General features: G+C 40.5%; 9 protein-coding genes and 3 pseudogenes across 12 annotated transcripts; 4 read left to right on the plus strand and 8 right to left on the minus strand.

Annotated features, from left to right (window-relative positions):
- Window positions 1-2,406: 2,406 nt before the first annotated feature.
- Window positions 2,407-48,204, minus strand: LOC307100480 (olfactory receptor-like protein OLF4; the record flags this gene model as incomplete). Its single annotated transcript, XM_079772949.1, has 2 exons — window positions 2,407-3,274; window positions 48,104-48,204. 2 exons carry the CDS (start codon window positions 48,202-48,204, stop codon window positions 2,407-2,409), a joined length of 969 nt encoding a protein of 322 aa, XP_079629075.1.
- On the minus strand, window positions 21,711-22,679 carry LOC307100245 (olfactory receptor 7A17-like; the record flags this gene model as incomplete). The annotated part of the gene is made up of 1 exon (XM_079772633.1): window positions 21,711-22,679. The coding sequence occupies one exon, from the start codon at window positions 22,677-22,679 to the stop codon at window positions 21,711-21,713; it is 969 nt and encodes a 322-aa protein (XP_079628759.1).
- LOC307100246 (olfactory receptor-like protein OLF4) lies at window positions 29,882-30,859 on the minus strand (the record flags this gene model as incomplete). The annotated part of the gene is made up of 1 exon (XM_079772634.1): window positions 29,882-30,859. Exon 1 carries the CDS (start codon window positions 30,848-30,850, stop codon window positions 29,882-29,884), a length of 969 nt encoding a protein of 322 aa, XP_079628760.1. The 5' UTR covers window positions 30,851-30,859.
- A 6,116-nt stretch (window positions 48,205-54,320) lies between the features above and the next one.
- LOC307100481 (olfactory receptor 7A10-like) lies at window positions 54,321-55,274 on the plus strand (the record flags this gene model as incomplete). The annotated part of the gene is made up of 1 exon (XM_079772950.1): window positions 54,321-55,274. The coding sequence occupies one exon, from the start codon at window positions 54,321-54,323 to the stop codon at window positions 55,272-55,274; it is 954 nt and encodes a 317-aa protein (XP_079629076.1).
- A 7,551-nt stretch (window positions 55,275-62,825) lies between these two features.
- On the minus strand, window positions 62,826-63,482 carry LOC307100482 (olfactory receptor 7A10-like; the record flags this gene model as incomplete). Its single annotated transcript, XM_079772951.1, has 1 exon — window positions 62,826-63,482. The coding sequence occupies one exon, from the start codon at window positions 63,480-63,482 to the stop codon at window positions 62,826-62,828; it is 657 nt and encodes a 218-aa protein (XP_079629077.1).
- A 5,555-nt stretch (window positions 63,483-69,037) lies between these two features.
- Window positions 69,038-69,991, plus strand: LOC307100483 (olfactory receptor-like protein OLF4; the record flags this gene model as incomplete). Its single annotated transcript, XM_079772952.1, has 1 exon — window positions 69,038-69,991. One exon carries the CDS (start codon window positions 69,038-69,040, stop codon window positions 69,989-69,991), a length of 954 nt encoding a protein of 317 aa, XP_079629078.1.
- A 16,257-nt stretch (window positions 69,992-86,248) lies between these two features.
- Window positions 86,249-87,262, minus strand: LOC307100484 (olfactory receptor-like protein OLF4; the record flags this gene model as incomplete). Its single annotated transcript, XM_079772953.1, has 1 exon — window positions 86,249-87,262. One exon carries the CDS (start codon window positions 87,260-87,262, stop codon window positions 86,249-86,251), a length of 1,014 nt encoding a protein of 337 aa, XP_079629079.1.
- Window positions 87,263-97,360: 10,098 nt separating this feature from the next.
- Window positions 97,361-101,361, minus strand: LOC307100485 (olfactory receptor 7D4-like; annotated as a pseudogene). Its single transcript has 3 exons — window positions 101,223-101,361; window positions 97,831-98,250; window positions 97,361-97,629 (listed from the first exon to the last, which is right to left on the minus strand). The product of its transcript is annotated as an olfactory receptor 7D4-like (transcript).
- A 1,369-nt stretch (window positions 101,362-102,730) lies between these two features.
- LOC307099286 (olfactory receptor 7A10-like) lies at window positions 102,731-103,683 on the plus strand (annotated as a pseudogene). The gene has a single exon. The product of its transcript is annotated as an olfactory receptor 7A10-like (transcript).
- Window positions 103,684-115,723: 12,040 nt separating this feature from the next.
- LOC307100487 (5'-deoxynucleotidase HDDC2-like) lies at window positions 115,724-116,332 on the plus strand (annotated as a pseudogene). The gene has a single exon. The product of its transcript is annotated as a 5'-deoxynucleotidase HDDC2-like (transcript).
- A 6,680-nt stretch (window positions 116,333-123,012) lies between these two features.
- LOC307099285 (olfactory receptor 7A5-like) lies at window positions 123,013-123,981 on the minus strand (the record flags this gene model as incomplete). The annotated part of the gene is made up of 1 exon (XM_079770633.1): window positions 123,013-123,981. One exon carries the CDS (start codon window positions 123,979-123,981, stop codon window positions 123,013-123,015), a length of 969 nt encoding a protein of 322 aa, XP_079626759.1.
- A 14,886-nt stretch (window positions 123,982-138,867) lies between these two features.
- Window positions 138,868-139,836, minus strand: LOC307099283 (olfactory receptor 7A10-like; the record flags this gene model as incomplete). Its single annotated transcript, XM_079770631.1, has 1 exon — window positions 138,868-139,836. One exon carries the CDS (start codon window positions 139,834-139,836, stop codon window positions 138,868-138,870), a length of 969 nt encoding a protein of 322 aa, XP_079626757.1.
- Window positions 139,837-144,179: the final 4,343 nt, after the last annotated feature.

Below are 144,179 nucleotides of genomic sequence, written 5' to 3' on the forward strand. Positions count from 1 at the left end.
AACAAAGTATATTTAACATTTTATTTATCCCTTGCAGCATCCGTTTGAAGTAAGGTTTATTATTCCCCATTATCTTCAGAAAGAAGAAAACTGAAGACATGTGGAGTACATTTTTGACAGTAACATAATGCAGTTAAAACTTATTGTGCATCATCTCAAATTACATATACCCACTATATACTCTTAATTTATATATGGATGCTTTAATTTAGCAAGTTGTATATTTAAAATGTTTGCAGTTTGTTTTATGCAATTATACTTCAATAAATCAGAATTAAAAATTCTAGTGCTTGATAACTCATGTCAGATCAAGAACACAGGTAGTTGCATCATACAGGACAGTGGTGGTGAATATATCTTATAACTGGGAAGAAAGTAAGGTTTCATATATAAATATGGGAACTGTGATATTAAATTAAGGCAATTCACATTTGATAAACTATTTTTACATAAACTGTAAGACCAACACAAACACACACATATATATGTATTAAACATCACATATTGATTGAAGAAAGAAATGCAATACAGATGCACAAAAGATTATGAAAGAGGTTTAGAAACATAGTGAAGCGACTCATGATGAGCCCAGAATAATAGATCAGAACAATGTCCCACCATACAATCCCATTTGATTATGAAGGCATTATAGTCAAACAAGTCTGTTTAGGATGGCTTGTTATATAGCAATAGCTATCTGATCTAAACTAATAAAAGAGTAATATGCTAATTAGACCAGATGTCTTCCGGATGTCCTTTCAGACAAAGCCATGGTGGTGGGGGTAGAGGCAGAGGTGGTTAGGGGCGATCAGGTCGACAGAGGAGGGCAGTTAGGGGGCGATCAGGTTGGCAGGGGAGAGCAGTTAGGGGGCGATCATTCCAGCAGGCAGAGGTGGTTAGGGGTGATCAAGCAGGCAGGCAGGCAAGCAGTTAGGAGCCAGCAGTCCCAGATTGCGAGAGGGATGTACAACTGCGGGTTTAGGCCCGATCCCTGCAGTCAGACATATCAAGCCTAAACCAGCAGTGGAACATCCCCTGAGGGGTCCCAGATGTAGAGGGTACAGGCTGGGCTGAGGGACCCCCACCCCCATTGATGAATTTTGCGCACCAGGCCTCTAGTACAATAATAAAATCAAACAAGACAGATCAATTATAATCATATGCTTTTCCCCATTCTAGGCATTTGTACAGATATTTGAAGATAACATTCATGATTACTCTGTCATTGAAGTTTATTTCAGATAACTGCATTAAAAAGTATCTCCATTGAGGTTTTCTTGTAGGTAACCAGAAAAGGTTGAAAGAATATGCATGTTTGTGCAAAACTTATGACATTATCACAGAACTGGACAGGAATCCAAGCTCCCTAGTATATCATCCTTTGGTCACTCATGTACATATATGATATATCTATAGATCACATATTAGTGTACATAATGAATGATATGGTTAATTCCCTAACCCTTTAGTGGTTATGACAATAGTTAGAGTAGGGTGAGATGCTTCATTTAGGACAATAGAGGGAATCATAGTGGAAGCAGGAAGATAGTTCAATAGAAAACATCATTACATCAAGCAAAGCATCAAAATAATAAATCCCTTTACATATGAACACTGATCTTACATACATCAATCAGTAAACATACACCATGAAAAAAAATAGTTTGCATGGTAATAAATGTATGACTTAAAGTTTTACTTCCTCATACTTATAGGCATCTTTGACCCTAAGGGCATGTTATGTCAAAGAATTTATAGAAATTTGTGTTCCAACATCAACTAGAATTGGAGACATGAATTTGATTGTCAGTTTGTTAGTGACTATGGTAAGAATATGGACACCAAGCTAAATAAGATACAGGGTCCTAATGAGGGAAGAGAAGCCAATGACCCCTTATAACACACACTGTCTGTTAAAGTCTACATTTTCTGAAAGAGCAGTTATGGTTGTGATATATGAAAAAATGAAGTATGAACAGGGTTAATCTGAGCTCTTATATTTTCCTCTCCTATGAAATTATATAAATGGCGTTGGTTACCAAGTGCAGTTTATTTCAATTGAAGTAGTACAACTCCTGATAGTTCTTTAGTAAAATGAAAGAAAAATTACTCAGTATGATAAATTTCACTTAAAAAATTGTTCTTAAGAAATCTAGGTAGTCTCATGAGATAAATGGGAATTTCTAAATATTTCATCCAAGGTTGGGAATTGTTTGGGAGAAGAGAAAAACAAAAGGAAAAGCTGTCAGATATCACAACATCAAGAAATTAAGAAAGTCATACAATTAAATTATATAGAAATCATAAAAAAAGAAAATCCATAAAATGAGCAGAGATAGTACATTCTACTTCCACGACCTGATCTAAAAATCATGATATCTGGCTCTGAGGCTTTGACTCCAGCTATCATGTGCATTTCTTCGGCCCTAGGACAATTGGTCCTTTCACAACTGCCCTCCCAAGAAATATTTTCAGAGCATTCTTTATGTCTTTGTTCCTGAGACTGTAGATGAAGGGGTTCAACATGGGTGTGACCACGGTGTACATCACTGAGGCTGCTGCACTTGAATGTGTGCTTTGGGTAGGAGCAGAGCAGAGATACACTCCTAGGCTTGTACCATAAAACAAGGAGACAACCGAGAGGTGAGATATGCAGGTAGAAAATGCTTTATACTTCCCCTGAGCTGATGGGATTCCACATATGGAAGACACTATCTTAGAGTAAGAGTAAAGGATACAAACAAAGGGACCACCACCCAGGAGGACAACTCCAAAATACATCACCATGTTATTAAGAAAGTTGTTAGAACAGGCGAGTTGGATCATCTGATTGAGTTCACAGAAAAAGTGGGGGATTTCTAAATCTGAATAGAAAGACAGTCGCAACACCATTAAGCATTGTAACAAGGAATGAAGGGCACTTATGATCCAGGACACCAGAACCAGCAGTCCACAGAGACGAGGGTTCATGATGACCATGTAGTGCAGGGGGTGGCAGATGGCCACATACCTGTCATAGGCCATCACGGTCAGCAGGGAGTTGTCCATTTCCATAAATATTATGTAAAAATACATCTGGGTGATGCAGCCCGCATAGGTTATGGCTTTGTTTTGTTTCTGGATGTTCCATAGCATCTTTGGGATGGTGGTGGAGGTGAAACAGATGTCTACCAAGGACAGGTTGGAGAGGAAGAAGTACATGGGTGTGTGGAGGTGGGAGTCTGAGCTGATGGCCAGGGTGATGAGAAGGTTTCCCAACACAGTGATCAGGTACATGGAGAGGAAAAGCCAAAATATGAGGGGTTGCCATTCGGGTTTTTCTGATAATCCCAGAAGAAGAAATTCTGAAAATTCTGTGACATTCCTTAGTTCCATATGGTGAAGGTGACTACCAGGATATAGGGAAAGTAACATGACTAATATTCCCACAAGCAAGCATTAGTTACCTAGAATAAATGCTACCTTCTACTAGATATTTTTAGCAATCCAGGAACTAATTTCGGTGTTTGGTGTATGTCTGGTCTCCTTTAGAATATCTCTAGTTACATTTCTCATTACAATTTTCTTTTCCATGTGAAGACACATGAAAAATTCTTGTGTCTTACTCAATTGGTTCATTAAGAAAAGAAAAAAAAAAGGAATGGTTGAGGTCTAAAGCACAGTACGGTGAGTATAGTTAATAATACTGTTTTGTGTACTTGGAAGTAGCCAGAGTGTATATTTTAACTGTTCTTATGACAAGAAAAAAAATGTAACTATTGTTGTGACAGATGTTAACTAGACATACTGTGGCGGTCATAATGCAATATATACAAATACAGAATCATTACGTGTTCCTCCTGAAACTAACAGAATGTGTTATGTCAATTATTCTTCAACTTAAAAAATTATTAAAGCAATGGAGGGAACATTGTAGGAATAACTGTTTGGACCACACAAAACTAATGAACATTATTCATTCTCCACAAACCTTTTCTAATACATGTAAGAACTAAATGGAAAACAGTTTGTGTAAAATCTCCAATTCTTCTTAGAAAGAGTCCAATAAAAAATTGAATAAGAGAATATAGCCAACAATATTGTGATAAGTCTGCATAGTCACAGACGATTACTAGACTTGGTTTGGCAATCACATTGTAATGTATATAAATGTTGAATCAATATGTTGTATAACTGAAACTAGTTTAATATTGTATACAAATATACTTACATAAAAAGAAATGAAAACACTTTGATTACACTATACAAAAGCAACCAACTTTCAGGTAACAACACAGTGTATGTTATATTGGTTGCCATCTATATTTTAATTTGAAATAAATTAATAAACAAGTAAAGAAAATAACTTGCACAAACAAATTTTAACACAGAGACTTAATATGGCCCACAAACCAACAAATTTCATTACTCACTCTTATAGGTAATGAAATAATTACAATGTGACTCTCATTATCTTTCTCATTTTCACCTACCAAATAAAACTTTTTTAATGTGAATAGCCAAGGTGAGAGAACATACTGTGAAATGTATGTCTCATGCACTGTGATTGCAAAGGTGTATTTGCAGCCTTCCTGGGTCTGGATCTTTCTCATCCATACAGAAACATAGTCTAATATGCCCAATCATAAAATTTAAAAAATACTCTCATATCAATATATATTACTCCATAGCTAATAACCTATTTGTCTATTCCTGTTAATGGATGAAGTCCTTGAACTTATGGTCTACTTCTGCTGGAAGGACTCTACACCTCCAATGCCCTTTCTTAATTTGTCTGCTATTAATACCATTTAATTGTCAACATTAGAACTTACATTTATGACTGCATTGTTCACTTTCCTTTGAGCATCATGAATAAATACATTAATGTATTCGTAAAGCCAGCTGACAACCACAGTGGTCACTGGTACCTGGGCTATGTTTGAATGGTTCTGTGGTGACTTTATGTATAAGTTCTTGGCTTTCAGTCTCTCTGATCCTCTCCTGCCATGTCTGTTGGGCTCTGGGACTCACCTGGATGGGAATTCTGAGAAGAACCTTTCCATGTGGAGGTCCAAATCCTTGCCTGGATGGTTGATGATGCAGACCAGAGCTCTGTCCCAGAGAAGACAACAAGGCGTAAAGCACTGGTCTCCCAGACAGATTTAGGACTGCAAAAAAAAAAACAACCCAAAAAAACCAAGTTCCTTCCAATCAAAGGTTGCACATGGTGAGGGTCGGCGGTAGAGCTGCTATTTACGTGCTCTGTGTCTGCTCATTAGGCACATTTACTTCTTGTTACTCTAACCTCTAAGCAGAGGATTCCCCTGGGGGACACTACCCTGACAGAATGGAATTTTTTCCTGCTCATCCTGGGTTCCTGGGAGACTATTTAATAAGCCATGTGAGTGCAGTTGTGATTAGTCTTTCATTAAATGTCCTGCTTCCTGAAGTCTATGCCTCCCACAACCTCAAGTCAATTCTGATTTAAAGTTTCTGAATGGATGAAACTAGAGGGTATGATGCTCAGTGAAATAATTCAGTCAGAGAAAGACAAATACCATATGATTTCACATATTTATCCAATATAAAGAGCAAAATAAAGAAAAAAAATTCCAATAGACTCATAGACAAAGAGAACAGTCTGGTGGTTGCCAGAGGGGAGAGCAGGTTGGGGAACTAGGATTAAATGGTAAAGGGATGAAAAAGGGAAAATCGGTAGTTATTAAATAGTCATAGGGGAACTGGCTGGCTTGGCTCAGTGGATAGATTCTTGGTCCAAGGATTGAAAGGTCTCGAATTCAATTTCTGGCCAATAGAATGTGACTTGTTTGCAGGTTTGATCCCAGCTCCTGGCTGGCGTGCGTGCTGGAGGCAACCAATACATGTGTCTCTCTCACATAGATGTTTCTCTTTGTCCGTCTCTCCCCCTCCCTTTTACTCACTCTAAAAATCAATGGGAGCACTCTTAAAAAAATGGCGGCTGAATAGAGTCGTGTTTGGAGTCTGGTCCTGGGGCGGAGAGTAAGAACAGCTGAGGTTCGCAGGGGGAGTGTATGTTGGCAAGCTAAGGGACAGCTAAACTCCAGGAGAAGGCAGGGGAGTGCTAGGCAGGGTTCTCCTGACCGTGCAGCACCCACTGCCACTGGGTCCCCTCCTGGAGCAGCGGGCTCAGAGGAGGAAAACTCCATCTTGCAAGGAAAGGAGGATTTTATTGGAGCTTGACTTTCTGTGACAACTGCAAACACTGAACAGCTGTGAGCACCAGAACACCGGTCCCCAATCGGCGCAAACACGCGGATTCAAAGGAACTCTTCACTGCACCACGGAAAGGTCAGATTTCGCCTGGGATAAGGTGTGGTTTCTCATCCCCAGGGCGGGAGAGGGAAGCGCACCAGCCACAGGACAGGCAGGACTGGGGAGGTCTGTGCCGAGAAAAATCTGTGGCAGTTGGAGCTGCCGTGATCCGTGAATGTGGAAGGGGGTCCTCTGAGCTGCTAAAAGAAGGGTTCTCTAAAAAGCAACTCACTTTAATCTGACAAAGAAGGTCAGACTAAGAATTTTCAAAGGAGTGCAGGCTCCTTAGTCTTGCGCGCAAACCCACTGTCAGCACACTTGGGCTCTTTCTGACTCTGATTACTAAGCCCAATACATAGGAAAGCCCAGGTGGGGAATACCCTGAAAGACTGCAGGGGGAAGTTGTTTTTCCGGAACCTGGGGAGCAGAGCTGGGTGTGACCATCAGAGAGGCAGCTCTGAGGCGCACACCTCCCCACACCGGTAGTGAGTGCCATAGAGGAAAAAAAAAAAAAAAAAGCTAGAGAGGCCCTGAAGGCAATTCAGAAACACTGCCACCCAGGGGCCAAAACACAAATTGTCTCTGGTGTAATAAAAAACAAGTACAAGAAATAAAGACACGGCTGACTTAAAAATCAGGACTGGCTTACAACACTGAGGAGCAGTGGAACAAAGGGAACTGAAATACAGCCCAGACTGGGAAACAGGCATACCAAACAGAACAATAGAGGAAGTGAATGACAGCCGCTACTGCACATTTTATTCTTCCTATTTTTTTATTTTAAATTCTTTTTTTAAATTTTCTTTTAAAATTTTTTATTCTAATTTTTTATTTTTTATTTTCATTTTTTGCATCTGTTACCAAAGAACTAAATTTTTTTTTCTTTTTCCTCACTCGATTTTCACCTTTTTAATTATTACATTTTTATTTTCAATCAGCATTATTATTACTATTATTTTACTTTTTTTTTAATGTCATTTGATTTTCTCTTTGTTTTATTTTGGGATTAGTGTCCTACATTCTATTGGCATCTTTCCTTTACAATTGTTTTACCCTATCTCAACGTTAACTTTATGCCATCACTCTCCTCCTAACCTTTCCCCTTTTGGTCTCCTGTTTATCTTAACCCTTTCTGGCTTTAAATTTTCCCTACTATTTCAGTTTACCCTCTGCTAAAATTTCACCCTACTTATATATCTAATTCCCAACTCCCTGCTCCAAGTCCATACACACCTCTCTCTACTCTACCTTAACTAAAAAAAAAAAAAATGTTTTTCTCTCTGGCCTTTTGTTGTTGTTTGCTTGAATGTTGATTAGATTGAATTTTTATGCTTTTTTTATGAGATTGTTTTGATTATTCTTTTTGTTTGGTTGGTTGGTTCTTTTGTTTGCTTTGTTTTTGTTTGTTTTTTACTTCTGTTTTCCCTTGCCTTACTTGATATTAGTTGGTGTTGAAGTATGTATTAATCTCCAGGTTCGTGTTGCTGGAATTTGCTGGGATTAGTGGTTGTTCTATTGAAGTTTACTCCCCATATATATAGTTTGTTACCCTTATCTCTCTTAGTATCGTTCTTGTCTCTCTTACTTTTCTTTCTTTTCTTTTTTCTTCTCTTTTCCTAAGTTCATATTCACACTCTTTTTTGTTGTTATTGTTGCTGTTCTTTCTTTTTACTCTTCCTCTCCTATTCCCTAATTTATCTTTCTCTGGTGGTCACCTTTATTGGATGTTAATAATATTGTGAATACAATTCTGTTAAGTGCCTTGTGTGTTGTACGTGGTTGTGTTGTATTTTGTACCTTTAAATCAATGCAGGAGAGAGAGAACTACATAACCAGACATCTGGAGAAGAGAGACCATGGGGAGACAAAGAAATAGCCCCCATAGGAAAGAAAAGCAGGCATCACCAGAAAAGGAAGTAAACGAATTAGAGGCAAGCAACCTAACAGAGAAAGAATTCAGAGAAATGGTCATAAGGTGGCTAAAAAGGATGGGAGAAAAATTTGACAATATGTGTAAGAACCAAGAGGAAATGAAGAACCAAGAAGAAATGAAAAATGACAGCGGTGCTGTAATGAACTCAATAGAAAGCATCAAGAGTAGACTAGAAGAAGTAGAGAACCGTATAGATGGAAAAAAATACCCAAGTACAACAGCTTCTAGAAACAAAAATTAGAAAGCATGAGGAGAGCCTAAGGGAACTTCGGGACAACACAAAACAAAACAACATCAGAATAATAGGGTTACCAGAAGGAAAGGAAACGGAGCAAGGAATAGAAAACCTGTTTGAAGAAATAATAACAGAAAACTTCCCTGATATAGGAAAGAAAAAACCCACACAAATCCAAGAAGCTCACAGAGTTCCAAGCAAAATGAACCCCAAAAGACCGACGCCAAGGCACATTATAATTAAATTGGCAAACACCAATGACAAAGTAAGAATCTTAAAAGCGGCCAGAGAGAGACAGACAGTTACATACAAAGGAACCCCCATCAGACTAGCAACTTATTTCTCAACAGAAACTCATCAGGCCAGAAGGGAATGGAATGAAATATACCAAGTCATGCAAAGGAAGTGTCTCAATCCAAGAATACTGTACCCAGCAAGGTTATCAATCAAAATTGAAGGTGAAATCAGGAGCTTCACAGACAAAAAAGGACTAAGGGAGTTTATCACCACCAAACCAGCAATGCAAGAAATGCTAAAGGGTCTCCTGTAAAAAAAAAAAAAAAAAGAAAGAAAGAAATAGGAAGCAAAGAAGGAACACAGGGGTATAGAATAAAAATGGCAACAAATAAGTACCTATCAATAATAACTTTAAATGTAAATGGATTGAATGCCCTAATCAAAAGACACAGGGTAACAGATTGGATAAGAAAACAAAACCCATATATCTGCTGTCTACAGGAAACACACCTCAGAAAAAAGGACGCATACAGACTGAGAGTAAAGGGATGGAAAAAGGTTTTCCAGATGAATGGAAATGAAAAAAAAAAAGCTGGGGTAGCAATACTTATAAATGACAAATTAGATCTCAAAGTGAAGGACATAACAAGAGATAATGAAGGCCACTTCATAATACTAAAGGGAGCAATCCAACAAGAAGAAATAACTCTGGTAAACATATATGCACACAATACAGGAGCACCAAGATACATTAAAAAACTCCTGGAAGATATCAAAGGAGAGATTGACAGCAATACAATCATAGTAGGAGACTTCAATACCCCACTATCACCATTGGACAAATCCTCTAAACAAAAATTCAGCAATGAAACATCAATCCTAAATGACTCACTAGACCAAATGGAATTAATCGACATCTTCAGAACATTTCACCCCAAAGCCACAGAATATACATTCTTCTCAAGTGCACATCGGTCATTTTCACCTCATTGGCTACGATACTGCCACTGTGCAAGGCTACATGGGTCATTTTCAAAGATAGACCATATGTTAGGACATAGGCAAAGTCTCTCCAAATTCAAGAAGATAGAAATCATGTCAAATATCTTCTCAGATCACAGTGGCATAAAACTGGAAGTCAACTACAATAAAAATAACCCAAAGAAATCAAACACATGGAGACTAAACAGCATGCTATTAAACCATGACTGGGTTACCAAAGACATCAAGGAAGAAATAAAAAAACATCATGGCAACAAATGACAATGAAAACACAACAATCCAAAATCTATGGGACATAGCGAAAGCAGTCCTGAGAGGGAAGTTCATAGCTCTACAAGCCTACTTAAAAAAAAAAAAAAAAGAAACAATGGTAATGAATTACCTAACACAATAACTCAAAGAGTTAGAGAGAGAGCAACAAGAAAAGCTCAGTGTAAGCAGAAGGAAAGAAATAATAAAGATCAGAGTGAAGATAAACAACATAGAGACCAAAGAAACAATACAAAAGATCAACAAAACCAAGAGCTGGTTCTTTCAAAGGATAAACAAGATTGATGAACCTCTAGCCAGGCTCACAAAGAAGCAAAGAGAGAGGACCTAAATAAACAAAATCAGAAATGAAAGAGGTGAAATAACAACAGACCCCGCTGAGATACAAAGGATTGTTACAAAATATTATGAACAACTCTATTCCAACAAACTGGACAACCCGGAAGAAATGGACATATTCCTAGAAAAATATAACCTTCCAAAACTCAATCAGGGAGAATCTCAGCAGCTCAATAGGCCAGTAACTATGGATGAAATTGAAGCAGTCATCAAAAAGCTTCCGGCAAACAAAAGCCCGGGGCCAGACGGATTCACAGAGAGTTTTACCAAACTTTCAAGGAAGAACTAAAACCTATCCTCCTCAGAATATTCCAAAAAATTCAAGAGGAAGGAACACTTCCAAGCTCCTTCTATGAAGCCAGCATCACCCTAATACCAAAACCAGATAAAGACAACACAATGAAAGAGAATTACAGACCAATATCCCTCATGAACATAGATGCCAAAATCCTCAACAAAATTCTAGCAAATAGGCTCCAGCAGTACATCAGAAAGATCATACACCATGACCAAGTAGGATTTATCCCAGGGATGCAAGGATGGTACAATATCCACAAATCAATAAATGTGATAGATCACATAAACAAATTGAGATATAAAAATCACATAGTCATATTAATTGATGCAGAAAAAGCATTTGACAAAATTCAACACCCTTTTAATGATAAAAACTCTCAGCAATGTGGGAATAGAAGGATCATACCTCAACATAATAAAAGCTATATATGACAAACCCACAGCAAACATCATACTCAATGGGCAAAAACTAAAACCAGTTCCCCTAAGAACAGGAAGAAGACAGGGATGCCAACTCTCACCACTCCTGTTTGACAGAGTACTGGAAGTATTAGCTATCACAATTAGGCAACAAGAAGAAATAAGAGGCATCCAAATTGGAAAAGAAGAAGTGAAGTTGTCCTTATTTGCAGATGACAACATATTGTACATAAAAAACCCAAAAGATTCCATCAAAAAACTAATAGACTTAATAAATGAATTCGGCAATGTAGCAGGATACAAAATTAACGCCAAGAAATCTATGCCATTTCTATACACCAATAGTGAACTTACAGAAAGAGAGACTAAAAAAGCAATCCCATTTACCATCACACCAAAAAATTAAGATACCTAGGAATAAACTTAACTAAGGAGGTAAAAGACCTATACGTGGAAAACTACAGGACACTGAAAAAAGATATAGAGGAAGACATAAACAGATGGAAGAACATACCATGTTCATGGATTGGTAGAATCAACATCATTAAAATGTCCATACTACCCAAAGCAATATACAGATTCAATGCACTCCCCATCAAAATACCAACAGCATATTTCACAGACCTAGAAAGAACTCTCCAAAAATTCATCTGGAATAAAAAAAAAACCCCGAATAGCCATAGCAATCCTGAGAAAGAAGAATAAAGTAGGAGGGATTTCAATACCAGATTTCAAGCTGTATTACAAAGCCAGTTTTCTCAAAAACAGCCTGGTAGTGGCACAAGAACAGACCTATAGATCAATGGAACAGAATAGAGAATCCAGATATCGACCCAAACCACTATGCTCAATTAATATTTGACAAAGGAGGCATGAATATACAATGGAGTCAAGACAGTCTCTTCAATAAATGGTGTTGGGAAAATTGGACAGATACATGCAAAAAATGAAACTAGATCACCAACTTACACCATACACAAAAATAAACTCAAAATGGATACAGGACTTAAACATAAGACGGGAAACCATAAAAATACTAGAGGTATCCACAGGCAAACAAATCTCAGACATATGCCAAAAGAACTTCTTCACCGATACTGACCCTAGGGCAATGGAAGCTAAAGAGAAAATTAACAAATGGGACTACATCAAAATAAAAAGCTTTTTTACAGCAAAAGAAACCATCAACAGAACAACAAGAAAGCCCACTCTATGGGAGAACATATTTGCAAATGCTTTCACTGATAAAGGCTTAATCTCCAACATCTACAGGCAGCTTATGCAACTTAATAAAAGGAAGATAAATGATCCAATAAAAAAATGGGCAACTGACCTAAATAGAATCTTTTCAAAAGAAGACAGAAGGAAGTCCAAGAGACACATGGAAACAAGCTCAAAGTCACTAATTATCCGAGAGATGCAAATCAAAACGACAATGCGGTACCATCTCACACCTGTCAGAATGGCTATCATCAACAAATCAACAAACGAGAAGGGTTGGCGAGGATGCGGAGAAAAAGGAACCCTCGTGCACTGCTGGTGGAATGCAGACTGGTGCAGCCACTGTGGAGTTTCCTCAAAACACTGAAAATGGAACTCCCATTTGACCCAGTAATCCCACTTCTAGGAATATATCCTAAGAAACTGGGAACACCAATAAGAAAGGATATATGCACCCCCATGTTCATAGCAGCGCAATTTACAATAGCTAAGATTTGGAAACAGCCTAGGTGCCCATCAGCAGATGACTGGATCAGAAAACTGTGGTACATCTACACAATGGAATACTATGCTGACATAAAAAAGAAGGAATTATCATCATTTGCAGCAACCTGGATGGAATTGGAGAACATTATGCTGAGTGAAATAAGCCAGTCAATGAAAGAAAAATATCACATGACCTCACTCATTTATGGATAGTAAAGAACATTATAAACTGATGAACAAAAAGATAGATATAGAGACAGTAAAGCATCAAACAGACTGTCAAATTACAGGGGGAAGGTTAGGGAGAGGTGGGGGAGATAAGAGATCAATCGAAGGACTTGTATGCATGCATATAAGCATAACCAATGGACGCAAAACTCTGGGGGGTGAGGGCAAGTATGGGTGTGGGGTGAGGAGGGAACAATGGTAAGATATGTACACATATAATACCTTAATTAAAAAATAAATTAAAGAAAAAAAATCAATGGGACAATATCCTCAGGATCAACAACTGCAAAAAAATAGTCTTGGGGATATAAAGTACAACAAAGGGAATATAGTCAATAATATTGCAATAACTATGTATGAGGTCAATTTGGGACTGAAATATCAGAGGGGGACACACTAGGTAAAGTATATGACATTCTAACCACTATGTTGTACACCTGAACCCAAAACAAAATAATACTGAAAGTAAACTGTATTTGAAAAAAGTCTAATATTGACAATTTGTCTGACTGGTCTTTGGGTTTTCAAAGCATTGATTTATGTTGAGGACACAACCACTGATATATCTAGAAAATTACTTTTTCCCTGTTTAAGAAAAGGGAGATATTGTTTCTTTAGTATAAAACCTTGGTTTCTATACTCCTTGGCTTCATGATGGTTTAGCCAAAACAATTATAAATTTCATAGTTAAAGCACAAGCTGCCATTTAGCTCCCCACTATAAAATGTATATTAAATATGATATACATTGAGATTTTATGCACCATAACCCAGGTTAGCACATTATAACAATTGCCAAATGTATGTTTTGCAAAAATGCATTTTGTGGTGTAGTACATTTAGAAACTACCTTCTCCAATACAGAAATGGTTCACAGCAAGATTTCCTTGTATATATATACTAGAGGCCTGGTGCACAAAATTCATGCATGGGGGAGGGGAAGGGGTCCCTTAGCCAGGCCTATACCATCTCCAATCCAGGACTCCTCAGGGTATGTCTGTCTGCCGGAAGTCAGACATCCCTCTCCCAACCCGGGACCGCTGGCTCCTGCGCTCACCTGCCAGCCTGCCTGACCACCCCTACCTGCCTCTGCCTGCTGACCTGATCATCCCTAACTGCCCCCCACCCCCCGCCAGCATGATAACCCCTTGTCGCCCCCTGCCAGCCCGATCACCCCCAATTCCCTTCCCCCACTGGCCTGATCTCCCCCTAACTGCCATCCCCTGCCATTCAGATTGCCCCTAACTGTTCCCCTGCCTGCCTGATAGCCCCTAACCACCTCTGCCTTGGCCCCCATGGCTTTGTCCAGAAGATCATTCAGAAGGTCGTTTGGCTGTGTGGTCTAATTAGCATATTATGATTTTATTAGTATAGAATACTAGAGGCCCCGTGCACAGATTTGCACACCTGTGGGGTCCCTCAGCCTGGCCTGCGCCCTCTTGCAATCCAGGACCCCTAGGGGGATGTCGGAGGCCTGGTGCACGAATTTGGCCTGATCCCCAAACGCCAGGCTGAGGGACCCTATCTGTTCATGGATCCATGCAATAGGCTTCTAGTATGCATATAAGATATTTGGTTAATCTCTTCCTGCCCTCCACCTCCCCCCTTCCCTCTGAGAGTCATCAGTCTGTTCCATGTTTCCAGGCCTGTGCACTGAGCATCTGCCCTCTGGTGGTCAGTGCATGTCATAGTTACTGGTTCAACAGCCAAATTGTCACTTAGGCTTATATATATACTAGAGGCCCAGTGCACGAAATTCGTGGACAGGAGTGTGTGTCCCTCAGCCCAGCCTGAACCCTCTCCAATCTGGGACCCCTCAAGGGATGCCCGACTGCCCGTTTAGGCCTGATCCAGGTAGGATTGGGCCTAAACGGGCAGTCGGACATCCCTCTCACAATCCAGGAATGCTGGCTCCCAATTGCTTGCCTGCTTGCCTTTCTGATTGCCCCTAACCACTTCTGCCTGCCAGCCTGATCACCCCTTAACCACTGCCCTGCCAGCCTGATTGATGCCTAACTGCTCCCCTGCCAGCCTGGTCACCCCTAACTGCCCTCCCCTGAAGGCCTGGTCCCCCCAAACTGCTCTCCCCTGCAGGCCTGGGTCCCCCCAAACTTCCCCTCCCTGCAGGCCCGATCGCCTCCAACTTCCCTCCTCTGCTGGCTTGGTCATCCCTATCTGCCATCCCCTGCAGGCTTGATTGCCCCCAACTGCTCTTCCTTGCAGGCCTGGTCCCTCCCAACTGCCCTCCCCTGCTGGCCATCTTGTCGCAGCCATCTTGTATCAACATGGGGGCAGCCATCTTGGACCACATCGGGGCAGCCATCTTGTGTGTTGGAGTGATGGTCAATTTGCATATTACTCTTTTATTAGATAGGATAATCTATTTCAGAGAGGAAGGGAGAGGAAGAGATAGAAATATCAATGATGATTCTCTACGGGAATCTTCTACATGCCTCCTCCTGGGATTCTCCTGTACACCAACTACCAGGGATTGAGACTACAAACTGGGCATGTGCCTTCACTGGAAATTGAACTATGGCATCCAGGGTCAACATAGGGGACAACAGTGGGATTTAATGTTGTGCTCAAAGGTAAAAGCCAATAAAGAGATGTAGTTTTGCCGTGCCTGAACAGCAGACCCTGAGCAATGGATCAATGTTTACTCTGACACACGATTGCTGTGAAAGAGAGGGCTAAAGGACTACCTATCTATAGGAACCAGATAGCCTTGGTCACCTGCCTCTACAGGCTTTTATTGTAACAGCAGTTTGGGATAACATTTAACTATTATATACAATCAGTAGGGAAATTATTCTTGGGAGGACATGTGTCTGCAGTGTCCTTTAAGCAAGGACACCTAAAGATTAAGAATAAAGATTCCAGTAAACTAAACAATCCAATAAAAAAATGGGCAAAGGACCTAAATAGACATTTATTGAAAGAGGCCATACAAATGGCCTAGAGACATATGAAAACATGTTCAAAGTCACTAATCATTTGAGAAATGCAAATCAAAACAACAATGAGGCACCATCTCACACCTGTCAGAATGGCTATCATCAACAAATCAACAAATGACAAGTGCTGGAGAAACGGGAACTCTCATGCACTGCTGGTAGGAATGCAGAGTGGTGCAACAACTGTGGAAATCAGTATGGAGTTTCCTCAGAAAGTTAAAAATGGAACTCCCATTTGACCCAGTAATCCCACTTCTAGGAATATATCCCAAGAAATCAGAAACACCAATCAGAAGGAATATATGCACCCCTAAGTTCATAGCAGCACAATTTACAACAGTTAAGATTTGGAAACAGCCTAAGTGCCCATTAGCAGTTGAGTGGATTAGAAAACAGTGGTACACCCACACAATGGAATGTACTTTTTTATGCTGCTGTAAAAAAGAAACAATTCTTTCCATTTGAAACAGCATGGATTGACCTGGAGAACATTATGCTAAGTGAAATAACCTAGTCAGAGAAAGATAAATATCACATGATCTCACTCATATCTATATATATAAAAGGCTAATATGCAAAGTGTCCCCTCAGGAGTTCGACTGGGAGACCAGGAGTTCAATTCCTTGCTATGACATATGCTGACCACCAGTGGTTGGTAAAGAATGAAGGAAGGCCCTGGCCGGTAGCTGGCAGCTGGGGAAGGAAGGCCCTGGCCGGCAGCCAGAAGGCCCAGATTGGCCCTGATCACCTGCCAGGCCTAGGGACCCTACCCATGTACAAATTTTCCACACCGCTCCTCTAGTGTGAGACACAATGAACAACATAAACTGAGGAACAAAATTAGATCCAGAGACAAAGAAACACTGAACAAACTGTCTGACCTCAGAGCAAAGGCAGGGTGTGTGCGGGGGTAAGGGATCAACCAAGGACTTGTATGCATGCATATTATCATAACCAATGGACAAGGACACTGGGGTGATGGGGGCTTTTCTTGGAAGGTGGGAGTGGTTGGGGGGGTTGATCAGGAAAAAAGGAGACATATGTAATACTTCAAACAATTAAGAAGTAAAGATTCCAGCAAACACCCGAGGGTCTGCACGTACACAGACTTGTTTGAAAAGGTCAAGGAACAATTAGGGATGGTTGCCTTCAGCCAACTCCCCTAGGTCAGAATTTCCTCCTTACAAACTTTCCAACCAAGTCTTCCTCGCTCCTCCAGAGTTATGATTGGAATCAGTCAGGACACTTCCAGTTTTGAGATCTGGGGTAGTGGTTCTCAAACAGAGATGACTTTGCTCCAGGGGATATTAAAATGTCTGAAAACAGCCCTAGCGAGTTTGGCTCCATGGATAGAGCGCCGCCCTGAGGACTGAAGGGTCCCGGGTTTGTTTCAGGTCCAAGGGCACATGCCTGGGTTGGGGGCTGGATCCCCAGTGTGGGGCGTGCAGGAGGCAGCCAATCAATAATTCTCTCTAATCATTGATTTTTCTATCTCTCTCTCCCTCTCCCTTCCTCTCTGAAATCAATAAAAATATATTTAAAAAATAAATGAATAAAAAATAAATAAAATGTCTAAAAAGAGGCTGCTAAACACCTATAATGCACAGGACAGCTCCCAGCACATCTAGTTATCCAGCTCCCAGTGTTAACTGTGAAAAGGAGGGAACACCTATCGTAGAACAACACCTCAACATTTCATAGGCATACGAATCACCAAAGTTTGCAGCTCAAATGCAAATTCTGATTGATCAAGCCTGCGGTGGGCCTGGAGTCTGCATTTCTGACAGGTGATGTTGATGCTGCAGGTTCTCTTGGTCTGTGGGGTCTGTGGACCACACTTTGAGTAGGTGGGTCATGGCTCTGGGTCAGAGTCTGGTGTAGGAAAATTCAGGTCTTCTCCACTAGAAATCTTCTGTATATGTAATTTTGAAAGACAAGTTTTCTCTCACTCTAAAGGGGAGGATAAATTCTGTGTTTGATTCTTTTATTTTTAGGGCTTTGTAATAGGTGAATAAGGACCTCAAAAGATGTCAACATCCTGATTAGGAGAACTTTGGAATGTTAGCTCACAGAGCAGGGTAACTAAGATAGATGAAATGAAATTATTAGGTAAGGAGATTAGCTCAGATTACCCAGGTTGGTCTAATGTCATCACAGGGGTCCTCTAAATGTGGAAGAGTGTAGAAAAAGAATTGGAGTCAGAGAGACATTTGAAGATGCTATGCTGCTGGTATTGAAGGTGGAGGAAGGGCCATGGGCCAAGGGATTCAGGGAGATTCTAGAATCTGGAATAGGAATTGAGAATAGGAAAGGAGTTGGACAGGGATTGCATTTTCCTTGGACCGCCCAGAAAAATGCAAGCCCGACAGTCATTTTGATCTAAGCCCTATAAGACCCATGTTAGGCTTTTAACCTCTAGTACTGAAAGATAGAAAGCTCTTTGTTTTAAGTCATGAGTGTGGTAATTTGTTACACCAACAATGCCAAACTGATACATACATTTACCCAGTAAAACATTGTGAGAGAAACTATGTTTAACCCTTAAAAACCATTCAGACAGCTTCTTTGGCCAAAGGTATTTTGTGTCAAAATTCTACGGTACATAGAAAAAAATTAGAACTATTTGTGTCCATAGATGATACAAAGAATTTCCCATCATGTAAATGCACATATCGTTCTGATCTTGAGGCCTTTGAGGTATTAAGATACAAAAATAATATCTTAAGATCAATTTCGCATATTTTACTTTAAATTTTTGTGTCAAAATTTCGATATTTTTTATATTTCATGTTAATTCACACATTTCTTTTTTTAAATTTCTATATTCTATAAATTTCTCTCAAGGTTTCTTGCATCATAAGAGATGGGATTCTGATTGAGTCTGGGTGTATGTACATATGTGTGCGTGATTGTGTTTACTTGAAAGATGTATACAAGTGCACACACATACACACACTACTCACTCCTGAACATTTTCTTTGGACTCAAAAAAGTATATTTAACATTTTATTTGTCCCTTACCATATCAGGTTGAAGTTAATTATTCCACAATATCTACAGAAAGAAGAAAACTGAAGCCAGGTGGATTACATTTTTAACAATAACATAATGCACTAAAAACTTGTTATGTATCATCTCAAGTTATGTACAAATGGACCCACCCACTATATATTATTAATTTATGTATGGCTTCTTCATTCTGCAAATTGTACATTTAACCTTTGTGCAGCTTATTGTATTCCATTACAGTCCAGTAAATTATTGAGAATTAAAAATTTTCGTGATGTATAACTCATGTCAGACCAAGAGCACAGGCAGCTGAATCACACCAGACTCCAGAGGTAAATATATATTACTAGAGGCCTGGTGCATGAAATTTGTGCACTTTGGCCGGGAGGTGTCCATCAGCCCACTCTGCACCTTTTCCAATCTGGGACCCCTTGGGGGATGTCCGACTGCTGGTTTAGACCAGGAGTTGGACATCCCTCTCACATTCCGGTACTGCTGGCTCCCAACCTCTTGCCTGCCTGCCTGCCTGATTGCCCCTAACCACTCCCCTACTAGCCTGATCAATGCCTAACTGCTCCCCTGCTGGCCCAATCACCCCCAACTGTCCCCCCTGCTGGCCTGCTCATCCCTACCTTTCCTCCCCACTGGCCTGCTCACCCCCAACTGCCCCCCTGCTGGCCTGCTCACTCCAAACTTCTGCCCCTGCTGTCCTGATCACCTCCAATTGACCCCTAATGATGGTCTACTCTCCCCAACTGCCCCCCTGCTGGTATGCTTACCCTCAACAGCCCTGCCTCCCACCAGCCTGATCACCCACAACTACCATCCCATCCTGGCCTGATCACCCACAACTGCCCTCCCCTCTTGGCCTCTCCGCCTTTACCTTGGCCCTGCCACCATGGCTTTGTCCAGAAGAATGGCCAGAAGGTGTCCTGGAAGGTCTCCCAGTCTAATTAGCATATTACCCTTTTATTAGTATAGTTAACTGGAAGAGAGCAAGGTCTCATGTATAAGTATAGGAACTGTGATATTAAATTAAGGCAATTCACACTTGATAAACTTTTTTTACATAAAGTGTAAGATCAAGACACACATACACCCCCATGGATCTCTATCTCTATCTATAATCATATCTCTATCTCTATCTCTATCTTTATCTCTATCTCTATCTCTATATCTATATCTATATCTATATCTGTATCTGTATCTATATCTATACCTTATCTTTATCTATATATATCTGAGTAACCAATTAGCTAATAGTGTGAAAATGAATGTATTTTTAATGTATTTTTAATATTTGGTATATATATATATATATATATATATATATATATATATATATATATACCATAACAAATTGGATAAAGAAAGAAATGCAATACATTATGAAAGAGGTTTAGAAACATAATGTAGTAACTAATGATGAGTCCAGAAGTGATCAGAAAAACTCCTACGTAAAATCCTATCTTATTATAAAGGCATTATATTAAAACAAATACTTTTAGGGTGGCTTGTTATTCAGAAATAAGTAACTGATACAATAATAAAAGAAAAGAAAACAGATCAATTAAAATAATATTATTTTCCCAATGTAGGCATTTATACAGATATTTGAAGATGGCATTCATATTATACTGTTAATAAAGTTTATTTCAGATAACTGCAACAAAAGTGACTCCACTGAGATTCCCTTGTAGGTAATCTGAAGACCTTTAAAGAATATGCATGTTTGTATAAAACCTATGGCTCTGAGTCACAGAACTGGACAGCAATTCAAGCTTTCTGGTGAGTCATCCTTTGCTCACTTATGTACACATATGACATATCTATAGATCGCATTGTTTATATAATAGATGATAATGATATGGTTCATTCCCTATTTCTTTAGTGGTTAAGACAATTTTTAGAGTAGGAGGAGATGCTTCATTTAAAATAACAGAGGGAATCCTATTTATAAGCTGCAATGAAAGTTTCCAAGTGGAAATAGGAAGATAGTTCAATAGGAAACATCAATACACCTAACAAAGCACCACAGTGATAAATCCTTTATACATGGACATCGACCTTACATACATCAATGATTAACTTACACCATGAAAAAAAAAGTTGGCATAGCAATAAATGTATGCCTTAAAATTTTGCTTCCTTATACTTAAGGTCATCTCTGACTCTAAGGGCATATTATCTCAAAGAGTTAGGACCAGAATTGGAGATTGTCAGCTTACTGATTGTCAGTTTACTAATGACTATGGTAAGAATGTGGACACAAAGCTAAATAAGATACAGGATCCTAATGAGGGAACACAGCCAGATGACCTCTTATAACACACACAATATGTTAAAGTCTACATTTTCAGAAAGAGCAGGTATGGTAGTGATCTACAAAGAAATGATGTACCAAAAGGATTAAACAGTGCTCTTATATTTTCTTCTTCTATGAAATGATAGAAATGGCTTTGATTATCAAGTAGTACAACTACTCTTTCAGTAAAATTAAAGAAAAATTAATCAGTATGATAGATTTCATTTCAAAAGAAATTATTCTTAAGACATCCATGTAGACTCATGTGATGAATTGGAATTTCCAAATATTTCATCCAAGGTTGGGAATCAATTTGGAAGAAGAGAAAAATAACAAAGGGAAAGCTGTTAGGTATCACAAAATCAAGAAATTAATAAAGTGATTCAAATAAAATATATAGAAAAAGAAAATCCAGAATATGAACAGAAAGTAAATAATGCTTCCACAACTAGATAAAATATCACAACATCTGGCTCTGAGGCTTTTAGTCCAGCTGTCATGTGAAGTTCTTCAACCATAGGACAACTGGACCTTTTATAACTACCATCCCAAGAAATCTTTTCAGAGCCCTCTTTATGTCCTTGTTCCTGAGACTGTAGATGAAGGGGTTCAACATGGGTGTGAGCACGGTGTACATCACTGAAGTTGTTGCATTTGAGTATGAGCTCTGGGTAACAGCAGAACTGAGGTACACTCCTACGCCAGTTCCATAAAAAAAGGAGACAACCGAGAGATGAGACACACAGGTAGAAAATGCCTTATACTTGCCCTGAGCTGATTGCATTCTACATATGGAAGACACTATCTTAGAGTAAGAGTAAAGGATACAAACAAAGGGACCACCACCCAGGAGGACAGCTCCAAAATACATCACCATGTTGTTAAGAAAGTTGTCAGAACACGCGAGATGGATCATCTGATTGAGTTCACAGAAAAAGTGGGGGATTTCCAACTCTGGACAGAAAGACAGTTGCAACAACACTAAGCATTGTAACAAGGAATGCAGGGCACTTATGATCCAGGGCACCAGAACCAGCAGTCCACAGAGCCGGGGGTTCATGATGACCATGTAGTGCAGGGCGTGGCAGATGGCCACAAACCGGTCATAGGCCATCACGGTCAGGAGGAAGTTGTCCAGTCCCGCAAATAGTAGGAAAAAATACATCTGGGTGATGCAGCCTTCATAGGTTATGGCTCTGTTTTGTTTCTGGATGTTCCATAGCATTTTTGGGATGGTGGTGGAGGTGAAACAGATGTCTACCAAGGACAGGTTGGAGAGGAAGAAGTACATGGGTGTGTAGAGGTGGGAGTCTGAGCTGACGGCCAGGATGATGAGCAGGTTTCCCAACACAGTGATCAGGTACATGGAGAGGAAAAGCCCAAATATGAGGGGCTGCAGTTCTGCTTCCTCTGATAATCCCAGAAGAAAAAATTCTGAAAATTCTGTGACGTTCCTAAGTTCCATGTGCTGGAGGTGACTACCAGGATATAGGAAAAGTGATATTTACCAAAACAAGCATTGGTAACAAGCATAAAAGCTGCCATCTATATTGCAGAATTAAGGAATTAATGTCGCAATTGGGTGTATGGCATGGTCTCCTTTAGGACATCCCTAGTGCCATTTCTCATTAGAATTTCCTTTTCCATGAGAAGGCACATGAAGAATTCTTGGGTCTTACTCGATTCTTTCAGTGCAAAAAATAAAAGTAAGAAAGCAATACACAAGCTTTAGGCTCAGCACGCTGACTATAGTTAACAATACTGTATTGTGTATTTGAATGTGGCTAACGTGTAGATTTTAGTTGTCCTTATTACAAGAAAAAAATTGTAACTCTGTGGTGACAGATGTGAAGTTGACATTGTGGATGACATATTGCAATATGTGCAAATACAGAATCATTGTGTTGTTCTCCTGAAACTAAAATAATGTTTATGTCAGTTATACGTTAATTAAAACTTTAAAAGCCAAAGGAAAAGATCCAGTAAGACTGACTTACAGATTGGACCACATGAAATTTATGAACTTCATTCATTCTCCACAGAACATTTATACATATATAAAAGAACGAATGGAAATCAGTTTGTGTAACACACTCTATTACTTTGTTAGGAAGAATCCAATAACAAAGAGAATAAGAAAATATAATAAACAATATTGTGATAGTATGAAAGGTGACAGATGATCATTAGACTTGGTGTAGCAATCACATTTCTAATGTATATAAATGTTGAATCACTATAGTGTACACCTGACCTGTAAGGAATATATTATTGTATACAAACTATAGTTAAACAAACAAAAACAGAATAAAAACACTTTGATAACACAATCAAAAGCAAAGAACTTTTAGTGTCTAATATAGTGACAGTTATATTGGATGTCAACTATATTTTAATTAAAAATAAATTAATATTCAAGTAAAGCCAAAAACTTCTGCATTCAAATTTTAATAATACTGTAAATGGCTTACCAACCCATAAATTTCATTACTCATTCTTATAGGTAAAGAAATAATTACAAAGTGAATCTCATTACCTTACTCTTTTTCATCTACCAAGTAAATTTTTGAAATGTGAATAGCCAAGGAGAGAGAACATACTGTGAAATGTATGTCTCATGCACTGTGATTGCAAGGGTGTATTTGCAGCCTTCCTTGGTCTGGACCATTCTCTCATGTATGGAAACATAGTCTAATATGCCCCATCATACAATTTTAAAAACTCTCTCACATCAATGTATATTCCTCCACAGTTCATAACCTGTTTGTCTATTCCTGTTAGTTGATAAAGTCCTTGAACTTATGTCCTACTTCTACTGGAAGGACTTTACACCTCCAATGCCCTTTCTTAATTTGTCTTCTATTAGTACCATTTATTTGTCAACATGGGCACCTGCATTACTAAGTGCAGTGTTCACTTTCCTTTGAGCATCATGAATAAATACATTAATGTATTAGTAAAGCCAGCCGACAACCACAGTAATTACTGGTACCTGCGCTATGTTCTAAGGTAACTTCAGGTACAAGTTCTTGGCTTCCTATGTCTCTGATCCTCTCCTGCCATGTCTGTTGGGCTCTGGGACTCACCTGCATGGGAACTCTGAGAGGAAGGTTTCCCTGTGAAGGTCCAAATCCTTGCCTGGGTGGTTGGTGATGCAGACCAGAGCTCTGTCCCAGACAAGACAAGCATTGGTCTCCCAGACAGATGTAGGACTTCAAAAGCAACAACCACGTTCCTTTCAACCAAAGGTTGCACATGGTGAGAGTCTGCAGTAGAGTTCCGATTTACGTGCTCTTGGTCTTCTCATTAGGCACTCTTATTTCTTGTTACTCTTACCTGTAAGCACAGGATTCCCCTGGGCATACTGGTCTGGACAGAATGGAAACTCTTCCTGCTGATTCTCTGTTCCCAGGAGACTAAGTAATAAGCCAGGTGAGTGCAGTCGTGATTAGTCCTTCATTAAATGCCCTGCTTCCTGACATCTACATCTTCCAGCGCCTCCTCTTAACTCTGAGTTAAAGTATCTAAATGAATGGACCTCGAGGGTATTATGCTCAGTGAAAGACAAATACCATGTAATTTCACGTATATGTTGAATCCAAAGAGCAAAAATAAAATTGAAACACACTCATGGACATAGAGGACTGGCAGTTGCCAAATGAGAAGGGGCTTGGAGATTAGGAGAAGAAGGGATTAAGAAGTAAAATAGTAGTTACAAAATAGTCATAGGCTGTATAGTACAGCATAGAGAATATAGTCAATAATATGGTAATGATTATTTATGTGGCCAGTTGGATACTGAAAATATCAGGGGAACACTTTGTAAAGTATGTGATAGTCTAAGCAATATGTTGTAATCCTGCAACTAATAAAAAATATTGGAAGTTAACTGTATTTGAAACAAGTCTAATACTGAGAAATTTGTCTGACTGGTCTTTGGGTCTTCAAAGCATAGATTTTTGGTGGGGATACAACCCCTGATATCTCTAGAAATTGACTATTTCCTTTTTTATGAAATGGGGGATATTTGTTCCTTTCGTATAGAACCTTGGGCTCTATACTATTTGTTTTCATGACAAAACAATTATGAATTTCACAGATATAGCACAAGTTAGAAACTGCCATTTAGTCCCTCACTATAAAATTTTTATTAAATATAAGGGATACATTTAGATTTTATGCACCATAACCCAGTTTAGCACATTACAACAATTGCAAATGTATGTTTTACCAACATGCATTTTGTGAGGTAGTGCATCTATACTAGTAAACTACCTTCTCCAATACAGAAATGGGGCAGAAAGGGATTTAATGTTTTGCTGAAAGGTAGAAGCCAAGAAAGGGAAGGGGTTTTGATTGGAATCAATCAGGACACTTCCAGTTCTGAGATTCTGGGGCAGTGGTTCTCAAACAGAGATGACTTTGTCCCTGGGGATATTGTAATGTCTGAAGGGAGCCTGGTAAACACCTAGGATTCACAGGACAGCACCCAGCAGGAATAGTTATTCAGCTGCAATTGTCAATAATGAAAAGGTGAGAACACCGATTCTAGACCAGCACCTCTCTATTTTTTAGGCAAACAGATCACCAAAGTTTGTAGCTCAAATGCAAATTTTGATGGATCAAGTCTCCAGGGGGCCCAGAGACTGCATTTCTGACAGGCTCCAGGTGATTTGATGCTGCAGGTCCTCCTGGTCTGTGGACCACACTTTGAGTAGGTGGGCTGTGGCTGTGTGTCGGAGTCTGGTGTAGGTAATTTTAGGTCTTCTCCACCAGGATTATTTTGAGTATTTAACTTTGAAAGACAAGTTTTTCTTTCACTCTAAAGGGGGGGATAAATTTTGTGTTTGATTCTTTTATATTAGGGTTCTTGGTGACATCAAATAATTTTGACCCGAAAAAGGCTTTGTAGTTGGCAGAATAAGGGCCTCAAAAGATGTCAACATTCTAAAATTCAGAGAACCTTGGAATATGATATCTCACAGAGTAACTGAAATAGTAGAAATAAAATTATTAGCTAAATAGATTAGCTCAGTTTACCCAGGTTGGACTAATGTTATCACAAGGGTCCTCTAAATGTGGAAGAGAGTAGAAGAAGAATTGGAGTCAGAGAGACATTTGAGGATACTGGTATTAAAGATGGAGGAAGGGCCTTGGGCCAAGGAATGCAGGTAGATTCTAGAATCTGGAATATGAATTGAGAATAGGAAAGGTTTTGGAATGGGATTTGAAAAGGATTTCATTCTACCCTGGATCAGGCAGAAAATCCAAGCCCAGCAGTCCTTTTGTTCTAAGCCCTTTATTACCCATTTCAGGCATCTGCTCTCTAGAACTTTACGATTGAAAATGTTTTGTTTTAAGCCACTAGTGTGGTAATTTGCTACAACAGCAATGGGAAACTGATATAAACATTTATCCAGTAAAATATTGTTAGATGGAACTGAAGTTAAGCCTTGCAAATCATTCAGCTAGCTTCCTGTGGGCCAAGGTATTTTGGCTTGAAATCCCACATTACATAGAAAAAATTAGTGCTAACTTAAAGCTATTGGCCCCATACATGGTATAAAAAAATTTTCCACCACGTAAATGTAAATGTGGTTTTGACCTCGTGGCCTTTCAGGCATTAAGATAGAATAAATAATTCATTAAAATTAAGGTCACACATTTCACTTTAAATCTGTGTCAAATTTTCTATTTTTTTTATCTTTCATGTTAATTCACACATTTCTTTTTTATTTATATACCAGAGGCCTGGTGCACGAAATTTGTGCACGGGTGGTGGGGTCCCCTCAGCCCAGCCTGCAACCTCTCAAGATCCAGAACCGCTGGTTCCTAACTGCTCACTTGCCTGCTGCTTGAACACCACTAACTTCCCCCTTGCTAGCCTGATTTCCCCTAACTGCCTCTGTTTCCCAGCCTGATCACCCCCAACTGCTGCCCCCCACCAGCCTGGTTGCTCATCACTGCCCCCCTCTGCCAGTCTGGTTGCCCCTCACTGCCCCCCTCTGCTGGCCTGGTTGCCCCTCACTGCCCCCCTCTGCTGGCCTGGTCTCCTCTCACTGCCTACCCCCCCTTGCCAGCTTGGTTGCCACCAACTACACCCCTGTCAACCTAGTTGCCCCTCACTGCCCCCCTTGTCAGCCTGGTTGCCCCATGCAGCCTGCTGTTCAGTCATTTGGTCACCCCTCACTAATCCGCATCAGCCTGTTAGCCCCATGCAGCCTGCTTTTCGATCGTTACTGTGAGGGCATCCTGACCAATTTGCATATTACCCTTTTATTAGTATAGATTCTTCAAATTTATCTCAAGGTTTATTTCATAACGATAGATAGGATTATGAATGAGCATGTGTGCATGTACATATATATGTGTTAGTGTGTACATGAAATATATGTACAAGTGAACACACTTACACACACTGCTCATGCTTGAACATTTTCTTTGGACTCACCAAAGTATTTTTAACATTTTATTTATCTCTTGCAACATCCCTTTGAAGTAAGGTTTATTATTCCACATTACCTTCAAAAAGAAGAAAACTGAAGACTGGTAGATTACATTTTTGACAGTAACATAATGAAGTTGAAACTTATTGTGCATCATCTCAACTTATAAATGGACCTACTCACTATATGCTTTTAATTTATATATGGCTTCTTTTTTAATATATGGGTTTTTTATTTCAGCAAGTTGTATATTTAAAATGTTTTCAGTTTGTTTTATGCAATTATACTTCAATAAATTAATTAGAATTAAAAATTTTAGTGATAGATAATTCATGTCAGATCAAGAGCACAGGTAGCTGCATCACACAGGACAATGGTGGTGAATATATCTTATAACTGGGAAGAAAGCAAGGCTTCATATATAAATATAGGGACTGTGATGTGAAATTTAGGCAATTCACATTTGACAAACTATTTTTACATAAACTGTAAGATCAACACAAACACACACATATGTATGTATTAAACGTCACATATTGATTGAAGAAAGAAGTGCAATACAGATGCACAAAACATCATTAGAAAGGTTTAGAAACATAATGAAGTGACTCATGATGAGCCCAGAATAGATCAGAACAATGTCCCACCATACAATCCCATTTGATTATGAAGTCATTATAGTCAAACAAGTCCTTTAGGATGACATGTTATATAGCAATAGCTATCTGATACAATGACAAATCTGAGATCAATTATAACCATATGCTTTCCCCTATTCTAGGCATTTGTACAGATATTTGAAGGTAACATTCATGATTACTCTGTCATGGAAGTTTATTTCAGATAACTGCATTAAAATGTAACTCCAGCCCTGACTGGTTTGGCTCAGTGGATAGAGCGTTGGCCTGCGAACTGAAAGGTCCCAGGTTCGATTCCGGTCAAGGGCATGTTCCTTGGTTGCATGCACATCCCCAGTGGGAGGTGTGCAGGAGGCAGCTGATCGGTGTTTCTCTCTCATCAATCTTTCTAACTCTCTATTCCTCTCAGTAAAAATAAATAAAATATATTTTTAAAAAAGTAACTCCACTGAGGTTCCCTTGTAGGTAACCAGAAAAGTTTGAAAGTATATGCATGTTTGTGCAAAACTTATGACATAATCACAGAACTGGACAGGAATCCAACCTCCCTAGTGTGTCATTCTTTGGTATACATATATGACATATCTATAGATCACATATTAGTGTACATAATGAATGATATGGTTAATTCCCTAACCATTGAGTGGTTATGACAATAGTTAGAGCAGGGTGAGATGCTTCATTTAGAACAATAGAGGGAATCATAGTGGAAGCAGGAAGATAGGTCAACAGAAAACATCATTATGACAAGCAAAGCATCAAAATAATAAATCCCTTTACATATGAACACTGACCTTACATACAACAATAAGTAAGCATACACCATGAAAAAATAGTTTGCATAGTCATAAATGTATGACTTAAAGTTTTGCTTTCTCATACTTAAAATCATCTCTGACCCGAAGGGCATATTATGTCAAACAATTTCTAGATATTTGTGTTCCAACATTGACTAGAATAGGAGACATGTACTAGTTTGTCAGTTTGTCAATGACCAAGGTAAGTATATGGACACCAAGCTAAATAAGATAAAGGGTCCTCACGAAGGAAGAGAAGCCAATGAGCTCTTATAACACACACTGTCTGTTAAAATCTACATTTTCTGAAAGAGCAGTTATGGTAGTGATATATGAAGAAATGGAGTACGAACAGGGTTAATCTGAGCTCTTATATTTTCCTCTCCTATGAAATTATATAAGTGGCTTTGGTTAGCAGGTACAGTTTATTTCAACTGAAGTAGTACAATTTGTGGGTTTTTTTTTAGTAAAATGAAAGAAAAATAACTCAGAATGATAAATTTCATTTCAAAAAAATGTTCTTAAGAAATCCATGTAATCTCATGAGATAAATGAGAATTTCTAAATATTTCATCCAAGGTTGGGAATCATTTGGGAGAAGAGAAAAACAACAAGGGAAAAGCTGTCAGATATCACAACATCAAGAAATTAATAAAGCAACACAATTAAATTATATAGAAATCATAGAAAAAGAAAATCCAGAATATGAACAGAGAGAGTACATTCTACTTCCACAACCAGTTGTAAAAATCACGACATCTGGTTGTGAGGCTTTGAGTCCAGCTATCATGTGCATTTCTTCAGCCCTAGGACAATTGGTCCTTTCATAAATGCTATCCCAAGAAATCTTTTCAGAGCCCTCTTTATGTCCTTGTTCCTGAGACTGTAGATGAAAGGGTTCAGCATGGGTGTGAGCACGGTGTACATCACTGAGGCTGTTGCACTTGAGTGTGAGCTTTGGGTAACAGCAGAGCTGAGGTACACTCCTAGGCTTGTTCCATAAAAAAGGGAGACAACCAAGAGGTGAGACGCACAGGTAGAAAATGCTTTATACTTCCCCTGAGCTGATGGGATTCCACAGATGGAAGACACTATCTTAGAGTAAGAGTAAAGGATACCAACAAGGGGACCACCACCCAGGAGGACAGCTCCAAAATACATCACCATGTTATTAAGAAATGTGTCAGAGCTGGCGAGTTGGACCATCTGATTGAGTTCACAGAAAAAGTGGGGAATTTCCAAATCTGAATAGAAAGACAGTCGTAACACCATTAAGCATTGTAACAAGGAATGCAGGGCACTTATGATCCAGGGCACCAGAACCAGCAGTCCACAGAGCCGGGGGTTCATGATGACCATGTAGTGCAGGGCGTGGCAGATGGCCACAAACCGGTCATAGGCCATCACAGTCAGGAGGAAGTTGTCTAGTCCTGCAAATATTACGAAAAAATACATCTGGGTGATGCAGCCTCCATAGGTTATGGCTTTGTTTTGTTTCTGGATGTTCCATAGCATCTTGGGGACGGTGGTGGAGGTGAAACAGATGTCTACCAAGGACAGGTTAGAGAGGAAGAAGTACATGGGTGTGTGGAGGTGGGAGTCTGAGCTGACGGCCAGGATGATGAGCAGGTTTCCCAACACAGTGATCAGGTACATGGAGAGGAAAAGCCCAAAGATGAGGGTCTGCAGTTCTGCTTCCTCTGATAATCCCAGAAGAAGAAATTCTGAAAATTCTGTGACGTTCCTTAGTTCCATGTGGTGGAGGTGACTACCAGGATATAGGAAAAGTAACCTGACTAATTTTCCAAAAAGCAAGCGTTAGTAACCTAGCATAAAAGCTACCTTCTATATTTTGGAATCAAGGAACTAATTTCAGTATTTGGTGAATGTCTGGTCTCCTTTAGAATATCTCTAGTTCCATTTCTCATTAAAATTTTCTTTTCCATGTGAAGATGCATGAAAAATTCTTGTGTATTACTCAGTTCTTTTAAGAAAAAAAATAAAAAAAGGGAATGGTTCTGGTGTAACACGGCCATCATAGTTAATAGTACTATTTTGTGTACTTGGAAGTAGCTAGAGTGTATATTTTAATTGTTCTTATGACAAAAAATATAGCTATTGTTGTGACAGATGTTAACTAGACATACTGTGGCGGTCATAATGCAATATACACAAATACAGAATCATTATGTGGTACTCCTGAAACTAACAGAATGTGTTATGTAAATTATTCTTCAACTTAAGAAATTATTAAAGCAATGGAGGGAACATTGTAGGACTGATAGTTTGGACCACACAAAACTAATGAACAGTATTCATTCTCCACAACCTTTTATAATACATGTAAGAACTAAATGGAAAACAGTCAGTTTGTGTAAAATCTCATTTAGAAAGAGTCCAATAAAAAAAAATTGAATAAGAGAATATAGCCAAAAATATTGTGATAAGTCTGCATAGTCACAGACGATTACTAGACTTGGTGTGGCAATCACATTGTAATGTATATAAATGTTGAATTAATATGTTGTATACCGGGAACTAGTTTAATATTGTATACAAACTATACTTACATAAAAAATGAAACTATTCAAAAGGAACGAACTATCATGGTACAACACAGTGAACGTTATATTGGTTGCCATCTATACTTTAATTTAAAATAAATTAATAAACAAGTAAAGAAAATAACTTACACAAACAAATTTAAACACAGACTTAATACGGCTTACAAACCAACAAATATCATTACTCACTGTTATAGGTAATGAAATAATTACAACGTGAATCTCATTATCTTTCTCATTTTCACCTACCAAATAAAACATTTTTAATGTGAATAGCCAAGGTGAGAGAACATACTGTGAAATGCATGTCTCATGCACTTTGATTGCAAAGGTGTATTTGCAGCCTTCCTGGGTCTGGATCTTTCTCACCCATATAGAAACATAGTCTAATATGCCCATTCATAAAATTTAAAAAATGCTCTCACATCAATATATATTACTCCATAGCTAATAACCTACTTGTCTATGCCTGTTAATGGATGAAGTCCTTGAACTTATGGTCTACTTCTGCTGGAAGGACTTTACACCTCCAATGCCCTTTCTTAATTTGTCTGCTATTAACACCATTTGATTGTCAACATTAAAACTTACATTTCTGACTGCATTGTTCACTTTCCTTTGAGCATCATGAATAAATACATTAACATATTCGTAAAGCCAGCTGACAACCACAGTGATCACTGGTACCTGGGCTATGTTTGAATGGTTCTGTGGTGACTTTATGTATAAGTTCTTGGCTTTCAGTCTCTCTGATCCTCTCCTGCCATGTCTTTTGGGCTCTGGGACTCACCTGGATGGGAATTCTGAGAAGAACCTTTCCATGTGGGGGTCCAGATCCTTGCCTGGATGGTTGATGATGCAGACCAGAGCTCTGTCCCAGACAAGACAACAAGGCGTCAAGCATTGGTCTCCCAGACAGATTTAGGACTGCAAAAAAAAAGACCAAGTTCCTTACAACCAAAGGTTGCACAGAGTAAGGGTCAGCGATAGAGCTGCTATTTACGTGCTCTGTGTCTGATCATTAGGCACTCTTACTTCTTGTTACTCTAACCTCTAAGCAGAGGATTCCCCTGGGGACACTACTCTGGACACAATGGAAATTTTTCCTGCTCATCCTGGGTTCCTGGGAGACAATGTAATAATCCAGGTGAGTGCAGTTGTGATTAGTCCTTCATTAAATGCCCTGCTTCCTGAAGTCTATGCCTCCCACAACCTCATGTCAATTCTGAGTTAAAGTTTCTGAATGGATGAAACTAGAGGGTATGATGCTCAGTTAAATAATTCAGTCAGAGAAAGACAAATGCCACATGACTTCACATATTTATCTAAGATAAAGAGCAAAATAAAGAAAAAAAATTCCAACAGACTCATAGACAAAGAGAACAGTCTGGTGGTTGCCAGAGGGCAGAGCAGGTTGGGGAACTGGGATTAAATGGTAAAGGGATGAAAAAGAGAAAATTGGTAGTTATTAAATAGTCATGTGGGAACTGGCTGGCTTGGCTCAGTGGATAGATCCTTGGTCCAAGGATTGAAAGGTCCCAAGTTTGATTTCTGGCCAATTGCAAGGGATTTCTTTCCAGGTTTGATCCCAGCTCCTGGCTGGCGTGCGTGCTGGAGACAACTAATACATGCGTCTCTCTCACATGGATGTTTCTCTTTCTCAGTCTCTCCCCCTCCCTTTCACTCACTCTAAAAATCAATGGGACAATATCCTCAGGATGAACAACAACAACAAAATAGTCTCAGGAATATAAAGTACAACAAAGGGAATATAGTCAATAATATTGCAATAACTATGTATGAGGTCAGTTTGGGACTGAAATCAGAGGGGGACACACTAGGTAAAGTATATGACATTCTAACCACTATATTGTACACCTGAACCCAAAACAAAATAATACTGAAAGTAAACTGTATTTGAAAAAAGTCTAATACTGACAAATTTGTCTGACTGGTCTTTGGGTTTTCAAAGCATTGATTTATGGTGGGGACACAACCACTGATATATCTAGAAAATTACTTTTTCCCTGTTTAAGAATTGGGAGATATTTGTTTCTTTAGTATAAAACCTTGGGTTCTATACTACTTGGCTTCATGATGGTTTAGCCAAAACAATTATAAATTTCATAGTTAAAGCCTAAGCTGCAATTTAGTTCCCCACTATAAAATGTATATTACATATAAGAGATACATTTAGATTTTATGCACCATAACCCAGGTTAGCACATTATAACAATTGCCAAATGTATGTTTTGCAAAAATGCATTTTGTGGGGTAGTACATTTAGAAACTACCTTCTCCAATACAGAAATGGGGTGCAGCAAGATTTCCTTGTATATATATACTAGAGGCCTGGTGCACAAAATTCTTGCATGGGGAGGGGAAGGGGTCCCTTAGCCAGGCCTATACCATCTCCAATCCAGGACTCCTCGGGGAATGTCTGACTGCCGGCCGTGAGACATCCATCTCCCAATCCGGGACTGCTGGCTCCTAACCGCTCACTTGCCAGCCTGCCTGATCACCCCTAACCGCCTCTTCCTGCTGAACTGATCACCCCTAACTACTCCCCGCTTCTAGCCTGATAACCCTCTTTGCCCCCTGCCGGCCCCATCACCCACAATTGCCCACCCCCGCTGGCCTGATCACCCCCTAACTGCCATCTCCTGCCAGCCTGATCGCCCCCTAACTGTTCCCCTGCCTTCCTGATCGCCCCAACTACCTCTGCCTTGGCCCCCACGGCTTTGTCCAAAAGGACATTCAGAAGGTCTTTGGCTGTCTGGTCTAATTAGCATACTATCCTTTTATTAATATAGAAGACGAGAGGCCCCATGCAGGGATTTGCGTACCTGTTCGGTCCCTCAGCCTGGCCTGTGCCCTCTAGCAATCCAGGACCCCTAGGGGGATGTTGGAAGCCTGGAGCACAAATTTGGCCTGATCCCCACAGGCCAGGCTGAGGGACCCTACCTGTTCATGGATCCATCAATAGGCCTCTAGTATCCATATAAGATCTTTGGTTAATCTCTTTCTGCCCTCCACCTCCCCTCTTCCCTCTGAGAGTTATCAGTCTGTTCCATGTTTCCCTGCCTGTGCACTGAGTATCTGCCCTCTGGTGGTCAGTGAGTGTCATAGTTACTGTTTCAACAGCCAAATTGTCACTTAGCCTTATATATATTTGTGTGGTTTTTTTTTTTTTTTAATTTATTTCAGAGAGGAAGGGAGAGGAAGAGAGAGATAGAAATATCAATGATGATTCTCTACGGGGATCTTCTACATACCTCCTCCAGGGATTCTCCTGTACACCCACTACCAGGGATTGAGACTACAAACTGGGCATATGCCTTCACTGGAAATTGAACTATGACATCCTGGGTCAACATAGGGAGCAACAGTGGGATTTAATGTTGTGCTCAAAGGTAAAAGCCAATAAAGAGATGGAGTTTTGCCGAGGCTGAACAGCAGACCCTGAGCAATGGATGAATGTTTATTCTGACACACGAGTGCTGTGAAAGAGAGGGCTAAGTGACTGCCTGTCTACAGGAAACACACAGCCTTATTCACCTGTCTCTAAAGGCTCTTATTGTAACAGCAGTTAGGATAAAATTTAACTTTTATATACAATCAATAGGGTAAGTATTCTTGGGAGGACATGTGTCTGCAGTGTCCTTTAAGCAAGGACACCTAAAGATTAAGAATAAATATTCCAGTAAACAAAATAATCCAATAAAAAAATGAGCAAAGGACCTAAATAGACACTAATTGAAAGAGACCATAAAATGGCCAACAGTCATATGAAAACATCAAAGTCACTAATCATTTGAGAGATGCAAATCAAAACAACAATGAAGTACCATCTCACACCTGTCAGAATGGCTATCATCAACAAATCAACAAATGACAAGTGCTAGAGAAAAGAGGACCCTCGTGTACTGCTGGTAGGAATGCAGAGTGGTGCAGCCACTGTGAAAAACAGTATGGAGTTTCCTCAAAAAGTTAAAAATGGAACTCCCATTTGACTCCATAATCCCACCTCTAGGAATATATCCCAAGAAATCAGAAACACCAATTAGAAGGGATATATACACCCCTATGTTCATAGCAGTACAATTTACAACAGTTAAGATTTGGAAACAGCCTAAGTGCCCATCAGCAGATGAGTAGATTAGAAAACAGTGGTACATCCACACAATGGAATACTATGCTACTGTAAAAAAGAAGGAATTCTTACCATTTGCAACAGCATGGATGGACCTGAAGAGCATCATGTTAAGCGAAATAAGCTGGTCAGGGAAAGATAAATATCACATGATATCACTCATATCTCTCTATATAAAAGGCTTATATGAAAAGTGACCCTCAGAAGTTCGACCAAGAGACAGGGAGTTCAATTTTTTGCTACGACATGTGCTGACCACCAGTGAATGGCGAGGAATGGAGGAAGTCCTCAGCTGGCAGCTGGAATCTGGGGAAGGAAGGCCCCAGTTGGCAGTCAGAAGGCCCCCATTGGCCCTGTTCACCAGCCAGGCTTAGGGATCCTACTGCGTACAAATTTCATCCACCAGGCCTCTAGTGTGGGATACAATGAACAACATAAACTGATGAACAAGAATAGATCCAGAGACAAAGAAACACCGAACAAACTGTCTAACCTCAGAGGAAAGGCAGGGTAGGGGGTGGAGATAAGACATCAACCAAAGGACTTGTATGCATGCATATTAGCATAACCGATGGATAGGGACACTGGGGTGATGGGAGCTTGTCCTGGAGGGTAGGAGTGGCCAGGTGGGGAGAGGTTCATTGGGGGGAAAAGGAGACATATGTAATACTTTAAACAATTAAAAAATAAAGATTTCTGTAAACACCCGAGGGTCTGCATGTACACAGACTTGTTTGGAAAGGTCAAGGAACAATTAGGAGCTGTTGCCTTCAGTCAACTCCCCGAGGCTGGAAATTTCTTCTTACAAACTTTCCAACCAGGTCTTCCTTGCTCCCCGAGGGTTTTGATTGGAATCAGTCAGGACACTTCCAGTTCTGAGATCTGGGGTAGTGGTTCTCAAACAGACATGACTTTGCCCCAGGGGATATTAAAATGTGTGAAAAGAATCATCACCATGTTATTAAGAAAGTTGTCAGAACAGGCAAGTTGGACCATCTGTTTGAGTTCACAGAAAAAGTGAGGGATTTCCAAGTATGTACAGAAGGTTAGTTGCAACAGCATTAAACTTTCTAACAAGTAACGCAGAGCACTTGGGATCCAGGACACCAGAACCAGCAGTCCACACAGCCGGGGTTTCACGATGACTGTGTAGTGTAGGGGGTGACAGATGAAGACGAAGCAGTCATAAGCCATCACAGTAAAAAAGAAGTCATCCAACACTGCAAAGAGTGAGAAAAAATAAATCTGACTGATGCAGCCTTCATAGGTTATACATTTGCTCTGTGTCAGGATGTTCACAAACATCTTTGGGACGGTGGTGGAGGTGACACAGATGTCTACCAAGGACAGGTTGGAGAGGAAGAAGTACATGGGTGTGTGGAGGTTGAAGTCTAAGCTGATGGCCAGAATGATGAGCAGATTTCCAAGCACAGTGATCAGGTACATGGAGAGGAAAAGCCCAAATATGAGGGGCTGCAGTTCTGGTTCCTCTGAAAGTCCCAGGAGAAGAAATTCTGACACTCCTGTAAGATTCCCTGGTTCCATGAGGTGGAGGTGACTTCCAAGAAAGAAGAAAAGGGCATGAGGACTTTTCATACAATCTAGTGTTACTCACGTGGCTCTAATGCTACAGTGTGTCTCCCGCAGTCAAGAAATTAGTTTCAGTATTTTGGTCTGGATTTGGTTCCATCTAGGACCTTCCTGTGTCATTTCAGAGTAGGGATTTTTATCCCAATCTCCTTTTTCCTAAGATGTCAGGTATACTAGAGTTTAATGATACGTTTTTCATGCATTTCAGGAATATGAACTGAGTGCTGACTAGGCTTTCAGCACTGTCTGGGTTTTGAGTAGAGGGTGCTGAAGAACAAAAGTATCTTCAACTCAATCTGGGGGAAAGACTATTGAAGCAAATAATAGAAATATATAAAAATAACATTACAAATTGTAGGAGAGCATACGAAGAAAATGAGAGCAGGTCTAGAGGAGAACATGACGAGGGCATTCTCTTTTTTATGGGTATTTAGGCAAAATCTGCAAACAAAATGACATTTGAGCGCAGAACTCAAGGAAGAGAGGGAGGGAGATCAAGGCCCTAGGGAGGAGCTGATGGGGTTTAGTGATCTGCTCAAAGTTAATATCAGAGTATGTGATGGGCCTTGCGTATAATTTAGTCAATCTGTCTCAACCAGAAATGTTTTTACCCTGAGGGTGTCTGGCAGTGTCTGAAGGGATACCACTAAATATGTACAATTCACAAAAAACACCCACCTCAGTTATTATCCCTCCCCAAATGTCAATGGTAAAAGGTGAGAACACCTAGTTTAGATCAGCAGTTCTCCAATTTCAATGTTCCTATGCAGTCCCCAGGATTCTGGCTCAAATGCAGAATTTGATGCAGCAGTTCTGGAGGGCTCAGAGACACTGCATTTCTGACAGGCTCCCTGGTGGTGTGATGCTGCAGGTCCTGGCCTGAGGACCACTCTCTGAGTAGAAAAGCTGTGGTTCTGTGTTAGAGTTAGCTGCAGGTAGTTTTTGTCTTATGATCCAAGTATTGTCTTTGCATGGAGTTTTAAAGGAATAGTTATTCACTCATTCTAGAGGCTTTGATTAAATATTTAAATATTTGTTTCCTTTGTATAAAGGTCATTGAATGACACAAAATAATACTGAAAAATGATTTGTAACAGATAGGATAACAACCTCTAAAAGATGTCCACATCCTAATCCCCAGTAGTTTTAAATATGTTATTTTTTATAGCAAGGAAAAATTAGGGTAGCAGATGGAACAGGGTTGTTAATTGGCTGACTTTATTTTATTTTATTTTATTTTTCTTTATTCTCAACCTCTCAGAATGGAAAACAAAATCTAAACACTAGCTAGAGAGGACATATAGACCCGGAGGTCAATCCAGAAACAATGCCACCCAGAGGCTGAATCACAAATTGACTCTTGTATAAACACAAATAAAGGAGTATAAGAAATAAAGACATACTGCCCCTTGAAAATCAGGACTGTGGCCTACAACACTGAGGAGCAGTGGAATGCAGAGAACTTCAATACTATACTGACTAAGAGACAGGCGTGCCAAACAGAACAGTAGAGGCAGTGAATGACCTTCACTACTGCACATATTTTTTTTCATTTTTTACTTAAGAAACTAATTTTTTCTTTTTCCTCACTTGATTTTACCTTTTTAATTATTACATTTTTATTTTCAATAAGTATTATTACTACTACTATTTTACCTTTTTTAAAAAAGTGTCATTTTATTTTCTCTTTATTTTACTTTGGGATTAGTGTTCTACATTCTATTTTCATCTTTCCTTTAGCATCATTTTACTCTATTTCAACTTTACCTTTATGCCAACACTCTCTTCCTCACTTTTCTTCTTTTGTTGTGCTGTTTTTCTTACCCTAGTCTTGCTTTAGATTTTCCCTATTCCTTCTTTTTACCCCCTGTTAAAATTTCACCCTACTTATATATCTATTTTCCAATCCCCTGCTCCAGGTCCATACACACCTCTCTCTTCTCCTTCTTCAGTATCCCCCCAATTTTTTTCTTTCTCTCTGTCCTTTTGTTGTGGTTTGCTTGATTGTTGATTATATTGGGATTTTTTTATGCTTGTTTGTGGGATTGTTCCACTTTTTGTTTTTGTTTGTTTTTTTTGCTTCTGTTTTTCCTTGCCTTGCTTGATATTAGTTGTTGTTTGTAGTTTGATTTCATCTCTAGGTATTTGTTGCTGGCATTTGTAGGGATTAGTGGCTGTTCTATTGGAGTTTTCTACCCATATAAATAGTTTTTTCCCCTCTTCTTTCTTATTCTCTTTATTTTCTCTTACTTTTTTTTCCTTTTCCCAATTTTATTTTTGCACTCCTTTTTTTTTTTCTCTTCTTCTTTCTTTCTCATCTTCTAATTCACCTTTCTCTGATGGTCACCTTTATTTGGGGTTATTAATATCATGAATACATTTGTGTTCAGTGCCTTGTGCATTGTGCTTTGTTGTGTTCTATTTTGTGCCTTTAAATCAACACAGGAAGAGAGAATTACATAACCAGACACCCAGAGAAGAGAGATCATGGCGAGACAAAGAAACAACCCTCATATGAAAGAAAAGCAGGAATCACCAGTAAAGGAAGTAAACAAAATGGAGGCAAGCCACCTATAAAGAAAGAATTCAGAGAAATGGACATAAGTTGGATGAAAAGAATAGAAGACAAATTCAACAATATGTATAAGAACCAAGAAGAAATGAAGAAGAACCAAGAAGAAACGAAAAATGACATTGCTGCTATAAAGAACTCAATAGAAAGCATCAACTGTAGACTAGAAGAAGCAGAGGACCACATCAGTGTGCTAGAAGACAATGTAGGAAAAAATACCAAAGCAGAGCAGCTTCTAGAAAAAAAAAATTTAAAAGCAGGAGGAGAGCCTAAGGGAACTTTGGGACAACATGAAACAAAACAACATCTGCATAATAGGAGTTCCAGAAGGAGAGAAAACTGAGCAAGGAATAGAAAACCAGTTTGAAGAAATAATGACAGAAAACTTCCCTGATACAGGGAAGAAAAACCCACACAAATCCAAGAAGCTCACAGAGTTCCCAGCAAAATGAACCCCAAAAGACTGATGCCAAGGTACATTATAATTAAATTGGCAAACACCAACGACAAAGTAAGAATCTTAAAAGCGTCCAGAGAGAGACAGAAAATTACATACAAAGGATCCCCCATCAGACTAGCGAACTGATTTCACAACAGAAACACATCAGGCCAGAAGGGAATGGAATGAAATATACAAAGTCATGCAAAGGAAGGGTCTGAATCCAAGAATACTGTACTGAGAAAGGCTTTCAATTGAAATTGAGGGTGAAATCAGGAGCCTCATAGACAAAAAAGGACTAAGGGACTTTATTACCACCAAGCTAGCAATGCAAGAAATGATAAAGAGACTGCTATAAAAAGAAGAAATAGGAATGCCCAATCAAAAGACATAGGGTAACTGATAGGATAAGAAAACATGACCCATATATCTGCTATCTACAAGAAACCCACCTCAGAAAAAAAGATGCACACAGACTGAGGGTGAAGGGATGGAAAAAGGTTTCTCAGGCGAATGGAAATAAAAAAGAAGCTGGGGTAGCAATACTTCTATCTGACAAATTAGATCTCAAAGTGAAGGACATAAAAAGAGAAAAGGAAGGCCACTTCATAATACTAAAAGGAGCAATCCAAAAAGAAGAAATAACTCTGGTAAACGTATACGCACCAATTACAGGAGAACACAGATACATAAAAAAACTCCTGGAGGATGTCAAGGGAGAGATTGACAACAATACAATCATAGTAGGGAACTTTAATACCCCACTGTCACCATTGGACAAATCCCTAAACAAAAAATCAGCAAAGAAACATCAATCCTAAATGATTCACTAGACCAGATGGAATTAATTGACATCTTCAGAATATTTCACCCCAAAACTACAGAATATACATACTTCTCAAGTGCACATGGGTCATTTTCAAAGATAGACCATATGCTGGGACATAGGCAAAGTCTCTTCAAATTCAAGAAGATAGAAATCATATCAAGCATCTTCTTAGATCACAATGGTATAAAACTGGAAATCAACTACAATAAAAACAATCCAAAAAAATCAAACACATGGAGGCTAAATAACATGCTATTAAACAATGACTGGGTTATCAAAGAGATCAAAGAAGAAATAAAAAATACCATGGCTACAAAAAACAATGAAAACACAACAATCCAAAATCTATGGGACACAGCGAAAGCAGTCTTAAGAGGGAAGTTCATTGCTCTACAAGCCTACTGCAAAAAAACAAGAAACAATGATAATAAATTACCTAACCCTACAACTCAAAGAGTTAGAAAAAGAGCAACAAGAAAAACCCAGTGTAAGCAGAGGAAGGAAATAATAAAGATTAGAGCAGAGATAAACAACATAGAGACAAAAAAAAACAACAACAAACAAAAACAAAAACAAAAAAAACAACAAAAGATAAAAAAAGCCAAGAGCTGGTTCTTTAAAAGGATAAACAAGATTGATAAACCTCTAGTCAGGCTCACCAAGAAGCAGGGAGAGAGGACCCAAATAAACAAAATCAGAAATGAAAGAGGAGAAATAACACCAGATCCCACAGAAATACAAAAGATTGTTAAAAAATACTATGAACAACTCTATTCCAACAAACTGGGCAACATGGAGGAAATGGACATATTCCTAGAAAAATACAACCTTCCAAAACTCAATAAGGAAGAATCTAAACATTTCAATAGTCCAATAACTGTGGAAGAAATTGAAGCAGTCATCAAAAAGCTTCCAGCAAACAAAAGCCCATAAGGCTTCACAGGGGAGTTTTACCAAACATTCAAGGAAGAACCAAAACCTATCCTCACCAGACTATTCCAGAAAATTCAACAGGACAGAACACTTCCAAGCTCCTTCTATGAAGCCAGCATCACCCTAATACCAAAACCAGATAAAGACAACACAATGAAAGACAATTATAGGTCAATATCCCTCATGAACATAGATGCCAAAATCCTCAACAAAATTCTAGCAAATCGAATCCAACAGTACATCAGAAAGATCATACACCATGACAAAGTTGGATTTATCCAGGGGATGCAAGGATGGTACAATATCTGCAAATCAATAAACATGATACATCACATAAACAAATTGAGAGATAAAAATCACATAGTCATATCAATTGATGCAGAAAAAGCATTTGACAAAATCCAACACCCTTTCTTGATAAAAACTCTCAGCAAAATGGGAATAGATGGCTCATACCTCAACATAATAAAAGCTATATATTATAAACCCACAGCCAACATCATACTCAATGGGCAAAAATTAAAACCATTTCCCCTAAGAACAGGAACAAGACAGGGATGCCCACTCTCACCACTCCTGTTCAACATAGTACTGTAAGTATTAGCCATTGCAATTAGGCAAGAAGAAAAAATAAAAGGCATCCAAATTGCTAAAACAAAAAAAAAACTAAAACTGTCCTTATTTTCAGATGATATGATATTGTAAATAAAAAAACCTAAAGACTCCACCAAAAAACTATTAGACTTAATAAATGAATTCAGCAATGTGGCAGGATACAAAATTAACGCCAAGAAATCTATGGCATTTCTATACACCAATAATGAACTTACAGATAGAGAGACTAAAAAAGCAATCCCATTTACCATTGCACCAAAAAAAATTAAGATACCTAGGAATAAACTTAACTAAGGAGGTAAAAGACCTATACGCGGAAAACTACAGGACACTGAAAAAAGAGATAGAGGAAGACATAAACAGATGGAAGAACATACCATGTTCATGGATTGGTAGAATCAACATCATTAAAATGTCCATACTACCCAAAGCAATCTACAGATTCAATGCACTCGCCATCAAAATACCAACAGCATATTTCACAGACCTAGAAAGAACTCTCCAAAAATTCATCTGGAATAAAAAAAGACCCCGAATAGCCACAGCAATCCTGAGAAAGAAGAATAAAGTAGGAGGGATCGCAATACCAGATTTCAAGCTGTATTACAAAGCCACTGTTCTCAAAACAGCCTGGTACTGGCACAAGAACAGACATATAGATCAATGGAATAGAATAGAGAACTCAGAAATCGACCCAAATCTCTATGCTCAATTAATATTTGACAAAGGAGGCATGAACATACAATGGAGTCAAGACAGTCTTTTCAATAAATTATGTTGGGAAAATTGGACAGATACATGCAAAAAAATGAAACTAGACCACCAACTTACACCATACACACAAAAAAACTCCAAATGGATAAAGGACTTAAACATAAGATGAGAAACCATAAAAATTACTAGAGGAATCCAAAGGCAGAGAAATCTGACATATGCCAAAGTAATTTCTTTACTGATACTGCTCCTAGGGCAATGGAAACTAAAGGGAAAATAAACAAATAAAAAGATTTAAAATAAAAATATTTTACACAGCAAAGAAAGCCATCAACAAAACAACAAGAAAGCCCACTGCATGGGAGAATATATTTGCCAATGATATCAACGATAAGTGTTTAATCTCCAACATTTATAGGGAACTCATTCAACTTAATAAAAGGAAGTTAAACAACCCAATCAAAATATGGGCCATTGACCTAAATAGTTACTTTTTGAAAGAAGACAGAAGGAAGGCCAAGAGACATATGGAAATATCCTCAAAGTCACTAATCATCTGAGAAATGCAAATCAAAGCAACAATGTGGTACCATCTCACACCTGTCAGAATGGCTATCATCAACAAATCAACAAACGACAAGTGCTGGCGAGGATGCAGAGAAAAATGAACCCTCATGCACTGCTGGTGGGAATGCAGACTGGTGCAGCCACTGTGGAGAACAGTATGGAATTTCATCAAAAAACTAAAAATGGAACTCCCATTTGAACCAGTGATCCCACCTCTAGGAATATATCCCAAGAAACTAGAAACACGAATCAGAAATGATATATGCACCCCAATGTTCATAGCAGCACAATTCACCATAGCTGAGATTTGGAAACAGCCTAAGTGCCCAACAGCAGATGACTGGATTAAAAAACTGTGGTACATCTACACAATGGAATACTATGCTGAGGTAAAAAAGATGATTTTCTTACCATTTGCAACAACATGGATGGTGCTGGAGAGCATTATGCTAAGTGAAATAAGCAAGGCAGAGAAAGATAAATATCACATGATCTCACTCAATTATGGAATATAATGAACAACATAAACTGATGAACAACAACAGATCCAGAGGCAGAGAAACCATGATCAGAACCTCAAACCTCAGGGAAGGTAGGGAAGGTTGGGGGTAAGGGTGAGAGACCAACCAAAGGACTTATATGCATGCATATGAGTCTAATCAATGGACACAGAAACAGGGGAGTAAGGGCATGAATGGAGGGTTTGGGGGGGTTCAAAGGGGAATAAGGACACATATGTATTACCACAACCAAAAAAAAATTTTTAAAAAATTTAAAAAGCTGAAAAAAATGTTGACTCGTGCATGCACGATACATATAAAGCTATTGTTGGTGACAATTGCAATCAAGTGTTTTGATCTGTCATTGTTGATTGTGAATTTGGTTGTTTTGTTGACATTCTGAAGCTGAAAGAAAGTGGCATTGTCCTTGACAGAATATGTCTGAAGAACAATTATTGGCACAACATTCCTCTGAAGCTGAAAGAAGTCGGCGTCTCAGCCTGACACTGGCCTCCCATTTAAATTAATTCTTAGACAGTTTCCCATGATCCCAGCATTTGGGATGACTATTAATAAATCAGAAGGACAAACTCTGGATAGATTAGGACTATTCCTACCTGAACTCATTTTCGGACATGGTCAGTTATATGTTGCTTTCCCTTGAGTTCGAAGAGCAAGTGCCATTAAAGTTAAAGCTATAAATACTTCATCCCAAGGGAAATTAGTCAAGCACTCTGAAAGTGTTTTTACTCTTAATGTGGTATATAAGGAGATATTAGAATAAGTGTAATCAATTTATCAGTCATTGTTTTTATCGATGTTGTTTTTATATCATGTTTTTTGTTGTAAAAAAAAAATCCTATATAATAAAGAGTAATATGCGAATCAACCAAATTACAGAACGACCTGTCTCTATGACATGCACTGATCACCAGGGGGCAGACGATCAATGCAGGAGCTGATCTCTGGAGGTCAGTGCGCTCCCACAGGGGAAGTGCCGCTCAGCCAGAAGCCAGGCTGACAACTGGAGAGCTCAGTGGCAGTGGCAGAAGCCCCTCCCACCTCTGTGGCAGCGCTAAGGATGTCTGACTGCCAGCTTAGGCCCACTCTCTGGGAGTAGCAGGCCTAAGCCATCAGTCAGGCATCCCCTGAGGGCTCCTGGACTGAAAAAGGTCACAGGCCAGACTGAGGGGACCACCCCCATCCCCAGGGCACAAATGTCTTGCATCGGGCGTAGAGTAAAAATAAAAACTAAATAAAAAAGAAAATGCAATACTTTGCACAGTAACAAAATTAGGGCTTCACAATTTTCCCTCTTCATATTTCAGGTCATCTCTGACATTAAACCCATATTAGAATAACTGATGAAAACTTCCCTTTCCATGTAGACGTCACTAGTAGATATATATATATTTGATAGTCAATTTTTGTCAGTGTCTATAGTAGGAATTGGGGACACTGAGCTGAATAGCACCATAAAGCCAGGAGACCAGTGATAAAGCAGAGTGGCATATTTGTAGTGAAATTGCCTGACACTGAACTTTAATTTCCAAGGCATTCATTTGAACGATAACCATGTTGAATAAACATATGGCCACCTCTGTGACACAGCTATGAGATAAGCACCCAGGCCAACTGGCCCAGGAAGTTCTCCTTATGGAAAGCCCTGGATAACATAGATCACTGACCTCATGAGTGACTCTCCTTTACACTTTTCACACAATAACACCTGCTCTTAAGTTTTAAATTCACCAAGAAAGAGTGAAAATTTGAAATTCAATGCATCCTCCCTTGGACTATACCAGATGCAGAGACCACAGTTGTGTTTTCTCTCTCTTCCCCCCCCCCTCTCTTTTTCCTTCTCCTCCCTCTATCTCTTCCTTCTCCTCCTTCTCCTCTTTCCTCCAACTCCTCCTCCCTCTATCCCCATGACCTCCTGTGTGGACTTCAGGCAGGGTGTGTGAGCAGGATTTGTGAGTAATGGACCTTGCTTTTACCAGGTTTTCTCAAGGTTGCTGCTTGTGTGCATCTTGCAATCATAATAAGAACCACAAGGGCTGGTCCAGCCACAACACTGGCTCAGGTCAGTGTCACAAGAATTCAAGGCCCATGAGAATGCCCCAGTCATTTATAACGAACATCTTTTTTTATCAATAGGCTGAGACTTAAATGGAACAACATTTAAAATCTATATTATTAGGAAGAAATAGTGATGTAAACATGAATGACAGATGCAAAGTGAAATCTGGTTTCATATTTTCCTGTAAAATAAAATTAAATAAAAATCCTTAGATGCCACATGTAGTTTTGTCCATATGAGTAATAAACGCTGATTATTTTTTCAGGAAAACTAGAGGAAAAGAGCTTAGCCTAATATATGTCACTTTAGAAGAAATTATTTTAGAGAAATCCAAGTTGTCCCATGAAAGATATGGAAATTTCCAAATATTTCTGATCCAATGTTGAGAAAATCTTTGAGTTTATATAAAAATTATAAAAACAGAAAACTCTATATATTATAGCAGAAGCTTAATAAAGTGAGATACTTATATTATATAGAGAAGCTGAATACAAAAAAGGGACATGGCTGGGATTAAAGAGAAGGATCCAGTTCTCTTCCACATGATCAATCACAGCTTCTGGTTTCAAGGGGTTGAGCCATGCAATCTAAGGCACTTATTTAGCCCAGAACAATTGTCCCTTTCATACCTGCCATCCCCAAGCAGCAATTCAGAGCCATCTTTATGTCTTTGTTCCTGAGATTGTAGATGAAGGGCTTCAGCATAGGTGTGACCATGGTGTACATCACTGAAGCGATTGAACTTGACTGTCAGGTGTCGATAGGAGCAGAGCTGAGATACACGCCTAGGACTGTACAATAAAATAAGGAGACAACTGAGAGGTGAGATGCACAGGTAGAAAATGCTTTATACTTCCCCTGAACTGATGACATTCTACATATGGAGGACACTATTTTAGAGTAAGAGTAAAGGATCCCAACTTGAGATCACCAGCCAACAGCCCAGTTGTAAAATACATCACAGTGCCATTAAGAAAGGTGTCAGAATAGGCAAGTTTGATCATCTGCTTAAGTTCACAGAAAAAGTGGGGGATTTCTAATTCTGCAGGGAAGGACAGTCTCGATATCATTAAGCTATGTAACAAGGAATTCAAAACACTCATGATCCAGGACACCAGAACCAGCAGTCCACAGAGCCAGAGGTTCATGATGACTGTGTAGTGCGGTGGGTGGCAGATGGCCACAAACCTGTCATAGGCCATCACAATTAGAAGGAAGTTGTCCCAACCTTCAAAGAGTGTGAGAAAATACAACTGCCTTAATGCAGCCTTCATAAGTGATGACTTTTCTCTGTGTCTGGATGTTCACCAGCATCTTTGGGACGGTGGTGGAGGTGAAACAGATGTCTACCAAGGACTGGTTGGAGAGGAAGCAGTACATGGTGTTCGGAGGTGGGAGTCTGAGCTGACAGCTAGGATGATGAGCAGGTTTCCCAACACAGTGATCAGGTACATGAAGAGGAAAAGCCCAAATATGAGGGGCTGCAGTTCTGGTTCCTCTGAAAATCCCAGAAGAAGAAATTCTGAAATTGGGGTATCATTGCCTTGTACCATGTGGTAGTGGTCAAAACGAGGAAGAAAAATAATATGATTAATTTTACACATGTGGGTATTAACATAGTGAAATGCTAGAATTTATGTTTTTATTTTTTTCCGTCAAGAAATTATATACTTATATTGAGTATGTCACCTTCAAGGGGTCTGCTATGCTAACTTTAATTAGGAATTCTTGTCTTACACTCAGTTTACCCCCAAGAGGTAATGTAATATACAGTCTTAATGGAAGATTCTTTTATGCATTTGAGGAATTTATATTTAGTACTGACTATCTTCTAGGGTAAGAGTATAGAATGCAGAGAAATAAAGTTTTCTACAATCCAATGATGGAGAAAGAATATAAATTACCAACTAGAAAAACATATGCTCTGTCACATAGTGACAGATCCTATGAAAAAGAAAAGCAGGCATAAAGTAATTTGAATGGAGATGTTGTATTTTACTGAGAGTTCAGAAAGACCTGAAAAGTGATATTTGAACAGAGTCCTAGAGGAAGACAGAGTGGGACTCATGAAGTTATCTGGGGGAAGTGTGTGCCGGGCTGTGGGAAGAGTCAGTGCAAAGACCCAGAGGGTGGCATTTGATTCAGATACTCAAGCCTACAACCCAGGCATGTGCGTTGATCAGGGATTCAACCATGACCTTCTGGTGCATGGGTTAATGCTCAGTCACTGAGCAGCACCAGCTGGGCAATACCTGCTTGTTTTTTTAAATCCAGAGTGATCAAAATGACTTCTTAGTTGCAATAGCCTTCTAATGCATTTTCGGTAGCCAATTTTATCATCTGAAAATGTGATTATTTTACTTGTACCCAAGACATGAGCCTACTATTGCTTTTTCTTCTTTGGTTGCATTGGTTTGAAATTTCAGAACAGTGATGACATACATGATAGTAGCAGGCATTTGTCCTCTGTATGACATTCAAGCAGATTTCTCAAATATTTTCTTGTCAGGTCTGATAGAGGCTCATGGCTCTCATGGGTGGACTGCTTCTGTTTATAATTTAAATCAGGTAGTCTGCACTCCTTACACTTTCCTATAGATTTGAAGGGTGTTTTCGTAAGGGAATTGCTTGTTAGGTTACTGGAACCATCAGCAGAAACCAAGGACAGCTCCTAGCTGAGCCTCCACTCAGCTAAGTTCTCCTAGAGCTAAGTTTTGAGGAACTTCAGGTTGACGTTAGTGGACATGGGCATAGGGAGAGTTATATTGGGAGGAAAGTCAGGATGCTGAATGGGTCTGACAGCTACATCAGCCATGTCTGGGGAGACTGAGCTCAGCCTGTGTGATATAAATTTCCTGGAGCTTCCCACTAGCAGAAAAGAAGCCAGATTTAACTTTTTTTAAATATATATTTTTATTAATTTCAGAGAAGAAGGAAGAGGAAGATAGAAACATCATTGATGAGCGGGAATCATTGATTGTCTGCCTCCTGCACATTGGACCGAGTCCCAATCCAGGCATGTGCCCTTGACTGGAATCGAACCTGGAACCTTTGGGTCCCCAGACTGACGCTGTATTCACTGAACCAAACCAGCTAGGGCTTAACTTCTCTTTTAATTTTACAATTTCGTATCTGATTTACTTACTGCCCATGTCTGAATTTACACACTTAAATTAGCGGTCAGCAAAGTACTTTGCAAGAGCAAATCCCACCCACAGCCTGTTTTTGTAAAGAGGTTTTATTAATAGGGTGATGGTAGCCCTGTAAGGATATATCTACATTCTAAACCCCAGTAACTATAAATGTTATCTTATTTGAAAAATGGCTCTTTATAGATATAATTAAGGATCTCAAGATGAAAACATCATGCATTAGTCAGTTGGACCCTAAAAGCAATGACCAGGCTCCTTATAAGATACTAGAGGCCCGGTGCACGAAATTCATGCACGGAGGGGGGTTGTCCCTCAGCCCAGCCTGTACCCTCTCCGATCTGGGACCCCTCAAGGCATGCCTGACTGCCCGTTTAGGCCCGATCCCGCTAGGATCAGGCCTAAACGGGCAGTTGGACATCCCTCTCACAATCCAGGACTGCTGGCTCCCAACAGCTTGCCTGCCTGCCTTCCTGATTGCCCCTAACCACTTCTGCCTGCCAGCCTGATCACCCCCTAACCACTCTGCTGCCAGCCTGTTTGCCCCCAACTTCCCTCCTCTGCCGGCCTGGTCACCCCTAACTGCCCTCTCCTGCAGGGTTGATCACCTCCAACTGCCCTCCCTTGCAGGCCTGGTCCTTCTCAACTGCCCTCCCTTGCAGGCCGGGTGCCTCCCAACTGCCCTCTCCTGCTGGCCATCTTGTGGTGGCCATCTTGTGTCCACATGGGGGCAGGATCTTTGACCACATGGGGGCAGCTATATTGTGTGTTGCAGTGATGATCAATCTGTACATTACTCTTTTATTAGATAAGATAGAGGCCTGGTACAGGGGTGGGGACCAGCTGGTTTGCCCTGAAGGGTGTCCCGGATCAGGTGGGGGTTCCCTAGGGGTGTGGGGCGGCCTGAGCAAGGGGCCTGTGGTGGTTTGCAGGCCTGCCATGCCCCCTGGCAACCCAAGCGGAGGCCCTGGTATCTGGAATTTATTTTCCTTCTACAATTGAAACTTTGTAGCCTGGAGCGGAGCCAAGCCTGGGGCTCCCTCTGCGGCCAGCAGCCATTTCTGTTGGGGTTATAATTGAAACTTTGTTGCCTTAAGCGGGTGAGCCCGGCCAGGGTGTGTGGAAAGCTTTGCTTCCCCTGTTGCCAGCGGCAACCCTGGCCTGCTCTCTTAAGCTCCATTCTGCCGCCATTTGTTTGAATTTGTTTACCTTCTATAACTGAAACTTTGTAGCTTGAGTGGAGGCTTAGGCCTGGCAAAGGCAGGCGGAAAGCTTGGCTTCCTCTGTTACCTAGGAAACCTTGCTCTCTATGGCTGTAGCCATCTTGGTTTGCGTTAATTTGCATGCTCGCTCTGATTGGATGGTGGGCGTGGCTTGTGGGTGTGTTGGAGGTATGGTCAATTTGCATATTTGTCTATTATTAGGTAGGATAGAGTGGAGAGGCACAGAGAAAAGGAGACCATATGTCTCCTGAGATTGGAGTGATGCAGCCACAAAGCCCAGGGATGCTTGGAGGCACTAATAGCAGGATGAGGCGAGGAGTGCAGTCTCCCTTAGAGCTTCTGCAGGGAGTGCAGCCTTTCTGACACCCAGAGTTTAGATTTCTGGCATCAAGAACCTGATGAAATAAATTCGTGTTGTTTTAAGCCACCCAGTTTGGACTTAGTTGTTACGGAATCCACAGAAAATAAATACCTACAGCCAAGCCCATCCATGTGGGTATTCCCTACAAGTGCTTCCACACTACAATGACAGAGTTAAGTAGCTGCAACAGAGCACTGATGGTCAAACAATAATCTTTATCTAGTTCTTTAGAAATATTTTTGGCAGTGATTGCTCTAAGTCACTATCAGGTACTGGTTTCATATTCAAAGTACTCTTTTCCGTCATAAAGAAATGCTCTGAATAGCCTCACTGGCATATATATATATATATATATATATATATATATATATATATATATACATACACTATATATATACATACATACAGTATATATACATGTATGTATATGTATATATAGTATACATATGCATACATGTATTATATATTATATATATACATATGTATGTATATATACTATATATATACATACTATATGTAGTATGTATATATATAGTATATATACATACATATGTATATATACCTATATGAGATTAAAGATGTGAATGCATTTTTACCAGATCTGGGGAACTTTTACAAAGGACATACTACCGCTGCAGCCAAAATAATTTACCTCCCCCCCCCCAATCAAGTGAATTTTCAGAATCAATCTCTGGTTTTCAAAGTTGAGGTCAAGGGGAAGTTTCTGCGAGGTTCCTGCTTGGAATGGATGTGGTCAGGGACATCGCTCAATCTCTGTGTCAGACACTCCGTGTGACTCACAGCAGCTCAGAAGCTCATGATGTTATCCTGTTCATGTGTCCTGCATGAGCACTTACATACCCTGGGGAGATGTTCATTCCAGGAGAGGTGGACCCATAAGTAGGAATTGAATATGCACCTGGAATTGAATGGTCACCTCAAGATGAACCCATTGAGACCAAACTAGCAGAAGAGTTGCCTTTTATTTATGGCCACATGGTATCAAGGGAGCTGAATTGCTTAGAGAACTGAGCAACAGTAACATAGTTCATTTAATGAGGAGCTCTGAGAATTCAGCCTCAGACCACCCTCTGCAGACTCACCTGCAGCTCCTCAGCCACAGGCTAAATGCATCCTCTCTGTGCCTCTCTAAGATGTTCAACTGCTCTGGAACCAGCACCTGACCTGCATTTCTTGCCCTTTCCACATCAATTGTCCAAGGAAGGAAGGACCAGTAGAGCCAAATCCAGTGAGTGATGCCACGGGGGTGCCAGAGTGAGCACTGTGGGAAAGCATCTTGTGGAGATGTAAAGCTTTTAATAATCACGTCTTCAGGGGGAACAGTCAGGCTGATGAAATAGTGAAAGGGATGGACTCAAGATCTGGCACATTTGGTGTCCTTAGCTCTAAAGGGCTTTCTTGCAACTTGTTCCTTTTCAGCCGCTTTCTTCTCATCATCTCAGAGTACAATTCCATGGCCTCTCCTCCCACAGCAGGAACCGACCCCTCCCTTCTATCTGCTAAGCTCTCAGGATTCTTTCTATTTCATCCTTTGCATTTCCTTTTCTTTGTGAAGCATTGACAGAGTGAGGCAGCCTTGAAGAGTAGCAAAGCACTGACTTAGAGTCAGGGAGGTGTGAGTTCTAATTCACTCTTCTACAGCTAGTGCCTGATGGATCTGGGAACTCTTCTTACATTCTGTAGGTATTTCTCTCATCAGCACAAGAGTGAGTAGAAGGAGATCTCGGAGAATGCTCACGGATGAGCAGGTGCCATGCATCAAGTGCCCAGGACCAGTGCACCTGGCTCTCTGCTGGGCTCTGCATTCCTATTATTTTCCCTCATTAGCAGGTACTGGCCTTTTAAACTGTTCTCACAATTATTGCATTGAATTCCAGATTATTTTTACTGTGGCCCAAAACAAGATATGCCTTTTACATTGTGATCCAGCAATTTTTGTACACAAATACAGAAACACACACACACACACACACACACACACACACACACACACACATACCTGAACAAAGGGAACCATACACCCTCACTATGTATGTTGCACTCTAATATTTTCTTTTGTGCCTCCTTGACTTTATTCTATTTCACCATTCTGAATCCTTTTTGAGTTCTGAATACCTAAAACAAGTGTCATCTCAGGGCTTTGGAACTGCCTCTTTTCCTACCTAACCCCCACCCCAAATAACCTCATGTCTCCCACTTTGTCTTTCTTGAGGTCTCTGTTCAATTGTCACCTTGTTTGCAGGGATTCCTGAACTCCCAGTTTAAAATAACACCCATCCGCCCTGACCGGTGTGGCTCAGTGGATAGAGCGTCGGCCTGTGGACTGAAAGGTCCCGGGTTCGATTCCGGTCAAGGGCATGTACCTTGGTTGCAGGCACGTCCCCAGTGGGGGGTATGCAGAAGGCAGCTGATGGATGTTTCTCTCTCATCAATGTTTCTAACTCTCTATCCCTCTCCCTTCCTCTCTGTAAAAAATCAATAAAATATATTTTAAAAAATAACACCCATCCACTCTCTTTTATACCTACTTTTGTTTTTTATTTACATGACACCATCTAATTTGGTATATGACATATATGTTGTATATATTCTTTCACTATCATTATATTATAAGAATTTTGTTTCTGAGCATCCTATACACTTTCCGTAGAGGGGGGAAATGTCAATAAATATTCCTTAAGTGCATGAACGCATTTCTCATGAAAACAGTGTAATTCAAGACCACCTTGGAAACAAAGATTGAGAAAGACAGGAGTTCCTAATCAGAGATGTCACGGGGATGATATGTACAAAAAATAAATATTGTTGCTTTATTATAAAATTTAATTGTAGCATTTAAACTGTGCTTGTAATGGCCATTAGTGCAAAAAAGTAATCATGCTATTTTTTTCTTTCCTACTAGTCGCCTCCACCCCATGGGACCTGGGAATGATACCCCAATTTCAGAATTTGTTCTTCTGGGATTTTCAGAGGAACCAGCACTGCAGCCCCTCATATTTGGGCTTTTCCTCTCCATGTACCTGATCACTGTGCTTGGAAACCTGCTCATCATCCTGGCTGTCAGCTCTGACTCCCACCTCCACACGCCCATGTACTTCTTCCTCTCCAACCTGTCCTTGGTAGACATCTGTTTCACCTCCACCACCGTCCCAAAGATGCTGTGGAACATCCATACACAGAGCAAAGCCATCACCTATGCGGGCTGCATCACTCAGTTGTATTTTTTTCTACTCTTTGGAGGACTGGATGACTTTCTTCTAGCTGTGATGGCCTATGACAGGTATGTGGCCATCTGCCACCCCCTGCACTATATGGACATCATGAACCCCCGGATCTGTGGACTGCTGGTTCTGGTGTCCTGGATCATGGGTGCTCTGAATTCTTTGTTACAAAGTTTAATTGTGTTGCCTTTGTCCTTCTGTACAAACTTGGAAATCCCACACTATTTTTGTGAACTCAAAGAGGTGGTCCAACTTGCCTGTTCTGACACCTTTCTTAATAACATGGTGATGTATTTTGTATCTGTTCTACTGGGTGGTGGTCCCCTCGCTGGTATCATTTACTCTTACTCTAAGATAGTGTCCTCCATTCGTGCAATCTCATCATCTGAGGGGAAGTATAAGGCATTTTCTACCTGTGCATCTCACCTCTCAGTTGTCTCCTTATTTTATGGAACAAGCATAGGAGTGCATCTCAGCTCTGCTGCTACCCACAGCTCACACTCAAGTGCAGCAGCCTCGGTGATGTACACCGTGGTCACACCCATGCTGAACCCCTTCCTCTACAGTCTCAGGAACAAGGACATAAAGAAGGCTCTGAAAGGATTCTATGGGATGGCAGGTACAAAGGGCACAATCATCTCGAAGTAAAAAGTTCTCTTGGTTTTGGGACTCCAAAACTAAAAACCAGAAATTGTGATTCTTTAATCACATTGTGTTTTTTAGATTTGCTCTTTTTGGTTTTTAAAAAAATATTTTTATTGATTTCAGAGAGGAAGGGAGAGGGAGAGAGAGATAGAAACATCAGATTGATCGGCTGCCTCCTGCATACACCTTCCTGATAATTGAACCCACTACCTGGGCATGTGTCCTGACCAGAAATCCAATGCTGACCTCCTGGTTCATGGGTCGATGCTCAGCCACTGAGAAACACAGGCCAGGCCAGACTTGTTGCTTTAATTTCTGTCCTTGAATTTCCTTTGTTTGTTTCAACTTCTCTATACAATTTAAGTAACCATTATATTAAGCTTCCTGCTTTGTCTGTTACATAGCCAGTTTTCCCTTTGTTCTTTTTTAACCTTCCCAAAGTTTTTTCCAACCTTGGTCTGAAATAGTGAGAAGTTTTCATTTACTTCATTAGAAACATTGATGTCTTAAGAAAAATTTCTTCTCAAATGACATATATCATTGTAAGTAATTTGTTCTGTTTTGTAGGTAGAATAGTAATAAGTGGTATTACTCATGTAAAAAAAACTGCACTTGGCTACCTAATCCATTGTATAATTTCATTCCATAAAATCTGAAACCTCAGTTTTCACCATGTGTCCCTCATTTTTTGTACATCGGTACCTTAACTGCTCTTCCTGATATTATGGATTTTATCATTGTTCCCTATAAGTCTCAGTCTATTGATAGTGATGCAATAGGATAGGAATGCCTGGGCACTAACCTGGTTCCTACTACTTGTTCCTCAGACCAGAGTCAATGTCCTGGGTGGATGGACTCTTGTGGTCCTTACTATAATTACAATGACCACCATGGAACTATAAAAATGTAAGGTTTATTACTCACAGGTCCTGTATGCCCAAAAGCCACACAGGAAGCTGTGTGTATGCATGTGTGTGTGTGAAAGAGAGAGAAATGGGTTTGCGCTGAAGGATTCTGCCTCTACTGGGGACCAAGGGCAGGATGGCTATGGTTTTGTGTGTTTGCATTTGTAAAATGTATCTTTATTATTGAAAGTATTACAGATGTCCTCCTTTTCTCCCGCCATTGACCCCACTCCCCTCTTCTGTCCCCTCCCGGGCCTTCGCCCCACTATTATCTGTGTCCATGGGTTATTCATGTATGCATATAAGTTCTTTGGTTAATATCTTCCCTCCCCCCTTCCGTCTGAAGATCCACAGTCTGTTGCATGCTTCCATGTCTCTGGATCTATTTTGTTTGGCACTTTATTTTGTTCAGGAATTTCTTTGACTGACTTATTTCACTTACCATAATCCTCTCCAGGCACCTCCATGCTATTTCAAAGGTAAGAGATCCTTTTTTCTTTCCAACTGCATAGTATTCCATTGTGTAAATGTACCACTGTTGTTTTTTTTAACCCATTCTTCAATGGACGGGCACCTGGGCTGTCTCCAGATCTTAGCTATTGTAAATAACACTGCTATGAACATAGAGGTACTTATTCTTTCTGATTAGTGTTTCAGACATCGTAGGTTATATTCCTAGAAGTGGGATAAATAGGTCAAATGGCAGTTCCATTTTTATTTTTATTCTTTGAGGAAACTCCCCACTGTTTTCCACTGTGGCTGTACTGGTCTGCATTCCCACCAGCACTGCACTAGGGTTCCCTGTTCTCCACATCCTTACAAGCACTTGCTGTTAGTTGATTTATTGATAGTAGCCATTATGGCAGGTGTGAGGAGGCACCTCATTGTGGTTTAATTTGCATCTCTCTGATGATTAGTGACCTTGAGGATTTTTTCATATGACTCTTGACCATTTGTGCGTCCTTCTTTGGAGAAGTATCTATTTAGGTCTTCCGCCCATTTTCTGATTGGGCTGTTTGTCTTCCTTTTGTTGATTTGTATAAGTACTTTATATATTTTAGGTTCGTTTTTTATTTGAAACCTAACAGTAGGAATTACGGCAGGGGAAGGAAATGCAGGGTCATTCATGTGGTCAGTTGTCTAGGTTACTCAGGGTTTTCAAAGGGGGAATTTTATAACATGTTAATTCTTGTGTAAATATCACACAAATTCTGTGTCTGTTCCTGTGTGTAATTCCACATGAACTTTGCTCCCTAGATATATATTTTGTCTAATGTGAAGTTCCTACCTTTGCTTGTTTTGAAAATATTTGTAATTAAAAATAAAATTCCATATATTAATTATTCCAAAACAAAATCATTAAATTTAAAATAAAAGGGGAACTTCATGGGTAAAGGCAACATAAGTGCTTAGGTAGTAGCTGTGTCATGCATCTGGCAATATGATTATTTGTGATGGATGTATTTGAAACAAAAGTTTAGTCAAACACACTACTGTACTTTATATCTAATTTCCAGGTTTCAATGTTGTAATTAGCTGAGCATCCAGAAAAGCTACCATAGTTACTGGCAAAACTTGATTATCAAATATCTATCTCCCAGTGGAACCTACTTGGAAACATACGTGAGAGGTTCAGAAACAGGAAGAGCATTGAGGTAGTGTATATATGACATTCTGAGCTAAAGATGAGGTAAAGCTCCTGAGGCTTCAGAAGGCAGGAAGGACATTGCAGGACAATGAGAAGAGCAGATGTTCAGTAATTAGAAATTCGCCATGCCCCATATATAAGTCATAAATATTATCTCTGATGATAACTCTTATTATAAGAAAGACCCAAAACTTAAATTCTTTAAGGGAGAGGTAAAAGTTTTTCTTGGACTCCCAGGGTCTCAGTTGCCTACAGCTCAAAAATAATCCAAGTACATGTTTTGGGGTGACTCATTCTGAACCCTTACAATAGTGACCCAGTTTCATTCTTTTGCCTGTGGTTGTCCAGTTTTCCCAGCACAGTTTATTGGAGATACTATCCTTTCGTCATTTAACGTTCTTGGTTCCTTTCTCCTAAATTAAGGACAGTATGTGTATGGGTTTATTTCTTGGCTCTCTATTCTTTTCAATTGATCTATGTGTCTGTTTTTATACCAGTACTATATTGCTTTCATTACTATTTACACTAATAAAAAAGTAAGATGCAAATTGACCATACCTTTGCAACGCCCACCAGCCAATCAGGAGCAAGTATGCAAATTAACCCAACAAAGATGGCAAGTTAATTTGCATATGCAGGTGCTGAGCGTGCAGGGGCTGGGGGGCAGGCCGCTTGCGTCATCACCATGGTGACGACACAGGCATTCCACACTACCCCAGCCACCCCAGGCCTCTGGGAGGCGTGGTAAGGTGTAAAGGCGGCTCAGGGCCTGAGTGAAAAGGTGGCTCATGCCAGAGCGAAGGCAGTGCCGGCAGCCAGGGGAAAGAAGGCCCATTCTTGCATGAATCTTCGTGCATCAGGACTCTAGTAGCTTTATAATATGGTTTGAAATCAGGGAATGGGTTGCCTCCAGCTTTGTTTTGCTTTCTCAGATTGCTTTGGTTAATCAGGGTCTTATGCGGTTTAACCCTTTGCACTCACTTGCTTTTTTCTCGATTCCTGCTACCGATGCTAACCGTGTTGAGTCACACTCGACATCCAAGTGCAAAAGGTTAACACAAATTTTAGTTTGTTCTATTTTTGTGACAAAATGACTCTCCAGCCCTCAGGTGTTAAGACAATAGAATTCTATTTCTAAATGCTACTGACTGATACATATAAAGTGCCTCCCATCCAGCTAGGTTGAGATCTTGTTGGTCTCATAACTGATCAAGGTGGCCATAGTAGAGGCTAATCAGTTGCCCCAGATTTGGATCTGCCTCTGAATGTGGTTGCATAATTGGTGGAATGATATCTTAGAAATAAGAACACTTTTTCATGTGCTGCTTATAGCAGCAGCAGAAGAATGAATACTGATTAGGAGAGCAGACTCTGGAGCTAAGTAGCCTGTGTTTGTGCCCTAGTTTCAGCATTTACTAGCTTTGTGACCTTGGGCAATTTGCTTAACCTTCTGCTTCCTTAATTTTCTCAATTTTAATTAATAAAGTTATTGTGTCACCCATTAAAACCAACTGCCAGTAAAGGAACCAGGAGTTCAAGTTTTGAGCACTAGCTTTCCCATTCTCGTTGCACAGTGCTACCAATAAAGTGGATGTAATATCTCCACTACAAATCTCATGTTTAGTGTGTGTGACTCACCTGATGCCTGGTGGACAAACTCTTGAGTTACAGAAGTAAATGTGGTTCTGACTTTGAGGTCTTTGTGCGTTAATATAGGAAATGTAATTCATTACTAAAATTAAGGTCAACCTTCTACGTTACATTGTCGTATCTAAATTTTTAAATTATTTTAGTTTCATATTAATTTAATCTTTCATTCTTTAATTTCTATTGTCACCAAATTTGTTTAAAAATTTTCTTTCAACATTAAAGGTGAGAATATTAGTGTGTCTGTGTTATGTCTTTGTGTGTTGTGTTTATTTGAAAGAAAATTATGTACAAATGTACATACATGTATATGTACATACACTTTATACCTATGGAAGAGTTATTAGACATACTCTATGTTTTAAAAATTTTTTATTTATTTCTACCAATATCTACTGGAATTAGGTTTATTATTCCACATCACCAGCAGAAATAAGGAAACAGAGGATCAGGCTAATTACATTTTTTACAATTATATAACAAAGGTATTAAAGCTTTTGTGTTTTTTTGAGTTATGTATATGAACCTCTGCAGTATGTACTCTTAATTTTTGCATAACTCCTATTACTCAGAAATATTGCTGTTAACTATGTTCAGTTTATTTTATGCTATTATACTCCAATAAATTATTTAAAAAATTTCTTAGAACTGATAAACAGGTTCAACAATGATACAAAATAAATATATAATAATTGTTTGCATCTATATGAACAGTTAGAAGAGATATTAAAAGAACAATTACATTTCTAATTACAACAAAAAGAATTAAATACCTAGAAATAAACTATAAAACATTGCTAAAAATATTGAAAAAGACACAAATAAATGGAGAGATATTCTGTATTTATGGATATTCTGTGTTTAATATTGTTAATGTCCATACTATTGTTAAAGAGAAAACTTCAGGCCCAAAATGGCATCGCTCCAGTTACAAACCCACGATGCTAAATCTAGATTTCATGGAAGTTTCAACCTCTCCCAGAAACTTAATTTTAATCAAATAGCCTTGATTTCTGGTCAAGCACCAGTAAGGTAATCTGTCATGTGGGCCCTCCCCATACCCCTCAGAGAGAAGAGAGAATCTGTATGATAGAAATCCTTCCTCTACTCTTTCCCCCAAATAAAAGATGTCATGGCCCCCAAATAATCCTTTTTTTTCTCTGTTTTTCATAGCTCCTTTTCCCCTCCCTCTTTCCTATAAAAACCTTCTATTTTGTACATCCCCTCTGAGCCCCCCTTTAGTTGCTAGATAGGAAATTTTACCACTCCCTTAAAGAATTTAAATTTTGAGTCTTGCCAATAATGAGTTATCATCAGAGATAACATTTTGTGACCTGTATCTAGGGCAGGGCAAATTTCTAATTACTGAGCATCTTCTCTTCTTATTGTCCTACAATGTCCTTCCTCCCTTCTGTAGCTCCAGGTGCTTTACCTCATCTTTAGCTCAGAAGGTCATATAAACGGTACCTCACTGTCTCTTTTTATCTCTGAACCCCTCATGTATGCTTCCAAGTAGATTCCACTGGGAGATAGATATTTGATAATCAAGTTTTGCCAGTAACTATGGTAGTTCATTATTGTTTTCTATAAATTTCAGTTTATTGATAATGATGCAATAGGGTAGGTATGCCTGGGCACTGGCTTGGGTCTTACTAATTTTCTCTGAGACCAATCCCTCTGTGATTAGATGGACACTTATGGTCCTTATTATAATTGCCACAATTGGACCCTCAGCTAAATAAGACAATAAAACCTGGAAATTTTGTATGAAATACAGGAGCATTTTTGTAGCACAAGTACCTGACTAAGCTGTTTTTCAAAGACATCCATGTCAGATAATCATATTGCCAGATGTATGACACTGCTGCTACATAAGCACTCATGCTGCCACCACCCACGAAGTTTTCCTTTTATTTTTAATTTAATTTGGAACTTGAAATATATGCAATTTTATTTTTAATGAGAAGCAATTTCAATACAAGCAAAGGAAGGAAGTTCACATTAAACAATGGATATATCTAGGAAGCAAAGATTATTTAGAATTAAACACAGAATTTTTGTGATTTTTACACAAGATTAACATATTATAAAATTCCCCTTGTAGACAACCCTGAGTAACCTAGATGACTGATCACAGGGGTGAGCCTGCTTTTCCTTCCCCTGCCCTAATTCCAACTCTTCAATGTTGTACTGGGGCATGCTGGACCTGTAAGTAATAAAACATATATTCATAGTTCCATGATGGTTGTTGAAATCATCAGGACCATAAGGATCCATCCAGTCACAACATTGACTCTGATCTGAGGAACAAGTTGTAGGACCCAGGCCAGTGCCCAGGCATTCCTATCCTATTGCATCACTATCAATAGACTGAGACTTATAGGGAACAATTTTAAAGTCTACAGTATCAGGAAGATCAGTTAAGGTACTGATGTACAAAGAATGAGGTACACATGGTGAACACAGAACAAATTACATACAATGATATAAGTCATTTGAGAAAAAATTATTGTTATGACATCAATGTTGCCAGTGAATTAAATGAAAACTTCCAAATATTTCTGATCAAGGTTGGAAAAAACTTTGTGAAGATAAAAAAAGGCAAAGGGAATAACTGTCTATATAACAGACAAAGCAGAAAGCTTAATAAAATGGTACTTAAATTGTATAGAAGAGTTGAAACAAACGAAGGAAATTCAAGGACAGAATACAAGGACCAAGTCTGAAAACTACCATCTGATGAAAGAATCTCAATTTCTGGTTTTGAGTCTTGGAGCACTTTTTCTACCTCAGGATGATTGTCCCTTTTGTACATACCATCCTATAGAATCTTCTCAGGGCCCTCTTTATGTCTTTGTTCCTGAGACTGTAGATGAAGGGGTTCAGCATGGGTGTGACCACGGTGTACATCACTGAGGCTGTAGCACTTGAGTGTGATCTATGGGTAGTAGCAGAGCTGAGGTACACTCCTGCACTTGTACCATAAAATACACTGAGTGGCCAGATTATTATGATCTCTGAACACATAATAATCTGGCCATTCAGTGTATATCTTATATAATAAAAGGCTAATATGCAAATTGTCCCCTCGACCAGGAGTTCGACCAGCAGGCAGGCCTGCCAACCACCCATTTCCCCTCCCCCTGGCCAGGCAACCAGACCCCACCCATGTACAAATCCATGCACCAGGCCGCTAATATATATTTATATATATATATATATATATATATATATATATATATATATATATATGTATGTATACACACACACACACACACACACACACACACACACACACACACACACTGAGTGGCCAGATTATTATGCATTCAGAGATCATAATAATCTGGCCACTCAGTGTAAGGAGACAATGCAGAGGTGAGATGCACAGGTAGAAAATGCCTTATACTTCCCCTTAGCTGATGAGATTCCCTGTATGGAGGACACTATCTTAGAAAAAGAGTAAATGATACCAGACATAGGAAAACCACCCATCAGCCCAACTCCAAAATACATCACCATGTTATCAAGAAAGTGGTCAGAACAGACAAGTTGGGCCACCTGTTTAAGTTCACAGAAAAAGTGGGGGCTTTCCAAGTTTGGACAGAAATATAGTTGCAACACCACTAAGTTTTGTAACAAGGAATATAGGATACACATGATCCAGGATATCAGAACCAGCAGTCTACAGAGCCTTGGGTTGATGATGACTGTGTAGTGCAGGGGGTAATAGATGGCCACGAAGTGGTCATAGGCCATCACAGTCAGGAGAAAGTTGTCCAGTCTCCCAAATAATAGGAAAGAAAACATCTGTGTGATGCAGCCTTCATAGGTGATGACTTTATTTTGTGTCTGGATGTTCACCAGCATCTTTGGGATGGAGGTGCAGGTGAAACAGATGTCTACCAAGGACAGGTTAGACAGGAAGAAGTACATGGGTGTGTGGAGGTGGGAGTCTGAGCTGACGGCCAGGATGATCAGCAGGTTTCCCAACACAGTGATCAGGTACATGGAGAGGAAAAGCCCAAATATGAGGGGCTGCAGTTGGTTCCTCTGAAAATCACAGAAGAAGAAATTCTGTAATTCGTGTATCATTGCTTCATCCCAGTGGTAGTGGACAAAACTTAGAAGAAAACTAATATGATTAATTTTACACATGTAGTATTAACATAGTGAAATGATAGAATTTTTGTTTTTCAGTCAAGAAATTATATATTTATATTTATATTGATCATATGGCCTATATGGGATCTCCTGTGACAACTGTGGTTAGGAATTCTTGACCTACACTCAGAATTCCCCCATGAGGTCATGTAATATACAGCCTTAATGGAAAATTATTTTATGCATTTGAGGAATTTATGTTGCGTACTGACTATCTTCTAATGTAAGAGTACAGAATGCTGAGAAATAAAGTTTTCTACAATCCAATGATGGAGACAGAATATAAATTACCAAGTGGAAAAACAGATAAAGACACTACAAAGAAAATGAATTACAGGCCAATATCCCTGATGAACATAGATGCTAAAGTCCTCAACAAAATTCTAACAAAATGGATCCAGCATTACATTAGAAAGAACAAACCTCAGAGAGAAGGTGGGGTAAGGGGAGAGATCAACCAAAGGACTTGTATGCATGCATATAAGCCTAACCAATAGACACAGACACCAAGGGGGTGAGGGCATGAGTGGGAGAGGTTGGGGGGGCAATGCGGGGATAAGGACACATATGTAATACCTTAATCAATAAAGAAAAAAAAAAGAAAAAAAGAAAAAAAAGGAAAGATCATACACCATGAACAAGTGGGATTTATTCCAGGGATGCAAGGCTGGTACAATATACACAAAACAATAAATGTGATACATCACATAAACAAACTGAGGGACAAATATCACATAATCATATCAATTGATGCAGAAAAGGCATTTGACAAAATTCAACACACTTTCCTGATAAAAAACTCTCAGCAAAGTGGGAATAGAGGGATCATACTTCAACATAATAAAAGCCTTATATGACAAACCTTCTGCACTTGGTAAGTGCTAATATTAGTTACTATTTATATCATGCCCTGAGTTCTTCAAACCAGATCCTTTTCTGTATATGCTACATTTTCATACAATTTGGAATAGGATTTACCTCCTATTATGTATTAGTTTATTGCTGGAACTAGAGAAGAAAATGATACATGTTTGTTTGTTTTTAAAAATATTTCTTATACCCTGGCCAGGTGGCTCAGTGAGTTGGAGCATCATCCCACACACCAAAAATATTTCTTATTAATTTCAGAGAGAGGAAGGAATAGGAAGAGAAAGATAGAAACATCAATAATACAAGAAAATCACTAATCAACTGTCTCCTGCATGCCCCCTACTGGAGATTGAGCCTGCAACCCAGGCATGGGCTTTGACCAGAGATCCAACCATGACCTCCTGGTTCATGGGTTGATGCTCAACCACTCAGCAGCACCGGCCAGGCAATACATGATTGTTTTTTAGTCTAGACTGACCATGTATGTTTTTTAGTCTAGACTGACCAAAATGACTTTTTAGTTGCAATAGCTTTCCAATTCACTTCACGTAGCCAATTTTATCATCGGAAAATGTGTTTAGTTTACTTTTACCCAAGACATAAACCTATGATTTCTTTTCCTCTTTGGTTGCATTGGTTTGAAATTTCAGAACAGTGATGGGTCATGACAGTAGCAGTCCTATTTGTCCTTTGTATGACCTTCAAGCAGATTTCTCAAATATTTTCTTGTCAGGTCTGATATTAGCTGATGATCAAGGAAACTATTTTATGATACTTAAGAAACATCTTATTTACAATTTCTCAAAACTGTTTGTATACAGTATCAGTTGCATATTTAAAGATGATGCTATTACATTTGGATGCCTTTTTATTAATTTATTTTAAAATAATAAATAAATTCTCAATACTAGAGGCTTATGGCTTTCATGGGTGGACTGCTTCTGTTCATAATTTAAATCAGGTAGTCTGCACTCCATACACTATCCTATAGATTCGAAGGGTGCCTTCGTAAGAGAATTGCTTGTCAGGTTATTAGAACCATTAGCAGAAACCAAGGACAGCTCTGGCTGGGCATCCACTCAGCTAAGTTCTCCTAGAGCTAAGTTTTGAGGAACTTCAGGTTGATTTTAGTGGACACGGACATAGGGAGAGTTATATTGGGAGGAAAGTCAGGATGGTGGAAGGGTCTGACAGCTACATCAGCCATGGTCTGGGAAGACTGAGCAGAAAGCCTGCATGCTGTAGATTTCCAGGACCTTCCCACTAGCAGAAAGGAAGCCAGATTTAACTCTTCTTTTAATTGTACAATTTTGTATCTGATTTACTTAATGCCCATGTCTGAATCTACACACTTAAATCAGGGGTCAGCAAAGTACTCCCCAAAGAGCAAATCCCACCCACAGCCTGTTTTTATAATGAGGCTTTATTAGTAGGGATGGTAGCCCCATAAAGATATGTCTACATTCTAACTCCCAGTATCTGTAAATGTGACCTTATTTGAAAATTGGCTCTTTATAGATATAATTAAGGATATCCAGATGAAATCATCCTGGATTAGACAACTGGACCCTAAAACCAAAGACCAGGCTCCTTATAAGATATAGAGTGGAGAGGCACAGAGAAAAAGGAGACCATATGTCTCCTGAGATTGGAGTGATGCAACCACAAAGCCCAGGGATGCTTGGAGGCACTAATAGCAGGATGAGGCAAGGAGTGCAGTCTCCCTTAGAGCCCCTTCAGGGAGTGCAGCCTTCCTGACATCCTGAGAAAAGACTTCTGGCATCATGAACCCGATGAAATAAATTCGTGTTGTTTTAAGCCACCCAGTTTGGACTTAGTTGTTACAGAATCCACAGAAAATAAATACCTACAGCCAAGCCCATCCGTGTGGGTATTGCCAACAAGTGCTTTCACACTATAATGGCAGAGTTAAGTAGCTGCAACAGAACACTTATGGTCCAATAATAATCTTTATCTAGTTCTTTACAAATATGTTTGGCAGTGACTGCTCTAAGTCACTATCAGGTACCGGTTTTATATTCAAAGTACTCTTTCCTGTTATAAAGAAATGCTCTGAATAGCCTCACTGGCATATATATATATATGTGTGTGTATTTAAATATAGTATGTATATATATAGTATATATACATATACATACATATGTATATAGTATATATTATGTATATGTATATATATATATAATATGTATATGTATGTATATATACTATATATACATATACATAATATATACTATATACATATGTATGTATATGTATATATACTATATATATACATACTATATTTAAATACACACACACACACACACACACACACTTATGTGAGTTTAAAGATGTGAATGCATTTAACCCAGATGAAAAAAAATGAAGAACCAGATATGGGGAACTTGTGCAAAGGACATCCTACCTCTGCAGCCACAATAATTTACCCCCACCCCTATCAAGTGCATCTTCAGAATCAATCTCTGGTTTTCAAAGTTGAGGTCAAGGGGAAGTTTCTGGAAGGTTCCTGTTTGGGATGGGTGTGCTCAGGGACATCACTAAATCTCTGGGTCAGACACTCCGTGCGACTCACAGCAGCTCAGAAGCTCATGATGTTCTCCTGTCCATGTGTCCTGCATGAACACTTACATACCCTGGGGAGATGATCATTCTAGGGGAGGTGCACCCATCAATAGGAATTGAATATGCATGTGGAATTAAATGTTCACCTCAAGATGAACCCATTGAGACCAAATTAGCAGAAGAGTTGCCTTTTATTTATGGCCACTTGGTTTCAAGGGAGCTGAATTGCTTAGAGAACTGAGCAACAGTAACACAGTTCATTTAATGAGGAGCTCTGAGAATTCAGCCTCAGACCTCCCTCTGCAGACTCACCTGCAGCTCCTCAGCAATGGATAAGAGCATCCTCTCTGTACCTCTCTAAGATGTTCACCTGCTCTGCAAAACCAGCACCTGACCTCCATTTCTTGCTATTTCCACATCAATTGTCCAAGAAAGGACAAATTCAGTGAGTGATGCCACTGGGGTGCCAGAGTGAGCACTGTAGGAAAGCATCCTGGGGAGAAGTAAAGCTTTTAATAACTGTGTCTTCTGGGGGAACAGTCAGGTTGATTAAATAGTGAAAGGGATGGACTCAAGATCTGGCACATTTGGTGTCCTCAGCTCTGAAGGGCTTTCTTGCAACTCATTCCTTCTCAGCTCCTTTCTCCTCACCATCTCAGAGCACAATTCCATGGCCTCTCTGCTCCCACAGCAGGAACTGACCCTCCCTTCTATCTGCTCAGCTCTCAGGATTCTTTCTATTTCAACCTTAGCATTTCCTTTTCTTTGTGAAGCATTGACAGAGTGAGGCAGCCTTGCAGAGTAGAAAAGCACTGAGTTAGAATCAGGGAAGTGTGAGTTCTAATTCACTCTTCTACTGCTATTGCCTGATGGGTCTGGGAACTCTTCTTATATTCTGTGGATCTTTCTCTCATTAGTACAAGAGTGAGTATTAGGAGATCTCAGAGAATGCTCACGGAAGAACAGCAGCCATGAATCAAGTGCCCAGGACCAGTGCACCTGGCTCTCTGTTGGGCTCTTCACTCCTATTATTTTTCCCTCAGTAGCAGGAACTGGCCTTTTAAACTGTTCTTGCATTTATTGCATTGAATTCCAGATTATTTTTACTGTGGCCCAAAATAAGACATGCCTTTTACAGTGTGATCCAGCAATTTTTGCACACATACACACACGCACACATACACACACACACACACACACACACACACACACACACGCACTTCTGAACAATGGGAACCATGAAACCATTTTGTATGTACTCTCACTATGTATGATGCAGTCTAATATTTTCTTTTGTGCCCCTTGATTCTATTCTGTTTCACCATTCTGTGGGTTTTTTGTGTGTGTTTTTTTAGTCTTGAACTTAAAACAAGTGTCAAATCAGGGCTTTTGTAGTGCCTCTTTTCCCACATTACCCCCACCCCAAAAAACCACATGTCACCCCCTCTGTCTTCCTTGAGGTCTCTGTTCAATTGTCACCTTGTTTGCAGGGCTTGCTTAACTCCAAGTATAAAATGACACCCCACCCACTCTCTTTTATACTTACTTTCTTTTTCTTTACATGATACCATCTAACTTGGTATATGACATATACTGTACAGTATATTGTATGTGTTCTTTAACTATCATTATTCTAAGAATTTTATTTCTGAGCATCCTGTACACTTTCCCTACAGGTGGAAAATGTCAATAAATATTTCTCAAGTGCATGAAAGCATTTCACATGAAAACAGTGTAATCCATGACCACCTTGGAAACAAAGATTGAGGAAGACAGGAATTCCTAATCAGAGATGTCATGAGGTATGATTTGTACAAAAAATAGATATTGTAATAGATATTGTTACTTTATTGTAAAATATAATTGTGGCATTTCAACTGTGCTTGTAATGGCCATTTGTGCAAAAACTAATCATGTTATTTTTCTTTCCTACTAGTCGCCTCCAACCCATGGGACCTGGGAATGATACTCTGATTTCAGAATTTCTTCTCCTGGGATTTTCAGAGGAACCAGCACTGCAGCCCCTCATATTTGGGCTTTTCCTCTTCATGTACCTGATCACTGTGTTGGGAAACCTGCTCATCATCCTGTCTGTCAGCTCAGACTCCCACCTCCACACACCCATGTACTTCTTCCTCTCCAACCTGTCCTTGTTAGACATCTGTGTCACCTCAACCACTGTCCCAAAGATGCTGTGGAACATCCAGACACAGAGCAGAGTCATAACCTATGCAGGCTGCATCACACAGATGTATTTTTTCATATTCTTCGGAGGTCTGGATGACTTCCTTCTAGCCGTGATGGCCTATGACAGATATGTGGCCATCTGTCACCCCCTGCACTATATGGTCATCATGAACTCCCGGCTCTGTGGACTGCTGGTTCTAATGTCCTGGATCATAAATGTCCTGAATTCCTTGGTACAAACCTTAATAGTGTTGCAACTGTCCTTCTGTACGGACTTTGAAATCCCCCACTATTTTTGTGAAATCAAACAGATGGTCCAACTGGCCTGTTCTGACACCTTTCTCAATAACATGGTGATGTATTTTGTATCTGTGCTGTTGGGTTGTGGCCCCCTTGTTGGTATCCTTTACTCTTACTCTAAGATAGTGTCCTCCATACGAGGAATCTCATCATCTCAGGGTAAGTATAAAGCATTTTCTACCTGTGCATCTCACCTCTGGGTTGTCTCCTTATTTTATGGTACAAGCCTAGGAGTGTATCTTAGCTCTGCTGTTACCCAAAGCTCACACTCAAATGCAGCAGCCTCAGTGATGTACACCGTGGTCACACCCTTGCTGAACCCCTTCATCTACAGTCTCAGGAACAAGGACATAAAGAGGGCCCTGAGAAGATTCTTTGGGATGGCAGGTACAAAGGGGACAATCATCCTGATGTAGAGAAAGTGCCCTTGATTTCAGGGCTCCAAAACACAAAACCAGAATTTGTGATTCTTTAGTCAGATTCGGACATGCTCCTTTTATTTCTGTCCTTGAATTTCCTTTGTTTGTTTCAACTTCTCTCTGCAATTTAAGCAACCATTTTATTAAACTTTCTGCTGTGTCTGTTATATAGACAGCTTTTCCCTTTGTTCTTTATTTTACCTTCACAAAGTTGTTTCCAACCTTGATCAGAAATATTGGGAGGTTTTCATTTACTTCACTGGAAACATTGATGTCCAAAGAATAATTTCTTCTCAAATGACATACATCATTGCATGTAATTTGTTCTTGTTTTGTATGTAGAATAGTACTAAGTGGTATTACTCATGTAGGAAAAACTTCACTTGGCTACTTAATACGTTATATACTTTTATTCCATGAAAATGTGAAACCTCAGTTTTCACCATGTGTCCCTCATTTTTTGTACATTGGTACCTAAACTGCTTTTCCTGATACTGTAGACTTTATCATTGTTCCCTATAAGTCTCCGTCTATTGATAGTGAAGCAGGATGGGAATGGCTGGGCACTGGCCTGGGTCCTACTACTTGTTGCTCAGACCAAAGTCATTGTTGTGGGTAGATGGACCTTTGTTGTCCTTATTATAAGTGCATCAACCATCATGGAACTATGAAAACATTAGATTGTTACTTATAATCCGGCATACCTGAAAGCCACATAGGAATGTGTGTGTGTGTGTGTGTGTGTGTGTGTGTGTGTGTGTGTGTGTGAAATATAGATAGATAGATAGATAGATAGATAGATAGATAGATAGATAGAGAAAATGGACTTGGGTTGAAGGGTTCTTCCTGTTATTGGGGTCCAAAGGCAGGAAGGCTATGATTTTGTGGGTTTGCTTTTTAAAAAATTTACCTTTATTGTTGAAAGTATTACAGATACTCTCCTTTGTTCCTCCATTGAACCCCTCCTCTCTTGTCCTGTCCCCTCCCCAGGCCTTCACTAGTATCTGTGTCCATGGGTTATTCCTATTTATAATAATAAAAGTGTAATATGCTAATTAGACTGGACATCATTCCGGACGTCATTCTGGACATCCTTCTGGACAAAGCCAAGGCCGGAGGGAAGCCCGGGTCCTGGGTGCCTGCTGGGATCTGGAGCGAATCCTGGGTCCCAGGTGCCTGCTGGTGGCTGGAGTAAAGCCGGGTCCCAGGTGCCAGAGGGAAGCCGGTGCTGGCACCCAAGGGAAGGAAGGCCTACTCTTGCACGAATTTCAGGCATTGGGTCTCTAGTTAAAAATAAAATTGTATACATTTCAAGTTCTAAAACAAAATAAATAAATTAAATTAAAAATAAAAGGGGAACCTCATGGGTGAGTGCAATATGAGTGCATACATTTGTGATGGATGTATTTGAAACAAAAGCTTAGTCAAACACGCTACTGTATTTTATACTCAATTTCCAGGTTTCATTGTCTTATTTAGCTGTGCATCCAAAAAAAGCTACCATAGTTACAAAAATGGATTATTAAATATCTATCACCCAGTGGAGTCTACTTGGAAACATAAGTGAGCGGTTCAGAGACAGGAAGAACAGTGAGGTAGTGTATAAATGTATATGACATTCTGAGCTAAAGATGAGATAAAGCTCCTGAGGCTTCAGAAGGGAAGAAGGAGATTGCAGGACAATGAGAAGAGCAGATGTTCAGTAACTAGAAATTTGCCCTGCCCTATATACTGGTATAGGTCATAAATGTTATCTCTGATGATAACTCTTATTATGGCAAAGACCCAAAATTTAAATTCTTTAAGGGAGAGGTAAAAGTTTCTCTTGGACTCCCAGGGTCTCAGTTGCCTTCAGCTCAAAAATAATCCATGTACATGTCTTGGGGTGACTCATTCTGAACCCTTTAATAATGACCCAGTTTCATTCTTTGCATGTGGTTGTCCCGTATCCCCAGCACAGTTTATTGGAGATACTTTCCTTTCCTCATTTAACATTCTTGGTTCCTTTCTTCTAAATTAATGACATGTGTGTGTGGGTTTATTTCTTGGCTCTCTATTCTTTTCCATTTATCTTTGTGTCTGTTTTTATACCAGTACTATATTGCTTTCATTACTATAATATTGTTAAAATCAGGAAATGTGTTTCCTCCAGCTTTTTTTTTTCTTTCTCCGAATTGCTCTGCTTATTGAGGTACTTATGTGGTTCCACACATATTTTAGGTTTGTTCTATTTTTGTGAAAAAATGTCATTGGAATTTTGATAGAGATTGAATTAAATTTGTTTAGCACTTTGGGTATGTTAAGAAACAAAATTCCACCATGTAAATTTGAAGACCTAATTGGCTTTATTAAGTGATTCATGAATGAGGAAGCATCCTATCTGGCAACTGAAAGGGGGCTCTGAGGGGATGTACAAGACAGAACATTTTATAGGAAGGAGGGTGGGACAAAGAGCTATTAACAACAGGAAAAAGGGATTATTTGGGGGCCATGACATCTTTTCTTTGGAAGGATTTCTATTTTATATATATTAGAGGCCCAGAGCATGAAAATTCATGCACTGGAGGGGGGCGGTCCCTCAGCCCAGCCTGCCCCCTCTCACAGTCCGGGATCCCTCAGGGGCGGGAGGCGACCCGGCAATCAGGGGAAGGCGATGCCCCATCACACCTCTGCTGCTGCCACTGCCAGCAACGCAAGCCTTGGCTGGCCCTGGTTACCTGAGCCTCGGGCGGCCGGGCAGCCGCCATACAAGGCTTGCCTGTGCCTCGGGCCAGCCCTGGGCAGCTGGGCAGCTGCCATCTGAGGCTGCCCTGGGTGGCTGGGGGGATAAGGGAATGGGGACTCTAGAGGCAGGCGCGCGGCGGGGGCAGGGCTGAGGGGACTGGGCGCCACCATCTTTGAGGGCGTGGCAGTCAATTAGCATATTCCCTCTTTATTAGATAGGATGTTATACTGAGTGGCCAGATTATTATTTGTTCAGAGATCATAATAATCTGGCCACTCAGTATTGTTTCCCTCTTCTTTCTGTGGGGGATGGGAAGGGCCCAAATGACAGACTACCTTACTGGTGTTTGATCAGAAAATTCAAGGCTGGTTGACTAAAATTAAGCTTCTGGGAGATGTTGAAACTTCCATTAAGTCCAGTATAAAACCTAGACTTAGCATCATGGGTTTTTAGCTTGAGTGTTGCCACTTTGGGCTTGTGGTTTTCTCTTTAACAGTAGTATGGGCATTAACAACATTAATTCCTCCAATCCATGAGCACAGAATATCTTTCCATTTATCTGTGCCTTTATCAATATATTTTAACAATGTTTTATAGTTTAGTTTCAGGTATTTTATTCTTTTTTGATGCAATTGGAAATGGAATTGTTTTCTTAATTTCTCTTCTTTAAAAAATTTTTTTTCTTTATTGATTAAGGTGTTACATATGTGTCCTTATGGCCCCATTTCCCCCCTCCCCCCCCCACTCATGCCTTCACCCCGCTGGTGTTTGTGTCCATTGGTTAGGCTTATATGCATGCATTCAAGTTCTTTGGTTGATCTCTCCCCCTTACCCCCATACTTCCCTACTTTCCCTCTGAGGTTTGATGGTTTGATTGATGCTTCTGACAGTTTATTATTTAGTGTATTGACTCAACAGATATTTATATATTGATTTTGTATCCTACATCTTTACTCAACTTTTTCATTAATTCTAATAGATTTTTAAAAGTAATTTATTGGAGTCCATCTGGCATGGCTCAGTAGTTGAACATTGAGCAATGAAACAGGAGGTCACAGTTTTTAATTTTAAAATAATTTATAAGTTTTAAAAAGAGAATTGTTCATTGTGCTCAACAATACAAGGATCATTTATGACAATTCCATGATAGAACGAAAGTCCGGTTAGATGAAAATGAAGTGAACACAAAATCCAAAATAGTATTTTATAAATGTTCACGTGACATCTATATCATTTTATTAACCAACTAGAGTCCTGGTGCACAAAATGAGTGCACTGGGGTGGGTGGGTCCCTCAGCCTGGCCTGCTTCTCTTGCAGTCCAAGACCCCCGCTCCTTACTGCCCACCTGCTCGCTGCTCCTTACCTTTCAACTCCCTGCTCCTTAGGGCTGCCGCGGAGGTGGGAGAGGCTCCTGCCACCACCGCTGCGCTACCCAGCTGTTAGTTTGGCTTCTGGCTGAGTGGTGTTCCCCCTATGGGAGTGCACTGACCAACAGGGGGCAGCTCCTGCATTGAGCGTCTGCCCCTTGGTGGTCAATCCTCCGGTCATTTTGCCATTCAGTCAATTTGCATTTTAGGGTTTTATTATATAGGAGGTCACCCCAATGAATTAAATGAAAAAGAACAAAGAGGGAGTTTAGGCAACTGGTGATGGTTAGAGCTTTATTTTTTATTTATTTTTTAATTTTTATTTTTATTGATTTCAGAGAATAAGGGAAAGGGAGAGATAGAAACATCAAGGATGAATCATTGGCCAGCTGCCTCCTGCACGCCCCCTTCTGGGGATCGATCCCACAACCCCGACATGTGCCCTTGACTGGAATTGAACCTGGAACCCTTCAGTCCACAGGCCGACGCTCTATCCACTAAGCCAAACCAGGTCGGGCGATGGTTAGAGCTTTAGAACTTTTTGGCATTTAATAAAATGCTCCTTATTAGACACACACACACACACACACACACACACACACACACACACACACACAAAGAGAAAAGAAAAAGGAAAGAAAATCACTGAAATATTGGGCTTGCTCCCTTTTGATGATTTTGGATACAGTCTATCTTTCCACACACTCAAGACATGTGGCCCATTCACACCTGTTATTCCAAACATGTGCGTGAAGACATCTAGGACAAAATAGCCCCTAGCAGACCTAGCTGCTGACTATAGAAGCATGAACAAGCCAGCTGAGGTAGCAGAAAAACTGCTTAGCTGATTCCAGCCCAAATTGCCTACCCATAGAATCATGAGATAGTAATTGGTGGTTTTAGGCAAAGCAAAGAAGGAACTGGACATATAAAGTACTTCCAGTAAATCAGAACATACACAGGGGGTTTTACAGTTCAGAGAAGTAGGAAAACAGTACTAGATGTGGATGAATGAGCAGCAGAGGGAATTTTTAAAAAAAGGGGGTTTATTTGGTCTGGCTTATGTGGCTCAGAGATTAAACAGGAGGTCATGGTTCAATTCCTGGTGAGGGCACATGCCTGCTTTTTGGGCTCAATCCCCAGTAGGGGGTGTGCAGGAGGCAGCCAATCAATGATTCTCTCTCAGCATTGAAGTTTCTATCTCTCTCTCCCTCTCCCTTCCTCTCTGAAATCAATAAAAATATTTTTAAATGGGGTTTATTTGAGTATATTTTATATTTATTAAAATGATTCATATCTATGGCAGTAGATACTACCTTACCACATCCATTCCTGAGAGAAATATTTCACAGTATCATCTTATTGACTATTCACATAAAAATATTATTTAATATCTAAAATAGAATATTAAAGAGTTTTAATTTGCAATTATTTTATTACTGGTGCAACTGCATGCATTTATGGTTATATACCTTTTACTTCACTATAAATTGAGGAAGTCTTTACACAGTTTATATACTATGAGCTGAGTACTTGAGTACTTGTGGTTTTGGATTCCATACTCGAGTATCTAAATGAGAGCTTCAAGGGCCTTAATGATAGCTTCAAGGGACTTAGAGAAACTTACAAGAATATTAGTGAGAATTCAAAGATATTAAAAAAGGAACGGTCAGAAATTAAGCATACACTAACTGAAATAAAGAAGAATTTACAGGGATTCAACAATAGAGTAGAAGATTCCAAGAGTAAAATCAATGATTTGGAATATGAGGAGGCAAAAAAATACCCAATCAGAAGAGCAAAAGGAAAAAATAATCCAAAACCAAGAAGATAGTGTAAGGAGTCTCTGGGACAACTTTGAGTGTACCAACATTCACACTATGGGGGTGTCAGAGGAAGAGGAGAGAGAGCAAGATATTGAAATCCAAGGAGAGAGAAAAAATGGTGGCAGATGTGTACTGAGCCTCATCCCAGAGCAGATAGAGGGAGCACCTAAATAGAATAACATCCATCTGGAATTGGTGAAATAGAAATAGGTGGTGAGATAGTTCGCAGCTGGGAAGGGCAGAGGATGCCTGGAGAATGGTAGGATCGGGGATCTGGGCTAGAGATAGACACTTGACCACTGGGCCGAGAAGGTCAGAAGGAAGCTTCAGGGCACCAAGTCTGTGTCCCTTGGGTACAGGTATAACATCTGATTGTGGAAGGGGGGGTCCACTTGCTTGTAGCTGAGGCTGTGGAGACAGACACAGAAGAGCAGTGGATTGCTTGGAACTTCAACACAGTGCTGACTACCTATTAGAAAACTGAGAAGTGGCAGACAGAACAGAAGACTCGGGTCTTAAACCAGCCCCTATGGGGTATTAAAACTCAGCTGAAGTAAACGACACTTGAAAAATTTTTTTTTCTTTATTTTTTGTTTATTTATTTTCTTGTATTTTTTCTTCATTGTATTTTTATATTGGTATTTTATTTTACCATTTTTCTTCTTTTTTCCACACCCTTTTCTTCCTCACTTCTCCCGCTTTCATCCTGTTTTCCCTTCTCCTGTCCCCGCTTTAGTTTTTCTCTTTCCTTTCTTTTATCCCTTGTTAAAACTGATCTTTATTTGCCTTATTGACGTGTTATTATCATTGTAGTCTCTGGGTGTTGTTTGCATTTTTTGGTTTATCTGTTTTGTGGTGTTTTCTCCTCATATTTTTTCTTTCTTTTCTCTCTTACCTTTTATTTTCCTTTCTCGATATCATTTTTGCTCTTTTTTTTCTCCGTCCCAATTCTCTTTTCTCTGGTGGTCACTTTTTTTTGGGTTGTCTGAGTTGTGAGTACATTCATGTTTTCTTACTTTTGTGTTGTGTCTTGTCATTTGTATTTTGTGCTGTTCAGTCAACATGATAGAGAGCGAGCCACATAGCTAGACACCCTGAAATGAGACTCCATCCACGAATGGGACAATAACACTCAAGACCCAACTACACCAGGAGAACCCAAATATCCCAAGTAGCGTCCATCCCTAGACTACGCAGCCCAGAAGACCTGAGAGTTTGCACCACTGGGTCCCACAAAACACAGCTATGTAAGACAAACTCAAAAAATCTAAGTGGCATAGCAGTTTGATCTAATACATAGAAACAATCACAAAGGAACAGCAAAAATGTAGAGACAAAGAAACAACCCCCATAAGAAAGAAAAGGAGGAATCACCAGAAAAGGAAATAAATGAAATTTCTCAGAGAAAAAATTCAGAGAAATGGTTTAAAAGGATGCTGAAAAGGGTAAAAGACAAATTCAACAACATGTGTAAGAATCAAGAGGAAATAAAGAAGAATCAAGAGGAAATGAAGAATGACATAGCTACAATAAAGAACACAATGGAAATTTTCAACAGTAAACCAGAAGAATTTCAAGACTGATCAGCAAGTTAGAAGACAAATAGAAAAAACACCCAAGCAGCACAGCAAATGGAAGAAAAAAAACAACTTAAAAAGCAGGAGAAGAGTGTAAGGGAGCTTTGAGACAACATGAAATGAAAGAACATCCACAAAATAGGGGTGCCAGAAGGAATAGAAAACCTGTTTGAAGAAATAATCACAGAAAACTTCCCTCATTTTGGGAAGAAAAAGTCACACAAGTCCAAGAAGCACACAGAGTCCTAAATAAGATGAACCCAAAAAGACTAACACCAAGACACATCATAATTAAACTGGAAAACATCAACAAAAAAGTAAGAATCTTAAAGGCTGCCAGAGTGAGACAGAAAGTTACCCACAAGGGATCTCCCATTAGATTATCAACTGATTTATCAACAGAAACACATCAGGCCAGATGGAAATGCAATGAAATATACAAAGTGATGCAAAGCAAGGGACTCAGTCCAAGAATCCTATATCCAGCAAGGCTATCATTCAAAATTGAAGGTGAAATCAGGAGCTTCACAGACAAAAAAAAAGGCTAAGGGAGTTTATTACCGCCAAGGCAGCAATGCAAGAAATGCTAAAGAGACTGCTGAAATCAGGAAAATTAGGAAGGGAAGAAGGAACACAGGCATAAAGAATAAAAATGGTGGCAAACAATACCTATCAATAATAACCTTAAATGTAAATGAATTAAATGATTCTATCAAAAGATATAGTGTAGCTAAATGAATAAGAAAACATGACCCATTTATCTGCTGTCTACAGGAGACCCACCTCAGAACAAAGGACTCACACAGACAGATAGTGAAGGGATGGAAAAAAATTTTCTAGTAAATGGAAGTTAAAAAAAACACCTAAGGTAGCAATAGTTATATCTGACAAAATAGACCTCAAAGTGAAGGTCATAACAAGAGATATGGAGGGCCACTTCATAATACTAAAGGGAGCAATTCAACAAGAGGATATAACTCTGGTAAACATATATGCACCCAACAGAGGAACACCCATTCAAGTGTGAGATCGACTTGATACAATACAATCATAGTAGGGGACTTTATTTTATTTATTTATTTTTCTTTATTGATAGTATGGGACTTTAATACCCCATTGACACCACTGGATGAGACCTCAAAACAAAAAATCAGCAAAGAAACAGCCATCCTAAATGACTCACTAGATAAGATGGACTTAATTGACATCTTCAGAACATTTCACCCCAAAGGTACAGAATGTACATTCTTCTCAAGTGCACATGGGACATTTTCAAAAATAGACAACATTTTGGGACACAGGTAAAGACTCTTAAAATTCAAGAAGATAGAAATCATATCAAGCATCTTCTCAGATCACAAAGGCATGAGATTAGAAATCAACTACAATCAAAAAATGAAAAAAATCAAACACTTGGAGGGTAAATAGCATGCAATTGAACAATGATTTGGTTACCAAAAAGATCAAAGAAGAAATAAAAAGCATCATGGTAACAAGTGACAATGAAAACACAACAATCCAAAATCTATGGGACACAGTAAGAGCAGTCCTGAGAGGGAAGTTCATAGCTCTATAGGCCTACCTGAAAAATAGTAATAAATTTTCTATCCCTACAACTTAAAGGTTTGGAAAGAAAGCAACACGAAAAGCCCAGAGTAAGCAGAAGGAAGAAAATAATAAAGATCAGAGCAAAAATTAACAACATAGAGATTAAAACACACACACACACACACACACACACACACACACACACACACACACAAACCATACAAAAGATTAATGAAACAAATAACTGATTCTTTGAAAGAAGAAACAAGATTGATGAACCTCTAGCTAGGTTCACCAAGAAACAGAGAGGACCCAAATAAAATCAGAAATGAAAGAGGTGAAGTAACAACCGACCCCACAGACATACAAAGAATTATTTTTAAAAAATACTACGAACAACTCTATTCCAACAAACTGGACAACCTAGATAAAAAGGACATATTCCTAGAAAATACAAGCTTCCAAAACTCAATCAAGAAGTATAAAAAAACCTGAATAGGCTGATAACTACTGATGAAACTGAAGCAGTAATCAAAAAATTTCCAGCAAAAAAAAAAAAAAAAAAAAAAAAAAAAAAAAAAAAAAAAAAAGCCCTGGTCCAGATGGCTTTACATGGGAGTTTACCAAGCATTCAAGGAAGAACTAAAATCTTTCCTTCTCAGAATACTCCAAAAAATTCAAGAATAAGGCACACTTCCAAGCTCTTTCTATGAGGCCAGCATTACCCTAATCCCAAAACCAGATAAAGACACTACAAAGAAAGAGAATTACAGACCAATATCCCTGATGAACATAGATGCTAAAATCCTCAACAAAATTTTAGCAAATCATATTCAGCATTATATTAGAAAGATTATACACCATGACCAATTGGGATTTATTCCGGGGATGCAAGGATGGTAGGATATCTGCAAACCAATAAACATTATACATTGAGGGGAACCGTTGGGGAAATGCAGGGCCTTCCCCGAGGCAAAGATTGTTCGGTAATGCCTGCCTTGAAAGAGGTTTGGCGTTTAGCTGAGATCTTTGAGTTCACTTCAGGATGAAGTGTCCTCGGCATGGGGTCCAGCAGGAACCCAGCTGCTCCTCCGGTCATGGGATAGATTAGGTGTTCCTTGAGATTGCTGAGAACAAACATTCTCCAGAGTACAAAGAACTATTCAGGCACGCAAGCACTCCCTAGATAATAATGGTATGTAGCCCAGTGCTGGCTTTACGCCCAGCCAGTTTGTATATAAAAATGTTGAAACCCTGAATAAAGTTGCCGTTCAGCAGCATCCCTGCTTGAAGGTCCTCCTGGCCCCGCTGTTCTGTGTCTTTCATTTCCTCAACTTCGGGGTCTTCGCCCTGGGGTCGTCGGAGCTGGTCTCCGACAATACGTCACATAAACAAATTGAGAGACAAAAATCACATAATCATATCAATGGATGCAAAAAAGCATTTGACAAAATCCAACACCATTTATTGATAAAACTCTCAGGAAAATGGGAATAGAGGGGTCATACCTTAAAATAATAAAAGCCTTATATGACAAACCTACAGCCAACATCATACTCAATGGGAAAAACTAAAACCATTTCCCCTAAGAACAGGAATAAGACAAGGATGCCCACTTTCACAACTCCTGTCCGACATAGTTTTGGAAGTGCTAGCCATAACAATATGATAAGAAGAAGAAATAAAAGGCATCAAAATTGGAAAAGAAGTAAAACTGTCATTATTTGCAGATGACATGATATTGTACATAGAAAAACCTCAAGACTCCATCAAAAAAATACTAGACTTAAATGAATTCATCAATGTAGCAGGATCCAAAATAACACCCAGAAATCTATGGCTTTTTTATGCACCAATAATGAACTCACAGAAAGGGAAATAAAACAACAACAACAATCCCATTTACCATTACAACAAAAAAATTATTATACATAGGAATGAACTTAACTAAGGAGGTAAAAGAACTGTACTCAGAAAACTATAGGACATTGAAAAAAGAGATAGAGAACAACATAAACAAATGGAAGAATATACCATGTTCATGAATTGGCAGAATCAATATCAGTAACATGCCCATACTACTCAAAGAAATCTATAAATTCAATGCAATCCCCATTAACATACCAGTGGCATATTTCACAGACCTAGAACAAACACTCCAAAAAATCATCTGGAATAAAAAAAGACGCCGAGTACCCACAGCAATCCTGAGAAAGAAGAAAAAGTTGGAGGGATCACAATACCAGATTTCAAGCTGAATTACAAAGCCACTGTTCTCAAAACAGCCTTGTATTGGCACAAGAAAGGCAAATAGACCAAGGGAATAGAATAGAGAACCCAGATATTGACCCGAACCACTATGCTCAATTAATATTTGACACAGGAGGCAGGAACATACAATGGAGTCAAAACAGTCTCTTCAATAAATGGTGTTGGGAAAATTGGACAGATACATGCAAAAAAATGAAACTAGACCACCAACTTACACCATACACAAAAATAAACTCAAAATGGATAAAGGACTTAAACATAAGACAGGAAACCATAAAAATACTAGAGGAATCCACAGGCAGCAAAATCTCAGACATATGCCAAAGCAATTTCTTCACCGATACCGCTCCTAGGGCAATGGAAACTAAAGAGAAAATAAACAAATGGGACTACATCAAAATAAAAAGCTTTTGCACAGCAAAATAAACCATCAACAAAACAACAAGAAAGCCCACTGTATGGGAGAACATATTTGCAAATGTTGTCACTGATAAAGGTTTAATCTCCAATATTTATAGGGAACTCATACAACTCAATAAAAGGAAGATAAATGATCCAATAAAAAAATGGGCAACAGACCTAAATAGATACTTTTCTAAAGAAGACAGAAGGAAGGCCAAGAGACATATGAAAACATGCTCAAAGTCACAAATTATCGGAGAGATGCAAAACAAAACAACAATGCGGTACCAGGTCACACCTGTCAGAATGGCTACCATCAACAAATCAACAAACTATAAGTGCTGGCGAGGATTCGGAGAAAAAGGAACCCTTGTGCACTGCTGGTGGGAATGCAGACTGGTGCAGCCACTGTGGAGAACAGTATGGAGTTTCCTCAAAAAACTGAAAATGGAACTCCCATTTGACTCAGTAATCCCACTTCTAGCAATATATCCGAAGAAACTAGAAACACCAAATCAGAAAGGATATATGCACCCCTATGTTCATAGCAGCACAATTCACCATAGCTAAGATTTGGAAACAGCCTAAATGCCCATCAGCAGATAAGTGGATTAGAAAACTATGGTACATCTACACAATGGAATACTACGCTGCTATAAAAAGGAAGGAATTCTTACCATTTGCAGCAGCATGGATGGATCTGGAGAGTGTTATGTTAAGTGAAATAAGCCATACAATGAAAGAAAAATACCACATAATCTCACTCATTTATGGAAAATAAAGAACATTATAACCTGATGAACAAAAAGATAGATACAGAGGCAGTAAAGCACCGAACAGACTGTCAAGTTACAGTGGGAAGGCTGGGGAGTGTTGGGGAGGTGGGGAAAGAGATCAACCGAAGGACTTGTATGCATGCATATAAGCACAACCAATGGACACAAGACACTGTGGGGTGGGATGAGGGCATGGGACAGGGGGTAGGGGAGGCTGGGGGAAGGTCAATGGGAAAAAAAGGAGATATATGTACTATTATATGTTATACTTTAAACAATAAAAAAATTGCAAAAAATTAAAAAAAAAACAACCTGTGGTACATCTATACAATGGAATAGTAAGCTGCTGTAAAAAAGAAAGAATTCTTACCATTTGTAACAGCATGGATAGAACTGGAAAGCATTGTGCTAAGTGTAATGAGCCAGGCGGAAAAAGATAAATATCACATGATCTCACTCATTTGTGGAATATAATGAACAACATAAAGTGATGAACAAAAATAGAGCCAGAAGCATCAAACAGACTGTCCAACATAAGAGGGAAGGCGGGTGGGGGGCGGGGGGGGGGAGTAAGAGATCAATCAAATGACTTATATGCATGTATATGAGCATAACTAATGGACACAGACAGCAGGAGGGTGAGGGCTTGTGGTGGGGAGTGGGAGCGATCAGGGAGAGGTCAATGGGGGAAAAAGGAGACTTATGTAATACTTTAAACAATAAAGAATTTAAATAAAAACAAAAAAGATAACAAAATAAAGAAGTTATTGAAATCCAATTTGAAGAAATAATGACAGAAAAATTCCCCTAACCGGTGAAAGATGTAGACTTACAAGTCCAGGTAGCTCAGGGTTCCAAATAAGAGGAACCCACAGTGGTCCACACCAAGACATATCATAATGCAAATGCCAAGGGTTAAAGACAAAGAGAGAATTTTAAAAGCAGCAAGAGAAAAGCAGTTAGTTACCCACAAGGGAGTAACCGCCATTATGACTGTCAGCTGATTTCTCAAAAGAAACTTTGCAGACCAGAAGAGAGGGGCAAGAAATATTCAGTGATGAATAGCAATGAACTACAACCAAGATTATTCTACCCAGTCAAGCTGTTATTTAGAACTAAAGGTCAGAAAAAGAGCTTCACAGACAAGAAAAAAACTATAGGAGTTCATTACCACCAATCAGTATTATGAGAAATGTTGAAGGGTATTCTTTAACAAGAGTGAGAAGGAGGAGGAAGAGGAGGAGGAGGAGGAGGAGGAGGAGGAGGAGGAGAAGGAGGAGGAGGAGGAGGAGGAGGAGGAGGAGGAGGAGGAGGAGGAGAATAAGAAGAATATGAACAATAAAATGTGACAATAAATACATATTTATCAACAATTGAATCTGAAATGAAAATAAATGAATAAGAAATCTAATGAACAAATAAACTGGTGAATAAAATAAAACCAGAGGCATGGAAACATGGAACAGACTGATGAATCTCAGAGGAAAGGGGGGAGTGGGAAGGGGGAAGAGATTAACCAAAGGTCTCATATGCATATATGCATTACCTATGGACACAGATAATAAAGTGGTGAAGGCCTAGGGTGGGGCAGGATCCAGTTGGAGGGGGGTATTGGGGTGATAAAATGGGGATATCAGTACAACTCTCAACAATAAAGATTTTTTTAAAAAGCTCAAAGGAGGATGAAAACTACAAAACAAAAAAAGAGTAAAAATAATAACAACAGAACAAAAACACAGAAAAACAGCAACAACAAAAAGATTTTTCTGGAATGAAATTATATAAATGATCTGAGTAGCCAAGTGAAGTTTTTTCCACATGAGTAATACTACTTACAACTAATATATACTAATATAAGGGTAATATGCTAATTAGACTGGACATCTTCCGGACAAAGCCATGGTGGCAGGAGCCAAGGCAGAGGCAGTTAGGGGTGATCAGACCAGCAGGGGAGGGCAGTTAGGGGTAATCAGGCTGGCAGGTGAGGGCAGTTAGGGGCAATCAGGTCGGCAGGGTAGGGCAGTTAGGGGAGATCAGACCAGCAGGGGAGGGCAGTTAGAGGTGAGATTGGGCCTAAACTGCCAGTCAGACATCCCCCAAGGGGTCCTAGATTGGAGAGGGTGCAGGCTGGGCTGAGGGACCCCACCCCCATTGATGAATTTTGTGCACTGGGTCTCTAGTCAATCTATAAAATAAGATGAAAGTACATATAACTATCTATGTAATCAGAGAAGAAATGATTCACTTTTAAAATTTTTTCTTTATTGATTAAGGTATTACATAAGTGTGCTGATCTCCCCCTTTAAACCCCCCTCCATCCCCGCTCATGCCCTCATACCCCTGGTGTCTGTGTCCATTGTTTATGCTTATACGCATGCATACAAGTCCTTTGGTTGATCTCTCCCCCTTACCCCCACCCTCCCCTACCTTCCCTCTGAGGTTTGACAGTCTGATCGATGCTTCTCTGTCTCTGGATCTGTTTTTGTTCATCAGTTTATGTTGTTCATTATATTCCACAAATGAGAGATCATGTGATATTTATCTTTTTTTTAAATATATTTTATTGATTTTTTTTTTACAGAGAGGAAGGGAGAGGGATAGAGAGTTAGAAACATCGATGAGAAACATCAATCAGCTGCCTCCTGCACACCCCCCACTGGGGATGTGCCTGCAACCAAAGTACGTGCCCTTGACTGGAATCAAACCTGGGACCTTTCAGTCCGCAGGCCGACGCTCTATCCACTGAGCCAAACTGGTTTCAGCATGTGTTATTTATCTTTCTCTGACTGACTTATTTTGCTTAGCATAATGCTCACCAGGTCCATCCATGCTGGTGCAAATGGTAGAAGTCCCTTCCTTTTTTAGCAGCACAGTATTTCAATGTGTAGATGTACCAATTATTCACTTTTTAAAAATATATATATTTTATTGATTTTTTACAGAGAGGAAGGGAGAGGAATAGAGAGTTAGAAACATCAATCAGCTGCCTCTTGCACACTCCCTACTGGGGATGTGCCTGCAACCAAGGTACATGCCCTTGACTAGAATCAAACCTGGGACCCTTGAGTCTGCAGTCCGACGCTCTATCTACTGAGCCAAACCGGTTAGGGCCAATTATTCACTTTTTAAACTAAATTTATTGGGGTGACTGGTTAACAAGACCATACAGATTTTAAGTGTATATTTATATGATACATGTTCTGTATATTGCATTGTATATCCACCACCCACAGTCAAATCATCTTTGTCACCATATATTTGGTGCCCTTTACCTCCTAGTACCCCCACCTCCTTCCTTCTGGTAAATATCATGCTGTTGTCTGTGTCTAAAGAAGTCTCTGTAGCCCATGAAATAAACTGGAATTTCTAAGTATTTCTGAGTAAGGTTGGGAAAACTGTAAAAGTAGGAACAAAAACACAGGGGGAAACAGTTCCTAAACTGCTGAAAGCTTCATAAAGTGGTTACTTATGCCCGGCTAATGTGGCTCAGTGGTTGATCATCGACCCATGAACCAAGAGGTCACCAGTTTGATTCCTGGTTCAGGGTTGTGGGCTTGACCTACAGTAGGGAGCATGCAGGAGGCAGCCAATCTATATTTCTCTCTCATCAATTTTTCTGTCTCTCTATACCTTTCCCTTCTTCTCTCTCTAAAATCAATAAAAACATATTTAAAGTGCTTACTTAAATTGTATAGAGAAGTTGAAAATAATAAATAGAATTGTCAGAAAGAAAATAAAAAAGCAAGTTCTACAACCACATGCTAACGAAAGAATAATAATTTCTGACTCCAAGACTTTGATCCCTGCAACCGTGGGCATTTCCTCATCCCTAGGAAAACTGGCCATTTTATGCCTGTAATCCCAACAAATCTTTTCAGAGCCTCCTTTATGTCTTTGTTCTTCAGACTGTAAATGAAAGGGTTCAGCATGGGTGTGACCACGACATACATCACTGAGGCTGTTGCACTTGAGTGTGAGCTTTGGGTAGCAGCAGAGCTGAGATACACTCCTAGGCTTGCACAATAAAATAAGGAGACAACTGAGAGGTGAGATGCACATGTAGAAAATGCTTTATACTTCCCCTGAGCTGATGAGATTCCTCTTATGGAGGACACTATCTTAGCGTAAGAGTAAATGATACCAACAAGAGAACCACCACCCAGCAACACAACTCCAAAATACATCACCATGTTATTAAGAAAGGTGTCAGAACAGGCAAGTTGGACCATCTGATTGAGTTCACAGAAAAAGTGGGGGATTTCCAAGTATCCACAGAAGGATAGTCCTGACACCATTAAGCTTTGTAACAAGGCATACAAGGCACTCATGATCCAAGACACCAGAACCAGCAGTCCACAGAGCCGGGGGTTCATGATGACTGTGTAGTGCAGGGGCTGGCAGATGGCCACATACCTGTCATAGGCCATCACGGTCAGGAGGAAGTTGTCCAGTCCTGCAAATAATAAGAAAAAATACATCTGGGTGATACAGCCTTCATAGGTGATGACTTTGTTCTGAGTCTGAATGTTCCATAGCATCTTTGGGACGGTGGTGGAGGTGAAACAGATGTCTACCAAGGACAGGTTGGAGAGGAAGAAGTACATGGGTGTGTGGAGGTGGGAGTCTGAGCTGACGGCCAGGATGATGGGCAGGTTTCCCAACACAGTGATCAGGTACATGGAGAGGAAAAGCCCAAATATGATGGGCTTCAGTTCTGGTTCTTCTGAAACTCCCAGGAGAATAAATTCTGAAATTGATGCATTGCCTTGTACCATGTGGTAGAGGTGATGACTAGGAACAAAAATATTATATGATTAATTCTTACACAAAGCAGTCTTCATAACAATTGAAATACTACCATATGTATTTTGTCATCACGAATTAATATGCATTTTTTAAAAAAATCATCTGAGGTTATTTTTTCCATTGATTGTTTTAGAGAGAGTGGAAGGGGGAAGAGACAGAGAGAAACATTGATGTGAGAGAGACACATTCATTGATGCCTCCCATACACAGCCTGACTAGGGCCAGGAATCGAGCCTGCAACCAAGGTGCGTGCTCTTGACCAGGAATTGAACTTGAGACCCTTAAGTGTGCTGATGCTTTAACCACTGGGCTAAACCTGCCAGGGAAAGAATCAATATATGTATTTTGAATGGATCTGATTATCTTTATGGATCTTCCCTGACATCTTTCATTAGGAGTTTCTATCCCACATAAACCTTTTCCTCAGGAGGTAATACCATGTACCTTTTTAATGAAAATTGATTTTCTGTACTTTAGGAATATATGTTGAGTACTGACCATCACTAGGCAGAGGGTATAGGATACTGGGAAACAAAAGCCCAGAATATAATGATGATGAAAGCATATATACAATAACACAAGTCATGTCAGATTGAGAAAGGTGCTGTGAAGAAAAAAATAGTTATAAGAAAGAGTGGGTGAGGGTGTTATTTTTTTACTGGGAGTTCAGAAAGCCCTGCAAACAAGATGACATTTGAATAAAGGCCTCAAGGAAGACAGAGAGAAAGACATAAAGATATCTGGGGGAAGTGAGTGCTCTGTTGGTGAAAGAGTCAAGCAAAGACTCTGAGAATGACACAGTCTCAGATACTTAAGGCTCCAAAAGGAGCCAGTGCCTAGAGGGGAGTGAGCAAGAGGATGAGAGAAGAGGTCAGAGAAAGTTGGGGAATGAGGTGGCCTCTTTGCTGTTGCTCAAACTTTAAGACACAGGGAAGCCCTTCATTATCTGTTGTTCCCGTCAATGTATCATTTTATTTCCAAAAATATCCTTTTAGTTGAAATGACTTTTCAATTTCATTTGTTTCCTCACGTTCTGGCACCTTTATTTTAAGTGTCACATTTAGAGTGTATGGGCTCAGGTACTGCTGCTCTTCAACTGTTCAGACCCCACAAAATACATAAGCACAAAACAACCAACACACACACACACACACACACACACACACACACACACACACACACATACACCCACTCACACAATAGACCCTCAGAGTGTATTCTGAGGTGCTGGGGCCATGTTACTACAAGGCTCTCCTTACTCCAGCCACATTAATTAGAAAAGAACTGATCCAAGGAAGATGTCAACATCAGATTATCTTTACCCTGAAGAATGTGAAAATACTGTAGTATCAATTTCAGTTGGTAAGTCTCCCAAGAACATGTATGAAACATGGGTTCTGTACTCAGATGACTATTTATAGTCCTTGATTTAAGAAAACATCAAAAGCACCTAAAATGCAGAGAGGGGAAAGATGTAAACATGTGTTAGGAAAAAATATCTCAAATGCTCAACCCTAGTACACTGCAGGTGAGCATGCAAGCTGGTGCAGTCACAGTGGAAAACAGTATGGAGTTTCCTCAAAAAATTAAAAATGAGCCCTCCCAGCTCAGTCATCCCAGTTCTCAGAATATATCCGAAGAAACCTGAAACACTCACCAGAAAGAATGTATGCACCCCTATGTTCATAGCAGTGCAATTTAAATAGCTAAGACTTGGAAACACCCTAAGTGCCTGTCAGCAGATGGGTGGGTGAAAAACTGTGATACATTAACACAATGGAATACTACGTGGCAATAAAAAAGAGAAAACTCTTACCATTTTCAACAGCATGGATGGACTTGGAGAGTATTATTCTGAGTGAATTAAGCCAGTCAGAGAAAGATAAATATCACATGATCTCAATGTGGAATCTAATGAACCAAATAAACTGATGATCAAAAATAGCCCCAGAGTCACAGAAGCGTGAACAGACTGTTGAACCTCAGAGGGAAGACAGGGGAAGGTGGGTGGGAAGAGATCAACTAGTGAATTTGTATGCATATATGCATAACCTGTAGATAGAGGCAATGGGGTGGTGAGGGCCTTGGGTGGGGAGAGGTGAATGGGGGCAAAAGAAGGACCTATGTAATACTTTCACCAATAAAGATTTAAAAAAATAAATAAGATGCTCAGGTGGTTCTTGAGAGTTTGTGATGAGGAGTAAGCTTCCTTGGTTCTGGCAGCATTCATATTCCAGTTACTATGTCCCCATTATGCCTAGAATTATTAATAAAGCAGTAAAAAACAATGAATTCTCAGGAGAAAGGAATGACATCTTGCAATGTGAAGATGCCTTACTGATTTAACATCCCACTAGAAAAATGAGCCAAGGGAATAAATGCACAATTTATAACAGAAATGTGCAACACATAACAATAGCAGAAGATATTTAATGATGAAATGATTAAAGACTTTCTAAAGGATATCAAATGCAAAACTGTTGGAATCAGAAAACTGCTTTTGAATCTCAGATCTACCATATATTAGCTGTTTGTCTGAGGAGAGCCAACTGAATCATTCTAGATTTTAACATACTCACTCAAATAGAGGAAATTTCCTTTGTCTGGAGGTAGTTGACAGGTTTAGTTACTATATATAAAAAGCTTAGCATAGTTCCTTCCTGTTAGTAAATGAGTGGTTATTACTGGTCATGAGCTGAGGCCTAATTTTTTCTTCAACCCCTCCAATGTCTCTATTGCTTTCCCACTTCTAGGTAACAGAATAATTTTAAAGCTCATCAGCATACTCTTTTTGCATATTAAATACAAATCTTCATATGAATAGCCAACATGTGAAACAGTATTGTGAATTATATGTCTCAAAAAGTGTTGCAAAATAATATTTGTCCCCTTTGGTCTGAGTATTTCTAATAAAAATAGAGCATGCTCACATACATTCCATCTTAAACACAGAAAGAAATGCCCTCAGTTCACTGCACAGGCCTTCACTTAATTCTCTATTTAACAGCTCCTCTTCACTGCAAAACTCAGATATGTTCTAATTTTACTGAAACCCCTTTATAGCCCCATTCCCTATTAGTTCTCATTCAATTAAACTTCCTTTGCCATCACTTAACTATAACAACATATTTGAGTCCAAAAGATACTTCTTTTTTTAGCATGTTAAATAAATTCATTACAAATAATGAGTTTACCTACCAAACAAACGTGACAATTTTTTGGCTTGATTCTAGATTGGTTTGCCTCTCTGGTGACCTCAGGTAAAAGTTCCCAATTTCCAGTATCACTGAACATTTTGTGAAGTACCTAATGGGCCTTCTGACTCACCTGGGTGGGGTTTCTGAGGAGTTTTCTATGTGCAAATCTGAATTCTGGATGGTTGATGGTGGAGATTGAAGCTCTGTTCCCAGACAGAACAACACGAAGGAGGGAAGCATCAGTTCCAGCGCAAAACATAGGAATCCAAAAGCAACAACCATGTCCTGTCCAGCTCAAGAACGGCCACCCTGAGGGACTGCAGTAGAGGAGATATATACAGCTCCCCATGTCTGCTCTTTAGGCACTGTTTCCATTGTTACCTCCTCCTCTGAGCACATTACTTCCCTGTGAGACACTGGTCTGGATACAGAGCAAATTATTCCTGCTATTTCTCCTCCCAAGAGGCCAAATTAGAAGGCAGGTGAATCCAGTTTTGATTACTCCTTCTCTGTAAACTCACCTGCATTCCAGAGTTTTAATAGCCTTACATCTTATCTCAATCTTGGGTTAATGTTTTCTCTACATCTAAGATTGAGTAGCCTATACAGACTAGGTCTCATGGACCTCCAAAGTAATGACTTGTGGCTAGGAGCAACTGATATCTCTAGGAAATTGTTATTACCCTCTTCAACAAGGGATATAAGAGTCTTCGTTTGCTATAAAACCATGGGTACAATAACCTTGGGCTTTGGAGTTTTGTTCATGCAATACAAGTTAAGAACTGTCATTTAGCACTTCATTTACAAAATGATATACTTAATAGTTTTGTGCACTAAGAACCAAGCTTAGTCTTATATAGATGATCTCTTTTAATTTCTATAAAACTCCATTTGTTAAAACCCATACTATTACAAACCTCATTCTATATTTGAGAAATGTTGTTCAGTAAGGTGAAGTGATCTGGCCAAAATGATAGACTGAGTAAGGGATGAACTATTATTGGCCCTCCATTAATTTTTTTCTAGTCTCATGTTCTAGCCAGGGCTTTTCAACCAGGGGTGGTTTAGCCTGCAGGGACATTTGGCATTGCCAGGAGAAAGTTTTTGTCATCACAACTGGAAAAATGTTCCTGCCATCGAATGGTTCAAAGCCCAGGATGCTACGCAACATCCCCACTATAAAGAATTATCTAGAAAACATGCTAATAGTGGGAAGATTGAGAAACCACATTCTAGGCCATAACTTCTCTAACATCAATGTGTAAATGAATCCCTTGGTGATCTTGTTCAATAGTGGATTCTCCTTTGGGAGCTACATGGTGGAACCAGTGAAAGGCTTGGAGTGGGCCGGGGTCGCACACCAATGAGGCCATAATGTATCAAAAGAGATTTTTATTTCAGGTACCTGGGTGCAGGTGGACTGAGACCGAGAAAGGCATCAGTGAAGAGAGCAGGGAGAGATAGGTTTTTATTAATTTTTGCTGGCTGTAAGCCGCTCTGCTGATTAGTATTCCAGTCCGTCCTTGGTTCCTCCCAGCGTCAGATGGTTCGTGGTTTTCTGGGCTATGCGGTGCTCAAAGTTGCAAGATTTCTGTAAGATATCTTTTAAGCACAATAAGTTTTTCTCTGCCCCATTTGATTCTCTTTAACCCCTTTACCCAGAGGTGCTGTATTTGTAATTATTTCTCACTTACTATTAATATTAAGGCTACATGTCCTGGTCTGTGTACCACTTTGAGTATCAATGTTGTGGGCCAGTGTTAGACTTAGATGTAGGTATTTTCAGGTCTTTTTACCAAGAGCCCTTCCACATATCACGTGAGACATTGGGGTCAAGTGTTAGACTCAGTAGTTCAGATTCTGCACACACAAGTTCACACTTGCCTCTGGAGTGTATTCCCTCATGACAAGAAAGAAAACTTTTAGGCCTTTGGTTCTTTATTTACAAACTCAGGAAATTTTGTCTACATTATGGAGTTGATGTGAAAAGTAAGTGATGTTGTAGAGCTCAGCTATAAGTATTAAATATATAAATACTCTTTCATTCAGGGTTTCCTCAGTGCAGCATGGGTGGCCTCTTGATTGTAAGAGGGTCAGAAGTTCCCCCTGGAAAAATATCTTCTTTCTCCCCTCCCCATAATGGCAGACCCTAGTAGATGTGCATGGGAAGCTTTATACATAACAGTGGTGCCAACAGCCATTGTTGACAGGAAGTGGATCTGTATTGAGAGATCCAGAACTTGCTTCCATAGATACACCATCCTGACAGAACCTCCTGTAAAAAGCTGAGAGGTCCTGGGCAGTGCAGAGGTGCTGTCTGCCAGTGCTGGCAGAAAGGTAAGAGCCACAAGAACATAAACTAGCCTCTCTAGCCCCACCCAACTCAACAAGGCCAGGACGAGAAAACTGAGATGCCTAAAACAATATAGCAGGGCCAACAGCCATTGCTGGTAGGGGGGTGGAGTCACAAAATTATGAACTTCCACTGCCTTTTCCACCCATTTTGGAAGAGCTCAATAGAGGCAGTAGAGATACCTTCAAATACACAATGGGGCCACCATTAGTAACAAGGAGTTAGCACTGGGAACTTGTAAAACTTGTTCTTCACTACCCACCATATACCCCCACCACTGTCCTGGTGCCCTGGACTTGAGGAGAACCAGTCACAGAGGGAACACCCACCATCCAGTGGGTGAGCACCACTGGCCTTAACCAAATTGATGCTGTTGCACTGTAATTTCAGAGGCCTAATTGTGCAGGTAGAAGAAAACAAAAACTTGCACTACAACACCATTTATAGAAAAATAATAGAAAATGCCCCACCAATCAACCTATTGGATTGTTGAGAGCAAAACACAATAAAAGAGCTCACTACCTCAAATCTGCAGGCAGAGAAACAATCTAGCATATGCTATGAACAACCAAGGTAACACAGAAGCACAGAAATAACATAGTTTCCAGAAACCAAACTCAAAGTTATGGAAGCCTGTGACTTAAATGACAGAGAATTTACTATTGCAGTTATGAAGAAGCTCAATAAGATATAAAGGAATTCAGAAATGTAATTCAATGAGCTCAGAAAGAAAATTAATGACCAGAAGGAATATTTTACTAAAGATATTATAAATATAAAAATGGACCAAACAGAAAATGTGGAGCTGAAGCACTCAATAAATTAGATGAGGAATGAATTAGAGAGCACTGGAAATAGAGCAGGCCAGATGAAAGAGAGAAAATTAGTGCGCTCAAAGATAGAAACCTAGAAATGACTCAAAAGGGAGAAGAGCCATACACAAAAATAAACTCAAAATGGATAAAGGACTTAAATGTAAGATGGGAAACGATAAAAAATCTTCGATGAATCCATATGCAACACAATATCAGACATATGTCGTAGGAATATCTTTACTGATACAGCTCTTAGGGCTATGGAAACTAAAGAGAAAATTAAAAAATGGTACTACATCAAAATAAAAAGCTTTTGCACAGCAAAAGACACCATCAACAAAACAACAAGAAAGCCCCCTTGCATGGGAGATCATATTTGCCAATCTTATCTCTGATAAGGGTTTAATCTCCAAAATTTACAGGGAACTCAGACAACAAAAGGAGGATAAGCAATGCGATAAAAAAATGGGCAAAAAACTAAATAGACACTTTTCAAAAGAGGACATAAAGAAGGCTGAGAGATATATGAAAACATGCTCAAAGTCACTAATCATCCTAGAGATGCAAATCAAAATGACAATGAGGTACCATCTCACACCTGTCAGAAAGGCTATCATCAACAAATCAACAAACGACAAGTGCTGGCGAGGATGCAGAGAAAAAAGGAGCACTCTTGCACTGCTGGTGGGAATGCAGACTGGTGCAAATAGTGTGGAAAATAGTTTCGAGTTTCCTTAAAAAATTAAAAATTAAACTCCCATTTGACCCAATAATCCCACTTTTAGGAAAATATCCCAAGAAATCAGAAACACCAATTAGAAAGCATATATGCACCCCTATGTTCATAGCAGCACACTTTACCATAGCTAAGATTTGGAAACAGCCTACGTGCCCATCAACAGATGAGTGGATTAGAAAACTGTAGTACAGCTACATAATGGAAAAGAAGGAACTCCTACTATTTGCAACAGCATGGATTGACCTGGAGAGCATCATGCTAAGCGAAATAAGCCAGTCAGAGAAAGATAAATATCACATGATCTCACTCATTTGTGGACTATAATGAACAACATAAACTGATGAACAAAAATAGAGCCAGAGAAAGAATATTTTAAAATATAATAGAAATAATCCTGTTATTTGCTGAGTTTAAATATTTCCTACAGCTTTTGTGATATGATACTATGTTAGTACGGTTTTGGTAATATTATTATACTTAAAATCCCTTTGTTCAGATTTGATTGAGGTGGAGAGACAAATGGCAGCAGAATAGATGGACGTGTCCCAGAGCAGATAGAATGAGCACCTAAACCGTGGCAGCGGCTCCCCTGGTGGGTGCTGTTCGCAGCAGTGGTGTCTCCTCTGGCTTGTTGGTGAGGCTGCTCACCCAGCTGCTGTTCCTTGGACGGGGTTGTGCTGCTCACGTGGCTGCTGCTCCTTGGACCGGGGCTGGCTGCATGCTGCTGCTATTCCTCAGATGGGGCAGGCTGCCTGTGAGGCTGCAGCTTCTTAGACAAGGGCAGGTTGCTTGCTGGGCTGGTGATCCTTGTACAGGTGCGGGCTGCTCGTTCAGCTGCTGCTCCTCGGACAGGGGCAGGTTGCTCACTCAGCTCCTGCTCCTCAGATGGGGGAGGCTGCGCATGGCTGCTGCTCCTCAATCAATGGCGGGCTGCTCTTATGGCTGCTGCTCCTTGGATAGGGCGGGCTGCTCGTGTCATTGCTGCTCCTCGGACTCGGGAGTGGGCCACTTATACAGCTGCTGCTCCTTGGACAGAGGCAGGCCACATGAGGTTGTTGCTCTGAGGCTTGGGGCGGGCTGCTTGCAGGGCTGCTGCTCCTTGGATAGGACTGGGCTGCTCACGTGTCTGCTGCTCATGTGGTTGCAGTGCCCTGGGCTAAATAAAGCCTTGGGCCATTCAGAGGGGAGCATGCTTCAGCATTCACAGGAGCCTGTGCCCAGGGTGGCTGGAGACTCATTGACCATGGGACCACAGCCGAGGTAGCAGGTCCCTGGCAGGGGTGGCTGTAGAGTCCCAGGTGTTCTCTAAGGGCTCCCTGGGTGGAGGTGCGGCTGGGCTCCCAGTTACAGCAGTTCTCCCCTTCAAAAAGGCTAGGCCTCTGAGGACAAGTCAGCCTCCCGGTACTGTTTGCAATGGTAGCAGAGGCTGCCTAGTTAGGCGAGCCCAGTTAGCCTGCTCCAGAAGGTCCTTTGGGTTCTAACTGTGCCTTACTCACATACACACACACACACACACACACACACACACACACACACACATCCCACATGACCACACACTCCTCTTTTGCTCCCTCTCTCACTCACGCCCTCTCCCTCACTGCTGCCTTCTTCCTGCCTCTGTAGTTGCATCTGGGGTGTGATTAACCTGTTAGGGGATGGAGTTTCCTGTGGTTGCTGCTTGTGTGCATCTTGCAATCATGATAAGAACAACAAGGGCTGGTCCAGCCACAACATTGGCTCAGGTCAGTGTCACAAGAATTCAAGGCTCCCGTGAGTGCCCCAGGCATTTATAATGAATATATTTTTTTATCAATAAGCTGAGATTTAAATGGAACAACATTTAAAATCTACATTATTAGAAAGAGATAGTGATGTAAAAATGAATGACAGATGCAAAGTGAAAACTGGTTTCATATTTTCATTAACCATTTTTTATTTCATGTTTAATTAAATTTAGATGCCACATGTAGTTTTGCCCATATGAGTAATACAACCCTGATTTTTTTTTCAGGAAACTAGAGGAGAATAGCTTAGCATAATATATGTCACTTGAGAAAAAATTATTTTAGAGAAATCCAAGTTGGCCCATGAAATATATGGAAATTTCCCAATATTTCTGATCCAAGGTTGAGAAAAACTTTGAGATTGTATAAAAATTGTAAAATCAGAAAACTATATATTACAGCAAAAGCTTAATAAAGTGAATTACTTACATTATACTAGAGGCCCAGTGCATGAAAATTCATGCACTGGAGCGTGGGGTCCCTCAGCCCAGCCTGCCCCCTCTCACAATCCGGGAGTCCTCAGTGGCAGGAGGCAACCCAATGATCAGGTGAAGACAATGCTCCATCACACCTCTGCTGCTGCCACTGCAGGCAGTGCAAGCCTTGGCCGGCCCCGGTTATCTGACCTTGGACAGCCCTGGGAGGCTGGGCAGCAACCATCTGAGACTTGCCTGTGCCTCAGGCTGTCCCTGAGCATCTGGGAAGCCACCATCCGAGGCTTGCTGCACCTTGGGCCGGCACTGGGCGGCTGGGGGTCTGGGGAGACTGGGCTCCGCCATCTTGTGGCTGTGGGCATCACAATCTTTGAGGGCAGGCAGTCAATTAGCATATTCCCTCCTTATTGCCTGTGAGTGCCCCCATCTTAGAGGGTGGGGTAGTCAATTAGCATATTCCCTCCTAATTGGCTGTGGGCACTGCCTTCTTTGAGGGCAGGACAGTCAATTAGAATATTCCCTCCTTATTGGCTGTGGGCACCGCCATCTTTGTGGTGGTGTGAGGTTCAATTAGCATATTCACTCTTTATTAGATAGGATAGAGAAATTGAATACAAAAAATGGACATGCCAGGGAATAAAGAGAAGGATCCAGTTCTCTTCCACATGATTAATCACAGCTTCTGGTTTCAAGGGGTTCAGCCATGCAATCAAAGGGCACTTTTTCAGCCCAGAACAATTGTCCCTTATATGTCAGCCATCCCCAAGAAGCTATTCAGAGCCATCTTTATGTCTTTGTTCCTGAGACTGTAGATGAATGAGTTCAGCATAGGTGTGACCATGGTGTACATCACTGAAGCGATTAAACCTGACTGTGAGGTATGGAATGGAGCAGAGATGAGATACACACCTAGGACTATACAATAAAATAAGGAGACTACTGAGAGGTGAGACACACAGGTAGAAAATGCTTTATACTTCCCCTGAGTTGATGACATTATACAAATGGTAGACACTATTTTAGAGTAAGAGTAAAGAATCCCAGGAAGTGGACCACCAGCCAACAGCCAGTTGTAAAATACATCACAGTCTCATTAAGAAAGGTGTCAGAACAGGCAAGTTTGATCATCTGCTTAAATTCACAGAAAAAAATGGGGAATTTCCAATTCTGCAGGGAAGGAAAATCTCGATATCATTAACAAGGAATTCAAAACACTCATGATCCAGGACACCAGAACCAGCAGTCCACAGAGCTGGGGGTTCATGATGACTGTGTAGTGCAGTGGGTGGCAGATGGCCACAAACCGGTCATAGGCCATTACAGTTAGAAGGAAGTTGTCCCAACCTCCAAAGTGTGTAAGAAAATACATCTGTGTGATGCAGCCTTCATAGCTGCTGGCTTTGCTCTGTGTCTGGATGTTCACCAGCCTCTTTGGAATGGTAGTGGAGGTGAAACAGATGTCTACCAAGGACAGGTTGGAGAGGAAGAAGTACATGGGTGTGTGGAGTTGGAGGTCTGAACTGATGGCCAGGATGATGAGCAGGTTTCCCAACACAGTGATCAGCTACATGGAGAAGAAAAGCCCAAATAAGAGGGGCTACAATTCTGGTTCCTCTGAAAATCCCAGAAGAAATTCTCAAATTCATGTATCATTGCCTTGTATCTTGTTGTAGTGGTCAAAACTAGGAAGAAAAATATGATTAATTTTACACATGTGGGTATTAACATAGTGCAATGCTAGAATTTATGTTTTTCAGTCAAAAATGTATATTTATATTGATTATGTCGCCTGTAAGGGGTCTGCTGTGACAACTGTGATTAGGAATTCTTGTCCTACACTTAGCTTTCCCAAAAGAGGTCATGTAATATACAGTCTTAATGGAAAATTCTTTTATGCATTTGAGGAATTAATCTTCTAGGGTAACAGTATAGAACGCTGAGAAATAAAGTTTTCTACAATCCAATGATGGAGAAAGAATATAAATTACCAACTAGAAAAACATATGCTCTGTCACATAGTGGCAGATGCTATGAAAAGGAAAAGCAGTCATAAAGTAGTTTGAATGGAGATGTTGTATTTTACTGAGAGTTCAGAAAGACCCGCAAAGTGATATTTGAACAGAGTCCTAGAGAAAGACAGAGTGGGAATCATGAAGTTATCGGGGGAAGTGTGTGCCGGGCTGTGGGAAGAGTCAGTGCAAAGACCCAGAGGGTGGCATTTGTTTCAGATATTCAACCTACAACCCAGGGATGTGCTTTGACCAGGGATCCAACAATGACCTCCTGGTTCATAGGTTGATGCTCAGTCACTGAGCAGCACTGGCCAGGCAATAAATCTTGTGTTGTTGTTTTTTAATCTAGACAGATCAAAATGACTTATTAGTTGCAATAGCCTTCTAATGCATTTTAGGTAGCCAATTTTATCATCTGAAAAAGTGATTAATTACTTTTCCAAAACATGAACCTACAATTTCTTTTTCTTCGTTGGTTGCATTGATTTGAAATTTCAGAACAGTGATGACATACATGACAGTAGCAGGTATATTTGTCCTGTGTATGACCTTCAAGCAGATTCCTCAAATATTTTCTTGTCATGTCTGATATTAGCTAATGAACAAGGAAATTAGCTATGATAATTTTATGATAATTAAGAAATATCTTGTGTATATCAGAAGTGCTTTTATACAGTATCATTTGCATATCTTAAGATGATTCTAGTATATTTGGATGATTTTTCTATTAATTTATTCTAATATAATAAAGATAACAAATTCTCAATATTAGAGGCTAATGGCTTTCATGGTGGACTGCTTCTGTTCATAATTTAAACCAGGTAGTCTGCACTCCATACACTATCCTATAGATTCGAAGGGTGCCTTAGTAAGGGAATTGCTTGTCAGGTTATTGGAACCAAGAGCGGAATCCAAGGACAGCTCATGTCTAGGCCTCCTTTCAGCTAAGTTCTCCTAGAGCTAAGTTTTGAGGAACTTCAGGTTGACTTTAGTGGACACTGGCATAGGGAGAGTTATATTGGGAGGAAAGTCAGGATGGTGGATGGGTCTGACAGCTACATCAGCCAGCGTCTGGGGAGACTGCGTGCTATAGATTTCCTGGATCTTCCCACTAGCAGAAAGGAAGCCAGATTTAACTCTTCTTTTAATTGTACAATTTTGTATCTGATTTACTTAATGCCCATGTCTGAATCAACACACTTAAATCAGGGGTCAGCAAAGTACTCCCCAAGAGTAAATCCCACCCACAGCCTGTTTTTGTAAAGAGGCTTTATTAATAGGGTGATGGTAGCCCCATAAAAGATATCTCTACATTCTAACCCCCAGTACCTGTAAAGGTGACCTAATTTGAAAAAATGGCTCTTTATAGATATAATTAAGGATCTCAAGGTGAAATCATCCTGGATTATCCAGTTGGACCCCAAAACCAAAGACCAGGCTCCTTATAAGATATAGAGTGGAGAGGCACAGAGAAAAGGAGACCATATGTCTCCTGAGATTGGAGTGGTGCAGCCACAAAGCCCAGGGAAGCTAGGAGTCACTAATAGCAGGATGAGGCGAAGAATGCAGTCTCCCTTAGAGCCCCTTCAGGGAGTGCAGCCTTCCTGACATCCTGAGAAAAGACTTCTGGCATCAAGAACCTGATGAAATAAATTCCTGTTGTTTGAAGCCACCCATTTTGATTCATATGTTACAGAATCCACAGAAAATAAATACCTACAGCCAAGCCCATCGGTGTGGGTATTGCCTACAAGTGCTTTCACAGTACAAAGGCAGAGTTACGTAGCTGCAACAGAGCACTGATGGTCCAATAATAATCTTTATCTAGTTCTTTACAAATATGTTTTGCAGTGACAGCTCTCAGTCACTATCAGGTACTGGTTTTATATTCAAAGTACTCTTTCCCGACGTAAAGAAATGCTCTGAATAGCATCGCTGGTCAGAAAAATAAAAATGTACCTATGTGAGCATAAAGATGTGAATGCATTTACTCCAGTTGAAAAAATTGAATAATTGGATCTGGGGAACTTGTACAAAGGAAACTCTACCTCTACAGCCAAAATAATTTACCCTCCCCCCTCCCCCCCCCATCGAGTACATCTTCAGAATCAATCTCTGGTTTTCATAGTTGAGGTCAAGGGGAAGTTTATGGGAGGTTGCTGTCTGGGGTGGATGTGGTCAGAGACATCACTAAATCTCTGGGTCAGACACTCCGTGTGACTCACAGCAGCTCAGAAGCTCATGATGTTCTCCTGTCCATGTGTCCTGCATGAGCGCTTACATACCCTGGGGAGATGTTTATTCCAGGGGAGGTGGACGCATCAGTAGGAAGGGAAAATGCATCTGGCCCCCAAGGTGAACCCATGGAGACCAAACTGGCAGAAAAGTTTCCCTTTATTTATGGCCACTTGGTTTCAAGGGAGCTGAATTGCTTAGAGAACTGAGCAACAGTAACTGTTCATTTAATGAGGAGCTCTGAGAATTCAGCCTCAGACCTCCCTCTGCAGACTCACCTGCAGCTCCTCAGACACAGGCTAAATGCATCCTCTCTGTGCTTCTCTAAGAAGTTCAACTGCTCTGGAACCAGCACCTCACCTGCGTTTCTTGCCCTTTCCACATCAATTGTCCAAGGAAGGAAGGACCAGTAGAGCCAAATCCAGTGAGTGATGCCATTGGGGTGCCAGGAGCACTGTGGGAAAGCATCGTGGGGAGATGTAAAGCTTTTAATAACCATGTCTTCTGGGGGAATAGTCAGGCTGATGAAATAGTGAAAGGGATGGACTCAAGATCCGGAACATTTTGTGTCCTTCGTACTGAAGGGCTTTCTTGCAACTTATTCCTTCTGAGCCCCTTTCTTCTCACCATCTCAGAGCACAATTCCATGGCCTCTCCTCCCACAGCAGGAGCTGACCCTCCCTTCTATCTGCTCAGCTCTCAGGATTCTTTCTATTTCAACCTTAGCATTTCCTTTTCTTTGTGAAGCATTGACAGAGTGAGGCAGCCTTGCAGAGTAGAAAAGCACTGAGTTAGAGTCAGGGAGGTGTGAGTTCTAATTCACTCTTCTACAGCTAGTGCCAGATAAACCTGGAACTTTTCTTACATTCTGTCATTCTTTCTCTATCAGCACAAGAGTGAGTAGAAGGAGATCTCTGAGAATGCTCATAGAAGAACAGGTGCCATGCATCAAGTGCCCAGGACCAGTGCACCTGGCTCTCTGCTGGGCTGTTCACTCCTATTATTTTCCCCTCATTAGCAGGAACTGGCCTTTTAAACTGTTCTCACATTTATTGCATTGAATTCCAGATTATTTTTACTGTGACCCTAAATAGGACATGCCTTTTACAGTGTGATCCAGTGATTTTTGCACAGAAACACACACACACACACACACACACACACACACACACACACACACTCACCTGAACAAAGGGAACCATATAACCTTTCTATGTATGATGCACTCAAATATTTTCTTTTGTGCCTTCTTGACTTAATCTATTTCATCATTCTGTGTCCTTTCTGAGTCTCTAATACCTAAACAAGTGTCATCTCAGGGCTTTGGCACTGCCTCTTTTCCCACCTAACCCCCACCCCAAATAACCTCATATCACCCCCTCTGTCTTCCTTGAGGTCTCTGTTCAATTGTCACCTTGTTAGCAGGGCTTCCTGAACTCCCAATATAAATTAACACCCCATCCAGTCTCTTTTATACCTACTTTCTTTTTTTAATTCACATGACACCATCTAACTTGGTATATGACATATATGTTGTATATATTCTTTCACTATCATTATATTCTAAGAATTTTGTTTATGAGCATCCTGTACACTTTACCTAGACGTGGGAAATGTCAATAAATATTCCTCAAGCGCATGAACACAGTTCTCATTAAGACAGTGTAATCCATGACCACCTTGGAAACAGAGTTTGAGGAAGACAGGAATTCCTAATTCATGATGTCATGGGGGAAGAGATATACAAAAAATAAATATCCTTGCTTTATTACAAAATATAATTGTAGCATTTCAACTGTGCTTATAATGGCCATTTGTGTAATAACTAATCACGTTATTTTTTCTTTCCTACTAGTCACCTCCACCCCATGGGACCTGGGAATGATACTCTGATTTCAGAATTTCTTCTTCTGGGATTTTCAGAGGAACCAGCACCGCAGCCCCTCATATTTGGGCTTTTCCTCTCCATGTACCTGATCACTGTGTTGGGAAACCTGCTCATCATCCTGGCCGTCAGCTCAGACTCCCACCTCCACACGCCCATGTACTTCTTCCTCTCCAACCTGTCCTTGGTAGACATCTGTTTAACTTCCACCACCGTCCCAAAGATGCTGGTGAACATCCAGACACAGAGCAAGTCATCACCTATGCAGGCTGCATCACACAGATGTATTTTTTCTTAATCTTTGGAGAACTGGATGACTTCCTTCTAGCTGTGATGGCCTATGACAGGTATGTGGCCATCTGCCACCCCCTGCACTATATGGACATCATGAACCCCCAGCTATGTGGACTGCTGGTTCTGATGTCCTGGATCATGGGTGCCCTGATTTCCTTGTTACAAAGTTTAATTGTGTTGCCATTGTCCTTCTGTACAGACTTAGAAATCCCGCACTTTTTTTGTGAACTCAAAGAAGTGGTCCAACTTGCCTGTTCTGACACCTTTCTTAATACCATGTTGATGTATTTTATAACTGTGCTACTGGGTGGTGTTCCCCTCGCTGGTATCATTTACTCTTACTCTAAGATAGTGTCCTCCATACGTGCAATCTCATCAGCTGAGGGGAAGTATAAGGCATTTTCTACATGTGTGTCTCACCTCTCAGTTGTCTCCTTATTTTATGGTACGAGCATAGGAGTGTATCTCAGCTCTGCTGTTACCCAAAGCTCACACTCAAGTGCAGCAGCCTCGGTGATGTACACTGTGGTCACACCCATGCTGAACCCCTTCATCTACAGTCTCAGGAACAAGGACATAAAGAGGGCCCTGAAAAGATTCTTTGGGTTGGCAAGTACAAAGGGGACAATCATCCAGAGGTAAAAATGCTCTTGCTTTTGGGGTTACAGAATTAAAAACCAGAAATTGTGACTCTTTAGTCACATGGTGTTTTTCAGACTTGCTCCTTTTGTATTTTTAAAATATATTTTTTTATTGATTTCAGAGAGGAAGGAAGAGGGAGAGATAGAAACATCAATGATGAGAGAATAGTATTGATTTCCTGCCTCCCACATACCCCCTCATGGGGATCAAGCCCACTACCCAGGAATATGCTGGAAATCCAACTGTGACCTCCTGGTTCATGGGTCGAAGCTCAGCCACTGAGAAACACAGGCCAGGCCAGACTTCTTCCTTTAATTTCTGTCCTTGAATTTCCTTTGTCTGTTTCAACTTCTCTATAAAATTTAAGTAACTATTTTATTAAGCTTCCTGCTTTGTCTGTTATATAGACAGTTTTTTCATTGGTCCTTTTTTTAACTTTCACAAAGATTTTTTCAACCTTGATCAGAAATAGTGAGAAGTTTTCATTTACTTCCCCAGAAACATTGATGTCTTAAGAAAAATTTCTTCTCAAATGACATATATCATTGTAAGTAATTTTTTCTTGTTTTGTAGGTAGAGTAATAAGTAATAAGTGTATTACACATGTAGAAAAACTGCACTTGGCTACCTAATCCATTATATAATTTCATTCCATAAAATCTGAAACCTCAGTTTTCACCATGTGTCCCTCATTCTCTGTACATTGGTACCTTAACTTCTCTTCCTGATATTATAGATTTTATCATTGTTCCCTATAAGTCTCGGGCTATTGACAATGATGCAGTAGGATAGGAATGCTTGGGCACTGGCCTGGTTCCTACTACTTGTTCCTCTTGCATACCCCCTCCTGCATACCCACTTCTGGAACTCAAGTCCAGAGTCAATGTCCTGGGTGGATGGACTCATGTGGTCCTTATTATAATTACAACAACCATCATGAAACTATGAAAACATAAGGTTTATTACTCACAGGTCCTGTATGCCCAAAAGCCACACAGGAAGCTGTGTGTATGTGTGTGTGTGTGAATGAGAGAGAGAGAAATGCACCTGGGCTGAAGGACTCTGTCTATATTGGGGTCCAAGGACAAGATGGCTAGGGTTTTATGGATTTGATTTTTTAAAAGGTATTTTTATTATTGAAAGTATTATAGATGTCTTCCTCCCCCACCCCCATTAACCCCACTCCTCCCCTCTCCTGAATGTCCCCCCCTCCCGGGCCTTCACCCCACTATTATCTGTGTCCATGGGTTATTCATATATGCATATAAGTTCTTTGGTTAATTTCTTCCCTCCTCTCCCCACCCCCAATTCCCTCTGAGGACCCACAGTCTGTTGCATGCTTCCATGTCTCTGGATCTGTTTTGTTTGGCACTTTATTTTGTTCATGGATTTCACATATAAGTGAGATCATATGATACTTGTCTTTCTCTGACTGACTTATTTCACTTAGCATAATACTATCCAGGCACCTCAATGCTATTTCAAAGGGTACGAGATCCTTTTTTTCACAACTGCATAGTATTCCATTGTGTACATGTACCACCTTGTTTTATCCATTCTTCAATGGATGGGCACCAGGATTGTCTCCAAATCTTAGCTATTGTAAATAACGTTGCTATGAACATAGAGGTACATATATTCTTTCTGATTAGTGCTTCAGATGCCTTAGGTTATATTCCTAGAAGTGGAATCACTGAGTCAAATGGAAGTTCCATTTTTAATTTTTTTGAGGAAACTCCACACTGTTTTCCACTGTGGCTGCACCAGTCTGCATTCCCACCAGCACTGCACTAGGGTTCCCTGTTCTCCACATCCTTACAAGCACTTGCTGTTAGTTGATTTATTGATAGTAGCCATTATGGCAGGTGTGAGGAGGCACCTCATTGTGGTTTAATTTGTATCTCTCTGAGGATTAGTGACGTTGAGGATTTTTTCATATGACTCTTGACCATTTGTGTGTCCTTCTTTGAAGAAGTGTCTATTTAGGTCTTCCACCCATTTTCTGATTGGGCTGTTTGTCTTCCCTTTGTTGAGTTGTATGAGTATTTTATATATTTTGGGTTTGCTTTTTATTTAAAACCTAAGAGCAGGAATTAAGGCAGGGGAAGGAAAAGCAGGGTCATTCATGTGGTCAGTTGTCTATGTTACTCAGGGTTTTCAAAAGGGAAATTTATAACATGTTAATTCTTATGTAAATACCACACAAATTCTGTGTCTGTTCCTGTGTGTAATTCCACATGAAATTTGCTCCCTAGATATATCTATTGTCTAATGTGAAGTTTCTCCCTTTGCTTGTTTTGAAAATGCTTCTAATTAAAAGTAAAATTGCATATATTAATTATCCCAAAACAAAATCATTAAATTTAAAACAAAAGGGGAATTTCATGGGTGAAGGCAATGCGTGCTTAGGTAGTAGCTGTGTCATGCATCTGGCAATATGATTATTTGTGATGGATGTATTTGAAACAAAAGCTTAGTCAAGCACTCTGCTGTACTTTATACCTAATTTCCAGGTTTCAATGTTGTAATTAGCTGAGCATCCAGAAAAGCTACCATAGTTACTGGCAAAACTTGATTATCAAATATCTGTCTCCCAGTGGAATCTACTTGGAAACATACGTGAGCGGTTCAGAGACTGGAAGAACAGTGAGATAGTGTATATATGACATTCTGAGCTAAAGATGAGGTAAAGCTCCTGAGGCTTCAGAAGGGAGGAAGGACATTGCAGGACAATGAGAAGAGCAGATGTTCAGTAATTAGAAATTTGCCCTGCCCTATATACTGGTATAGGTCATAAATGTTATCTCTGATGATAACTCTTATTATTGGCAAGACCCAAAATTTAAATTCTTTAAGGGAGAGGTAAAAGTTTCCCTTGGACTCCCAGGGTCTCAGTTGCCTTCAGCTCAAAAATAATCCAAGTACATGTCTTGGAGTGACTTATTCTGAAACCTTACAATAGTGACCCAGTTTCATTCTTTTGCCTGTGGTTGTCCAGTTTTCCCAGCACAGTTTATTGGAGATACTGTCCTTTCCTCATTTAACATTCTTGGTTCCTTTCTCCTAAATTAAGGACCTTATGTGTGTGGGTTTGTTTCTTGGCTCTCTATTCTTTTCCATTGTTCTATGTGTCTGTTTTTATGCCAGTACTTTACTGTTTTCATTACTATCTACACTAATAAAAGAGAAAGATGCAAACGGACCATACATCCGCGGATGTCTACCAGCCAATCAGGAATGAGTTTGCAAATTAATCCTACAAAGATGCCCAGTTAATGTGCATAGACAGCCACCAAGCGGCCTTGGTCCCGGGAACATCCTTAAGACCTAGGCTGCTCCTAGCCTGTAGGCCCACGAGTAGGCCCTGTGCGGCCAAGGTTCCAGAATGCCCCCGTCCAATCCGGGACTACAGGTGCCGGCACCAAGCAGTGGCCTGGGTCCATTCCCCCAGCCCAGTGCCCATAATGTGGGGCTGCCGGATTTGGGGGCATGCCCCCCTGAGCCGTGGGGACTCACCCCTAGCCCAGTGGACACTATGCAGGGGGTCCTCTATGCATGAGCTGCAGAGGAAACATCTTTTCTTTTCTTTTTTTTAAAAATATATTTTATTGATTTTTTACAGAGAAAGGGGGAGAAAGATAGATAGTCAGAATCATCGATGAGAGAGAAACATCGATCAGCTGCCTCCTGCACACTCCCCACTGGGGATGTGCCCCCAACCAAGGTACATGCCCTTAACAGGGAATCAAACCTGGGACCCTTCAGTCTGCAGGCTGAAGCTCTATCCCCTGAGCCAAACCAGTTCTAGCGTAAACACCTTTTCTGACTTCTCATTGGCTAACTCCCTGTGCACCGTCACTTGCAGTGTTCTTGGTAACTTGGGTAATAAGAATCCAAGAAGGTGATCTAGGGTTTTTCCACCACACTCCTGGAGGAAAAAATGAAGGGCCGCTGCTGGAAGGGCTAAGAACTGTCATATACTGTCCTAGCCAGTTTGGCTCAGTGGATGGAGCATCGGCCTGCCGACCGCAGGGTCCGAGTTTGATTCTGATCAAGGGCATGTACCTAGGTTACAGGCTCCTCCCTGGCTGAGGCCCAGGTCAGGCTCATGCAGGAGTCAACCAATCAAAGTGTCCCTCTCACATTGCTGTTTCTCTCTGTTTCTCCCTCTCTCTTCTACACTCTCTAAAAATCAATGGAAACATATCCTCAGGTGAGGATAAAAAAGAAAGAATAAAAGAAAGAAATGTCATATCCTATGAAAGACACATCTCGAAAATGCCTAAAGAATGTTGTCATTTTTTCATGGTGAAGGGACTGGAGTCCATGTTGATGAAAACTCCTTGGTGGCTGCAGTGACTGGCAGTGGCTGCAGCAGTTGGTTGAAGGGGCTGGCGCCTTCCCCTGATCAGCCCGGTCACCTCCCACAGAGGGAAGCCAGACTGTGGCTTCCCTCCATGGGGAGCGGGCCTATGCCATCAGTAGGACATCCCAGAGGGTTCCCAGTCTGTGAGAGGGGGCAGGCTTGGCTGAGAGACACCCCACCCCAGTGCACAAATTTTGTGCACTGTGCTCCTAGTAGCTTTATAATATGGTTTGAAATCAGGAAATGGGTTGCCTCTAGCTTTGTTTTGTTTTCTCAGAATTGCTTTGGTTAATCAGGGTCTTATGCAGTTTCACACAAATTTTATGTTTGTTCTATTTTTGTGGAAAAAAATGACATTGAAATTTCCAAAGAGATTGAATTACATTTGTTTAGGACTTAGGGTATTTTTTTAAATTTCTGTATTGATTAAGGCATTACATATATGTCCTTATCTCCCCATGCCCTCGCCTCCCTGTTGTCTGTGTCCATTGGTTAGGCTTATATGCATGCATACAAGTCCTTTGGTTGATTTCTCCCCCTTACCCCCACCCTCCCCTACCTTCCCTCTGAGGTTTGATGGTCTGATTAATGTTTCTGTCTCTGGATCTGTTTTTGTTCATCAGTTTATGTTGTTCATTATATTTCAGTAATGAATGAGATCATGTAATATTTATCTTTAACCTGCTATTTCACTTAGCATAATGCTCTCCAGTTCCATCCATGCTGTTGCAAATGGTAACTTAGAGTATGTTAAAAAACAAAATTCCACCATGTAAATTTGAAGACCTAAACTGGCTTTATTAAGTGATTCATGAATCAGGCAGCAGCCTATCTGGCAACTAAAATGGAGCTCTGAGGGGATGTACAAAATAGAACATTTTTATAAGAAGGATGGACGGACAAAGAGCTATTAACAACAGGAAAAAAAAGGATTATTTGGGGGCCATAACATGTTTTCTTTGGGGGAAGAGAAGGGGAAGGATTTCTATCATACAGATTCCCTCTTCATTCTGTGGGGGATGTGCAGGGTCCATATGACAGATTAACTTACTGGTGTTTGACCAGAAAATTCAAGACTGGTTGTCTAAAATTAAGCTTCTGAGAGATGTTGAAACTTCCATTAAGTCTAGCATGAAATTTAGATTTGGCATTATAGGCTTTTAGTTCGAGTGATGCCACTTTGAGCCTGTGGTTTTCTCTTTAATAGTAATGTGAAAATTAATAACATTAATTCTTCCAATCCTTAAACTCAGAATATCTTTCCATTTATTTGTGCCTTTATCAATATATTTTAGCAATATTTTATAGTTTATTTCCAGGTATATCATTCTTTTTGATGCAATTAGAAATGGAATTGTGTTCTTAATTTCTCTTCTGGCAGTTTATTATTTAAACTCAACAGATATTTATATGTTGATTTTGTATGCTGCATCTTTTCTGAACTTTTTAATTAAGTGTAACAGATTTTTTAAATAATTTATTGGAATATAATAACATAAACTGAACATGTTTAACATGCAAAATTTGCTGAATTAAAGGATTTATGCAAAAATTAAGAGTACAGATGGTAGAGATTCATTTATATTTTATTCAAGAAATGGCACATAAGCTTTAATTGCTTTGTTATATAATTATAAAAAATTGGTGAGGTGATATCTAATTGTCATTTTGATTTTCATCACTCTGATGGTTAGTGACTGTGAGCATTTTTTCATATGTCTCTTGGATTTCTGTATATCCACTTTGGAGAAGTGTCCATTTAGGTCCTTTGCCCATTTTTTAATTGGATGTTTGTCTTCTTTTTGTTAGGTTGTATGAATTCCCTATATATTTGGGAAATTAATCCTTTATCAGATGTATCGTAGACAAATATGTACTCCTATGTAGAGGACTCTCTTGTTATTTTGATATTTTGATGATTGTTTCTTTTGCCATGCAGAAGCTTTTTATTTTCATGTAGTCCCATTTGTTTATTTTCTCCTCACACCTATCAGAATGGCTATCATCAACAAGTCAACCAATGGCAAGTGTTGGCGAGGTTGTGGAGAAAAGGGAACCATAGTATACTGCTGGTGGGAATGCAGACTGGTCAGCCACAGTGGAAAACAGTATGGAGTTTCCTCAAAAAATTAAAAATAGAACTCCCATTTGGCCCAGTCATCCCTCTTCTAGGAATATATCCTAAGAAAAATGAAACACTCATCAGAAAGAATATGTGTACCCCTATGTTTATAGTGGCACAATTTGCAATAGCTAAGACTTAGAAACAGCCCAAGTACCCATCAGCAGATGAGTGGATAGAAAAACCCATGGTACATTTACACAATGGAATATTACGTAGCAATAAAAAAGAAAGAACCTTTACCTTTTGCAATAGCATGGATAGATCTGGAGAGTATTATGCTGAGCGAAATAAGCCAGTCAGAGAAAGATAAATATCACATTATCTCACTCATATGTGGAATCTAATGAACCAAATAACCTGATGATCAAAAATAGACCCAGAGTCGTAGAAGCATGAACAAACTGTTGAACCTCAGAGGGAAGGTCAGGAAGGGTGGGTGTGAAGAGATTAGCCAATGAATTTGTATGCATATATGCATCACCCATGGAAACAGACAATGGGGTGATGAGGGCCCGGTAGGTGGAGAAAACAGGAGCAGCCTGGAAGAGGTTAATGGGGGGGAAAGGACTTATGTAATACTTTCAACAATAAATATTTTTTTAAATGTAATTATCCTGGTTCTCTGTTTTTCTATTTCTGATGGTGATGTGGGATAATAAACCTAATCCAAGTGGATATTAGTAGTAATAAATAAAATGTTTTGAAATATTTGGTGTGTTTAAGAACTCTTTCATAAAGAGGGAGTATATGTACATTGTACATACACATGTAGGTACATTTGTACCTGATTTTCTTTCAAATACACACAAACACACAGGCACAGCACAGAGACACTAATATCCTTACCTTTAATGAACGAAAATTTAAAGAAATTTGTTGACAATAGAAATTAAAAGAATGAAAGTTGTTAAATTAATATGAAACTAAAATAATGTAGAAATTTAGATACAAAGATTTAAAGTAGAATAGTTAAGTGGGTTATTTGTCTTCCTTTTCTTGAGCTGTATGATTCTTTATATGTTTTAGAAATTAACCCCTTATCAGATGATTCATTGACAAATATGTTGTCCCACAGAATGGTTTCTCTTTTCATTTTGGTGATGGTTTCTTTTGCTATGCAAAAGCTTTTTAGTGTTTCATAGTCCAATTTGTTTATGTTTTCCTTTATTTCTCTTGCCCTAGGAGATGTATCAGTGAAAATTCAGCTACATGAGATGTCTGAGATTTAATATTTGAGAAAGGCAAATATTATATGATCTCACAAATGGAATCCAATAAACTAATGTTTCCTTCTAGAATTTCTATGGTTTCACAACTTGCATTTAAGTTAGAGAAAGACAAATATCACATGGTATCACTTACAAATAGAATCTAATGAACATAATAAACTAATGAACAAAATAGGTCTATAGGCATGGAAGCATGGAACAGACTGACATGTCTCAGAGGGGACAGAGGGAGATGGGAAGAGATTAACCAAAGAACTTATATACATACTAGAGATCCAATTCATGCAATTCGTGCAAGAGTAGGCCTTCCTTTCTCCGGCTGCCAACACCGGCTTCCCTCTGGCACCCGGGACCTGGACTTCCCTCGCAGCCCCAGCTTCGTCTGGATGGTCGTTTGGAAGGACGTCTGGTCTAATTAGTATATTATGCTTTTATTATTATAGACTAGAGGCCCGGTGCACGAATTCGTGCTTGGGTGGGGTCCCTCAGCATGGCCTGTGGGGATTGAGCCAAAACTGGCAGTCCAACGACACCTGCCATTCCTGCCTGCTGCTTGCACTCATCCCAGCCCCACTGTGCCAGCCGAGGGTTCATTCCCAGTCAGTCCTGATTGGGAGCCCTGAGTCTGACACCCGTGCCAAGGGAGGTTGGGGGGGAGGGATGTGATCGGCCCTCCAGGCAGGTGGTGGGACTCCCTTGCTGGCCTAGGATCTGGATCCATCCCACTGACATTTGTGCTGGTTGTCGAGAGCCACCTGGCGGCCGCTTTTATATTGTTTCTTCCTTGTGGAGCATCTAGGGAGGGGAAGTGGCCTCGGTGCCTGAGGCCAACTTCCAGGAGGCTGGCTGCATTGTTGGGATCTTGCCGGTGCCTCAGTGTTGGTCCATCGGTGCCTGGCCTGTTCTCGGGAAATTGGACCTGCAGGTATACTGAGGGAATGAGTGGCTGCTGTTGGGCTGTTGGGCTGCAGGGATGGGTCATTCAGTGGAGCCACACCCCTGTTGTGGGAGCTACTGGACAAGCAGGGGGCAGCTCCTGCATTGAGTGTCTGCCCCCTGGTGGTCAGTGTGCATCATAGCGATTAGTCATTCCGCCGTCAGGCCAAAACAGGCTCTTTAACATCCCCTGAGGGGTCCCAGATTGCGAGGGGCACAGGCCAGGCCAAAGGACCCCACTCAGGGCTAGGGAGGAACCACAGGAGGGCTCCAGGGTGTGTCTGGCCCATCTCGTTCAATCCCAATTGGCCAGACCCCAGCAGCAAGCTAACCTACCAGTTGGAGCATCTGCCCCCTGGTGGTCAGTGCACGTCATACTGTGCAGTTGAAAGGCCTTAGCATATCATTAGTATATTACACTTTGATTGGTTGAACAGCCGACTGGACAACCGGACACTTAGCATATTAGGCTTTTATTATATAGGATTTGCAAAACCAGTTGACACAGACAATAGTGTGGTGAAGGCCTGGGGTAGGACAGGGGCTGGGAAGAGGGGGGAAGATAGAGGGGGTGAAAATTGGGGGACATCTGTAATACTGTAAACAATAAAATTAAATAAATGAAAACTGGGAAACAAAATAATAAAGTAGAATGGTTGACCTTAATTTTAGTAATGAATAACATTTTCTATATTAACACACAATGACTTCAAAGTCAAAACCACATTTACCTTTATAACTGAAGAAAGAGTTTGTCCACCAGGCACCAGGTGAGTCACACACTGAACATGAGATTTGTAGTGGAGATATTAGATTCACTTTATTGGTAGCACTGTGCAAGAAGAATGGAAAAGTTCATGCTCAAAACCTGAACTCCTGGTTCCATTACTGGCAGTTGGTTTTAAAGGGTGAAATTGGCGGAAGAGGTCTTCAATAGGTGATCAGCTCATGGGTATATTCTGACTGGTTGGAGCTGGTGTTACAAGAGATGTTTTAGCACTTCTGGTAATCAATCATCCAATGTCAGCTAGTCTGGGATTTATGTGACTGTGGTCCATGAGAGTACAGGCATTTTCCTACACTGTCATCTTGGTTCCCTCATCCTGTCCTCTGAATCCCTGATTTAACCCTCTGCTTTATCTAACCTGCTATTGATTCCTTCTAATGTATTCTTCATTGTAAATATTGCATTTTTTTTTTGGCCTGTTTCTTCTTCATAGTTTCTATGTACTTTTAAAATCTTGCTATCTTTTTTTTTTTAAGTTCTCACTGAGATCATCCATTCTTCCTCTTACATCCTTAAGCATGCTTAAAACCATTGTTTTTAAACTCTGCCTCTGGGATTTTGGTTGCTTTTATTTCATATAATTATTTCTCTGGGGATTTCGTTTGGGGCATTTTTGTCTCCTCAATTTATTTCTGGGTATTATGTGGACCTCCTATGATCCCCCAAATTTACAGTTGTAAAATAAATAAGACATGGATATATACTGTATAGAATGGGGAATATGGTAAATGATACCTTAATAACTTTGCATGGTGACATATGGTTACTAGACTTATTATGGTTACTAGACCACATTGTAAAGATATAAATGTCCAATCACATGAAGTTAATATAATATTGTATGCTAACTACATTGTGATAAAGAATAAAAAAATAAAATAATAGTTGTAATTGTATAAAAATCTGTTTCATAAATAGAGAGTGAAAAGGGGGAATTAAATAAAATGAGGAGTTAAAATTATTTAATAACCTCAGGTGTGAGGAAGAAAAATCTTCATTGGTTCTGGCAGCATTTGAACCCTAAACACATTCCCCTGATGCCCAGCAAAATAACAAGAGAACCAAAATAAACATGTCTAAAAGACAAAAGAGGTGATATCTTTATGGTGTCACTTTACATATTGTACAAGGAAAGCAAAGGAATAAAACAACACTTCACAGAAGAAAATATAAAGTGAAACAGAAGTTGGGCATTTTTAATATCAAGTAGTAGAAGGCTTGTATTTTATGTATCATTTCATAATTATTTGACCAGTTCATTTTTACATATTCTGATAGGGGGTGAGGTTAGCCCCCTTCTTCCTTGTCTGATGTGGCGTCTTTTCTATTATTTCTTGGGCTTTGCGTTTTGCTCTCTTTTGTGACTCACCCAGCTGGAACACTCTGGTCCTGGTCCTAGTCTTCATCCAATATGCAAAATGCCCCAGACCATGCTTTATAAATCCTGCCACACCATGACAGTTCTATCTATTTGTACTGAATAGCTTTCTCCATATGATTCTTCCTGAGGACATTATTTTAAAGACAAATTTATTTCATTGTTCTCTGTCCTCACTGTTATATTGTTCTAGAGGCCCAGTGCACAAAATTTGTGCATGGCAGGGGGTGGGGGAAATCCCCTCAGCCCAGCCTGCACTCTTAGGGTATATCTGATCCCAGGCATCAGGCCTAAACTGTCAGTCGAACATCCCTCTCATAATCCGGGACCACTGGCTCCTAACTGCTCACCTGCCTGCCTGCCTGATTGCCCCAACTGCCCTCCTGCCAGCCTGATCACCTCCTAACTGCCTCTGCCTACTGGCCTGATCACCCCTAATTGCCCCCCCCCTTTTGACCTGGTTACCCCCAACTGCCCCGCCTTCTGGCCTGGTCGCCCCCAACTGCCCCCGCAGCCAGCCTGGTCACCCCTAACTGCCCCCCCACCGCCGGCCTGGTCGCCTCCTACTGCCCCCCTCTGCCAGCCTGGTTGCCTCTTACTGCCCCCCCCCTGCTGTCCTGGTTGCCCCCAACTGCCTCCTCTGCCAGCCTGGTCGCCCCATGCAGCCTGCTGTTTAGTCGTTTGGTCGTCCCTCACTAACCCCCCTGCCAGCCTTGTCACCCACACAGTCTGCTGTTTGGTCTTCCATCCAGTTGTTTCGGTCTTGACAGCCTCTGGCTTTTTATATATTAGGATGATCCAAAAGATCAGGGACGTGCCAAAACCGGTTTGGCTCAGTGGATAGAGCATCGGTTCCAGGTTCGATTCCGGTCAAGGACATGTACCTTGGTTGCGGGCACATCCCCGGTAGGGGGTGTGCAGGAAGCAGCTGGTCGATGTTTCTTTCTCATCGATGTTTCTAGCTCTCTATCCCTCTCCCTTCCTCTCTGTAAAAAATCAATAAAATATATTAAAAAAAAAAAAAGCAGGGACGTCACCTGCTTTGCTCATGTTTGGAATTCCCACAGAGGTATGTGCATAGATATGCACTTACATAGAAACAAAACTAAGAATGTGAACAGTGACAACATGGAAAGATTGAAGGGATAATAAATCAGGTTAAAAAGAGTAGCTTCAAAACAACCATAGTGTCACTCCAACCCTTCTGATCTGTGGCTGCATGGCTTCGGCCTCCTCTGTGGCCATCTGGGGCCACGAGACCCTGAAACTTCTGCAGTTGCTGCAGCTGGTGAGGCAGCTCAAGAGAGTCCCAAGAACGAACTGGGTGTACAGAAATGTCCAGATGCCAGAGAGTGTATCTGATCACATGTACTGGATGGCAATTATGGCTCTGGTGACCAAAGATGATCATCTGAACAAAGACAGATGTGTATTTATAGCCCTGGTTCACAATATGGCAGAATGCATTGTTGGGGACATAGCAACAGCAGATAACATCCCCAAAGAAGAAAAACATGGGTGAGAAGAGGAAGCTATGAAGCAGCTAACCCAGCTTCTCTCAAAGGATCTTGGAAAGGAGCTCTATGAACTCTGGGAAGAGTATGAGACCCAATCTAGTGCAGAGGCCAAATTTGTGAAGCAGCTGGACCAATGTGAGATGATTCTTCAGGCATCTGAATACGAAGACCTTGAGAACAAACCTGGGAGAGTGCAGGACTTCTATGATTCCACAGCAGGAAAATTCAGTCACCCAGAGATAGTCCAGCTGGTTTCTGAACTCAAGGCAGAAAGATATGCTGCTTTTGCCACCAGTGAGGTGCACTCCTGAGATGTTCCCTCTGTTAAAGAACTTCTGTAACAAAAATTTTCTTTTCCCATTGAATACATTGTGTGTGCCATTGTTGGTCTGTTATTTTCTCCAGATGTGAGTCTGTTTATTTTCAATTGCCTGGACTCCAGCAAGAAACATGATACAATTTGGGCCATAAAAGAAGCCACCAAATAGGATGTGGTCATGAAAATGAAGACTTGGCAGGGTGTTGGGAGGGAAGATGTCTTTTTGTGAACTAAATATATACATTTTGAAACCCTAAAAACAATACCCCCATAATAAACAAAATTGAATGAAGAATAAAATATTAATTGAAATAAGATGTAAAGTAGCAATAATTTAGTAATATCAATATGGATTATAATTAAATTGTAAAGTGTTAGATATAAAAGAATCCTATATAATAAAAGGGTAATATGCAAATTGACCCTAACAGCAGAATGACCAGAACAACCTCTTGACCAGCCACTATGAGGTGCACTGAAACCTTCAGGTTCCAAACACCCGATGGCAAACGGGGAACCAGGGTGGGTGGCAAGGGACACAGGTGGCACCAGGCCAAAGCCCCTGAACCCCCAGTCACTCTGCACACAGAAGGAGACCTGCAATGGGGGCAGGGCCAGTGAGTGGGCGAGAATGGCCCACCTTTCAGTCCCTCCCCCCAGCCGGCAGGCTCCCATTGCCCAATGGTGAACAGGGAACCAGGTTTGGGTGGCAGCAGGGGCTGGGGCCGGCTGCTGGCAGCCAGGGAAGATGGCTTTGATTGCAGGCCAGGCCTAAGGACCATACTGTGCACAAATTTCATGCACCCGGCCTCTAGTATAATATAAAATCTTCCTAGAATGTTCTGGCCCACCTTTTGCCACCAACGTGGCAGATGCTCAGTTGTTATTCATTTAATGATTCCAGAATTAGATTCCAATGTATATGAACATTTACCATATGGCAAGTTTGTCTTTCAATTTAATATTTACTATTTCTCTTTGACTTACTAAATAATTTTCATCATGTGAATACCCAGCAGTAGAGAAGACACTGCAATGTACAACTCAAGAACTGCTGTTGTAAGGTACCATCTCCCTGCACTGGTCAGGGTCTTTTCAATAAATACAAAACATGCTCCAACACACCCCATCTTAGAAATTTAATACAAACACTCTCACTTCACTGCACTGTGCTCCACACCTAATGCTCTATTTCCTGCTCCCCAAAGAGCAAAACTCCTCAGATATGTGTTCACTTTATGAATCTCACTCATTCTACAGTGTCATTCACTATATACCCACACTCGTCACTTAATTGTCAACTATTGTCCTTGTAGTACAGATTCAAACATGCACATCTTTCTTAATGTATTAACTAAATTAATTACACATTAATTACTTAACCAAGAATATAGACACAATACTTTCTTGTCTCTGAGCTAGGCTGATTAGACACAGTGACTCAGGTAAAAATTTTCAGGTTCCATCCTCTCTGACCTTTTCCTGATGTACCTACCAGCCTCCCAGGTTCACCTGGATGGGTCTCTGAGAGGAAGGTCTCCGTGTGGAAGTCTGAATTGCTCCCTGGATGGTTGATGATGAGACTGAAGCTCAGTTCCCACACGAGACAGCAGGAAGGAGTGAAGCATCAGTTCCTGAACCAGCTTAGGAATCAAAAGCAACAGCCATATCCTGTCTCCCAGCATTGTACAAACTGAGGACTGCACAGGGGAGAGATTTACAGCTCTCTCTATACCTGCTCATCAGGCACGTTTATCTTGGGTTATTCCAACTTCTAAGTACATTATTTCCCTCTGGGCCTCTGGAATAAACAGAAAGGAATTCTTTTTCCTAATAATTCTCTGATCCCAAGAGACCAGGTTAGAAGTCAAGTAAATTTAGTTTTTAGTTTTTCTTGTCCTGAACCTTTCTGCTTTTCAGAAGTCTGACTTCCTACCACCTTATTACAACCTTGAGTTAACATTTTCCCCAATGTCTGAGACTAAGAAACCCATCAAGAGCAGGTTCCTTTGATCCTTAAACACTGATCTGTGGTGGGGACACAGCCCTGATGTCTCCAGAGAGTTGCTATCCTCCTCTCCAACAATGGGAGAGATGTGTTCCTTTGGCTTGCTGACACACTTATCAAAACTTATTTCACAATTTAAGAGCTGTCATTAAGTTCCTTATTATTATATATATTATTTGAAAGTTACGCTTAGATATTCTTATGCTTAGTGTCCTATACGCATCATGTGATTTAACTTTTTGAAAAGTTCATCCTATAAAATAGTACTATTATGAACTCTATTCCCCTTTGCAGAAATGGGGCTAGAAGGGGATTAGTGATCTGCTCAGAGTTACAAGCTGAGTAAGGGATGGGCCTCAATTGGAATCTGTCATGTTGCTTTCAGATTTCAAACTCTAGGCCAGTGATTCTCAAACTGATATGATTTTGCCCCTGGGGGTATTTGGCAATATTTGGAGGGAGGCTGCTAAACCCCTATAATACCCAACACAAATAGTTATCCTGCCTCAATTCTCAACATGAAAAAATGAGAAAACCTAGTTTAGACCTGCACTTCTAAAACTTCAACATGCATATGAGTCACTCAGGATTCTAGTTCCTTTGCAGATCCGGGTGGGCCCAGAGATTCTGAAAATCAAATAATCTCCCAGGAGATGGTGATGATGTTGGTCCTGGTTTGAGAACCACTCTCTGACCACCAGACTTGTGGCTTTGTGTCAGAGTCCAGTGTGGGTAGTTTCAGGTCTTTTGAACCAAAATTTTATTTGTATGTAATTCTAGTAATAGTATATTCACTTATTCCACAAGCTGTTATATATTCTGTATTTTGTTCTTTTATATAAAGGCTGTTGAACATCAAATAATAAGCTTCTGATTCCATTTTTTACAATTACAATAAAAAAGCAATTAAAGCTGTTGTGTACTTTGCTGAAATTATATATACACGGACCCAGGCAGTATGCATTCTTAAATTTTGCATGGCTCCTTTAAATCAGCAAATATTGTATTTTAAGTTTGTGCATTTTATTGTATGCCATTATACTCTAATAAATTATAATTTTTAAAAATCTTATGTCTCAAGATAGGATCTAGAGCACAGTAGGTGAGTCACATTTTATCTGGGGTTGAAGATACATCTTCAAACTGGTTAGAAAGCACTGTCATATCCTATCTAATAAAAGAGTAATATGCAAATTAACCATCACTCAGTTACACCCACAAGCCATGCCCACCAGCCAATCAGGAGCAAGTATGCAAATTAACCCCAACCAAGATGGCTGTGGCCACAGAGCGAGCAGGAGGCTTGGGTTTCCCCGGCAATGGAGAAACCCAAGCTTTCCGCACACCCTGGCTGGCCCAGGCTTCCACTCAAGGCTACAAAGTTTCAATTATAGAAGATAAATAAATCCCAACAAAAATGGCAGCAGCCATGGAGCTGGAGAGAGCAGGAGGCTTGAGTTGCCCCCAGAGATGGAGGAAGCCAAGTTTCTGCAGCCCTGGCCTACCTTGGCCTCCGCTTAAGGCTACAAAGTTTCAATTATAGAAGATAAATAAATCCCAGATACCAGGGCCTCCTCTTGCGTCACCGGGGTGCGTGGCCAGCCTGCAAACCACCACAGGCCCCTCGCCCAGGCCCTCCCACGCCCCAAGGGAACCCACACCCTGATCCGGGACACCCTTCAGGGCAAACCAGCCAGTCCCCACCCATGCACCAGGCCTCTATCCTATCTAATCCTATCTAATAAAAGAATAATATGAAAATTGACCATCACTCCAACACATGAGATGGCTGCCCCCATGTGGTCAAAAATGGCTGCTCCCATGTGGACACAAGATGGCCACCTCAAGATGGCCAGCAGGATAGGACAGTTGGGAGGGATCAGTCCTGCAGGGGAGGGCAGTTGTGGGCGATTAGGCCAGCAGGGGAGGGCAGTTGGGAGGGACCAGGTCTGCAAGGGAGGGCAGTTGGGGGCAATCAAGCCTGCAGGGGAGGGCAGTTAGTGTGACCAGGCCGGCAGAGGAGGGAAGTTGGGGGCAACCGGGCCTGCAGGGAAGGGCAGTTGGGGGGGACCCAGGCCTGCAGGGGAGAGCAGTTGGGGGGACCAGGCCTGTAGGGGAGGGCAGTTAGGGACAAACAGGCTGGCAGGGGAGCAGTTAGGCATCAATCAGGCTGGCAGGGGAGTGGTTAGGGAGTTATCAGGCTGGCAGGCAGAAGCAGTTAAGGGCAATCAGGAAGGCAGGCAGGTGAGCAGTTGGGAGCCAGCAGTCCTGGATTGCCCCAGATTGGAGAGGGTGCAGGCTGGGCTGAGGGACACACACCCCTGTGCACGAATTTCATGCACCGGGCCTCTAGTATGGGTATAAAACAGTATAATTAAATATAGGCAATTTATATAAACTCCTTTTTATTCTAAACTAGAGATTAAATTGGTCAAAATTGGTTCAAGACAGGGGTGCAGCACAGCCTCATGCAACATCAAGGTTGAGCTATAGAAACACAGTGTAGAGACACTCAGCTGATGTAGGCTCAAGAGTATCTGAACAGAGATCAGAACAACTCCCATCATATAATCACATTGAATAATAAAGGCATTATAAAAAAACATTTGATTTAGAATGCTTGTTATGTAGCAATAGCTAACTGATGCAATAATCCAGGCAAAGAGCACTGAGGGCAACTGTAGTAATATAATTCTTTTGATTTTGGGCATATACCTGATATTTGGAGATAGCATTCATGATTATACTCTTACTCAAATATATTGCAGGTAACTGTATGAACAGGTGACTATACTGAGGTTTTGTTTCAGGGAAACGGAACAAGCTGAAAGGATATGCATGTTTGGCATAAAAATTGGTGACCCTGAATCACATGACTGAGCAGGAATTCAAACTCTCTTGTAAGACATCCTCTGGTCATGAGAAAAGGCTTCTAGCATTAGGAAGACATATAATAGATCATCTTAATATTGTTCATTCAACATCCCTATTGTAGCTATGACAAAATTTAGAAAAGGAGAAAAACTTGTTTAGAGCTATAAAGAACTCATAATTGTAGACAGCACTGGAATTTTCAAGCAAAACCAGGAAATGATTCATTAAGACATAAAATACACTAACCAATCACTCATCCCAATGTATAAATCCCTTTACAAATGGCCACTGATCGTTGATACTTCAATGTGTAGCTGTGCAGCATGAAAAAGAAATATCTTGCATAATAACAAAGTGAGTGACCAAAAATTTTGCTTCCTCTTTTTTAAGATAATCTCTGATACTAATGTAGTATCATGTTAACCTATTTATTCAAATTTGCCTTTCCATTTACACTCCAGTGGGAGATATATATTTGATAATTTATTTTTGCCATAATTACTGTAGGTATTCTGGACCCTGACCTGAATTAGGCAATAAAACCAGAAGGTAAAAACATAGTAGCAGGTATAGAGTGTAAGTGACTGATATTATGCTTTTGATTTATGAGGCATTACTTCAAAGATAACGATGTTGAATAAACATATTGCCAATTGTATGACACAGCTACTTGAAAAGCATCCAGGTTGCCCATACCAATGAAGTTTCCCTTTTTAAAAACCCTTAGTAGCCTGAATAACTACATCATGAGTGTTCCCACTTTTCTTCCCTGCTCTAATTCCTGCTCTTGTGTTTTAAATTCTAAAGAAAGGACTAATCTGCAAAACCCTATCATCCTGCCCTTGGACCCCAATAAAGGCAGAGCTCTAGTCCATTCTCTCTCACTTTCTCCCCAAGACCGTCTTGTGTGGTCCTCTGAGAGTGGTGAGAGTAATGACTTTGTATGTTCATAGTTTCCTGATGGTTGTAGCAATTATTATAAGGACCACAAGGGCCAGTCCAGCCATAACTCTGGTCTGCATAACAAGTAGCAGGGCCAGGCCAGTGCCCAAGCATTTCTAGCCTATAGCATAACTCCCAATAGGCTTAAAGGAAAGAATGATAAAGTCTATATTATCAGGAAAAGCTGTTCAGATATGAATTACAAACAATGAGGGAAACAAACATGAAATCAGTAGCTTTAGATATTCCTGGAATGAAATTAGATAAGTGGATTCAGTAGCCAAGTGGAGTTTTTCCACATTCATAGTACCACTTAGGATTATTCAATCTATAAAATAAGAACAAATTACGTACAATAATGTATGTCATTGGAGAACAAATTCTTCTTTTTTAAATTAAATTTATTAGGGTGAAATTGGTTAATAAGATCAAATAGATTGTAAGTGTATATTTCTTTGACACATAATCTGTGGGTGCCCAATACCCAGTCAAATCATTGTCTGTCACCATATATTTGTCCTTCTTTACCCTTTAGTACCCCCATCCTCTTCCCTCTGGAAACCACCATACTATTGTTTGAGTCTAAAGAAATACCTGTTGCCCATTAAATAAATTGGAATTTCTAAGTATTTCTGAGTAAGGTTGGAAAAACTGTAAAGGTAAGAATAAAGACACAGGGAAAAACTATGTAACAGAGCAGAAAGCTTAATAAAGTGGTTACTTAAACTACATAGAGAAGATGCAACAAACAAAAGGAAATTCCAGGAAATAAATAAAAAAACAAGTTCTACAACGACATGATGATTAAAGAATAGAAATGTCTGGCTCCAAGACTTTGATCCCTGCAATCATGGGCACTTCCTCATCCCTAGGACAACTGGACCTTTTATGCCTGTCATCCCAACAAATCTTTTCAGAGCCTCCTTTATGTCTTTGTTCCTGAGACTGTAAATGAAAGGGTTCAGCATGGGTGTGACCACAGCATACATCACTGAGGCTGTTGCACTTGAGCGTGAGCTTTGGGTAGCAGCAGAGCTGAGATATACTCCTAGGATCGTACCATAAAATAAGGAGACAACTGAGAGATGAGAGGCACAGGTAGAAAATGCTTTATATTTTCCCTGAGCTGATAGGATTCCTTGCATAGAGGCCACTATCTTAGAGTATGAGTAAATGATACAAACAAGAGCACCACCACCCAGCAGCACAACTCCAAAATATAGCACCATGTTATTAAGAAAGGTGTCAGAACAGGCAAGTTGGACCATCTGATTGAGTTCACAGAAAAAGTGAGGAACTTCCAAGCATGTACAGAAGGATAGTCGCAACACCATTAAATTTTGTAACAAGGCATACAGGGCACTCATGATCCAGGACACCAGAACCAGCAGTCCACAGAGCCGGGGGTTCATAATGACTGTGTAATACAGGGGGTGACAGATGGCCACAAAACGATCATAGGCCATCACCGTCAAGAGGAAGTTGTCCAACACTGCAAAGAGTAAGAAAAAATACATCTGGGTGATGCAGCCTTCATAGGTGATGACTTTGCTTCGTGTCTGGATGTTCACCAGCATCTTTGGGATGGTGGTGGAGGTGACACAGATGTCTACCAAGGACAGGTTGGAGAGGAAGAAGTACATGGGTGTGTGGAGGTGGGAGTCAGAGCTGACAGCCAGGATGATGAGCAGGTTTCCCAACACAGTGGTCAGGTACATGGAGAGGAAAATTCCAAATATGAGGGGCTGCAATTCTGGTTCTTCTGAAACTCCCAGAAGAATAAATTCTGAAATTGAGGTACCATTGCCTTGTACCATGTGGTAGAGGTGATGACTAAGAATGAAAAAAATTATATGATTAATTTTCATAGAAAACATCCTTAGTAAAGTTGTAATGCTACCTTTTAGAGCAAGCATGCCAAACTCATGGCCAGTGGGCCTTGGCATGTGGCCTGCTGGCCACGAGTTTAACATGCTTGATTTAGAGATAACCAAGATGGCAGAGTAGGTGAATGCCGGTACTCACTGCCTCTCACAACCACATCAAAATTATACCTAAAATACAGAACAGCCATCATTCATAACCACCTGAAAGTTGTCTGTATGGAAGTCCTACAAGTAGAAAAGTAAAGAAGAAAACACATTTAGACTGGTATGAGGGATGGAGGCGCAGAACGGGCTGGTCTGATACCCACATGTGCCTTTTTTTTTAATCAGGAGGGATATATATCTTGGCTGCAGAGGCTCCACCACAAGGAGCAAAGGTTCCTAGCACCACACCAGACCCCCAGCCCAGGGTTTCAGAGCTGGAAAGAGAAGTCCTCATAACTTCGGACTATAAAAACTGGGGCGGGGGGGGGGAGCGGATTGTGACTGAGTGACACAGAGGCTGCTGAAAACCCAAGTGTTCCTCTTAAAGGGCTGGCACAGGAACTTACTGGGGACTCAATCCCTCTGAGCTCCAGAGCTTGGGGGCTTTGGGAGACCCAAACATATACTGGGAGGAACTGGATTATCTGGCACTGGGGCAGGAACTCAGGGGTGGCTTTCTCCCAGATTGGAATGCACACAGGGTCATTGTTTCTGTTCTTGGACTCCTACCATCACAAGGATGATTGGCAGCCATTTCTGAGTCTCCATCAGCATGGCCTACACTGTTTTCTCTACCCTGGTGATTCCCCGAGACCCTGCCCCATCCAATTTGTAGCCCCACCTAAGCTGTTTGCAGCAGCTTTTCCATATGAATGGCCTGTCCTGGCTCAGACTTCAGACTTTCCTGAAACCTCTCATACAAGCTGCAGCTGGCATCAGCATGCCCCAAACCTATCAATAAAAGGCCCAACACCCATCACCAGCACCAGGCTACCTTGCTTCAGAGCTGGGCCTCACATGGGCACTTCCAAGCCCAATTCAATTAGTAGCCATCAGCAGACCTCTGCTTAGTTCCTGCCAGATGGCCCCAGGCAATGGCTGACTGTGCACCTCCTGGCAGGCCACAGAGCCAATGCACCTGGTGGACTGCTTTACACCATAGAAGGTTACAACTCTACTCATCCACAAGCGACATACTCAAGGGGAAGACCTTGTGAGCACCAAAAGCCCCACTGAAGCAAATCCTGCTCCATAGGGATGTCTCCAGTGCACCTGCTCTCCCTTTGTAATCGCAGCTGGTCCTCAAGGCCAATTGGACCGGAGGTCAATTCCTCCCAGTGAGGCCAACAGCAATCAAGGCTCAACTACAAGACTGTGAAAATGGCCTACACAGGGCACAACTAGAGTGTCCAGCTCAGGTGACTAGTGAGGCTGAGCCACTGAGCCCTACAGGACACCTACTACACAAGGCCATGCTACCAATTTGAGGAGACATACCAGGTCTACCTAATACACAGAAACGAAAACAGGGAAGCAGCTAAAAATGCAGAAACAAAGAAACATGTCACAAGTGAAAGAAATGGAAGCAAGTAAACTACTGGATACAGAGTGCAAAATAATGGTATAAGGTTACTCAAGGACATTAATGAGAGTTTCAAGGGACTTAGTGAGAGCTTTAAGGGACTTAATGCGACTTTCCAGGATCTTAGTGAGAATTTCAAAGACATGAAAAAAGAACAATCAGAAATTAAGGATACACTAACTGAAATAAAGAAGAATTTACAGGGATTCAGCAATATACTAGCGGATTCAGAGAATCAAAGCAACAATTTGGAATATAAGGAAGCAAAAAACACCCAATCAGAAGAGAAAAAAAATCCAAAAATATGAAGATAATATAAAGAGCCTCTGGGACAACTTCAAGCATACTGACATTCACATTATGGAGTTGCCAGAAGGAAAAGAGAGAGACAGGAAGATATTGAAAACCTATTTGAAGGAGTAACAACAGAAAACTTCCACTACCTGGTGAAAGAAATAGACTTACAAGTCCAGGAAGCACAAAGAGTCCCAACAAGAGGAACCCAAAGAGGCCCACAAACAAGACAGACATAATTAAAATGCCAAGGGCTAAAGGCAAAGAGAGAATCTTAAAAGCAGCCAGAGAAAAGCAGTTAGTTTCCTAAAAAATGAGCGTCCATATGACGGTCAGCTGATTTCTCAACAGAAACTTTCAGGCCAGAAGGGAGTGGCAAGAAATATTCAAAGTGATGAATAGCAAGGACCTACAACCAAGATTATGCTACCCAGCAAAGCTATCATTTAGAATTGAAGGTCAGATAAAGAGTTTCACAGACAAGAAAAAGCTAAAGGAGTTTGATCACACCAAACTACTATTACATGAAATGTTGAAGGGTATTCTTGAAGACGATGAAGAGGAAGAGGAGGGAGAATATAAAGAAGAAGGAGAAGAAGAAGCAGAAGCAGAAGCAGAAGCAGAAGCAGGAGCAGGAGCAGGAGCAGGAGCAGGAGAAGGAGAAGGAGAAGGAGAAGGAGAAGGAGAAGGAGAAGGAGAAGGAGAAGGAGAAGGAGAAGAAGGAGGAGGAGGAGGAGGAGGAGGAGGAGGAGGAGGAGGAGGAGGAGGAGAAATATGAACAATAAAATGGCAATAAATACATATCTGTCAATAATTGAATCTAAAAATCAAAATAAACAAATAAGAAATCTAATGAACAAAATAACCTGGATAATAAAACAGAATCAGGGACCTGGAACAGACTGAAGAATCTCTGAGGGAAGTGGGGAGGGCGGGTGGGTGGGAAGAGATTAATCAAAGATCTTACCTATGTATACATACACTAGGTTGGTGAAGGCCTGGGGTGGGACAAGAACTGAGTGCAGGGGGACAATGGGGGTGGGGGGAAGACATCTGTAATACTCTCTACAGTAAAGATTTACAATTTTTAAATAATTTAATTTAAGAAAAAGAAGACTCACCACATCAACCTATAATTAAAACTAACTTTCATGATGATCCAGGAAAATAATGGGCACATCAGAATTGTGATACTTTGCTAGTATATTTATCAGAAAACTGGGCAGCAAGTGTGGATATGAGCTCTATGGCTGTTCCAAGGAGGAGGGTAGAATATATGAATAGACCAAATACAACAAATAAATGGACCCAATTCATTTAAAAAATGGATAAAAGACATAAATGTATGTCATGAAACCATAAAAATCCTAGATGATAACAAGCAGTAAAATCTCAGACATTTCTCACATCAATATTATTGCCAATATATTTCCTCAGACAAGGGAAACAAAAGAAAAAAGTAAACAAATGGGACTACATCAAGCTAAAAAGATGTTGCACAGAAAAAGAAACCATCAACAAAATGCAAAGGGAACCCACTGAATGGGAGAACATATTTGCCAATGACACATCTGATAAGGGGTTAATTTCCAAAATATATAAAGAATTCATACAACTCAACACCAGGAAAAGATAAACAACCCAATTTAAAAGGGAAAGGGACCTGACTAGACACTTCTCCAAAAGGACATACATATGGCCAATAAACATATGAAATAATGCTCAACATCACTAACCATTAGAGAGATGCAAGTGAAAACTACAAAGAGATATCACTTCACACATGCCAAAATGGTTATCATCAATAATTCAACAAACAACACGTGCTGACGAGGATGTGGAGCAAAAGGAACCTTCATGCACTGTTGGGGAGAATGCAGAGCCAGGGTGTGCAGACACTGTAGAAAAGAGTATGGAGTTTCCTCAAAATGTAAAAAATAGAACTGCCTTTAGACCCTGATTTCAGTTCAAGGATTATATCCTAAGAAACCTGAAACACTAATTCAAAAGAATATATGTACCCCTATGTTCATTGTAGCATTATTTACACTGGCCAAGATCTGGAAACAGCCCAAGTGCCCACCAGTAGATGAGTGGATAAAATAGCAGTGATATAAAAAACAAAAAAGAAAGAAAGAAAGAGCTGTGATATATTTATACAATGGATTACTAGTTAGCTGTACAGAAAAGGGGGGAGGGGAATCTTATTGTTGGTGACAGCATGATGGACCTGGAGATGTTTATGCTAAGTGAAATAAAACAGCGAAAGACAACTACCATATGCTCTCACTTATATGTAAAATCTAATGAACAAAATAAACTGAAGGACAAAATAGAAACAGAGGCATGAATACATGGAATGCCTGGCAGCTGTCAGAGGGCTGGGGGAAGGGAGTACTAGATGAAAGAAGGTGAAGGGATTAAGCAAAATACATAGAAACAGACACAGTGTGGTGGCAGCCAGAGGGAAAGGTGGGTGGGGTGGAGGTGGACGTGGGTAAAGGGGAAGAAAATGGGGACAGAAAGAGACTTAAAGGGGTGATGGGTGCACAGATGCAGTGAACACATGATGTCTTATTGAGTTGTACACTTGAAACCTGTACCCCCAATAAATTCAATTAAAAATTTGTTTGTATCTTGACTATTGGTAATAATGCTGCAATGATAATAGGGGTGCATGTATCTTTTTAAATTAGCATTTTTTGTTTTCTACAGATAAATACCCAAGAGTGGAATTACTGGTGTCCATCAATAGATGAATGGATAATGAGTGTAAAATACACACACACACACACACACACACACACACACACGATTATTACTCAGCAGTAAAAAAACATTGACATCTTGCCATTTGCAACAACATGGATGGGTCTAGAGGGCATTATGCTAAGTGAAATAAGTCAGGCAGAGTCAGACAAATATTATAGAGTTTCAGTTACATGAAGAATAGAAAAAAAAAACAACAGAGAAAACAAATAAACAGCCAAAACAAAATGAAATCAAAACCATAGATACACAGAACAAACAGATGGTTGTCAGACAGGAGGGGAGGAGGGAAAGGGTGGAAAAGGTAAATGGGAATAAGAAGTACAAACTTGCAGTTGTAAAATAAATAAGCCATGGATATATAGTATATAGAATGTGGAATATGGTCAATAGTCTATTCTATACTATCTAATAAAAGAGTAATATGCAAATTGACCATACCTCCGCTACATTCACAAGCCATGCCCACCAGCCAATCAGGAGCGAGTATGCAAATTAACAGACCAAGATGGCTGCAGCCACGGAGCAAGCAGGAGACTTGAGTTTCCCCGGCAATGGAGGAAGCCAAGCTTCCCACACACCCTGGCTGCCCTGGACTCCACTCAAGGCTACAAAGTTTCAATTATAGAAGATAAATAAATCCCAACAAAAATGGCAGCAGCCACAGAGCTGGAGAGAGCAGGAGGCTTGAGTTGCCCCCGGAGATGGAGAAAGCCAAGCTTCTGCAGCCCTGGCCTGCCTTGGCCTCCACTCAAGGCTACAAAGTTTCAATTAAAGAAGATAAATAAATCCCAGATACCAGGGCCTCCGCTTGGGTCTCCAGGGGGTGTGGCTGGCCTGCAAACCACCACAGGCCCCTCGCCCAGGCCCTCCCACGCCCCAAGGGAACCCACACCCTGATCCGGGACACCCTTCAGGGCAAACCAGCCGGCCCCCACCCATGCACCAGGTCTCTATCCTATCTAATAAAAGAGTAATATGCAAATTGACCATCACTCCAACACACAAGATGGCTGCCCCCATGTGGACACCAGATGGCTGCCACAAGATGGCCAGCAGGGGAGGGCAGTTGGGAGGGGCCAGGCCTGCAAGGGAGGGCTGTTGGGGGCGATCAAGCCTGCAGGGAAGGGCAGTTAGGGGTGACCAGGCCGGCAGAGGAGGGAAGTTAGGGGCAAACAAGCTGGCAAGGAAGCAGTTAGGCATCAATCAGGCTGGCAGGGGAGTGGTTAGGGGGTGATCAGGCTGGCAGGCAGAAGTGGTTAGGGGCAATCAGGAAGGCTGGCAGGCGAGCAGTTGGGAGCCAGCAGTCCTGGATTGTGAGAGTCCTGGTAGGATCGGGCCTAAACGGCCAGTCGGACATTCCTCAAGGGGTCCCAGATTGGAGAGGGTGCAGGCTGGGCTGAGAGACACACACCCCCGTGCACAAATTTCGTGCACCAGGCCTCTAGTATATATATAAAAGCCAAGTGACCAGAATGACAGAATGACCAGTCGCTAGGACATGCACTGGGGCAGACAATGGGTCTCATCGGGGCCCTGATCGGCCCTCCCACCCTAATAGGGGGCGGGGCTGGCCAACCTCCTATGTCCCCTCCTCCCCCGCCCCCCCCGCCGGCCTGGCCTGATTGGCCCCCATTGGGGCACGCCAGCCAAATCCCACCCATGTACAAATTTGTGCACCGGGCCTCTAGTATCTTAATAACTTTGCATGGTGACAGATGGTTACTAGACTTATTGTGGTGACCACACTGTAAGGTATATAAATGTCCAATTACTATGTTGTACACCTGAGGTTAATAAATATTGTGTGCTAACTATACTGTAATAAAAAATAAGAAATAAATAAAATAATAGTTGTAATTGTATAAAAATCTGTTTAATAAATTTTTAACAATCTGTAATGGTATAAAAATCTGTTTTTAAAATGATCACAAAAGATCAGGTGTAAAGAAGAAAAATCTTCCTTGGTTCTGGCAGCATTTGAACCCTAAACACAATCCCCAGATGCCCAGCAAACTAATAAGAGAACAAAAAGAAACTTGTCTACAAGACAAAAGAGGTGATATCTTTATGGTGTCACTTTACATATTGTACACCCAAAGCAAAGGGATAAACCAACACTTCACAAAAGAAAATATTATATGGGGAAAAAATTGGGGCATTTTTAATATCAAGCAGTAGAAGACTTGCATTTTCTGTACCTATTTTGTAATTATATAACCACTTCATTTTTGTATAATACGATAGAGGATGAGGATAGCCCCTTTCTTCCTTTTCTGACGTGGCACCTTTTCTATTATTTCTTGGGCTTTGGGTTTTGATCTCTTTTGTGACAAACCCAGTGGGCACACTCTGGTCCTGGTTCTGGTCTTCATGCAACATGCAAAACCTCCCCGACCATGCTTTATAAATCCTGCCACACCATGACAGTTCTAATTATACTGAATAGCTTTCTTCATATGAATCTTCTTGGGACATTATTTTAAGCACACATTTACTTCATTGTTCTCTGTCCTCACTGCATGATCCAAAAGAGCAGGATGTCACCTGCTTTGCTCATGTTTGGAATTTCCACAGAGGTATGTGCATAGATATGCACTTACATAGAAACAAAACTAAGAATGTGAACAGTGACAACATGGAAAGAATGAAGGGACAATAAACCAGGTTAAAAACAGTAGTTTCAAAACAACCATCTATAGATATTAAGAGGCAATATGCTAATTGTCTGTTATGGTGTCCCAGTAATGACCAATTTGCATATTGACAGACTAGCAGGAGGCTGCATGCGCAACAGGGGGCGGGCGGCTGGAGCCAAGTTCCCGGGGGTCTGAGGAGAGTGCCTGACAGGACCCTGGACTGCAAAGAAGGAAGAGAAAGCGGCCACGGAGAGCTCTTCCAATCCCCCTGCATGGACACCCTACCCCAGCCCCCGCACCCCTTTGGGGACAGACGACACCCTACCCCAGCCCCAGCACTCCCAGGGGGATGGGCAGGCTGACTGGATGGGGAGAAGACCCAGCCTTGTGGGTAGCTGCAGCATGTACCTCTGACTCCTAATCTCTTCCCCTGCCACCCCCGCCAGGGGTGCTCACAACAATAGCATGCCAGCGACCATCTGTCAATGCCCTGGAGGCACCCGGGGCCCATGGCCCGCTGCTGACAGGCCCCCTCTGCTGGGGTTGGGCATGCCTCTCCTCCCTACAACTCCAGACCCGGGTGGAGGCAGACCTGAGTGGCCCCCCAGGGTCAGACCCTCCCCCCCAACAGCAGCAGCGCCATCTCCGCAGCGGAAGTGCACTGAACCTCGCTGGGGATGCAGCTAAACCAACCCTCCTAGCCCACCTGGCTCCGCCCTGGCCCGGCCCCCACCCGGCTCCAGCAGATTGGAGTCCTGCCCTGAGCAGGTACAGCTGCAAAACAGCCACGTGCAATTTAAAGAATGGCGCCAAGCCCGAAGGTTTGACAGTTATTCCCCCATTGACCTCGCCATCCCACTAGCGCCCCCCTAACACCCTACCCCAGCCAGCACCTCCAGAGACAACCACCGCTACAGGGCTGCTGGCCAGAGCCCGCCCCTCCGAGGCCTGCAGAACCCTCTGCAAAGCTTCCATAGCTACAGTCCCAGGAAACAATCATGCCCTCTTCCCCTAATCAGCACCTGCTACCTGCGAGGGTACCCGTGTGCTGAAAAATAACAATCCCTTCCCGTCTAGACATCACTTACTTGATGAAACATTTCTAGGTTTATTAGTTCAGAACCTCCTCATGACAAACCAGTGAGGTAGGCGGAGAAGAGATTAAAATTCCCATGGTATATGCGTATGTCTTCAGAAATGAAGCTCAGAGAGGACAAGTGTCAAGCCCAGTGGTTCCCAAGGTGCAGCACATGCCCCACAGGGGGGCAATTTGATTTTAAGTGGGGGCAATTTGAGAATGAGTTAACAGTGAATTTTTTGCATTTCTTATGGTTCTAGGGGACCTCATCTACAGTGTATCCTACATAATAAAAGGCTAATGTGCAAATGACCGAATGGTGGAATGACCGGTTACTATAATGCACGCTGATCACCCGGGGGCAGATACTCAACGCAGGAGCTGTCCCCGGGTGGTCAGTGTGCTTCACAGTGGGAGAGCCGCTCAGCCAGAAGCTGGGCTCACAGCTGGCAAGCACAGCAGCAGTGGTGGGAGCCTCTCCTGCCTCCGTGGCAATGCTAAGGATGTCCGACTGATGGCTTAGGTCCACTAAGCCATCAGTCAGACATCCCCCCAGGGCTCCCGTACTGCGAGAGGATTCAGGCCAGGCTGAGGGGACCCCTCCAAGTGCATGAATTTCATGCACAGGGCCTCTAGTAATAACCATAGTTGAATGAAGAATTAAATATTAATTGAAACAATCCATAAAATAGCAATAATTTAATGATATCAACATCAGTTAATAATTAAATTGTAAAGACATATCTAAAAGAATATAATACATAATGTTCCTAGAATGTTCTATCACATGGCAGATGCTCAGTTATAATTCATTCAATGATTCTGGAATTAGGTTCCAATGTATATGAACATTTACCATAATGCAAGTTTGTCTTTCAAATGAATACTTGGTATTCCTCTGAGCCTTATTAAATAACTTTTCTCATGTGAATACCCAGCAGTAGAGAAGACACTGAAATGTATGACTAAAGAACTGCTGTTGCAAGGTACCATCTCCCTGCACTGGTCAGGGTCTTTTCAATAAATAAAAAAACATGCACAAACACACCTCATCTTAGAAATGTAATATAAACACTCTCACTTCACTGCACTGTGCTCCACACCTAATACTCTATCCCCTGCTCCCCAAAGAGCAAAACTCCTCAGATATGTCTTCATTTTATGCATTTCATTCATTTTACAGTGTATACCCATCGCTTCATTGTCAACTATAGTGTTTGTAGTGTAGATCGAACAAACACACCTTTCTTAATGTATTAAGTAAATTAAATACACATTAACCAAGATTATAGACACAATACTTTCTTGTCTCTGGGCTAGGCTGATTAGGGTCACAGGTAAAAGTTGACAGATTTCATCCTCTCTGACCCTTTACTGATGTACCTGCTGCATTACCAGACTCACCTGGATGGGTCTCTGAGAAGAAGGTCTCCGTGTGGAACTCCTCCCCCTGGATAGTTGATTATGGAGACTGAAGCTCTGTCCCGACACAAGACAACAGGAAGGAGTGAAGCATCAGTCCCTGAACCAGCTTAGGAATCAAAAGCAACAACCATGTCCTGTCCATCAACATTGTACAAGCTGAGGGACTCCACAGGAGAGATATCTACAGCTCTCTCTATACCTGATCATCAGGCACATTTCTCTTGGGTTATTCCAACATCTAAGCATGTGATTTCCCTGTGGACCTCTGCAATAAACAGAAAGGAAATTTTTCCTAATGATTCTCTGATCCCAAGAGACCAGGTTAGAAGTCAAGTAAGTTTAGTTTTTATTTATCCTTGTCCCTAATCTTTCTGCTTTCCAGATATCTAACCTCCTACCACCTTATCAAAACCCTGAGTTAACATTTTCCCCAAAGTCTGGGGCCAAGAAACCCATCATTAGCAGGTCCCTTTGATCCTCAAGCACTAACTTGTTGGGGTGACACAGCCCTGATGGCTCCAAAAAGTTGCTATCCTCCTCTCCATCAGGGAGAGAGCTGTGTTCCTTTGGATTCCTGACACATCTGTCAAAATGATTAGGGAATTTGTACGTATTTCACAAGGTAAGAGCTGTCATTAAGTCCCTCATTATAAAATACTAGAGGCCCAATGCACGAAATTCCTGCAAGGGGCTCGACCCTCCCAGCCCTGACTGCCTCGCAGCCTCGGCCGGCCCTCACCTCATCCAGAAGGTCGTTCAGCTGTTTGGTCTAATTAGCATATTAGCTCTTTATTATATAGGAATAGTAGCCCTGCACATGAATCCGTGCGCCAGTAGCTCTCTGTGGGGCCTGGACGCTTCACGCCCACTGCCCAGAGGCTTTCTGCAGCCCAGAGATCCATCCGCAGCTGAGTGCAGAATGCTTGCCTCATTGCCAGGGCGACGACACAAGCATTCCCCCACCCCCACCCCAGCCGCTCCATGCCCGTTACCCAGAGGCCCTCCGAGGCCAAGGTAGAACGCTTGCCTCGTCACAACGGCGACAAAGCAAGCATTCTGCCAGGCCGCTCACACTGCCTGCTCTCAGTGGCCACCTTCCCCCTCCCCACCCCCAACACTGGAGGACTCTGGCGGGGCTGAGAGGACTGGGCATCACCATCTTGTGGCTATGGGCACCGCCTTCTTTGTGATGGAGTGATGGCTAATTTGCATATTACTCTTTTATTAGATGGGATATGTCAATTACAATGTACATTTTGATATTCCTTTTTTTAAATAGCCACATTATTTTTTTAAATATATTTTTATTGATTTCAGAGAGGAAGCGAGAGGGAGAGAGAGATAAAAACATCAATGATGAAAGAGAATCATTGATCGGCTGCCTCCTGCATGCCCCCTACTGGGGATCAAGCCAGCAACTTGGGCATGTGCCCTTTATCAGAATCGAATCCAGGACCTTTCAGTCCGCAGGCTGACTCTCTATCCATTGAGCCAAACCAGGTAGGGCTACACTTAGGTATTCTGATGCCACGTAACCTGAGCTTGGCATCTTATAACCATCACCTGATTTAATTTTTTGAAAAGTTCATTCTATAAGATAGTTCTATTATGAACTCTATTCCCCTTTACAGAAATGGGGCTTGAAGGGGTTTAGTGATCTGCTCAAAGTTACAAGCTGAATAAGGGATGGGTCTTGATTGGAATCTGTCATGTTGCTTTCAATTTTCAAATTCTGGGCCAATGATTCCCAACCTGAAATGATTTTGTCCCAGGGGATATTTGGCATTTCTGGAGGGAGGTTACTGAACCTAGTCTTCCCCAGCACTTCCTCAGCTTCAATGTGCATCTGAGTCACCTAGGATTCTAGTTCTTCTGATATATTAAACAATCTCCCAGGAGGTGGTGATACTGCAGGTCCTGATTTGAGGGCCACTCTTTGACCAAATGGCTTTGTGTCAGAGTCACTGAACCAAAATTTAATTTGTATGTTATTTGAATAAGTAGTGTATTCACTTATTCCAGAGGTTGTGATATATTCTGAGTTTGGTTCTTTTATATAAAGGCCGTTGAACAATGTCAAATAATAAGCTCCTGATTGCATTGCTTACAATTACATAATAAAGCAATAAAAGCTTTTGTGTACTTTGTTGGAATTATACATACACGAACCTTTGCAGTATGCATTCTTAAATTTTGTATGGCTCTTTTAATTTAGAAAATTTTGTATTTTAAATATGTGCACTTTATTGTATGCCTTTATATTTTTATAAACTACAATCTTATGTCTCAAGGTAGAAACTAGGACACAGTAGCTGAGTCACATTTTATCTAGGGTTGAAGATAATCTTCAAACTGGTTAGAAAACAGAGTGTCATCTATGGGTATAAAAATAGTACAATTAAATAGGCAACTAATATAAACTCATTTTATTCTAAACTAGAAGATTAGCATACATATATAAATAAACTGACATAAATTGATTCAAGACAGGGGTGCAGCACAGCCTCATGCAACATCAAGTATGAGTTATAGAAGCACAGTGTAGAAACATTCAGCCGATGCAGGTTCAGGAGTATGTGAGCAGAAATCAGAACAACTCCCATCATATAATCTCATTGAATAAGAAAGGCATAATAATAAACCATTTGGTTTAGGATGCTTGTTATGCAGCAATAGCTAACTGATACAATAATCCAACCAAACAGCACTGAGGGCAATTGTAATTATATAGTTCTTTTGATTTGGTGCATATGCCTGGTATTTGGAGATAGCATTCATGATTATATTCTTACTCACATTTATTGCAGGTAACTGTAATGAACAGGCGACTATACTGAGATTTTGTTCCAAGGAAACTGAACAGGCTGAAAGGACATGCATGTCAGTACAGAAAAATTGGTGACCCTGAATCAAATGCTGAGCAGGAATTCAAGCTCTCTAGTAAGACATCTTCTTTTTCATGAGAAAAAGAAATTCCTTAGCATGAGGGAGACATACAATAGATTATCAGTTTCTTAAATATATATTTAGTGATTTCAGAGAGGAAGGAAGAGAGAGAAAGAAACATCAATGATGAGAGAGAATCCTTGATTGGCTGCCTCCTGCACACCCCACACTGGGGATTGAGCCTGAAACCTGGGCATGTGCCCTGACTGGGAATCGAACCATGGACCTCCTGGTTCATAGGTCAACATTCAACCACTGAGCCTTGCCAGCCAGGCATAGATAATCTTAATATTGTTCATTCTACATCCCTATTATAGTTATCACAAAATTTAGAAAAGGAGAAATATTTTGTTTAGACCTATAGAGAACTCACAATTGTAGACAGCACTGGAATTTTCATGGAAAATGATTCATTAAAAAATAAAATACACTAACCAATGCATAAAAAGTACACCCCAATGCATAAAAGCCAGTCTTTAATACTTCAATGAGTAGATATACAACATATCTACCTAATTGAGTAGATATATAGTGTGAACAAGAAATACCTTGCATAACAATAAAATGAGTGACTAATAATTTTGCTTTCTCATTTTTAAGGTAATCTCTGACACTAAGATAGTATATAAATTTGCCTTTCCATATACATTCCTGTGGGAGATACTTATTTGATAACCAATTTTTGCCATAACTACTGTAGGCATTCTGGACCCTGAGCTGTTAGGCAATAAAACCAAGAAAGAAGGTAAAACAGAGTAGTATCATGTATAGAATGTAAGTGTCTGACATTATGCTTTTGATTTATGAGACATCATTACAAAGATACCCATGTTTAATAAACATATTGCCTGCCAATTGTATGACATGGCTACTCGATAAGCACCCAGGTTGCCCGCAACCATGAAGTTCCCCTTTTAGAAAACCCTGAGTAGCCTAGGTGACTACCTCATGAGTGATCCTGCTTTACTTCCCCTGCTCTAATTCCTGCTCTTGAAACTTCTCTATACAATTTAAGTAACCACATTATTAAGCTTTCTGCTCTGTTATATAAACAGTTTTCCTCCGCTCTTATGTTTTAAATTCACGAAGAAAGGACTAATCTGCAAAACCCTATCTATCCTACCCTTAGACCCCAATAAAGGCAAGAGCTCCAGGCCATTCTCTCTCTCTTTCTCCACATGACTGCCTTCTGTGGTCCCCTGAGAGTGGTGGGAGGAATCTTGCATGTTCATAGTTTCCTGATGGTTGTAGCAATTATTTTAAGGAACACATGGGGCCATTTCAGCCATAACTATGGTCTGCATAACAAGTAGCAGGGCCAGACCAAAGCCCCAGGCATTCCTAGCCTACAGCATCACTACCAACAGGCTGGGACTTAAAGAAATCAATGATAAAGCCTATAGTATCAGGAAAAGCTGTTAAGATGCTGAATTATAAAAAAACAAGGGAAACAAAGATAAAATCAGTGATTTTAGATTTTCCTGGAATAAAATTAGATAAATGGTCTCAGTAGCCAAGTGAAGTTTTTTCTACATTAGTAGTACCACTTAGGATTATTCAATCTATAAAATAAGAACAAATTACATACAATGATATATGTCATTGGAAAACACATTATTCTTTTTTAAATTAAATTTATTAGGGTAAAATTGGTTAATAAGATCAAATAGGTTATAATTGTGTATTTCTTTGACACATGATCTGCATATTGTATTGGGTGCCCAATACCCACAGTCAAATCATCTTCTGTCATCATGAATTTGGTCCCCTTTCTCCTTTAGTAATCGCCTACCCATTTCCCTCTTGAAACCACCACAACGTTGTTTGTGTCTAAAGAAATCCCTGTTGCCCATTAAATAAATCGGAATTTCTAAGTATTTCTGAGTAAGGTTGGAAAACTGTAAAGGTAAGAATAAGGACATAGGGAAAAACTGTTTATATAACAGAGCAGAAAGCTTAATAAAGTGGTTACTTAAATTGTATAGAGAAGTTGCAACAAACAAACGGAAATTCCAGGAAATAAATAAAAAATCAAGTTCTACAACCACATGCTAACTAAAGAATAACAATTTAAGGCTCCAAGACATTGATACTTGCAATCATGGGCACTTCCTCATCCTTAGGACAACGGGACCTTTTATGCCTGTCATCCCAACAAATCGTTTCAGGGCCCCTTTTATGTCTTTGTTCCTGAGACTGTAGATGAAGGGGTTCAGCATGGGTGTGACCACAGTGTACATCACTGAGGCTGCTGCAGTTGAGCGTGAGCTGTGGGTAGCAGCAGAGCTGAGATACACTCCTAGGCTTGTACCATAAAATAAGGAGACAACTGAGAGGTGAGACGCACACGTAGAAAACGCTTTGTATTTTCCCTGAGCTGTTGGGATTCTTCTAATAGAGTCCACTATCTTAGAGTAAGAGTAAATTATACAAACAAAGGGACCACCACCCAGAAGCCCAATCCCAAAATAGACCACCATGTTATTAAGAAAGGTGTCAGAACAGGCAAGTTGGACCATCTGATTGAGTTCACAGAAAAAGTGAGGAACTTCCAAGCATGTACAGAAGGTTAGTCGCAACACCAGTAAACTTTGTAACATGGAATACAGGGCACTCATGATCCAGGACACCAGCACCAGCAGTCCACAGACCCGGGGGTTCATGATGACTGTGTAATACAGGGGGTGACAGATGGCCACATACCTGTCATAAGCCATCACAGTCAGAAGCAAGTCGTCCAACACTGCAAAGAGTACGATAAAATACATCTGGGTGATGCAGCCTTCATAGGTGATGACTCTGCTCTGTGTATGGATGTTCCACAGCATCTTTGGGATGGTGGTGGAGGTGAAACAGATGTCTACCAAGGACAGGTTGGAGAGGAAGAAGTACATGGGAGTGTGGAGGTGGGAGTCAGAGCTGACGGCCAGGATGATGAGCAGGTTTCCGAACACAGTGATCAGGTACATGGAGAGGAAAAGCCCAAATATTATGGGCTGCAGTTCTGGTTCTTCTGAAAATCCGAGGAGAATAAATTCTGAAATTGTGGTACCATTTCCTTGTACCATGTGGTAGAGGTGATGACTAAGAATGAAAAAAATGATATAATTAATTTTCACACAAAACAGCCTTAGTAACAGTTGAAATGCTGCTATTTATATTTTGTCATCAATAATCAATATAGCCCTAGCCAGTTTGGCTCAGTGGTGATCTCTCAGTGGATGGAGCCTGCAGACCAAAGGGTTCCAGGATCCATTCCTGTCAAGGGCATGTACCTTGGTTGCAGGCTCGCTCCTCCCTACCCAGGCCCTGGTTGGGGCGCAGGCAGGAGGCAATTATTCAATGCATTTCTCTCACATAGATATTTCTCTCTGTCTTCCGCTCTCTCTTCCACTCTCCCTAAAAAACAAAGGAAAAATATCCTTGGGTGAGGATTAACAGAGAAACAAAACAAAAAAGAATCAATATCCTTTTTTTTTTTAATGGATCTGGTCATCATAATGGATCTCTCCTGACATCTCCGATTAGGAGTTTTTGTCCCACTTAGACCTTTTCCCCAGGAGAAAAAATTAGGTGTAAAAAGAATGAATGAGGGTACTATTTTTTTTGTGTGTTGTTCTTTTTTACAGGGAGTTCAGGAAGCCCAGCAAACAAGGTGACATTTGAACGAAGACCTCAAGGAAGACAGAGAGAAAGACACAAAGATATCTGAGGGAAGTGTGTGCCCTGTTGGTTAAAGATCCAAGCAAAGACCCTGAGAATGACACCGTCTCAGATACTTAAGGCTCCAAAAGGAGCCAGTGCCTGGAGGAGAGTGAGCAAGAGGGATGAGAGAAGAGGTCAGAGAAAGTTGAGGAATGAGATGGCCTCTTTGCTCTTGCTCAAACTTTAAGACACAGGGAAGCCCTTCATTACCTGTTGTTTCCTTCAATGTATCTATTTTGTTTCCCAAAAAATCCTTTCAGTTGAAACGACCCCTCATATCCACTCATTGCCTCAGATTTTGGCACCTTTATTTTATGGGTCACATTTAGAGTGTATGGGCTCAGGTACTCCTGCCCTTCAACTGTTCAGGCCCCACAAAATACACAAGCACAAAACAACCAACATACACACACAACTGACCCTCAGAGTACACTCTGACCTAGAGCCTTGTTCTTACAAGGCCCTACTTACTCCAGCCACAATAATTAGGAAAGAACTGATCCAAGGAAGGTGTCAACGTCAGATTATCTTTACCCTGAAGAATGTGAAAATAGTATCAAATTCAGTTGGTAAATATCCCATGAACACGTAAGCATGGGTTCTGTATTCAGATGACCATTTGGAGTCCTTTATATAACAAAACATAAAATGCACTTCAAAACAGAGAGAGGAAAGATATAGACATGTATGAGAAAAAGATATATACTGTATCTAAAATGCTCAGGTGGTTCCTGAGAGTTTGTGATGAGGAGCTAGCTACTTTGGTTCTGGCAGCATTCAAATTCCAATTATTATATCCCCATGATGCCCAGAATAGCTGATAAAGCAGCAAAAAACAATGAATTCTCAGAAAAAAATAAAAGGAATTATGTCTTATAATGTTAAGATGCCTTAATGATTTAACATCCCATTAGAAAAATGAGCCAAGGGAATAAACACACGATTTACAACAGAAATGTGCAACACATAACAATAGCAGTAGATATTTAATGATGAAATGATGAAAGATTTTCTAGATGATATTAAATGCAAAACTGTGGGAATCAGAAAACTCGTTTTAAATCTCAGATCTGCCATATATTAGTGGTTTGTCCATGGAGAGCCAACTAAACCACTCTAAATTTTCACATACTCACTCAAATAATGAAATAGCCTTTGTCTGGAAGTTTGACAGATTTAGTTAATATATAATTAAAAGCTTAGCATAGTTCCTTCCTGTTAATAAATAAGTGCTTATTACTGGTCATGAGCTGAGCCTAATTTTTTCTTCAGCCCCTCGATTGTTTCTGTTGCTTCTCCACCTCTAGGTAAGAAAATAATTATAAATCTCATTAGCATACTCTTTTTGCATATTAAATACAATTCTCATGTGAATACCAGCATGAGAGAAAGTATTGTAAATTGTATGTTTCAACAATGTTTTTCTCAGGAAGTGTTGCAAAGTAGTATTTACTTCCTGTGGTCTGAGTATTTCTAATAAAAGCAGAGCATGCTAAAATACATTACAACTTAAACAATGAAAAATAATGCCTTGACTTCACTGGACAGACCTTCAAACTTAAGTCTCTATTTTACAGCTCCTCTTAATTGCAAAACTCAGATATGTTCCAATTTTACTGGAACCACTTTGTACCTCCCATTCCTATTAGTTCTCACCCAATTGAATTTTAACAATGATCCTTGTATTTCTGAATCCAAAAGACACTTCTTTTTTTAGCATATTAAATAAATTCATTATAAATCAATGAGTCTACCTAGCAAACAAACATGACAATTTTTGGGCTTGATTCTAGATTGCTTTGCCTCTCTGGTGACCTCAGGTAAAAGTTCCCCATTTCCAATATCACTGAACATTTTGTGAAGTACCTAATGGGCCTTCTGACTCACCTGGGGTGGGGTTCCTGAGAAGGAGGTCTCTGTGTGCAATTCTGAATTCTGGATGGTTGATGGTGGAGACTGAAGCTCTGTTCCCAGACAGAACAACACGAAGGAGGGAAGCATCAGTTCCTGCGCCAGGCATAGGAATCCAAAAGCAACAACCATGTCCTGTCCAGCTCAAGAACGGCCACCCTGAGGGACTGCAGTAGAGGAGATATATACAGCTCCCCATGTCTGCTCATTAGGCACCGTTTCCATTGTTACTCCTCTGAGCACTTTACTTCCCTGTGAGACACTGGTCTGGACACAGAGGAAATTATTCCTGCTATTTCTCCTCCCAAGAGGCCGAATTAGAAGTCAGGTGAATCCAGTTTTGATTACTCCTTCTCTGTAAACTCACCTGCCTTCCAGAGTTTTAATAGCCTTACATCTTATCTCAATCTTGGGTAAGGTGACCAGACGTCCCGCTTTTGGCGGGACAGTCCCGATTTTTAACAATTTGTCCCGCGTCCTGCGGCGTTTTAAAAAAGTCCCGATTTTTGGAAAGAATGCACGACAAGCTAGGGAACGGCGGGAGAACGGGAAGGGAATATACGGTTTTCGGCGGCCATGTGGCTATTTAGCCAGGATATGAGTTTTATATTATTTTTGTTAATTTTATAATGTTAAACTTTAATAATAACAAATAATTGTTGAGAACTGATTATCGAGAACTGCTTATCAAAGTTCGCATTGTTGATCAGTTGTTAGAATTCGACCACCATTGTTTGGACTTAATGAACAATGGCATTTTTTGGGATTGGCAGCAATGAAAACATTTTGTAACTGTCTCTCAGACGATACACATCGTACTGCGTGCTAGTAAGCTAGTTAAACAAGTGATGTCATTACAAATCAGCTATTCAGATAATTTAGGTAAGTAATTTATTTATTTATTTCACAAATACATAAATTTTCTTGAATTTAGCAGACAGTACTCGTATTATTTATATTTTATAGTGGCGGCAAAAAGTCTAGCGCTGGCCTTGAAAGTGACACTTACGACTTACGACTTATTTTTAAAGTGACACTTACGACTTATTTTTCCTCTGAATTTCCCCTGGCAAATTCAGAGGAAAAATAATACAAGTTAGTATTGTTATTATTTAGAAAGAAATATAGGATTAAAATTAAAATAATTTTTAAAATATAGTTACTTTATAACAATCAAATTAATTTAATTTATAAACTAATAATAAAATATGTTCATGTAATTATGTACCTACTTACTGTGTTTTTAAGCAATATGTATATAATAATCCTACCTAATAAAATAGTAATATGCAAATTGACCGCACCTTTGTCACGCCCACCAGCCAAAGCCATGCCCACCAGCCAATCAGGGTGAATATGCAAATTACCCAACAAAGATGGCGGTTAATTTGCATACACTGAGGGAGGGAGAAGTGAAGACTGAAGACAACTTAGAAGGAAGAGGGAGGAAAAGCAGAAAGCAAGGTGGCTGCCAGAGGGAAAGCCCGGGAGGGGCGGGGAGGGGCGGGGCGGGCGGGTGCAGGCGAGGCGGTAGAATTCACCAATGAAGCCACCTGGCCCTGGACTTTTGTTTTTGGAAGTTTGGGGATTACTGTTTGAATTTCCTTAGTAGTGATCAGTCTATTTGGCCAATTCTTCATGATTCAAAATAGGAAGGTGGTATTCTAAGAATTCGTCCATTTCTTCTTTGTTATAGAATTTGGTGGCATGCACCCCTTAATTGTATTCTTGTACAGTCCTTTGTATTTATGTGGTGTTCATTGTAACTTCTCTTTCATTTCTGATTTTACTTATT

This window comes from Cnephaeus nilssonii (genome assembly GCF_951640355.1).
Source record: "Cnephaeus nilssonii genome assembly, chromosome: 5".
Classification (NCBI taxonomy): domain Eukaryota; kingdom Metazoa; phylum Chordata; class Mammalia; order Chiroptera; family Vespertilionidae; genus Cnephaeus; species Cnephaeus nilssonii.